The 144,179-nt window shown below is 45.6% G+C and overlaps 2 protein-coding genes across 6 annotated transcripts; both read right to left on the minus strand.

Annotated features, from left to right (window-relative positions):
• Window positions 1-3,557: 3,557 nt before the first annotated feature.
• On the minus strand, window positions 3,558-18,341 carry NEIL2 (nei like DNA glycosylase 2). Its single transcript, XM_025462903.3, has 5 exons — window positions 18,182-18,341; window positions 15,961-16,100; window positions 12,101-12,459; window positions 6,545-6,741; window positions 3,558-4,611 (listed from the first exon to the last, which is right to left on the minus strand). The coding sequence occupies exons 2-5, from the start codon at window positions 16,096-16,098 to the stop codon at window positions 4,298-4,300; spliced, it is 1,008 nt and encodes a 335-aa protein (XP_025318688.1). The 5' UTR covers window positions 16,099-16,100; window positions 18,182-18,341; the 3' UTR covers window positions 3,558-4,297.
• An 8,799-nt stretch (window positions 18,342-27,140) lies between these two features.
• On the minus strand, window positions 27,141-112,739 carry GATA4 (GATA binding protein 4). Of its 5 annotated transcripts, none has more exons than XM_025462905.3 (7): window positions 112,535-112,739; window positions 79,045-80,148; window positions 38,036-38,205; window positions 36,418-36,543; window positions 32,517-32,604; window positions 30,438-30,586; window positions 27,141-29,001 (listed from the first exon to the last, which is right to left on the minus strand). In XM_025462905.3, exons 2-7 carry the CDS (start codon window positions 79,658-79,660, stop codon window positions 28,819-28,821), a joined length of 1,332 nt encoding a protein of 443 aa, XP_025318690.1. In that variant the 5' UTR covers window positions 79,661-80,148; window positions 112,535-112,739; the 3' UTR covers window positions 27,141-28,818. The 5 variants fall into 5 exon arrangements, with proteins under 5 accessions (XP_025318690.1, XP_048957327.1, XP_048957328.1 ...); XM_049101370.1 differs by lacking the exon at window positions 112,535-112,739 and adding an exon at window positions 83,904-84,050; XM_049101371.1 differs by lacking the exon at window positions 112,535-112,739 and adding an exon at window positions 83,817-84,017 and having other exon boundaries at window positions 27,141-28,796.
• Between the last annotated feature and the right edge of the window lie 31,440 nt (window positions 112,740-144,179).

Raw genomic sequence — 144,179 nt, forward strand, 5'->3', positions numbered from 1 at the left:
TTCCCAGAATCGCTGTTACAAACCTTTCCCTTCCTCCTTTGTATTTCAAAAGACCTCACCTTCAGCGAATTTTCTCTGGATCTTCCTCTCCTGGCCAGGTCATCTTTAAGAGACGAAGCTGGCCTGCTCTCGCACCCTCCTAGTTTCTCCTCTCCACTAATGTGCAAATCCTCACATCATAGCCACCCTTTCATAAATGATTCTCCTCCCTGACCTCCTCTCTCTCATTTCCTTCAGAACCAACCTTCTTGAAGAGCAGACCACTCTCATCCCTTCTACCCTTCTACTTCCTCAGCTCCCACGCATCTCTCAGCCCCTTCAGACTGGTTGCCACTCTGCACAAATTGCTTTCCTGGAGGTTATCATGATCTCAGATTTGATTGACTGACGGATCCAACGGTCTCTTCTCCTCCTCCTCCTTCAATTCAGCATAAGCCAGTATTATGGGCTATTTGCTTCTACCCGAAGCTTATTTTTCCTCCTGTTATATTTGATCTTTCATTGACTAGCTTCTCTTTCTGCTCTCGCCCTTTAAGCACAAGACTTTTTTTACGGTTCCACGGCGATTGCCATCTTTTCTCATGCCATGTGAGGGCCCTTGTTAACTTTCTTTAGCTGAACATCACACTAGAGGGAAAACTCCAAAATCTGTGCCTTCCAACCTAGGCTGCAGAGAGCTAGGAGTTATGTCCCCCCCAGTAAGGTGCCACACAGGTGTCCGCAGTTCAACATGCCTCACATTGGATTTGCTTCCCCCACAGAACCTGCACAGCCAGGGGATGAGCTCATCCCCTGGCTGATGTTCCCTGTTGGCCAGCAGCTGGGCTCCTCTAGGGCAGGTGGCAAGCTTGAGGAATTACCAGCTCCCAACCTCCCAGCCCTGTGTCCGCATAGCTAGTCACCCAGGAGCCTGACCCCACAATGCTCTCGTACCTCTCCTCACACTGCTGTTTCCAGGCCTAGCTCTTCTCTTCCCAACAACAGCATTCTTCTCTTTCTTTTTTCACCAATCACAACAGGTGCAGACCCACACTCAGGCTGTGGTGCCCAGTGTCTCTAGAGCCTTCGCATCCCATTTCCCTCCTGTACTATAAACCTTTTGTACTGATCAGATGTTGACTTAGAAGAAATTGGCTGGATGCCATCTTTGCCCCAGTTTATGCCTAACATCTCACACTTACGTTATTCCATATGGGTTAGAAAAGTAAATTTGAATTAAGGAAACATGTATATGTGAGTATATATATGTATGTATACATGAAAGAGTGTGCGCACACAAGTGGGGAGCGCAGAGGGAGAAACAGACTCCTTGCTGAGCAGGGAGCCCGATGTGGGGCTCGATTCCAGGATCCCAGGATCATGGCCTGAGCTAAAGGCAGATGCTTAACTAACTGAGCCACCCAGGTGCCCCTCACACACATTTTCACATTATACACACACACACACACACACACACACCACAAGCAAGAGTGTATATATTCTTGTAGATACAAATAGCAATCTATTATTACTCAAATGGTATTTTCACAGCATCTGGTCTGGAAGTAGGGTTTTACAACTAATTTAAGTTAAAAAAAAAAAAGTATGGAGAAATGGCCTCTGAGAAGTTGAAGATTCTGAAACCCCTTTGTATCCTGTTACAAACTGAACTGTATCCACTACTACCACCACCACCACCTCCACCCCCAGGCAATTTCAATGTTGAAGACTTAACCTACCATATGGGATATTTGGATAGGACCTTTAAAAAGGTAATTAAGGTGAACTGTCCTAATTGTGGGGCCCTCACACATACATAAGACAGGTGTCCTTCTAAGGAGAGACAGAGAACCCAAGAGGGCCTGCACATAGAGAAAAGGGCCCGGGAAGATGCGGCAAGAAGACAGCTGCGAGCCCAAGAGGGACAGCTCAGGAGGAAACCAACCTGCCAGCATCTTGACTGGGAGACTTCCAGCCTCCAGGATGGCGAGAGCATCCATTTGTCTTTAAGTCTTCCAGATTATGCTATTTTCTTAGGCATACATAATCTAAGGCCAAAAGAACTGGCACTTTTGTGAAGTAAAAAAGATAACTGAAGTACAGTTGTAGAAGAGATTTGTGGTGCAAAACAAGCAGGAAGGATTTAGAATTCGATGTAAGAATTGCGATGACTGGGGGTACCTGGGTGGCTTAGTTGGTTAAGTGTCTGCCTTCGGTTCACTCAGGTCATGATCCTGGAGTCCTGGGTTGGAGCCCGACGTCAGGCTCCCTGCTCAGCGGGGAGTCTGCTTCTCCCTCTGCTCCTCACCCGGCTCATGCTCTAATAAATAAAATCTTTAAAAAAAATTGTCATGATTGAACAGGGTTGCTGTCCTGGTTACAGGTAACAATCCAAAGGAAAATCAGATTGTGGAGAGGCACATTTGAAAACAGATTGAAACAATGTGTGCAGAAATGTTGGAACCTAATGGATTACAGCCTTTTCTACACTCTGTTCCAAAGAAGAGTAAAGGTAAAATGGGTTTCTTAAGAATTTATTTATTTGGCAGAGAGAGAGTGAGTGCACAAGCAGAGGAAGCAGCAGCAAGCAGAGGGAGAGGGAGAAGCAGATTTCCTGCTGAGCAGGGAGCCAGATGCAGGGCTTGATCCCAGGACCCCGAGATCATGACCTGAGCTGAAGACAGCTGCTTAACTGCTGAACCACCCAGGTGCCCTGGTAAAATGGGTTTCATGATAAAATGATTTGGAAATTGTGCAGGATTTCTTGGAACCTTCTATAAGCTCCAGAAAGCTCCAAGAGGGAGCATTATTTAATGACAGAACCCTTCATCTGTGAGACATCACAAATGATGCTTCTTCCTAGGGGCCTATTTTTAGAGAAGATGGATCAAAGGAAGCTTGGCTACTTCTAGGGACATACCCCTAATGATGTCAGCCAGCACGGGGGTTGGCACGGGGGCACAGTTACAAAGGCCTGATGCAGAGGGGACCACAAAATAGTGGGTGATAAGTGCATGCCCTTGAACTTTGTTAACTATGTGATGTTAAGCAAGTTCCTCAGCCTCTAGTCTGGAGTTCAGTTTCCTCATCTATAAAACAAGGACAGTAACAGTGAGTACTCATCACCATGGGGATTTCTGCAGATGATATGGCCAGAACTAGGCTAAAAGCTTTCCAGGGTACGTATTCAGTATATATTAACTATTCTACGGGTTACAAGTATGCCATAAAATGGCTTTCCCCAGTGTTAACAACTCCTGATGAGAGATGAGGGAAAGAGAGATGAAGGGAAAGCCAGAAATATTAACCACTGTTTTCAATTTCACTAGTGCAAATCACATAGTGACTTGTAGGCCAGAGGCTGGTGCAACAGAAGTAAATCCAGCTGTGCTTTGGCAGATTTCATGCCAGGGGAGCACATCTATGAGCAGAAAAGCAGGTGTATATTCACCCCCTCCCTGCCCTGTTCCTTTTAAGTGGATCCATCAGGCTACATCAGTGGGCCCTAGGTAGGCGCCTTCATTGAGCTCAGTTATTCACAGCGTAAGAGTCTGGGCCGCCAAATAAAGATGACAACAGAAAATAACACAGAGCTTTATTTTCATAAACAAAGCTGTCCTACTTTCTTATAGCTGTTGCTAACAGCCTGACAGTGTCTCTACAACCCTCGATTCCTGTGCTGCTCAACATACCAACAGTCAAATATATCACCTTGAGGAGGAAGTAAGTGGCTTTTTCCTAAAACCCCCTGGGCACAGAGGGAAGGTGGCCAATTCCCCGGTCCCTCTCCTCCTCTGACCCTTCTCCAGGGGTCTCCAACCCATAGAAAAGGATCCAGGCAGGAGGCTCAATCAGAGCACTGCTCTCATGTGCTACTCCATCCTCTAGGAGAACAAAGAAAGAAAATTCTGTTTTCCTGTGTCTTAAACAGAGAGCCTTATAATCAACCAAGTTTTCAAACACAAAACCAAGCACCTGCAAAGTAACGTTGAAGCATAGCTGCTTTCCATGTGCTTTCGCATCGCCTCACTGGGAGGTTTTTCCCTTTACTGTCGTCATCAGGATTTTTCTCATCTTTCCCAATGGCAGCATTAGATAGCAAGAATTAACCAAAACTAGAGAAGGAAAAAATGGAACCCTGTAGAAACCGCCTTCAACCTAACTCCAGCGAGATGGCTAGCAGCACTACTGACATCCCCCTGACCCACCCTGCTCTCAAACTCCTGAACTCAGACCCAAACGCCGACAACTGCTTTCTTGACATTCAGGAATCACGGCCCCTCGAGGGCAAGGTTCTGTGAAGAAGGGCTGGAGCATGCTAGGAGTGCTGGGCCTGCTCTTGCTCGTTGGGTGGCAGCCTGGGCTGGCACTGAGGGCACCACCAGGTCAGCCTCTGGAAACCACCTGGAGGCCCGAATGCGTCTTTCATGACCGGGTGCCCGAAGGGACACTGCTCTTTCTGGTAGATCTGCGTGTGCTGCTGTTTGCCCTGGAACTTGCCCTGAAGCCAGTCTGCACTGAACTCCACCACGTGATCCACGAGGGCCTCAAGATGCCGAGGACTGAGGAGTGAACCAAGAGAAAGGGGATGGATCCCGGCTCTGTACAAGGCTTCATTCTTAATGATGTTCCCTGGGAGGAAGCAGGGAGAGGACAAGGGAAGGAAGAACAACACATCCATGATAAGCCCAGTCCACAAAGTCAACAAACTTCTGAAGTTGGTATGGCGGCAGCAGGAGAGATCCCTCAGAGGACCCAGAACCAACTCTACCATGGCCTGGTGGCTCTTGGGCAAGTCACGTACTCTCAGTCAACTTCCCTGTCTGCCAAGTGAGTTTGCTAATACTTACTTACCTTGCAGGTTGTTGTGAAGGTAAAACCATGGACCATGTTACAGCAAAGAGGTTATCAAAACAGGCTATGGAACCTGACCGCCTGCATTTGAACCCCTGCTCAACCGGATCCTAGCCATGTGACCCTGGCAAGTTCCTTAGCTTCTATAAGCTTCACACTCCTCATCTGTAAAATGGGGATCGGTTACCTGGCTTTTGTGAGCAGTAAATGAGAATACTCTCTCTCGCACACACTGACTGACACACACACACACGCTGAGCACTGCGGCTGGTAACCACTCAGTAAATATTAGCTGTTATTATTTAAAATGTCAAGCCTAATGCCTGAAATATAAAGTATTAGAAAGTATTATTTCACTATTTGTCTACTACTGCCTCATTCTTGGTGAAGCCAGCCTTGATCCCTCCTCCTTCCAGAATCAACAACTCTCTTCAAAACGCTCCAATGGCACACTTTCTTTAACCTCTACTAGGCATTTGTCATAATCTATCTGAAGTTGCAGTGAAATGAGCTCATGCTTGCCGGGCCATTAATAATCTCCTGGAGGAGAGAAGCTGAACTTGGTAGAATGCAAGTGTTCAGCATGTGCAGGATAATGGATGAAGGACATCACCGCTCTTTGCAAGGGCTTCATAATCACACCCCTAGTCACACACACGTTTCTCTTTAGTTCCCTGGCAAACTACGTGGATTCGTATCTCACCTGCACCACTTAGCAGCAATGTGTCCTTTGCTTTGGTTTCTTCACGTGAATAAAGGGAAAACTAACAAGTAGCTATTCTACAGACTAGCAGTGATGAAACCAGGTACCTGGCATGTTAGTCACTTGAAAGATGTCGGCTGTTCTTACTATTGTTAGTAACAATGACTAGTTAAGAGATCATTAGGTCCAGCTTATAAATATCCCACAGGCTACACCTGAAGGCCTCTTTCTCCCTCAGGGTGCATGGGCTCCCACAGGTCTTAATGTGAAAATGCAAGGCCACCATCTGGCAAGCCCCTGGGCCTCCTTCCTGCTGCTGAGGGGAGCTGTGCCTACAGCAGGCACCATCAGGCCCTGGATATGAGGTGATTTTTTCACCAGCAGCTCACTCAACTGACTCAGTAGCCAGTCACAGAAGCACTTAGTCCTCTGTGGAGGTAGTAAGAGCAGTCAGTTCTTAGAATTCAGCTAGTTAGCTGTTCTAGTTTTCAAATTGCTCAGCTCTTTTCCTCACCTGAAAATGCTCATGGTTTCATTGCTCAGGACACCTGAACAGAGAGAGGGAACCTGCTTCTTCACTCATGGCTTTTAAGATCCTGATGGAGGCCTGAGGCATCTGTGCTTTGCCAGCAGGCAGCTCCATCTGCGAGAGGCCCTGTTAGCAAATGCACTGCTCTCCCTCAGCAAATTGCACAGTGTCCTGTTCCCTGAAGACACTGACTGAGTAATCAAGTACCTCCTGTGTGCCAGGCACTGCACCACGCATGAGAGGATTCAAAGAGAAAGAAGACATGACTCCTGCCCTTTAGGAAGTTATGCTATGGTGTGGCCATGGGCAGACCCCAGCTGATAATATAATTAGGATGTAAATTCGGAAGCCAAGAGAAAAACCAGAAATTGTCTAACCTAACTCTCTCAGTCAAACCTGAAGGAAGTGAAGCTAAGGCGAGTAAGTGATTGCCGCAAGGAGACCTGAGGTGGGTCTCATCCCTTTCTCATCAGTTATACCTAAGCCTGAGAAGTATCTTTGGTCCAATAGTGTATAGCAGACAGGCTGCTCCCGTCCCAGGGCTTCCAAGGCTTGTCCTCGATGGAACTTTTCAGACAAGATGTCAGAGGTGGGTTGGACCAAGGCCGAAGATCTCCAGGACATCTGACAATTATAAAATGCCAGGAAGCTGCCACCGCTAAGGTACAAGACCAACCTGGAAAGAAAGAAAAGATTCTAAGTGCGGGTAGTTGAGGGGATATGTACACACTGGTCCCACTCCAACGTCAAAGTTAACCCAGGGAAGCCAAGACTCCAAACAAGAAAAGGCTCTGGCTCTGCCAGAATCATAAAAATCTCAGGGCTACATGCAGTAAGTAAAAGAAAACCTATGTATCACTCCAACTTTCTGATCATAGCCATACAGGTTCACTGAAGATAACATGACGTACAGAAGTCTTAAAGCCCAGGAGGTGTGGCTACTTGCACAAAAGCAGTTTTTTAGGAAAGACAGAGAAATGGATGCCAAAGAGGCACCACTCCCAGTCCAGGCAAGATTTACCAAGAAATACATACCCCTACATATATGCCCATGACTTCCTGAATTCCAAGGACACAGGAAAAACTTTATGAACTTTGATAAAGAAATAATGGGTTACTGTGTAAGGGTAGATAACCAGACCAGACCCCACATCTGAGGCAGAATGGAAAATAAATCCATGTATCTGACCTGGATGCTATTCTGATGTGGAAGTAAAAGGGCAACTTCGTTTATTTATTTTTTTAATTATATTTATTTATTTGAGAGGGAGTGTGTGTGTGTGTGTGTGTGTGTGTGAGATGGGGTGGGGGGATGAGAGCAGCAGGGCAGGGATCAGCATATTCTATGTTGAGCATGGAGCCTGACTGAGTCAGGGCTCGATCCCACGACCTGAAATCACGACCTGAGTTGAAATCGAGAATTGAGCGCTTAACTGACTGAGCCCCCCAGGTGCTCCCCTGGAAAGACAACTTTAGAGGAAAAGGATTCGGAGGCACATCTACCACAGTCTCTGAGGTTTACTCAAGGAAAAATACATGCCCCACAGAAATGAGGTCAGCAGGGACCTCAAGCCAAGGGGACAGGGAAAGAAAGGACAGAAGGGCAGCCCTGGGCTACATGTTTATTGTGAGAGATCTAAAGAGACCGTACAAGAGCACAGCTGAGAACTGTAATGTGTTAGGAAGGCATTCTTGAATCAGAAGCTACCCATGCTGACCGCCAGAAGCAAGTGAGGTGCCATGTGATCACTAAGGAGCTGAGAGGCACTTGGAGCTCCTAAAAGGCTGGATTACCTCAGTGCTGATCTGCAGACAACCAGAGAATGAGGAGGAGGATGACGACGAGCCCATCTGAGGTCTGGATGAGGGGGAGATTGCCTTGCTGAAAACATGGTCAGAGCACTGACTCTAGGCAGATAAAGCAGGTTGAAGATGACATGCAACACTTTCTTGAGCAGATGAATGAACTCACTGGTATTAAAGAATCTGACACTGGCCTGGCCCCACCTCACTCTTGTGATTTGGCTACAGAAAAGTGAACACTGCAGAGTGAACAGCTTCTGCAGGCTGTGAGGTGCACACAGATGAACAGAATGGCAGAAGATATTTGCAAATGACATGACGTATCAGATAAAGAGCTAGTATCCAAAATCTGTAAAGAACTTAACAATTCAACACCCAAAGAACAAATAATCCAATCAAGAAATGGGCAGAAGACATAAACAGTTCTCCAAAGAACACATACAAATGGCCAATGGACACATGAAAAAATGCTCCACATCACTTGGCATCAGGAAAATACAAATCAAAACTACTATGAGATACCACCTCACACCAGTCAGAATGGCTAAAAATAACAAGTCAGGAAACAACAGATGTTGGTGAGGGACAAGAGAACCCTCTCACACTTGGTGGGATTGCAAGCTGGTGCAGCAACTCTGGGAAAACAGTATGGAGGTTCCTCAAAAAGTTGAAAATAGAGCTGTCCTATAACCTAGCAATTGCACTACTGGGAATTTACCCCAAAGATACAAATATAGTGATCTGAAGGGCCACCTGCACCCCAATGTTTATAGCAGCTATGTCCACAATAGCCAAACTATGGAAAGAGCCCAGATGTCCATCAACAGATGAATGGACAAAGAAGATGTGGTTTATTTACATACAATGGAATATTACTCAGCCATCAAAAAAATGAAATCTTGCCATTTGCAACAACGTGAATGGAACTAGAGAGTATTATGCTAAGTTATATAAGTCCATCAGAGAAAGACAATTACATGATTTCACTCATATGTGGAATTTAAGAAACAAAACAGAAGATTATAGGGCAAGAGAGGGAAAAATAAAACAAGATGAAATCAGAGAGGGAGACAACCACAAGAGACTCTTAATCATAGGAAACAAACTGAGGGTCGCTGGAGGGTAGCGGGTGATGGGACAGGGTAACTGGGTGATGTAATGAGCATTGGGTATTATATAAGACTGATGAAATCAGTGAACTCTACCTCTGAAACCAATAATATGTTAATTAACTGAAATTAAAGGGAAAAAAAGAAAAGCAGAATTCAAGACAAAGGCAAATAGAGAGTATGCTATTATTTTATTTTACTTTATTGTTTTGAGAATGAGACAGAGAGAGAAAAAGAGAGGGAGAGGTGGAGGGAAGGGGCAGAGGGAGAGGAGAGAAGAGAGAATCTTAAGCAGACTCCATGCTCAGTATGGAGCCTGATGTGGGGCTCAAACTCACGAGCCTGAGATCATGACCTGAGCCCAAATCAAGACCCTTAACTGACTGAGCCACCCAGGCTCTCCAAGCGTGTATTGTTATTTAATAATAACACTACAAAGAACCTGTGAGAGTTAGAGACCTTGATGCTTTGGACAACAGGATAGCAAACACATGAACACATAGAAAGGCAAGGAGGAACTTCCTAAAACCACAATCACCCTAGAGGATTTTAATGCTCCTCTTCCCATGTTTGACATTATTAAATAAACAAAAAATAAGTAAGGATGGGAAGAATTTGCATGAGCAAAGCAATAAAGCAATAACTTGTTCTTAACAGTTACATAATATTTTACTTTTCATGAACATAACATACTATATCTTCATTTATATACACAAAATGTAAGCAAAGATCAATGATGTGTTTGGCTGCAAATTTTAATAGATGCCCAAAGTAGAAAACTTACAGGCTTGATATCCTGATCACAATCCAATAAAAAAATAACAACAAAACAAAATGATGACCCCACTGAAACATTTGGAAAAGCAGAAAATACTCTTCCCATATAGAGTATATAAAACTAATATCATTGTTTGAAAGATCAACAAAGCTGATAAAACTTTGGTAAGACTAATTAAGAAAAAAAGGGGGGTAGGTGACAAAGGAAAATAAAAAAACATGAAGAAGAAAAAAAAGGCAGACATAACTTCACAAGAAGATATTTAAAAAATAAGAGAATGATGTGTATTAACTCTGGGACAATAAATTTGAAAACCCAGTTAGGGATGAGGCTTGTTAGTGAAGAGCATTTCCATTGCCCTGACTGGTGACTAATTCAGCAATCAGCCCATGAGCCAGCTTCACGCCATGAGAGGTTTGCTGAGAGTTTCTGAGAAAGCTCTCCTTGCTCATCTGAACTTCGAGAAATGACCTTCTCTTCCCCTCTTCTCTCTTCCTGTGTGGACATAAAGCCTGGACTACAAGGGCCTCTTGCTGCTGGTCTAAGGACAAGACCAACATGTGGATAAATGCACAGACAGGATAATCACAAGCACGTGAAGCCCATAGCTGGGAATTGAGTCAACACCAATGCCCACTGTCAATCAAAACTTCCCATTATGTGAGCCAAAAAATCTCCTCCTCACTCAATCCAGTCTGAGTTGTTTTTACAGTCCAAAGCGTCTTGCCAGCCCTATGTCATACCATAAATAAACACTATAGTTCTGAATATAAAGATATGTAATTATGGAACTTTAGAAAATGGAAGAGTAGTGTGACTTTTAGGTAGAAGGGGCCTTCTTTGGCAAGAGGAGAAACCTTAAGAACTATCAAGAAAACTACGGACCAATGACCCCACAAAAATGTAAAATCCCAAGGGGTGGGAGGATGGACAAAATAGGTACAGAGGATTAAGAGGTAAAGACTTGCAGTTCTAAAATAAGTAAGTCACAGAAATGAAAAGTACAGTATAGGGAATATAGTCAATAATACTGTAATAATATTGTTTGGTGACAGACGATGACTACGTTTATCATTGTGAACACTGAGTAATGTCTAGAATTGTTGAATCATTTCGTTCTACACCTGAAACTGACATAACTTTGATGTCAACTATACTTCAATAGATATTTTTATTTAATTATTTATTCATGAGAGATACAGAGAGAGAGAGAGGGGCAGAGACACAGGCAGAGGGAGAAGCAGGCTCCATGCAGGGAGCCTGACGTGGGACTTGATCCTGGGTCTCCAGGATCATGCCCTGGGCTGAAGGCAGCGCTAAACCATTGAGCCACCCGGGCTGCCCAAGATATTTTAAAAAATTGTTTAGATTTATTTTAGAGAGCAGGAGTGCATGAGTGGGGGGAGGGGCAGAGGGTAAGAATCTACAGGTGACTCCCCACTGAACATGGAGCCAGATATGATGCAGGGCTCCATCCCACAATCCATAAGATTGAGCCAAAACCAAGAGTCCGACCCTTCATCGACTAAGCCACCTAAGCACTCCTAAAAAATTTTTAAATCTTGAATGCCAAAAAGCATAAACATTATCAAAAGACACAGGTGGGCTTGAAACAATACTGGCACTACATATCACAAAGGTTAACACATAATATACAAAGCCACTACAAATTGATTAAAAAGTATACAAATAATTCAAAACTAGTTAAGAATTCAGCAAAAGGGACACCTGCATGGCTCAGCGGTTGAGCGCCTGCATTTGGCCCAGGGCGTGATCCTAGAGTCCCAGGATCAAGTCCGGCATCGGGCTCCCTGCATGGAGCCTGCTTCTCCCTCTGCCTGTATCTCTGCCTGTGTGTGTCTCTCTTATGAATAAATAAAATCTTAAAAAAAAAAAATTCAGCTAAGTGAGCACTTCTCCAAGGCCATGAGAATGTTTATTCTCAGTGACCAGCAACGACTCCTGGGGAAAAATCTGCACTGAGGAAATAATCCTGAACACGGACGGGGTTTTACACACCAAGATATTCTTCCCACCATTCAACGGATTAAAACGGGGACAATTCTGTCCCTAAATTCAGAGTGTACTAGTCAAGCCATAAATGTCCCATGCTTGTTGGGAAAGTTCTTCCCTTTTCTAAGCTGTCCCAGTACACTTCTACCCCCTCTGAGCACAGACCTATAGGTGGCCAGGGAGGTGTCTTCTGTCTCTGAAGAAGAGGGCTGCTGCAGAGCTCACCTGAGTGAGCCCACAGAGCCCAGCCCCCGACCGGCACATGGGACCCGAGTGAAAACCCACAGGCCCTGCAGAGCCATGACCCACAGCATGCTCAACCACACCATTACCTCGGAATGGGGTCCCGCCAGTCACCCCTCTTGTTTGCTTTCTTTGCTCTGGAGAACTCGTTCACCCAAATGCTGCCAAATAAGCCGAAGCTGACCTGCAGCCACCTCTCAGCACCTCCTCCAGCAGAAGTGTCTCCCTGCAAACACTCCAAACCACTGTCTCCACTGGGAATGACAAGCTCCAGGGGCTGAGAGGGCTCGTTAGAGATGTTCTGGCTGCTGGGCCTCAAGGCCTGCTTTTGGTCCTGGTCCTCTTCCTCCCTCTCTCCTTTTTGTAGAGGCTCAGGCAGTGAGACATTGCCAAGGGACCCAAGTTCTTCATCTGGATCAAATCTAAGGAATAATTTTTTTCCATGGACCTAGAAAAAAAAAAAAAACGGACACGATCTAAGTCTTTGCTATGGACTTGTGGCCGCTTCCCCTCACCACCAACCGCCTAATCTGTATGGTGAAACTTAACCCACAATGTGATGGTATCTGGAGGTGGCACCTCCAGGAGGTAATTAGGTCATGAGGGTGAAGTCCTCCTAAAAGGGATTAGTGTCCCTATAGAAGAGATCCCAGAGAGTGCCCTTGCCCCGGCATCATGTGAAGACAGCAAGAAGATGGCTATGAACCAGGAAGCAGGTTCTCACCAGACACCAAAACTGCCAGGCTGTCTCATCTTGGATTTCTATTCTCTGGAACTGTGGGATATAAATTTCTCTTGTTTATAAACCACCTACCTACCTAGTCTGTGCTATCCTGCTACAGTAGTCTGAATGGATGAAGACAGCCTTACAGATCCAGAAAAGGGAAGACTAGAAGTATATGCAGATATTAGGCCTAAGGCAAACTTATCCCTTCTTGCCTCTTCCATGAAGCTCCCCGAGTATTTTGGATCTGGCTTTGCTCTTAGCTGCAGTGGTACGAGTGGTTAGCACATGGTTTTCAAAGTGATTGAAAGCGGGGATCCCTGGGTGACTCAGCGGTTTGGCGCCTGCCTTTGGCCCAGGGCGCGATCCTGGAGTCCCGGGATCGAGTCCCACATCAGGCTCCTGGCATGGAGCCTGCTTCTTCCTTTGCCTGTGTCTCTGTCTCTGTCTCTCTCTGTCTATAGTGAATAAATAAATAAAATTAAAAAAAAAAAAGTGATTGAAAGCCAGAAGAATTAGATTAGTAGTAACATAGGTCCATGCTAGACAGCAGGACCACCCTAGAATGACTGAGAAGATATGCTGCCAATGTTTTCACAGATTAGCTAAGAAATAAATACAAATTGTCATCCTTGTATTTTTTTTAAATTTTATTTATTTATTCATGATAGGCACAGAGAGAGAGAGAGGCAGACGCACAAGCAGAGGGAGAAGCAGGCTCCTTGTGGGGAGCCTGATGCGGGACTCGATCCTAGAACCCAGGATCATGATCTGAGCCAAAGGCAGATGCTCAACCACTGAGCCACCTAGGCGTCCCTAGTCCTCTTATTTAATTCATAATACTTTTCCTTTGTTAGAAATAATTAGTACACAGCCATGCACACCATACACAAACTGGCAGCAATAAAATCCTACAGAAAGAGCTTGGTGCCCGATGACCTCGTGTTCTCCCATATATCCTGGACCACCTCCCCAGGACTTCACACTATGTCAATGGGCAGAGGCAAAAACCAAAGCTCCAGACATGAAGAAGCTGCTCTTTTGAATCTGTCATAATTAAACACAATTCCAAATACAGAAACTGGAGAACCAACGAGGAAAGACACAGAAGAGACAGGCCAGAAAAACAGGTGGTAGAGGGTAGAACCAATCTTTTCCCTGCTTCATTAGCCCGTGTTGCTCATTCTATCTCCATTCGCCTATCTATGACTGCTTCACAAATCTGAAATGCCCTTTCTTTTCCTTCTGGTCCACCTAAATCCTTCATCCTTCAAGGTCCAACTCAAATCTTACTTCCTCCATGAAGCCTTTTACTTCAGGCCACAAGGACCTCTTCTCTGCTGAGGCCCTCCAATGGGCATTATATGCTTCCCCCCTTCCCATTCAATTACCTAACAGGCTTCCCCGTTGTAGAGAGAGGTCTTCCTTTCCAAATTCAACTCAGATCCTTAGGAGGTAGAGGCACAGAGAAAGGAGCACAGTGATGAGAACTTACCAACCACATGTGAGACAGTTCTCTCTGTCCCTCAGGGTTCTTGGGGTCCCACAACACCAATTTCTGTGTTGGTTTACTAGGAACCAGTTTGCAGTTCCATCTCGAGGCTCCCTATCCACACATTCTTCTGTCCACTCAGCCATTCCGTAAATATTCTCTGAGAGCCAGATCTGGGACAGGCACAGGCTAAGGGCTAGGGTTCCAGAGATGAAAGGATCCAATCCTGCCCCTGCAAACCTTTCAGTAATCTGGTCAAAGAGTCCAAAAGCTCTCATGGGAGGAGCACAGATCTGGAGGTCAGGTGGCCTGGCATCCAGCTAGCCCATATCAAGTTGACATATCAACTTGGGTGGAGTGTTCTCCCTCTCTGATTCTCTATCTCCAAATGTAGAAAATATAAGTGAAGGTCTAGGGGATCCCTGGGTGGCTCAGCAGTTTAGGGCCTGCCTTCAGCCTGGGGTGTGATCCTGGAGTCCCGGGATTGAGTCCCGCGTCGGGCTCCCTGCATAGAGTCTGCTTCTCCCTCTGCCTGTGTCTCTGCCTCTCTCTCTGTCTCTCATGAATAAATAAATAAAATTAAAAAAAAAATAAGTGAAGGTCTAGAAGATCTCTTTTCAGTTCTAACCAAGAAGGTTTTATAACTCACAAGGTGTGTTTGAAGGACAAGGTGGAAAAAAGAGGATTAACCTTTATTGAGCACCTATGTCAGCCATAAAGTCTATTTAACACAATTTTAACTGCTAAGCAATTTATCTCCATTTTACAATTGTAGAAACTCCAACTAAGAGATTAAGTAATTTGCTTAGGAGCACACAGCAAAGCAAAGGAGCTAATTTACTTTTTCTATAGCTTATTACCATATATATGCTTCCTAAGAGCTGGCACTCAGCTAAGTGTTGGGCATACAATACTAGGAGGGCTCAGGCCCTGCCTTGTCAATCTGTCTCCTCTGCTCAACCAGTAGGACCAATTCAGCAATAAGGATCCAACAGAGGGAAGTACAGGGTGCCCTGCAAGCAGAGAAGTCTCTCCCCACCCTTAGAGCAGACAGGCCAGGCTTCTCAGAGGATGTAATGGCAAGGCTGACGACGAGGAATTACCAGTCACATGAAGGGACAGGAATGGGGGCAGAGGTGGGGGAAAAAAGGAAGATCTGCCCAAATGGGGGTGGAGGGTGGGGAACGTGTCAAAACCGTGGGCAAGAAGGATTGGTTGAGGAGCCCCGGGTAGTTCACCATGACTCAAAGAGTGATTTGGGATAGGATAAGAAGCAGGCTTCCAGAAGGAGGCACAAATCAGACCACAGCAGCCCTGGGAGCCCCTGGAGGCAATTCTGACTCATGCTCAAGGTGTGGATGAGCCGACCTGAATCTAGATCAGAAAGCTATGTGCCTTCCTTACCTCCTTGCTCGTTCCCAACCAGAGGCATACATCAGAGTCAGCTGGACCCTGGGTGACCAGAATCACTACAGACTCTCTGAATCTGAATCTCCAGCTCACGTGTGCACAGTATACATTTTAGAGTTCCACAGGCCACTGAGATGCCCACTTCTGGCTGAGAAACATCAGACCTAAAGAGGAGGAGCTGCGTGGGGTCCCAGCATGGTTGTCCTGGGCTCAAGGAAGTGCTAGTTTAAAATTCTTGAGAGAAGTTCTAAGGGAAGTCACAGGATGTGCTGATGGAGCCAGCCCATTTACAGGAGGTAGCAAACAAGCCCCGATGAACTCACCTGGGCATCCTGGAGCCATAGGAACTGAAAGCTGGCAGGGTTCAGCTTCTTACTGCTGCCCCCTGTCTTGACCACCTGCTGCCCCACAAAAGGGGAGACCAAGTGGTGAAACTTCCTCACAGATGGTCCTTCCGGCATCCCTGCAGGCAGATATGGGGAAAAGAAGCCACTGACTGAGCTAGTTTTTCTCTGGTATTTCTGGTGGGTGCAAAGTTCCAAGCTTTCGAGCAGCTATTTTTTGCCATTGACTTGAAAAGTATATATGGTCACAGAGGGAGTGTGGCTGAGAAGAGTGGTCAGATCAAAGAGATGGACCAGCTATGGCGGGGTGTGGCCCAGTTTCCCAGCGATGGTTTCCCTTTCCGGCCCGTCTCACATTTCTCCATGCAGCAAACACTTATTAAGCACTGACAGCATGCTAAGGCATCATGTCATGGGAGCCCGCTTCTTTGACGTTGCAGCAGCCTGAATGGGAGCTGGCCTTTGGTACTTACCACCTGCACCGCAGGCCCCAAACTCGCCTCCAAGCTTTCTTGGCACCCCCGCCCCTGCTTCAGCCATACCAATCATTCCAGCCTATTACTGCTGATTTATCAGCAGCACTTTAGAGGAGAAATGGTGATGGAAGAGAAGACTGTAAGGGACACAGAGACACAGATGTAGATCTGGTCTTCCCAGGACCACCCCACCAGGAGGGGCACTGTGTATGTGACGACAATGCAGAGCTCAGAACTATGACAAGTGCAGACACGGGGTCATGTTAGTTCAGAGCAGGGAGAGGCCACGTCCAGCTTAACTGCAGATAATTATCCCTGGTCACTGATAACAGCTGAGGTTGTTTTAACCTTGATGTATGGCTATCTGTGACCCTCATCTCTCCCTGCCCCAAATCAAACAAGTTCACTAAGAGTTTATGTATAAAGCATTCAGATGTTGGAGTCTGAATGGCCTGTGCCCTGGCTTCTCACAGCTAGATGTCCCCACACCCCCTGCCCTGCCCCTTACCCCGGGTACACTACTTAGCCACGTGTTTCCTCACCTGCACAAGACTCTATAATTTACGATGAAAACCCAAAGAACTAAGTAGGTACCTGGCAGAGTGGTTACTACTGTAGTTTAACAATTCTAAAAGACAATTAAAAATCTCCAAGATGGAGGGATCCCTGGGTGGCGCAGCGGTTTGGCGCCTGCCTTTGGCCCAGGGCGCGATCCTGGAGACCCGGGATCGAATCCCACGTCGGGCTCCCGGTGCATGGAGCCTGCTTCTCCCTCTGCCTATGTCTCTCTCTCTCTCTCTGTGTGACTATCATAAATAAATAAAAATTAAAAAAAAAAAACCTCCAAAATGGAGATCTTACTATATCCACACTTTCTCACAGTCGAATTAGCAGCACATTCAATAACGTGTATTTTACGGGGGATGGTGCTTTATTTTCGCTAAAGGGTAGCGCTGTTTCCCCTAATCAGACCTTCAAGACATTGTCGAGGCTGTCCTGACAAAAGTGTTGGGTTGCAAGACTTGCCTGACTTCAGAGACCTTAACCTCAACCAGCTAGCTCTCAGTGCCCGCCCAGGTCATCTCCAACTGAGGAAGCTTCTGGAAAAGCTTTCATCCGAAATGCATCTAACCCCTGAAATCTCTTAACACGTGGGCATGTTTTTTGAGGGATGCTTATGGATGGGAAACTGGGCAGCGAGCTGTCTTTGCCACAGACTTAAGGGAGTGGAGGCAGATTTGAGGACACAGATTTGAGGGGGGCGTCCTGCCTAGTCTCAAGCCCCCTCCCTCCAGGGGCTCGCGGGTTCACGGCTCCCTCGCGGACCACACTGGCAGTGGCAGAGGAGAGGGGCTTCGGAGCGTCTTCCTCTCTGAGGAAGGCTCTGCACTGGCGGCTTTCTGCCCCTTTGTCTAGGTGAGGCGGGGAGATGCAGGGTGCGGAGACAGGGCCCCAGGGGAGCCTCCCCGGGGTAAATGCAGGGAGGTACCCGGTAAACAAGCCAACCGAAACACTGGGCCTGGGGTGCAGTTCCGTAAGGGATGCTTCCAGCTGCCGGTCACAGCGCGGTCCCGGCGGCAGCAGGTGACGACTGCGCGCAGGCCGCGGGGAAGCCGGGCACTCCCGAGCGCAGGGGCTGCGCGCACCGCCTCCCCGGGCGGCTCCCCGGGCGGCTCCCCGCGCCCCACCGCGCGGGCCACGGAGGGGCGGGAGGCTGCACTCACCGGCTTCGGGCCCGCGCCCCGCGACACCCCCCGCGCTGCGGCGAGGCCCGCACGTCGTCTCGGGCGCAGGGTGCAGCGCGGTCTCGGCCGCCGTCCGCGCACGACTGCGCAGGGCTGGACGCGAAAAGGTCCCGGGGACGCGCAGCGGGGCTAGGTCGGGAGGTGGGCAGGGGAGGGGAGGCGCGGGGCTCCTCCTCCCGGGGGGAAGGGCTTGGCGGGGGGTGGGGGTGGGGGAGGGGTTCCGCCGGGGCGCGGGGTAGAGCGGGGCTCCGCCCCTGGGGCGGGACGGGGCGCGCGGGGCGGGGCCGCGGGGGCGGGGGCGGGGCCAAGCGGGGCGGGGGCGGGGCCGGGGCCAAGCGGGGCGGGGCGGGCCGCGGGGGCGGGCGCGCGGGGCGGGGCCTCGAGGGGGCGGGGCCCGGGGGCGGGGCCTCGAGGGGCGGGGCTTCGCTCTGGCTTGGGAGGACGCGAGGCTGCTCCCCAGAAGGTCGCTGCAGGCTGGGCTGAGGCCGCGTGTCAGGCTTAAAGGGCGAGAGAAAGTGGGAGAAAAAGGGCTGAGACACAGGGATCCAGCACGTGGAGGAGACGAAGAATCCGACTTGGGAAAGTTTATCCTCTTACACAGGCAGGCGGTTATAGAAAAGAGTGAAGTTCCTGAACAGGAGAACTTTGGGTGCTTCGGGCGAAGTCTTTGAGTTGATTTGGAAGGCTTCCAACCTCAGGTCATTTTGGAAAGGAAACAGGTTGTCAAGAAGTTCTCATGAAATATTTGAAGAGTGGGGTCTTTCCCTTTGTATTATTTGAACAGTGTTACTTGATTTTGCCATAAGCAAATTTTGCTTTAAAAATAGTGTTTAAATTTTTGTTTCATAGCGTAATAAAGATAAAACGGTAGACTCTTTAAAAAAAGATAAATAAATATGTTCCATTGTTAGTTCTCCAAAGAGAGTGGGGAGCCAGCACTTTCCAAGAAGACGACAGGGAAGTTTGGGGAAGTGCCAGCGCAGGTGTTCTGGAAACTGTCCAGGATAGCAGGCAGTCCTGAGAAGGACGTGGCCAGCAGAGGAGACAGGCCCAGTCCTTTCTCAGGCTGTGTCCTGCTGATCAGGAGGTAGCATACAGGTGGCCTTATACTAAAGGAATAGGGCAGGAAGTGAGGGGAGGAAGGCTAGGAAAGCTTGGGATACTCATATTCCTCAGTACAGCGGGACCCTGGAGACAAAGGGGATGAGGTTTGCAGATGCTGAGTTTCCAGGACAGATCCCCTGAGAACCTTCTAGTCTCCCTCTTTCTATATTTGGCCTCTTCTGGAGAATAACATCCCCACCAAGATGTCCCTGGACATCCCCTACCTGCTGTAGGATTAGGTGTACACAAATGGTAGCTTCTGGAGCCCCTAAGTCCCCATTCTCTAGACTCTGGCTGAGCTGGGAAGGAAGCCAGAGCCACAATCCTTGTCTCACCTCTTGAAATGAATGCCTGATGCCTAAGAAGGTTCTGCTGAGGCCAAAGGACTATAGAGTTAAGAAACCAAATGATTCACAGCTTGACTTTGTCATTTATAATAACAGCTACTTGCTGAGCACATACTACGCAGGTCAAGTAGCTGCTCAACTGCACTGCTGTAAGGTCTTTGATATACTGCCTCTTTGTTAGCTATGGGAAGACAAGCAAGCCAATCTCTCTGAAGCTATTCATATTTGAGATACAGATGGCTTTATTATAGAAATACAAAGCAGGGTTTCTTAAACTTTAATATGCCTATGAATCCCCTGAGAATCTTATTTAAATAAAGATCCTGACTCAGGTTTCTAGCAGGCGGCCCAAGATTTTGCCTTTCCCACAAGCTCCCAGATGCTGCTGGTCCAGAGACCACACATGGAGCAGCAAGGACTTAGAGCACAGTGCTTAAGCGCTCAATCATAAATACTTTGAAAGAATGATTAAATGAGATATTAGATGCAAAACACTCATAAACTGTAAAGTGCTGTGCAAGTGTATGTAATCCTCATTCTAAGAAAATAAGACTGGGGAAGGAGAACCTCCTTAAAGAGAAACTCTATAGAAGAGCAGTGAAGAATACTGTTTCTGCATCAGATGACAGGGGTCCAAATCCCACCACTTAGGGGGCAGAACTTCAGCAAGTAATTTACCTCTCTGTATCTCAGTTTCTTCATCTGTAAAATGGAGTGAAATGCCTACCTCACTGGGCTACTGTGGAATTTACTGAAATGATTCACATAAATCTCTTGGCACTGGGCCTGGCATAGAGTTTGGTATGTTTTAGTTGTTACCATTTGTCTCCTGGATTGGGGTCAACCCCACAGCCCACAGGAGCCTGGGTCTTGGCACCTTAGCTTTCTAACGGCCATGGAACCAATTCCTCTCTCTTCCTTTCTGCTCCCTGATTTCTTCAACAAGATTAAATTTACAGTGATCATGAAAATCGATTAAAATACAGCTACCTTGGGCGGCCTGGGATGCTCAGTAGTTTGGAGCTGCCTTCAGCCCTGTGCCTGATCCTGGGGACCCGGGATCGAGTCCCACGTTGGGCTCCCTGCATGGAGCCTGCTTCTCCCTCTGCCTGTGTCTCTGCCTCTCTCTCTGTGTCTCTCATGAATAAATAAATAAAATAAAATAAATACAGCGACCTCATGGGGCACCTGGGAGGCTCAGTGGTTGAGCATCTGCCTTTGGCTCAGGGCGTGATCCCACATCGGGCTTCCCACCAGGAGCCTGCTTCTCCCTCTGCCTATGTCTCTGCCTCCCTCTCTTGTGTCTCTCATGAATAAATAAAAATCTTTAAAAAATAAATAAAATAAAGTACAGCTATCTCAAAGACAGAAAAAAAAAAAAGGAAGTGAAGGAGAAAACCAGTAGTATCTGGTGAGGAATCCTATTGCCAATAAGAGAGTTTGGGGAATCTGAACCACAGCAAGGGGATTTTATATGTCTCTACAGGCATACTACGTCTGTGACCTTCAGTGAGTTACTTAAAATCCATGAGCTGTAACTTCTTCATGTTCAAAACATCACTGTGAGGATATATACATTTCAATGTGGATATATAAAGCTGCTAGCGGAGTCTGACATGCAGTAGTGCTCAATCCACAGTAGGTACTTTTTTTTTCCCTCAAGATTTATTTATTTTTTTCATGATAGACGTAGAAAGAGAGAGAGACAAAGAGGCAGAAACACAGGAGGAGGGATAAGCAGTCTCCATGCCGGGAGCCCGACGCGGGACTCCATCCCAGGGCTCCAGGATCACGAGCTGGGCCAAAGGCAGGCACTAAACCGCTGAGCCACCCAGGGATCCCCAGTAGGTACTTTTTTTTAGCAGAATTTCCAGGTGGCCACAGGACAGTAGGAGGACGCTGGTGCCCCCACATGGTGAGTGCATTAACTGCAGGGGCAGGACCTGGATGCCACTCTCAGAGCCTCCCTTGAGGGTAGTGTTGGGAGTGTCTCTTCCTCATGCCAGCTCCATGGCTTTAGGCCAGTTCCCTCAACAGTGGAGGGACAGGAGGATTGGACCAGATGATCCCTGAGACCCCTCATGATCTGTAAGTGAGTCAGGCATGGTCTCCCAATCCAAGTATCCTTTTTCCTAATGGGGTTTGGTTTTCTTACAGTTTGACTCTCCCAGGCCAGCTATTAAAAACCTTAGCAATACTAACTTCCCCAGATCCTCAGCAGCTTGTGTCTGGTAACCCCACTGTATGACCAAAGACTCCAGACCGATATCCTGGAGTTCCAGGAAGAAGCTACCTGGAATTCCTCAGTCCTGTCCTTGTGCAAACAGCTGGATTTTAGGCTGAGGACCTCCTGGGAGCCTGGAGCAGCACCAGGGACCCTGATAACTGCCCGGGATTGTTCGATTGCTTGACTTCATAGCTTAAATGGGAAGGTTTACTTTGAGCTTATTGGTCCTACCAAGTGCCAGGACACACTAGATGGAGCTGACCTGGTCAGTTTAATCAACAGAGCCTGGCAGCACTGACTAAACCAGAGTCTTGAGAGCAGTTCTTAACCTAGGGTGTATGGAGAAGTTTCCAGAGCTCATAAAACCCCTAAAATGGTCAATAGTGTGCAAAATCTCAGGGTATGGGTACCTTTCTGGGGAAGCGGATCTTTTATTTATTAAATATATTTTCAGAGGTGTCTGTGACCCCTAAAAACCACTGCCCCAAATTGCAGAAATCACATACTTAGAATGTTCTCTATGCAGGACCCTGCGGGAAGCCTCAAAAATGTGTTCTAGTTCCACAAACTGTGATCCCTCTCAAACCTCTTCATTGCAGCTGGGTACTGGGCATAGACACCAATGTCGTTTGACGGATTTAAAAAAACTCACAGGAACTAATGCATAGCATGCTTTCCTCTGCAGCGTGGCAGCCACAGAAGACCTGAAATTGTTTCCCATTCCTCTGCTTCATTTGCTGGAATCACCTTTCAGAGTCTACAGAACATTCCTCAATAGCTCTTCACTGATGACAAATTCCTACCCTTATAAGGGGCATTTAGAAAGGACTGGTGACAATTATTGGTCAGGTGATGTAATTCTACTTGGGGCCCCAAACTAAAGAAGCAATACGCCTGCTTCTCTTAGGTTGATATAAGCAGGTTCTGGATGGTATCTAAAGGGAGTTCCAACATATGTTTTTGCAGTGGCTGCAACATTAGAATAAGTAGTCTCCAAGGTGGCTATTTTGTGAGACAATATTGAATGTATAGCTTCTGAAACATTTGTAAAGCTCATTATTTAGGTCACCAAAAAAGGGCACAGTTTTCCATTTAAAGAACATCAATCTGGAGTCTCCAGAAGGAGCATTTCCAAATATTGGGAGCCATACCAAGAAAAGTATGTAAGATTGAAAGAGAGGTGGGGCACATAGGTGGCACAGTAAATTAAACGTCTGCTTTTGGCTCAGGTCATGATCTCAAGGTCCTGGGATGGAGCCCCCTGTCATGCTCCCCCCTTGGTGGGGAGTCACTTCTCCCTCTCCCTCTGCCCCTCTCCTACTTGTGCTCTTTCTCTCAAATAAATAAAATCTTAAAAAAAATAAAGATTGAGAGAGTTGAGCCATTTTCTTATTTCAGAGCTGTTGGCCCAAAGTCCTGGATGCTAGATCTAATTCAGTGTGTCTCTAGGGAATGATGTCTTTGTGTCTTTTTCCAGCCATCCTCACAACATGACAAAAGACAATATAGCTTGTATTCCTTGTGTGGTACCAGATCTGGCAAGGACAATTTCAGATTATTGGAGCCATCATGACTGCGTAAAACTCAAAGGGACTTTAAAGATCCCCTAGGTCCAAAACATTTTATAGATACAGATACTGAGATGAAGAGCATTTTGATGAACTGCCCCAACTCATGCTGCTAGGCAGCAGCCAGATCTGAACTACAGTTCTTAAATCTTGGATTCCATCTTTGACTTCCAGTCTGGTAGACTTTTTTTGCCTATCATGTACAGGACACTGGTCCCCTTCTAGAGCCCCTGGGGCCCAGAAATTCACTCAATAGGAACCCACAAGCCATTTTTAAATGGTCAAATATCTCCAAGGTAACCATCCATCTACTTGCCATACCAAGACCATAGAGCAAACTAAATTAAATGTCTTTGCCTTGGGTGGGAACTCAATCAGCTCAGTGTGTCAACTATCCGGTACTTGTTAGCAGAGATTAGTTGTTACATTTTTGTTCTTTTTAAAATGGAGGTGTCACTTACATGTGGCTCTGATTTTGATCTAAGAAAAATGAGGAAAAGCCTAAATAATTTTTAAAATAAAACAATTTCCAAACATGAGAATTATGGCAGGGGACTTTGGCCGTGATAAGGCCGGAAGCCATCTTAGGGAAATCTGCAAGGTGAGCCGTACCAGGAAACTGCCATCAAGGATGTCACAGAGCCAGGGGGGAAATAGATTGAAAGTATTTCCCACCCACATTGCTATAGCAATGTTGGGGGATTCTTTGAATAATACAGCAACACCTTCAGGATGAAAACACATTGTTCAGCACAGAGGCCTGGTCCTATGCCTATTGAGGATTCTGTTATTTCAGTCTTTTCTTATCACATCTGTCCCCCATCCCAACTCAAACATCTCAGATAATCAAGAACCCTAGAAATAATAGATAGTGTCAATTTTTTATTTTCTTGAGGTCTAAAGGAAAAGAACAAGGGAGGAATGATAAATCTAAATTTTTTACATCTCTAATTAGAATTCATTTCATTTGAGCAAATCCATCTTAAAGAAAAGGCCACAAAAGAGACTACAGTCATTGTAAGAGGGGTCTAGTAGTATTGTTTACTAGAACTATTAAGCTGCTTCTGAATTAATTCCTTGCAATCAGAGATTCACTGTTTCAAACCTGCCACTGCTCAGTGATTAGAACAACAGATGCCCCTACTTAAAAACCTTTTGTAAACCTGGGGTGGAGGCCTTCACATCTTGGTTTCTTGGGTGAAACAAGGCCACCATAGCTGTACAACAGAAGGCAATCACCAAAGAGTGGGGAGAGGAAGGGATGAAGCGTGCACATGTGTGTGTGTGTCTGTCTGTCTATGTGGAGGGGAGGTGGAAGCAGAGGGGTCTCATTTATCACCCTTCACTTGGGAGGAGAAGCTCCCTTTTTGTGTCTATCTGACCTCCCAACCGGGAGGCTGGAACCACTTCTACAGCCTGAGCTCAAGAGTTCTGAGTGCCTTGAAGGCTTTTTCTGAACTCCTCTGTCCCTGGTGACCCCTAGCACCACTGTCAATCACTACTGTAAAATTGAGCCCACACCCTCCCAGCTTCAGCCAGAAGAGTGAACAAGCAATCCACAAACCTAAAGAAAACCGGACTTTGAAAAACAAGCTCTAACATCCTCTTCACTTGGATTATTAATTTCTCCCCTGTTACTGAATAGTCTGTTTGCAAGCACCATGCCACAGCTCCTGGAGGGAAGAGAAAAATCATCCTGGAGCCAGCGTGGTTTAGAATAGCAGAATGTCCTAGGAGGCTGCAGGGCAGAGGCCTCCATGGCTGAAATGAGAGAAGTGTCCAAGGGCAGAGAGACCTTGAGAGTTCAGGTTCCACTTCCCAGGCTAAACTTTGAAACTCTGAGGTTGGTCCTTGGTTATGGGATGACACATATTTGTGTTGTTACAGGAGATGGCATTTTGGAGCAAGGCAAGGATGTGACCTAAGGAGTAGCCCCCAATGTCAGAAAAGGATTAAAAAGCCAAAAAACAATCACCTCCACTCCAAAAGCAGCTTTCCAAATGGCTATTTCTCATGCAGGCAGTTCAAGTGCGTCAAGCTCTGGAGGCTGGAGGGGTGGGAGGTTCAACCAAATAACCCATACCCTGCTTCATTAGGTGCACATTCAGTCAATATAAACATATATTCACTATTGTCATCCCAAGGCAAATATAATTGCAGCTAAATGTGTTGCAACTCATTCCCTAAAGGCATTCAAAAATGCTCTCCCAACTGTTTCATTTAAACTGTGCTTCAAAAGGTGTTGGCATAGCAAGAAGTGAGACGGAAGGAATGTGAAGCATTTCTTAACTTGGACACATACATTGTCTGCTTCACTCACTACATCAGGCCAGATTTTGATTCTAATGATGCCATCATTGGTTATGCCCCCTACAATCTGTCGACACTGGCCACTCCCCAACCCTCTGGGAATTGCATCTTTTAGAATATCCTATTTAATAGCAACTTGTCCCCTTCTGAGGCGGGATGTGATTTGGGGAAGCAACCAAGTCCAGTGTGCAAGGAGGCTGAATCAAGCTTGATTATACCATCTGGGCTGAAGCCCAACATGACTATATGGAATGAGGATGATGTGAGGGTGTATGTAATTCTGTTCTGAAAGCCATTCCTAAAGGGAAGTGGCGAATGTCTTTGGCAAAGACTTCATCATCAGAAAATATGTGCTTCCAAAGCCAGCATAAACCCTGGTAGGTTTTATTTATGTTTTTGGACCTCCTTTGTTACTTGTAGTTGTTAGTTATCTGCTACGTGTCCTTCAGGACGGTAGCTTCATTTAGTAGGTTTAACTATTTCTTAGCAAATCTAAAAGCTTTTCTGATTTTACATAAAATTATGGTTGCCATAGGTTTTTTCCTTATGTGCCCAGAAATAATAGGAGTGCTGTGAAAGGTCAAAAGGCACCAGTTGCCTGTGGGTTTGGCAAAAGCCAATTGAGAGCAGCAGGAAGCCATGGTGAACAGTTCTGAATGGGAGCAGGTTTGCTTGTCTGGGTCCCATCCCACAGGTACTGAGTCAGAGGGTGGACTCAGAACCACTGTCCCCACTCCCACCCCACTTTTAAAATGGAGCAATTAAGCAATTCTGTAGCATAAGCAGGTGAAGACAAACAGATAAAGGAGAAGTGTTCATCTCCTCTCTAGAAGCTTGTTTAGATCAAACCATAAGGGAGAAGTGGAAGACGGCAAGAACAAGTCAGGGTGATCTTAAACCAGTACACATTTTAAACCAGGGGGGGGGCAAAAATAAATAAATAAATAAATAAATAAATAAATAAATAAATAAATAATAAAATAAACCAGGTGGGCTGGACAGACCACTGCCCTGTGATCTGCCTTATGCCCCAGCCCCTGCTGGCCCTAAAGGAAGCTCTAGAAATGCCCCTTCATAGGCAACAACTGTTGAGCCACAGGAACTTCAGTTAATAGCTGACCCAACCCTCTCTTAGGAAACAAGGTCGAGAGGTTACCTGTCAAGGTCGCAAAGTACTCAGTAGCAGGGCCAGGATAAGTGTTCTTTTCACTAGCCACCATCCCATACAGAGGGAGTCTTGGCCAACTCATAAATGACTGAAGGGAGAAAACGATTTTATGCAGCCTGTGAGCAGATTGGCAAAGGGGCTTCCATGGCTTAAGACAGCCTTGCAAGGGCAGCATCAAACCTCCCAATAATGACCTCTGAGGGAGGAGAAGGAAAAGAGGAGTACGGATAAATTTATTAGTTAAATACTGATTTTACAGCCATTTCACCTTAAGACAATGTTAACAGGTTTGTGGGTTAGGGAAGGTATATGAGGGTGGCCTTCATGGAAGAAAGCAATGTAAATGATGATTAAAACAGAATCTTGGTTTAAAAATATTCTCTGCTACAGCCAGTAGGATTTGGGGATCGGGAGCTGAGTATCTGGGTAGGGGAGGATGTAGTAGGGCCACAGTCAGCTATAGGTCTGTTGATGATGAGGACCAGGAAGGAGGAGTCTCGGTGAGCCCCCACATCACGGGCAGAGATGGCAGCATGGAGAGGAAGGCCGATTCCGGAATAGCACAGAGCCAGGGACTCCCTTAAGGCCCCCCCTCAGTGTCTTCTCTTAGGAGTTGTCGTCTTTCCATCTGAGTTTGGTTTCGTTGTGTTTGTTTGCTTTGAATTTATGTTGCAGGATCTCTAGCTCTCTGCCTCCCGGACAAGAGACTGGGGAAAAGATGCAGGTGCAGGTGCTCCCCACCCCTGGGATGACCTCGACCTGCTGGAGGACTGAGAGGTGGTGCATCTCCGCAGACCAAGAGCCACGTCCACGAGGTCCAAGCGCAAGCGAGCCAGAATCCATGAAAAGCCCCTGCCCGGCCCCGGGGATGAGGTCCACCAGACATGCTCTCCTGAATGATCTCAAGGCTTAGAAGAGTGTCTGTCAAGCTTGCTTTAGCAGCAGAATCTTTTTTGTACTTCCTTGGGACCCACCTGTGTGTGATGGGGTACACGAAGGATTTGGGGGGACAGTTGTGGGGGAGGCTGCTGTGTGGCTCAACTGCCGAGCTCTTGTTTTGCAGAGGGAGAGACATGTTCAAGCTGAAGGCAGAGCTGAATCACTCATCAGCAGCAGGGATTTTTATTTTCAGATGCCTGGGGGGGGCAGGGTGAGAAGGGGCTGGAGGTTCGAGCCGTGAGCCCGGGGAAGGAAACTTGGGAGAGACAAAGTTGCCAGGTCATGATTTTGCCACACCGTGCAGTGGGTGAGGCAGCCCTTTCCTTCACCTCCCCGTGAGGCTTCAGGAACATCAGGGCTACACCCAACATTTCCGGAGTCAAGATTCAGTACTGAGGAATGCAAGGGGGTACCAAGCCTGAAGGGGGAGTGCTGGACGGGGCAGCAGCGGCCCGGAGGGGCTGTTTGCATCCACATGCATGTCACACAGATGTCCTGGTTCAGGCTGGACTGGGGGTCCCAGCACCTTGCCCCCTCCACCCACCCTCTGATCCCCAGTGCGGGGAACACCACAGAAAAACCAGCCCCGTAGGCCCCAGTGGTAGAAAGGTAGGGCAGAAGGACAGCTGTGTCTTGTGGGGGAGGGGTGAGGTGGAAAACTAGAAACAAGTCTCCTTCTCCGCATAAGGGACTTAAATGTGCTCCTTGTGAAGGGTGGTTTCTTTCAGATCAGAGTTTGGGCTCTTTCCAGTAGCCCACCCTTGCAAAGGCATCCGGTAAAATCCAACACCCACATCCCCTAACCGAACTGTCAACTTCAAGTTTCTTCCCAGTTGTTCTTCTGGAGTCATTCCCCGACAGAGCAGGCTGGCTCCCGGGAGCCCAGAGCCTCATCCCTGCCGTCCTCCAAGTCCCAAGTCCGTGCAGGAATCTGAGGAGGGAAGGAGGTGACATTATGCAGTGATTATGTCCCCGTGACTGTCAGCCAAGGCCAGGCTGTTCCAAGGGTCCTGCTTGGAGCTGGCCTGTGGCGACTGGCTGACAGAAGATGTGTAGCCTTGTGGGGAGAGCTTCAGGGCCGAGAGGACTGGGTGGATGGAGGGCCCGTGGCCAGACATCGCACTGACTGAGAATGTCTGAAAGCAAAAAGCACAAGATGAGCTCAAGGGAATCACTCCTGAGGGCTCAGGATGGAGGTCTGGGCTGGAGAGGGGAGCACCATTACACAGGTGTCCCCGAGCTGGCTCCCGCCCCCAGGAAAGGGAGGAGAGGAGGGGGCTTGAGGACAAGGCAGGGTTAAGACACCAAGCAACACAGAGAAGTGTTTTTCCTAACCTCTGTGCTGTGGGATGTAAAGGGTCTGTGGGATTCATTTGCTTCTCTGAGCACTGAGACCCCATAGGTGTGTGGATATTCTGGTTTCTCAGAAGGCTCTGATGGCTACATGAGACATTTGCTATGATCTTATCACTGCCAGATCTCCATGCCCAGCCAGCTCTCCTGGCTCTGTGGGACCAGCTTCTTTACCCTGACAGTAAAAAGCCCTTTATGGAGGCACTAGGATGGCTCAGTTGGTTAGGCATCTGCCTTTGGCTCAGGTCATGATCCCGGGGTCCTGAGATGGAGCCCTGCACCGGGCTCCCTACTCAGTGGGGAGCCTGCTTCTCCCTCTGCCTCTGCCCCCTGGCTCTTGCTCTCTCTCACATACTCTTTGTCTATCTTAAATAAATAAATAAATAAATAAATAAATAAATAAATAAAATCTTTGAAGAAAAAAAAAAAAGCTCTTTAGGATACAGCCTCCCTCAAGCACATGTGGGAGAACAGATCAGAATTAACAGGAAACCGTAACCAACCTTGGGACTACCCTAATCCCAAATATGGGAGCCAAAGAGGGAAGGGGTCGGGGAGTAGGAATGCCATCATATTCGGAAGAGGCAAAGGACGGTACTGCTGACTCATCTTCTGGACACATGATGGAAGCCAGACCTGTAGCTGACCCTCATTAAATGGCACCTTGCCTGTGACCTCCTCACCACCTCACTGCACCTACCCACTCTACCGTCTACAGTTTCCACACCTTTTCCCCAGCCAGGAGGGTCTTCTTCCTTCCCTTCCTCCTGTTGAAATCTATCTATCCTTCAAAGCCAAGGTCAAACCACCTCTCACTTGGGAGGCAGACTTGCCTAGAAAGCCCACGTGTCACCTTCTGCAGCCTGCTCCAGCTGTACCACCCTCCCCCAATGCACACAGTTTGATTCAGCTTGCGGCTATGTCATAACACGTCCCTCCCCACTCCTTCTGTCCAAAGGTCTGGCATGGAGGAGCTACTCGACATTTGTGTGCCCTAGTTGCATGCCCAAGTCATTGTGACTTGATCAGATGTTCTGAAGCAGGCCCTCATTGGGACAGTCCCCAATTTCAGGCGGGACCCCAAGGGTACCAGCAGCTCCTGCTGCCACCTGCTGGGGCCCAGCTGAAGCTCTCTTTCCCATGCTGAGCCTGCCACTCGCTCCTTGGCAGTGTATCCTAGTCCCCCAGGCAGTCCTATGTCCCCGCCAAGGGGGTATACCTGGGACATGGAGCTGCTGTGCCCATAGTGGGATGATAGCCCGGGCTCTGTCTTGATGGGGCGCATCTCTTCACTGCTGCTGGTGGCCACATTGCTGGAGTTGCTGGAAGCACTGCTGGCAGGAGGAAGGCTCTCACCGCCTGAGGGACCTGGAACAAGGCAGAGTCAGGACACCCAGACTAGGGGCAGGGGCAAATGGATGGCAGTCCTTTGAGACAGCCAGGGTAGGTCTATGCTAATGACTTTATTTATATTTGCTGGGGAGTGAAGCGGGGTCCTTCATCAGTGCTGGGCGATGGTTCTCAAAATGGGAAAATTAAAATACCAGAATTTCAAGGGATCTTCTTCTATTGACAGGCTTGCCGCCCCTTATTCCAAACCCTTGAGATCACATGTGTTTCTGGATTCAAAAGCTTTTAGATTTTAATACTGTATATTATAGAACACTTCCAATGGAGTCTGAGACGACACCCCATAATTAAATACATTAATTGTTGTACAGCTAAACATGTGAATCTCCACACATGGGATAAATAAAGACTATAAATAGCCTGAGTCTGTTTAGATTAGGTTTTGCTGCCAAATCTAGCTCCCTGCATTTGGAATTGTGGAGAGGGACTGTTCACCTGAACAAATGCTTGCTTACCCTGTCACTGCAACATGTAAGGAGACGAAGTTACCTAGGGGAATGTGCTGTGCTTAGAAAACAGTGTGGGCACAGGCAGAAAGGCTGAGGACCACTGGTGTGAGACACAATTTTAATGAAACATGCTGCCAAAGGGGTAAACCGTTGTTGAATCTGGGAAAGGAGAACCTTGCTCGTGTTCTCAGGAGTGGAAAGGGGAAATGTATCTGTTTGTCATGCCTTAGATTAAGAGATAAGCTTTCCCCTGGATCAGCTGATTTACTTTCTCTGCAATGGCAGCATTTCCCCCATGAAATTTTTAATTTGGTAACAGTATCAAGGGGGGAGTGCTCTTGATACAGGAACATGAGTCGTCCTCATTCTTAATCTAGAAACTGAGAAGGCAAAGTAGCATATGGGACAAAATATGGATCTGAAGTGTAAAAACTTGGGTTTTAATTCCAGGTCTAACCATTCACAGCTGTGGGACTCTAAATCATTAACCTCTCTGAGCCTCAGTTTCCTCAGTAGTAAAATGGAGATAATGGATTGCATGGGGATCTTTAAGGACCAATGAGATACTAATTGAAAAGCAACTTTCTAAAATGTTAAGTACTAGGGTGCCTGGGGAACTCAGTTGGTTAAGTGTCTGTCTGCCTATGGCTCAGGTCATGATCCCAGAGTCCTGGGATCTATCCCCATATCAGGCTCCCTGCTCAGTGGAGAGCCTGCTTCTCCCTCTCCCTCTGAACCAACTTGTGCTTGCACATGCGAGTGCACTGTCTCTCTCAAATAAATAAACTCTTTAAAAATTTTAATAAAATGATGTTAAAAAATACATGATGTTAACTGTACATTGGCTTACAAATCAAGCTGTTGTGAACAAGACTAATGGGGGTCCTGTCCTCCTAGATCCCAGTTATCTCAGGGAGAACAGAAAGGAACTGAGCTCTTGAGATGGAGGGACGATAGAGTTCCTTTTTCTTTCTGGCCCTCAATCCATCCAGCTGGCCTACTACCCACCTTTGCAACTGGCAGTAATCATGCAATTTGAATTGCACCTGCTTCAAAAGCGCCTAAAATGCAGCAGTTTAGCACCTGCCTTTGGCCCAGGGCGCGATCCTGGAGACCCGGGATCGAATCCCACATCAGGCTCCCGGTGCATGGAGCCTGCTTCTCCCTCTGCCTGTGTCTCTGCCTCTCTCTCTCTCTCTCTGTGACTATCATACATAAATAAATAAAAAAAAATTAAAAAAAAAAAAAAAGCGCCTAAAATGTTGTATGCTGGTGTTACTTTTCACCAGGTTTTCATTCTGTCCTGAATACCTGGGGTTGGACAATGCTATCATACCTCAGTAGCCTGGGCTGGCCCACCTAATGAAGAATACATGATTTTCACATACTCCAAGGGCCACTGAGTTATTTAGATAATTACACACAATTCTTTTCCTCACCTGCTGGTGTCTTAGATTTATTAAGGTTCTTGGGCTTCCGTTTTCTGGTTTGAATCCCCTCTTTCCGCATTGCAAGAGGCCTTGGAACCTAGAGGGTTAAAAGTCAACATATATGGTTTTCTACCTTGTACATAATCTGCTACAGTATTTAAACATGCACACACACTATGTGAAGGAAACATCTAAGCAATTCCTCTACACACCTTGGGGCTGGGACTGAATCAGCCCCTGGAACTCCTGCTGAGAAAGAAATCAAATATGTATTGAGCTCCTATACCACATGCTGTGTGTTACACTCACCCCGGAGAAATGGAGGCTTAAAGACACTGTACCTTCCCTCCAGAGCTTCACATTTGACTGGGAAAGACAGTCAAGCAGGAAACAACCAGACTCATAAGTGATGTGGGAGAATGGAGAAGAACCACTAAACTCTGTCCTGGACTGGGTGGGAGGGGAAGTGGCACATGACCATATCAAGGAAGGCTTCGCTCAGGAGATGATGCCTACGTCGTGGGAGGTTGTCAAGTAGACAAGGGGCAGGCATTTCAGGCAGCAGGAACAATATTTGCAAAAGCCTTTAGTTTAGCAAAATAAGGACACTATAAAAATGTAAAAGGAGTGCTATTAATAAATATGCCAAGAAAATAGGCAATCCCAGTGAATTGAGATGTCAAGTCACTTTACTTAGAGGAGCTTTGCATTGCTCCAACTCTGGTTAGAGCCAACCGTGGTCTTTCCACAGGTGGTGGGGACCAATAAGAGATCATGTTGGGGAGACTGCCCTATGGCCAGGTCCTGACATACACTGTCCATGGACAACACTTTAATCATACTGATGTCTCATAAATAAGCAGTGACTCTCAGGTGTCACGCTCTTGAACCATTCCCAGGTGCCTAGACAACTGTCTGGGGAGTAGGCTCGCTAGGTCATCTTTCTAGTATCTTTTAAATATTGTGCCTTTTCCACCACATCTGGTTTCTCTTAGGCCAGACCAACCAAATCTTTTGTCTCCTGTATAGGCCTAATAGAGGCAAAACCCGAAACACTGAAGGAAAAGTAATAACCACTCCAGAGAATTAAACATGCAATGGTTAAGAGAGAAGTGCAGCAGATCAGCTGAACTTGAACCTGCCTTCTGGTCCGCTGAGAGATCCAACAGCGTTCCCACCTTTGTAGGTAAGTTTCCACTCCTTGGTCCAACCTCCGACTCTGACTATGACCCACCTGAAGCCCCTCCTGACCTCAGAAGAATACAGCCCTCATGTTTATCCCTACCAACCTCAGTACTAAAATAATCATGGTAGGGGCACCTGGGGGCACTCAGTCAGTTAAGCATCTGCCTTCAGCTCAGGTCATGATCTCAGGGTCCTGGGATTAAGTCCCACAACAGGCTTCCTGCTCAGTGAAGAGCCTACTTTTCCTTCTCCCCCACCCTTTGTGCTCTTTCTCAAATAAATAAATGAAATCTTTTAAAAAATTAATTAAAAAATAAAACTAAAAATTTTGGTAAAATATACATTAAATTTGCCATCTTAATCCTTTGCAGTGTTAACTATATTCACATTTTTGTGCAGCCACCACCACCATTGTCTCCAGAACACTTCTCATCTTGCAAAATTGAAACTCTGTACCCATTAATACTAACTCTCCATTTCCCCCTCCTCCAGCCCTTGGCAGCCACCATTCTTTCTGTCTCTATGGGTTTGTTTGTTTGTTTTTTTTTTTTTTTTGGTCTCTATGGGTTTGATTAGTCTAGAGGCCTCCTATAAGTAGAATCATTTGAGACTTGTCCTTTTGTGATTGACTTCTTTTACTTAGCATAATGACTTCAAGGTTTGTCCATCTGGTACTATGTGTCAGAATTTACTTCCCTTTAAAGGCTGAGTAGTAGTCCATCGCATGGACAGACCACATTTTGCTTACTCAACCATCGGCACTTGGGTTGCTTTCACCTTAGGCTATTGTGAATAATGCAGCTGTGGACATAAGGACACAAATATCTCTTCAAGCCTCTGCTTTCAATGATTTTTGGAACTACACCCAGAAGTGGGATTGTGGGGGTCTTATGCTAATTCTATTTTTTAATTTTTTGAGAACACAATCTTTTTATTTTTAATTTTTATTATTTTTAAAAAGATTTTACTTATTTATTCATGAGAGACACAGAGAGAGGGGCAGAGGGAGAAGCAGGCTCCCCACAAGGAGCCTGATGAGGGACTTGATCCCGGATCCACACCCCAAGCCAAAGGCAGATGCTCAACCACTGAGCCACCCAGGCGTCCTGAGAACATAATCTTTTTAATACCTGCTTAATATTCCTTTCTTGGTTTCTTCCATCATTCCCCTATTGAAGAACAAGAGTTTCTTTAACCATTTTCCTACTGAAGGTTTTTTTCCCTCCATTTTCTTATTACAGTGATTCACCAACATCCTTGATACACTTTTTTTTTTGCAGAAAGAAGTTTATTTTCTTATGAATGTTCGTAACTATATTTTTTGGCTGCTTTTCTGTCTATAACAAGAAAACATGGTACACTTCTCAAGGTGAACACTGAATAATCTACAGAACCTTTGAATCACTAGGGCACCTGGGTGGCTCAGTCCACTGAGTCTGACTGTTGGTTTCAGCTCAGGCATGATCTCAGGGTCATGAGATTGAGCCCTGCATCAGGCTTCGCACTCAGCATGGAGTCTGCTTAAGACTCTCTCTCCCTCTCCCTTTGCTCCTCCATCCCCCTCAAATAAATTTAAAAAAGAGAATTGCTTAATCACTGTATTGTATATCTGAAACTAATACAACACTGTGTGTTAACTACACTGAAATATTAAAAACTAAAAAAAAAAAGGAAGGAAACATGAAAAGAGTCATGAGACTAAGTTAGTAACACCCCTTCCACCTGACTGCCATCAATGGGGCAACTGCAGGACCAGTCTGTTATGTTACTCACTTTTTAAAACATTCTCAAACTGTGTGCACACGTACATATCTATACGTTTATGTACTTGTGTATTCATCCATCCATCCATCCATCCATCCATCCATCCATCCATCCATATCTGTATGTGTATTTAACACACCCTCACCCCCACAGTATGGGGTCATACTATGTATATTACTTTGCAATGTGCTTTTTTGCTACTCCAGGTCAAGATACATGCTCTTAGTATTTTTTAAATTTCTGCACAATATTCCACATCATACTATTACCATTCCTTTATGAGGCTTTATGATTTCTTCTAGTTTTTGCCACTACAAATACTGCAGCAATAAACAGTTCAAACATCATTACATACCGATTCTTTTATGGTTTTATAGGCTAGTTTCCCAAAGGCAGAGCTGCTAAATCAAAAGATATGTGTGTTTTTTTATCCTTAATAAGTACTGCCAGGTTAAGTTCCTAACAAATACTTGCAGTAATTCACATGAAAATCGATAACATATGAGAATATTCCCCCAAATCCATAGCAGCATTTAAGCATGCTGGCACCTGAGCTTGGATTTCCAGCCTCTAAGAATGTAGAAATAAACTAGTATTGTTTATAAGCTACTCAGTCTGTGGTATTTTGTTACAACTGCCCAAACAGACTAATACAGCCTGTAAGGTCCCTTCCAAATCTAAGTATCTTTGCTAAGAAGGAAACAATGAGGGGCATGTGAGTGGCTAAGTGTCTGCCTTCAGGTCAGGTCATGATCCCAGGGTCCTGGGATTCAGGGGGAAGCCTGCTTCTCCCTCTCCCTCTGCCTGCCCTCCCCCTGCTTGTGTGCTAGCTTGTGCTCTCTTCTTTTTCTCTGTCAAATAAAATCTTTAAAAAAGAAGAAAGAAAGAAACAATGAATTTGAATTTGTAAATGGGAAGGCAGGTGAGGTTCTCCCCCTTCCTGGGGCTAAGGGTTACTTACACCATGGAGCTTCATGTAGAGGCCGCAGGCATTGCACACTGGCTCACCCTCAGCATTGCGGCGCCACAGAGTGGTGGTGGTGGTCTGGCAGTTGGCACAGGACAGGCCCACTCGGCGGGAGGCGGACTGCAACAGAGAAGACAGACCCATCAAGTCCAAATAGAAGGCAAGTGCTGCAGCTTTTACTTCACTGGGAGCTCCGAGGGGCTGGCCCACCATAAATGGTTGGCAAAGTCAGCTGTAAGAGCCCTGAATAAGAATCTCAGGGCAAAAAAAAAAAAAAAAAGAATCTCAGAGCAGGGATCCCTGGGTGGTGCAGCAGTTTGGCACCTGCCTTTGGCCCAGGGCGCGTTCCTGGAGACCCGGGATCGAATCCCACATCGGGCTCCCGGTGCATGGAGCCTGCTTCTCCCTCCTCCTGTGTCTCTGCCTCTCTCTCTCTCTCTCTCTCTCTCTCTGTGACTATCATAAATAAATAAAAATTAAAAAAAAAAAATCTCAGAGCAGCTGAGGTGCCGGAGTCTCCCTTCACCTAAGCCACTCCTGGGGGTGAATGAGAACAAGGATTTCAGCAGCAGGAGAAGTAGAGTGAATTCTAGTCCTAACTGGCATTGGTGGCATATCAGTCATTCATTAGACGAAGGGCCCTGGAGGCAGGAAAGCTTTTTTCCAAAGTAGAAAAAATGTAGGCTTCAGGTACCAAACAAGGTACCTGAAGCCAAGAATCATTGCAGAATCATTGTATTCAAGTGTCATCAAAAGCTGGATGGGCCTTGGGACCTCAAGAACGGTAAGCATCAGAATTTAATCCCTCTGTTCCTCTCTCCCTAGTATACATGAAAGCTAGTTTGTTTTAGTCAAAATTAAACTATACTAGAAAAGAACACAGGGCCAAGAACCAAAAACCCCCATTACAAACTCTTTCCCAGCCATAGGGCTCAACACACTGCTTAATCTCCCCACTGGGCTTTGGGTTTTGTTAACTGATCATTTGAAAACAGGGTAAAGAAGAGTTTCCCTTCTTCATGGGGTTGATGTGAAAAAAGGCGATGTTCAAGGCAAGCTGGACTGGGAACCAGGAAGCCTGGACTCTGGTTCTAGACAGGAGATTCAGTATCCATGTGACGACCATGGGCAAGGCTGTTAGCTTTGCTGAGCCTCACTTTTCACTTTTGCATAATGAAGGGGTTAAACCAGATTGTCTGGAACATCCTATAGCTCAAGGCAACTCTGAAGCTATGAGAAATTACTGTGTTGCTACCCACCCACCCAAACCCTCCACTCACACCTTCTTTTAAAAGATGACTTGGGGGCGCCTGGGTGTCTCAGTTGGTTGAGCATCTGCCTATGGCTCAGGTCATGATCCCAGAGCCTCTGGGTGAAGCCTTATATGCGGCTCCCTGCTCAGTGGGGCAGCTGCTTCTCCCTCTGTCCCTCCCCTCTCCCCTGACTTGTGCTCTCCTACTCTCTCTCAAATAAATAAAATCTTTTTTTTTTTTTAAAGATGACTTAAAATCCAAAATTCAAAACCTGGAAACTTCCCACCAGAGCACAAGCCCCGAAGCCAGATGCTGAAAGGAGAGAAGGGTAGGCTTGAGCAGTCAGGGTACTTGCTTACCAGCCGGCGCTGAGGCTTAATGAGGGGCCGGTTGATGCCATTCATCTTGTGGTAGAGGCCGCAGGCATTGCACAGGTAGTGCCCCGTCCCATCACGCCTCCAGAGCGGGGTGGACATGGCCCCACAGTTGACACATTCTCTACCTTCTGAGAAGTCATCAAACATATCTACTGGGCAGAAAATAATACAGAGGATTAGTTCTTTGTGCCTAGAAATCTTACATCGGAGAATCCAGAGGCCAAGGAAATAACACCTTTTCCTTGCAAGGAGTACAAGATGGATCACCGGGGCTGCCTCCCTTTTCCTGATGCTGACCTCAACCCCTGGAGGCTCGGCTCACATGATCGTCAGGGGAAGTGGACATTCTTAGTCTTGGGTACCCCAGACACAGTAAGGCTCTCCCAGGTCACGAGAAGAGTGAAAGTTGTGCAGCAACCACCAGCAGCCTGGATTTTAGGCCCTCTCTCTCCTTCAGAGCCGGTAACCCTGAGGTTCTCAACCAAAACTGACTTCTGCCCAAAACTTCTTTCTCTCTTTTTGCCCTTCAATATTGATATTCCCTTCCCCTTTCAATAAAAATACAAAAACCAAAAAGAGAGAGAGAGAGAGAGAGAGAGAGAGAGAGATTTACTCTAGGAAAATTAGAAAATAAAATGTGTGTGTGGGGGTGCCTGGGTGGCTCTGTTGATTGAGCATCTCTTTGGCTCACAGGTCATGATCCCTGGGTCCTGGGATCGAGGCCTGCAGGGATGGGCTCCCTCCCTGCTCAGTGAGGAGCCTGCTTTTCCCTCTCCTCCTCATTCATGCTCTCTCTCACTATCTGTCTCTCTCAAATAAATAAATAAAATCTTAAAAAAACAGAAGAGAAAATGTGTAAAGAAAATACAAAGTCATATGTAATCCTGTGACTCTAAGATCACCAGTGTTATTAACATTTTGTTCCATGATGTCCTTTTCAGTACTTTATATGGTGACACATGTTTTTGCCTAGTGCAGGTCAAGCTATAACATTTGGAGCCTTTTTTTTTTTTCATGTAATGCCAAGGCATTTTTCCACCTCAGAAATTCTTCATAAACTCATTTTAGCCTAATATGTTATCCCATCATATAAATGGGCCACCCTTTATTATCATTAAACTTTTACTTAATCCCTACCCAGTTTCTGATTTTTGTTTTATAAACAATGCTCGTTTTGTGTGCAAATCTTAGCATTTCTGCTTATTCCTTAGGATGCTCTTCTAGGAGAATTACTGAACCAAAGGAACTACAGTTTTTAAAAGTCTTTGAAATTTTCAAAGTACCCTGTAAAAAGGGCTGAAATTCATTTCCGTTCATTTTTGTCATTTCAATATATCTGTATGATATGCTGTTTCATAGTTTGACACTTTTCCTGCTTATTGGTACCTAAAATAAAGGTCCATATATTAAGCAACCGTGACTTAGAGTCACACACACTTCCATGGGCACACTGCCACTACTGACAATCTCCTGGACTCCCCCCCCCCCAACCCAACTGCTCCCCACCATCTTTATTGTCCAGGTCCATAGAATTTTAGAATTGAGAAATTTCACTCATGCCCATTTCAGCTGCCCTGGTGAGATAGGCTGGGCCAGATTTCTTATTCTCTATGATCTATATAAAGCCTGGCTCAAAACTTTCAGAAGTCTCCCTGACTCCATGTACACTGCTTCCTGTTGCAAAAAAATATTTTATATCCCATCCAGATTTTATGTCCCTAAATGCAGCTACCCTGGTGTTCAGATTATTCTTGTCCTACTACCAGAGGCAAGAGTGGATTCTTCTCTAGTAATGAGGTGGGGGATATTTGGTGAGGAGAGGTTTTTAGAGTTCTCCCTCCACCAGGACCTAACCTTGGGTTTTAAGGTCACACATTCTGCTAGTTCTATGGCCCAGCCACTAGCTCTAAAGGAACGTGGGCTGAAGAGGAGGATGGTGGGGGGCCCTCCCCTCAACTCTGGGTACACAAACAGTCATTTGCACCTGCAAACAAGTAGCTGTGTGTCCACACCGAGTCAACAATGTGCAGGTGTGAGGGGCTATTTGCTCAGGCCAGGGAGCTGAGCACACACCGGTCACAAGAGAGGCTATTTTTGCACCTGGGTCACGCTGAGAACCCTCTGGCAAGGTCACCGGCTTTCAGAGCTGCATACAAAATGACAACTCCCATTCTAGTTTGCGTCCCCGCGCCTGGGGGAGGCAAGGAATGAGCCCACACGCCACCCTCACCACCATCAGAGCCACCTCCACCTCCAAACTGGCAGATGCTGCCTTTGGTTTGGGCCACTCAACCCTGGTCCCTTTGCTAAGGTCTTCCCCAGAGGTCAGGGGAGTTCACGGAAGGACCTTCCAGCATATTGTCCTTCGGTTGGGTGTTTGCAGTAAACACTAGATGGCACTACAGCCTCAAAATTTAACCAAGACAGTATTCTAGCCTAAATCATGCTTGGGGATGGAGGACTGTTTCAGATCATGTTCCCAGTCCAAACCTAAACCTCTTATTCTAATTCTTATTGTTGTTGTTGTTGTTGTTATTATTATTATTATTGAAATATTTAAACACACTCAAAAGTGGAAGCACACTCCAGCTTCCAACAAATTGTGGCCCGCCTTGTCCGAGTATCTCTCCACCTTTCTTCTGTCTTGTATAACTGAAGAAAATCCCAGACATCTTACCATTTCATTCATAAATATTCCAGGATGTAGCTCTCACACTCTCATCCTTTTAAAGACAGGCAAAACGGCCTCTTTCCTGTATTCTGGTTTATCTAAAGAAACCTCCACAGACAAAAATCTTTTAAGTTGTTCCTCTCTTTTGAAGGGGAGATCCCCCCCTTCTCTTCATACCATTTTATATGCAGGAGCAGAATCTTATTGAAGGAGTCATCCTGGCCTTACTGAGACCCCAACACAAAGGTTTGCCTTAGAATGTCCTTCACACTTGCCTCACAGAATAGGTTACACACTCAAGACAATTATTTTACTGGCCAGGGAAAGGCACTGGAGGTTGGCAAGTAAGTATTTGTCACCAACAAATATTTACTGAGCATCTGCTATTTAAGCATTCTGATAGATGTCCCAGAAGCTAAGAGGGAACCTTATTCTCAGAAGGCCAATAACCTAGTTGGGCAAATTGAGTCAAATATCAATAATGAGTAACAATACTATTCAACTCATTTTCAGAACGTACCTTAACCAAATTGGGGTTTGGATGGCAGATACTTCTCATCTAGGGAGCGTAGTGCAAAAGTCAGACCCAGATTGAAGGGTCAGTTGTTAACAGTAGCCAAAGAAAGAAACTACATAGGAAGTCAAAGCCATGCCTCCTAAAGGCATCCTGTGAGATGTACCAAGTCTCTCTGCAGTCCACTGAAACTCCAAATCTACCAAGGTTTCCATGTTTTCTACCAGAATGTCTTGCCATCCTACCTACTCAAATGTTATACTCAATAAAATGTTATAAAAGTTTGAATGATTATTACAAAGACACTGTTAACAATCAAAGAAAATGTTTACCCCTCATGTTAAATGAAAAATGCAACACATAAAATGCCATATCCAGTCTTTTGACAGCTAAGGCCACCAGGAAGGAGTTTTTGTTAGGCTAGTTATTACAATGTAAACTTTTTTTTTCTTTTCTTAAAAATGCCATTCTGGAATGTCATGGTTACCTATTTTTAAAAATCTGATAAAAATTTAAAACAAAAGCAAAAAGACTTTTGATCACCTTAAGTAGCTCCCAGTCTACTATGGGGGGATTATTTTATTCTCTTGTATCTCTCTCTCTTACACATACACACACCCCTACCTTGGATTGAAGAGAGAACGAAGTTCAAACCCTGCTGCTTAGCAGCCACTCTGCCAGAAGTAGGAGGTGATAGGCAGTGAACCCCACACCAGCACAAACATCTGGTAGTGTGAACCCTGGTAACAATCATCTCTTATTCCTTCATTAGAAATGCACTGGGTGGAACTTCCCAAAGGGCAAGTGAGCAGTGGCCTGAAGCCAGTTTCTAAGCCTGATTTCTAAGGGCACAGCTATGACCTTATGAAAAGCCACACCTATCCAGTGCTGGGCATCACAGGAATTGGTCCAACCACTTAGAAGGCAGTGGGAATCCAACACTCTCGGAAGTGGGTCAGCATTACCCCACACTGGAGGAAAGACTTGTAATAATAGTTGTAAAGTACTTTGCAAATAAGAGGAAAAACTCACAACAATGGCTGTAAAGTGCTTTGTAAACACCAAATGAGATAACAATGATGGATTATTGTTAGGTTTGGAGGGGTGGAGAGGGAGTGGGAAGACCAGGGACAAATCTTGGTGCTGGGTTTTTGCAGGGGGATGGGATAGATAAAAGACCTAGGAGATTTGGGAATCTGACCTTTTTGCAAACCACTGGGGTAGTGCTCAGAATTGTAAACTGTAGCTCACTCTCAGACGTGGCCAATTTGGAGACTTACAGGCAGGGAAAGGTGGTCAGTGCATACTTATGAGATCACAAGGCTGCTGCTCATGGGAAATTGTAATTAATGATTATTTTCACAATCAGAAACAGAAAATGAATTGGGTCCTTGCTAGGAAACGGGGATCTAACTCCTCACCTCCATCTACGACCTACTGAGGAAAACATTGTTTTAAAGAGAGAAGCAAACTGAGCCTGATTTTGAGGCATCCAATTTAGTAGGGATGTTCCTAGGGATTATGGCAGATTACTGCTACCCAAGTGCCTAAAAAGAAAAATGTGGGCCAGGAGGTTGAAGGATCACACCCCTGACTTCCCCACAGAGAACTGATGCAATCAAAGGCAAAGACTCCGACCTCTGCCCTGACCTGCTCCATCCATCTTGGGAAACCCACCCACAGGCAGGGCGAAGCAAGTCAGGCCTGGTGAGAGAGGAGTTCAGCTGCCTCCATTTTGACCTCAAACTTTTTAACTGGGCTCTTCTTTCCAGCTTGTCTCTGGGCTCAGACGGGAGACCCCAAGGGCAAAGCATCCCAGTTAGGAATCAAAACTCCCTCACTTAAGGAGGACTACCCTGAGCCAACAAGACCCTGCCCATGACTGACTCCAGGACAGTGATGGGTTTGGCTTTCACTGCCCACCTGCATGCACCCACCTGTGACTGCTCCACATTTCATTCCCCTTACGTAAACCTGGAAGTATTTTCTGACCTTCGGAGACAGCCTTTGAAATGCTAGTCTACTGTCTTCCCTGTGTTGGCCTCACTCAAAATAAATCCCTTTCTTGTTTCGTCACCACTCTACCTCTCTGCCTTTGGATCTTGTCAGCGGAGAGTGGTCAAACCTGGTCTGTTTGGGGGCCCCAGAGCTAAGTGTTCTTGCATCCCTGTGCCCTGGCTACACTGGGAGAAGGGAAAGAGGAAAAGAAGAGAGGACAAAAGTAGGGGGAAGAAGGGAAAGGAATCAGAGGCTGGGGTCATGGTTGGTGACACCTGCTGGGCACTTTCCAGAGAGCTGGATTTGTCTCCAGACTGCTGGGGAGCAAGCTCAGGCTGGTGGATGTGGCTGACGTGAATGCCAGCCCACCAGGTTGGTGCTACAGAGCCTGGTTCCGCTCTGCCGTGGAGCCCCACAGGCCTTCTATCTTTTGAGGGGCTGGCCCCTACTAGGGAAAAGTGGGTCTCGAGCCAGAGCCCATGCTGAGCCCTCTCCTTTGCCCTCAGAGGCTGACACCATCTGACCTTAGGCGCTCCACCAGTTCTGTGGAGGGTACTAGAGCCCAAATAATTGTCATGTGACTCCTCTACTGGCCCCTGTGGCAAGTGCTGGATGGAGAGACAGATAAGACAAAGCTGGGGCTAAATCCCTGCTCAAAGTTGTTTTGGTCTAACTCAAAACAGATGATGATATTAAACATGACAAATGGGGATGCCTGGGTGGCTCAGCAGTTGGGTGTCTGCCTTCAGCCCAGGGCATGATCCTGGAGCCCCAGGATCGAGTCCCACATTGGGCTCCCTGCATGGAGCCTGCTTCTCTCTCTGCCTGGGTTTCTGCCTCTCTCTCTGTGTCTCTCATGAATAAATAAATAAAATCTTAGAAAATAAATAAACGTGACAAATTGCAATGGCGCCTGGGTTCTATCACCTACCCCGACCCCTCCATCCTTAGCTGCACATCTTCAGTTGTCCTAGACCACTCCTCAATCCAACTGGGGAGAGAAGACACACAAACACAATGGAAATTACCCGTGCTCTGGGCAGCTAAACTATCTGATGCTACAAAGCTGAGGCCAGAGGGGCTCCAAGGCCTGGGCAGTGAGAGAGGATGTACTTGTCCCGAGACTTCCCCAGAGCCAAAGGGGCTTCAGGAACAAAGTTCCTAGCCCCACCCATGTGTCCCGTGCAGAACCCCAGCCCTGTGTCCCATCCAAAGTTCACCAGAGATTGTGCATGGATTTCTTGACAGCCCTGGATCTGTCCTCAGGGCTGGCGCCTGGAGCACAAGAAGCAAACAAATCCTGAGGTTTCTCTGGCAGCCTGAGCCTTCGGTCTTCTGGGCCTTGTCAGGCTTGGCCTGTGACAGGGACTGCCAAGGGGATGGTGGACACAGCTCAGGCTGTGTCCGGGCTGGCAGGGATTACGCACCTAATCTGAAAGCTCCTTGCAGCCACTGAAGAAGAGCGGTTGCGCCAGGCCAGGGCCACAGTGGCCCAGCAGGGTCTGGGGCCTCTGCGTCTGCCGCTAAAGGCCAAGATGGCGGCACCTCACAGAGATTATCTGTTACATTCTGACTGCAGTTCTCTGGGATGTGGAACACTTTAGAATTGCACGAACAAGAAATGGAGGATAATCTATATGAAACATTGAGCGTGCTACATTTCTTAATAATCACTGAACAGTATGAGAGACCTTTAAACTTTTCTCCAGGTGAATACTGTCATTATACTGGAAATAAACTTTCACCTTCACACACATGCACATACACAAAAAACACTGGTGTTCATCTAGGAGACTGGCTTCAGGCTTAGGAGGAAAGTTAAAGAATGCGATTTAGGTTAAAAACAAAAACAAAAAAAACCCACAAGGAAGCAAGAACATTGTGAAAGGAAGGAAAAAGCACCAAAAACAAGAAGGGAGGAAGAGAGAAAGAAAGAGAAAGCAAAGGGAAGAGATTGAAGAAGAAATGAGACTGGAGAAAAATATTTACAGCATGCTGTCAAGAGTTGAAACCCACCAATATGCCAAGAGAAATTACAAATAACAGAGGGAAAGATGAGACGAAGGCCCCACTAGGTGACTGGCACACTGTCATTGAAAGGATTATGGGAAAAGTTAACCATTTGTCTTTCCTTTCTGTGACCAACTGTCCCTCCCTTGTAGATCTACAAGCACCCAGATATCTGCCTCTAGTCCTTTCTGGTTTGCACTCCTAGTCCGGGCAGAGTGGGAAGTTAGCTCAGGAGGGCAGGCAAGAGAAGAAGGTTAACGTGGTCAACATGGCTCAGGAAAGATCTTGCCAAATAAACAGCAGAGCTAGAATTAGAAACCCACACTTCCTGATGAGTCTCTTAACTGGGCCCTGAATCCCATGAGCTCCAGCTCCTGACTTCACCATTCTGTTGGGGACACCCAATCCTTTCCCCAGCAGCAGACAGTGACAACATGAGTAGTTAAAAAATCAGTGTAGGGGGCAGCCCCAGTGGCTCAGCAGTTTAGCGCCGCCTTCAGCGATCCTGGAGACCCAGGATCAAGTCCCGCATTGGGCTCACTGCATGGAGCCTGCTTCTCCCTCTGCCTGTGTCTCTGCCTCTGTTTCTCTAGTGTCTCTCATGAATAAATAAATAAAATCTTAAAAAAAATCAATATATGGAAGATAGTTTAAGGGCACAATATAACATGTTAGCAGAAGTCCACAACCCATGTGTGCTTTGTTTTCCCAGCTCATCAGATCACAGAAGCATCTGAAGGCACATTTGTTTCCATGCTCTTCAGCATCCCAATTTGAGAAATGCTCCCTATCCTTCATCTTTGTAAGGATTAGATGTTGAGAATATAATTATAGCATAAAGATTTCCCCCATGAAATGCAGGGTCACTCACTAGCTCCAGGAGAAATTTCTTGGTGTTTTACAATTCAAAGTTGATCCTCAGTGATCATTTGGTCTTGGCCCTTTGGCATTGTGCAAAGTTGAGTCCATTAATGACACAGATTGCCACAATGCTATTAAAAGTTCTATGGTGGGCAGCCCGGGTGGCTCAGCGGTTTAGCGCCGCCTTCAGCCCAGGGCGTGATCCTGGAGACCCGGGATCGAGTCTCACGTCAGGCTCCCTGCATGGAGCCTGCTTCTCCCTCTGCCTGTGTCTCTGCCTCTCTCTCTCTCTCTCTCTGTCTCTGTCTCTCTCTCTGTCTCTCATGAATAAATAAATAAAATCTTAAAAAAAAAAAAAAAAGACTCAAGTCAGGCCCTCTCACCTTCTGGCACACATTTATAAATAAATAAGTAAGTAAGTAAGTAAGTAAGTTCTATGCTGTTAGGTACTGACAATATGACTTCTTTTGCCAGACCTGGAAATTAAACACTCAGACTCCCAGGAGAGAGTCACCACAGCCCCTTCCCACCTGTTATCCATGGGCTGGGATACCACCTTTAAAGTAGGCAAATGAACAAAGCAAAGAAAGGAATACTCAAAGATTGTGTTATAATTTTTATTGACAAAACTTTCCCTAATGTTGATATTTTGTCCTTCTAACAGTAAATGCTTTTACAAACACTGTTTTGCCCAGTTGTCTCCTCGTGCTATCTGGGCTTATCTCTCTGGGCTTTGCTTTCCCTGCCTCCTGCCTGTTACCATCCAGTGAAGGAGAAGTCTACAGAGTCTTCCCTGTGAGACCTCGGAAGAGGCCTGAGGAGTGTGAGCTAAGACCAGTTAGTGTGCAAGAGCCTGAGTCTCTACAGGCTGCTGTGTCCAGCTGGCACTCTGTCCTGAAGACTGACCCCCACACTAAACCCTCTCTTTAAAAAAAAAAAAAAAAAAAAAAAAAAAAAAGATTTTATGTATTTATTTGAGAAAGAGAGAGAGAAAGAGAGAGAGAAAGAGACAAGTGGGAGGGAGGGAGGGGCAGAGGGAGAGAGAAGCAGACTCCCCACTAAGCAGGGAGCTTGACTCAGGGCTAGATTCCAGGACCATGGGATCATGATGTAAGGGCAGATGCTTAACCAACTGAGCCACCCAGGCACCCACACACACTGACCCTCTTAAATCTGGAACCACCAGCTTTCTTCTTTTCTGCCAGGGCTGACTAGGATGCCACATAATTCATCTTCCATAACGGGACACTTCTGAAGAAGAGCAGCTTATCACTAATTACTCTGGGACAACAGATTGAAAATCAGGATGTACGGCCAGGTAGAATGCTGCCTGTGAGATCTACATTACATCTCTGACAGTCCCTCTGTAGTCTCTATACTCCTTTCTCCCCAATATCACTGATAACTGATTTATTCCCTCCCAAAGTACATACAGAATGCAAGGAAAAGGTGTGTAAAATCACTGTAAATGCTGGATTCCTTAGTTAGCCACGGACAGCTCACAGCTGAGTTTTGGTTGGCTTCAGCTCCCTGCGTTTGGCCTTAGGCTCAGCAACATCCCAAAGAGCCCAGACTGCATATCAGCAAACTGAAAACCTTTGCCACTTTCTGGACTCTTGGTACTGAGCCCAAACTGTATCTTCCCTTCTCTAGACCCTGCCTTGTTTCATGACTATGGCCATTGGTTAGCTCTAAACATCCCTTCATCATTGGTTCCCCTGTGCTGATTTGTCTCCATTAAAACTCTAAAGTCTCCTGGAGGGCAGGTGGCCCAGAGTTTTAAAAACTGGAAGTGATGTTTGGGTGATTCCATGAACTTTCAGGGGAAGAAACCGAGGTCCAGAGGAGGTCTGTGACTCACATGAGATTCCAGAACGTTCTGTGACCTGATCCTTGCCCTCCTGAGCACCACTCTGCTCTTAAGCTGAATCACTCTATCTGCAGCACTGGGCATACAACAGAAACTCAATGCACATTGATCAGATTTCAGCAAAATCCAGCATCCTAAAGTGTCTAATGAGTCAGCAATAATGCCAGGAGAGTGGTGTAAATCTGAGGGCTCTGCTTGACAGCCTGGCTATGTTCCTAGACACACATAATAATTCAACTGAGAGAGTTAACTATGCAGGGCCAGAGGTTTCTCATATGTATATAATGTGTGTATATATAATTATACATAACAGATAGAAAGATAGATACAGAAAAGAACTCCATGCTGCAGTGATAAAACTGCTCTAATAATACATTGGAATACACCAAAGGCACCCCCCTCTGAAATAAGGGAGAGAAATGTTTGTTTCTAAGATGTTCATGGTAAAATACTGGAAACAACCCAAATGTCCATGGATAGGGAAGTGAGTAAGAAAACTGAGCTGCAGTTAAAAAAAAAAAAAAGGAAAATTTGAGTTGATTTTTAAAATGATAATTATATGGACCATGTTAAGATTTTCTCTTCCTGTAAACACTGTTTAAATTCATTAGTTAAGCAATTAATTAAACAAGCATCTCTGTATCTGGGGAAGAAAATTGGAGGCACTGGGAATAGCAGTGCAAAGGCCCTAAGCTAGGGGGGAAATGGACAGTTAAAAATAACACCAAGAGACCACTGAGTCTGTGGTTCCATTTATATGAAATATTCAGAATGAGCAAATCCACAGACAGGACACAGAAAGTAGTTGTCGGGGGCAATGGGGATTGGGTATGGGAGTGACTGTTACTAGGTATGAGGTTCTCTCTGAAGTGATGAAAATGTTCTAAAATTGTTTGGGAGATGAATGCACAACTCCATGAATACACTAAAATCCACTGCATAGTACACTTTTAAAAAAGATTTTATTTATTCATTTGAGAGAGAGAATGAGTAGGGGGGAGGGGTAGAGAAAGATGGAGAAGCAGATTCCCCACTGAGCAGGGAGCCCAATGCAGGACTCGATCCCAGGACCCTGAGACCATGACCTGAACAGAAGGCTGAGCCATCCAGGTGCCCCCTTAGTACACCTTTTATTTTATTTTTTAAGTAGGCTCCATCCCCACTATGGGGCTTGAATTTACAACCCCATGATCAAGAGCTGCATGCTCTACCGACTGAGCCAGCCAGGTGCCCCTGTATAGTATACTTTAAATGAGTGAGGTTTATAGAATGTAAAGTACCTATTAATAGTTAATTAATAATTACAACATAACTAATAGAATATTAGATTTTAAAAAAGCATCTTTGTTTAGGAATTGGAGGATTGGAGATGTCTACTTAATGTCTTCAACTTCCTAGGGTCATCTCATTCCAAAAACAAAGTGCCTTCCCTATCTTGGGCCCAAGTGTGTCCCCTCCCACAGGGTCAGCCCCCTCTGGGCTCTAGGTATCCACTATGGCACCAACTATTATTCCCATCCCACAGAAGGAAAGAGAAAGGTCTCTTTCCAGGGTACAGACCAGAGAGTGTAGGGATATACATGATGAGCTAATCAAAAGCAGCCAATCACACTGTGGACAAAGTCTAACACTGGTCCTGCATCCTCCAAGTCACTGGGATGGGTCAATGTCCCTCTCTAGGCCTTCTGCCAACCTACGTCAGTCAGCCATTCAAATGTGCCTGGGAGTAGGAGTGTGGGGAAACAAGCAGTCCCCGGGCTGATGGTGAGTGTGACATGGTACAGCCTGGGGCTGGAGGGGGGGTGGGGCAATTTGACAGTATCTTAACAAAAGCATGGGCCATATGATCCAGAAATTCCACTTCCAGTAATTTATCCTATAGATGCACTGGCACTTGTGTAAAATGGCTCATATATGAGAATATTCATTGTGGGGTTTTTTGTTTTTTTTTTGCAATAGCAGAGAACTGGAAAGCAACTTATATGTTAATCAATACGGAACCAGTTAACTCAATTAAGTACACTATGTAGCCATAAAGAATAAAGATCTTTCCTATATGAATATGGCATTCTTTCCAAAATATGCTGTGAAATATTAGAAGCAAGGTACAGAACAGCGCATATGACACCTTCTTACAAAGAGGAGAAGAGGCTATACACACATTTATATATTAATAAACATCTACAGAAGGACAAAAAATTGATAATATTGATTGCTTCCAGGGAAACATCCTGGTGGCTCAAAGATGCTTTTGTTCATACATTCTTGTGAATCTTCTGAACACTGAAATATGTCAATTTTTTTTTCCTATTAGCAATAAATAATTCTTTTGTATGTATTGGTAAGTAAATAAATAGGCCCTAACATCACCATTGTTTCATGTAGCATTACTTTTAATTTAGGGCTGGTTCTATCTAGGCCAGGTTCCGTTTTCCGATTTCACAGAAAAGCATCTTGTCACCTCCCATTTTCCAAATGGGTTCTGTCTCATGACCCACTCTTTTCCCACATGGTGCCCTAGTTCTTGTCTCTAGGGGTCCCCAGACAGACTTCCACAGGCAGGCAGGCAGGCTCAGGCTCCAGCCCCCACTGGATCTGGCTTGGCTTCTAATGCTCAATTATACACATGCACATTGCCTGTTTAGACCTTGTTCCTTTTATTATAATTAGGAAGGCTGAGCAGGAGCTTTGGCCAGACCCTCTATCAGGGCCATTTGAGTAGACTTAAACCAGGCCAGTCTGGGCCTGTTGGACTCCGAAACCCCTCTCCAGCTCGTTATAAGCTGGCAAGATAGAAAGGAAATACTGAACAAATTGCCAGACCAGCTCCCTCAGGGACCAAGACAATAGGTCTGGAGGGAAAAGGCTTTTCCTTCCAGCCCAGCGGCTGTCAAGAGGAAACAACTTCCCTTTTGCCTCCTAGAATGGCAGCAGCCAGCCAGCCAGCCAGCCAGGGAGATTTATGGAGTTATAATGTGACCTCTTTATTGCTCTGAATGCTAGGGAGGCATTTCAGGGGAGATTTACGCCTTTTAGAAGGGGAGGGAAGCAAAGGTGTAGAAACATATACATGGGGACTATTTTTCCCCTCTGGGGGTTTCTTGAGGATTACTTAATCAAATCAAGGTTAAATTAAATCACCACCACTTTACATCTTCTACTAATCCACCTAGTTTTCCGGCAAGCTTTTTGCATGAAGTGTGGAATCTAAGGAGAGTCAGGAGGGCTCTGCTTTTAATTTAGTTAAGACAAAACAACACAGAAAAGCAGGATGAAGACCTTGTTCAGCAGTGCCAGGAAACTCCCTAGCAACGGACCCTGGGCTATATACATTTTACCTGCCAATGCCCTAGGATCGTCTTTGTAAATGAGGGCATTAGACCAGATAATGTAGATCCTTCCTAGTTTGAAAATTATTCAGATTGATGTCAGATCAAATGTACGAATTACTCTGCACCAGTGATTTTTCTGTCAATTGCTTTTTTGAGCTGCAGAACCCTTTCTTCAAGGATAATTTTATTTGAGGAAGCCCGACATAAGACATCAGAAAAGTAGAGCTAATTAGGTGAAAGGATGTCGCAGACTCTTCCCAGATCTCCCTCTACACAATGACATTCACACACCCAGTGGCCCTGAGGAAAGTCCTCCAACCGCTAGAGGGCACAGGAGCATAGCTGCAGGAGTATTACTCAGGACTGTACCAGTGATGTGAATGGGTCCATCCATCGCTTCAGGATCACAAACCACATTTACCAAACCTAAAGCCTGGAAGCAATGAGAACCAAATCCACAAGCAATCAGAGGTGGAAATGTTTACCAACAGTACTTCTACGTCTCTTGCTCTGGTCTCCACGATTCAAAAATGGAATATTTGGGAAAGAGGATTTCTAGCTCCCTACTTTTGAAATCATCCAATTTGGCACTACATTGTAACTCTTCTCATTTGTGTATTTAAAAATATATCCCCCCTAACTTAAGTTGTATAGTTTGTAACTGCTATAAAAATTCAAACACTACAGAAGGATGTCACATAAAAGATAAAAAGTCTCCACCATTACCAATATCACACTCTCTTAGAGGCAATGGTGGCCAACAATTTTTCATATTTCTTTAGACATCTTGTACCTTAGTATAATTTTTATGTTTAGAAATTTAGAAATCGCATAGGAGTACCAAGAATGATATAAAAATCCCTCGTATTCCCTGTTACCATCTCTTATCCAATCACTATTTTGAATTTACAATATATCTTTCCAACTCATTTTTGTATGTTTACACACATGAATATGCACCTCTGAACATCCTAAGTTTGGTTTTGTGTTTTTTAAACTTACTTGGATGCCCTCACACTGTATATCACATTTACAAAGTTACTTTTTAAAAAAATATGAGGTTTCAGGGCCACTTGGGGTGGCACAGTGGTTGAGTGTCTGCCTTCAGCTCAGTGCGTGATCCAGGGGTCCTGGGATCGAGTCCTGTATCAGGCTCACCACAGGGAGCCTGCTTATCCCTCTGCCTCTCTCTCTGTGTCTCTCATGAATAAATAAATAAAACCTTTAAAAGATTATATATATATATATATATATATATATATATATATATATATATATATAAAATGTTTCAGTAATAGAGAAAAAAATAAAAACCACTCTTAAACTCACCACTTAGGTTTGTCAATCTTAATGTTTTACCACATTGGCTTCAGATAATTTTTAAAGAGCAACAACAAAAAAACCACCGCAAATACAGTTCATTCTCATCATCCCAAGCCACTTCCTTCCTTCAGTGGAAATAACCTCTATCTTGAATGTCATTCTTATGATTCATGTGAATGTTTTTACTCTTGCAATATAGGTGTCTTTTCAAAACAACACATAATATTTTTGCATGTTTTAAACTTCATATAAAAATGATAAACTTCATATAAATCACATGCTATGTATCCTCCTGCAAGTTTTATTTTTTTGCCTATTATTATGTTTCTGAGTTTTATGTTGATAAATGTGGAGGTACTTTGAGTTGCTTTTATAGTTTTCCATTATATTAACATATCATGTTTAATTTTTCATTTCCTTATTGATGTATAGTCAGGTTGTTTTCAATTTTTATTGTAATAATGCTAAGTAGGCATCCTTGTCCATATCTGTTTATATACATAAGAAAAGTTTCTCTAGGATATATTAGACATGCTATAGACATGCTCAAAAAAATATTTATAGAACACTTATGTTTGGTTTGGGTTCTGTTTAACATTGTATCAGTCAGCTTTTGCTAGGTTATGCTATAACAAACTACCCCCAAATCCCAGTGGATTACTATTTTAAAGATTTATTTTTTGCTATTTCACATTACAGGTCAGCTGCAAATTGGCTGAAGTTCTGTCAGACATGTGTGCTTCACTCTGGGATCCAGGCTGAAGGGACAATCTCCATCTGGGTCTTGCCAGCCTCATGGCAGAGATCAAAAAGTTATGTCAGAACCATGTCATGGCTTTTGCAACCAATGCTTGGAAGCTGTACAAGTGACTTCTAGTCACATGTCATTAATCAAAGCAGGTATCATAGGTGAGTTTATGTGGTCAGGGTGGAGGCTATAGCCCTCCCCCAGGAAGCGGCTCCTGAGAAAAATAGTACCATTTGCCTGCACACAAATGAGGTCATACCATAAGAACTCTTCTGCAGCTTAGTTTCTTCATGGAAGCACATCTATTTGGACTTTCCTCCATATCAGTACAGATCTACCTCACTCTCTTAGGAAGATTTATTAGTTCTACATTTTAAAGGTACATAACACTTACAGGGCCCCTGGCTCGCTCAGTTGGTGGAGCATGGGGCTCTTGATCTTGGGGCTATGAGTTAGAGCCTCACGTTGGGTGTTTACTTTAAACACACACACACACACACACACACACACACACACACACACACACAGGGTATATGCCACTTACATTCTATTCCATACTTGCTACAATTGTTTAGCTGTACTTTGATATTTGAAAGGATCCAACGCTTAATGGCCATCTTTTTATACCACAGCTTCCCCTTTTCTTATGCCTTGGTTGTGTTTAGGCAGGCAATTTTTCACTACTGCACACAAGAGGGTTGTAATGAACATCACTGCATTAATTTCTGAGCCAGCACCTGTTTATTTTCATTTGTTCTGATTTCTGACAGGGCAACTTCTCCCTTCTTGTCTTTTTTATTTTTTATTTTTATTTTTTAAAAGATTTATTTATTTATTTATTTATTTATTTATTTATTCATTCATGATAGACACACAGAGAGAGAGGCAGAGACAGGCAGAAGGAGAAGCAGGCTCCACCGCGGGAGCCCGATACGGGACTCGATCCAGGGACCCCAGGATCATGCCCTGGGCCAAAGGCAGGCGCTAAACCACTGAGCCACCCAGGGATCCCTCTTGTTTTATAAAAATTATCTAGGCTATTCTTTTACAATGACTCTTCCATATAAATTTGACAATCAGCTTGACAAGTTGCATTTAAGAAATCCTGGCTGGGGTGGGAGGGTGCCTGGATGGCTCGGTCAGTTAAGCGGCTGCCTTCAGCTCAGGTCATGATCCCAGGGTCCTCGGATCAAGCCTTGTGTTTCTTACTCAGTGGGGAGTCTGATTCTCCCTCTGCTCCTTCCACCTTGGGTCGTGTCTGTGTTTTCTCTCTCAAATAAATAAATAAAATCTTAAATTAAAAAAAAAAAAGAAATCCTGTTGGGATGTTTCCTGGGACTGCATTAAATTGATGGGTTTGCTTGGGGCATTTGGAAGAAAAGCACTGCTATATTTTCCATCCAAGAACATAGTATCTTTGCCATTTAATCATGTCTTCTTTTATACCCTTTAGCAAAGTTTTGATAGCTTTCTCCATAGCACTCTTACAGATTTATTTCCCAAAGTTCATCATTCTCTCATTTGCAAATAATGAAAAAAATCCCCCCTTCCAATCCCATTTACTTTCTCACCTGGGAAATTTACAACCTGCTGGAGATCTGAGAGACATAGATGCTCAATGTGGTCCAAATTTCTATTGTATTTGATAGTATTTCTGTAGATGCAGGTATGAGTTTTTTCCTAGCCTCACTGGATGTGAAATTTTTACTTTTGGGGATTTGGTTTGGTTTGTTTTTTTAACCTGATTCGTTGGTATTCAGGGAGATTTGGGAGAAAGCATGCCTTTCCCTCTGCTTCTTTCACAGGAAGGGTCCACCCCCTTCTTCTACAATATATTCTTCCCAATCCTATTACCTGCTCCTCTCCTCTCACTAGACTTCCTAGACAAGCCCAGTGTTTCCATGAATTTACTTGGCAACTAATCACATTGATACTGAATTACCTATTTTATCCTTGTCAGGGAGAATCATTTAGATCATTCAGTGTTATTTTATTATTTTCTACCAGACTACATTTTGCTCCTAAGCCAAATTATAAGCACATAGAGATCAGCGTATATTTCATACCTTGCTTATTGAGTTAGTTTTATTTTCTCTCTCCTTTTACACTCTAGTCTAGAAGTGGAGATTCCTTGCACCGGAGGCTATGCAGAGCTCAGCTCTCAGCCTTTCTTCCTCCCATCCAAAACACCACGGCTGAATCTCAGTGCTCCTGGAGCATATTTGATGAACAAAGGTCTAGTAGTTGAATGCATCCTTTTACAATTTTCACTTACTTAGCAGACATCTAAGGAAATGTGTGAAGCTGCTACAGAAAAGCAATCTGATACAACAAATGCAGGAGGGACAGTACTACCAATTATTACATTAATACTGCTCACACTTTTTTTTTTTTAAGATTTTATTTATTCATGAGAGACACAGAGAGAGAGGCAGAGCGAGAAGTAGGCTCCATACAGGAGCCTAACATGGGACTTGATCCCTGGTCTCCAGGATCAGGCGCTGGGCTGAAGGCGGCGCCAAACTGCTGAGCCACCCAGGCTGCCCGCCCCTGCTTACACCTTTGAAGAAGGAAACAGAATGAGGTCTTGAGGAGAGAGAAGTTTTACAGTTTACTCTCTATTTACTAAGATTTGCACTGTCTCTTTATTTTTTATTTTCAATTATGGTAAAATATACATAATATTAAAGTACCATTTAACTATTTTTTTCATTTAACTATTTTTACGTGAATAGTGTTAAGTATATTCATATTGCTATGCAACCCATCTCCAGAACTCCTTACTCTTGCTAAACTAAAACTGTACCCATTAAATAACTCCTTTCTCCCTAGTAGCCCCTGGTAACTCCCATTCTACATCCTGTCTCAATGGATTTGAGTACTCTAGGTACCTCCTATAGGTGGAATCATAAGGAATTTGCCTTTTTTGTTTTTGTTTTTGTTTTTTTTAAGAGAAAGAGAGAGAGCATGAGTAGGGGTGGGGCAGAGAGAGAGGGAGAGGATCTCAAGCAGACTTCCATGCTGAGTTTGGAGTCTGATGCAGGGCTCAATCTCACAACTCTGGGATCGTGACCTGAGCCAAAATCAAGAATCAGACGCTTAAACAACTGAGCCACCCAGGTGCCACAGAATTTCTCCTTTTGTGACTGGCTTATTTCACTTAGCATAACGTTCTCAAGGTTCATCCATGTTGTAGAATATGTCAGAATTTCCTTCCTTTCTGAACAAATATTCCATTGCATGTATATGCCACATTCTGTTCATCCATTCCTCCATCTATGGACATCTGAGTTGTTTCCATTTTTTTAAAGATTTTATTTATTTATTCATGAGAGACCCAGAGAGAGAGAGAGGGGCAGAGACACAGGCAGAGGGAGAAGCAGCCTCCATGCAGGAAGCCCAATGTGGGACTCAATCCCAGGACTCCAGGATCACGCCCCAGGCCAAAGGCAGGCGCTAAACTGCTGAGCCACCCAGGGATCTCCTAAGTTGCTTCCATCTTTTGGCTACTGTCTCTCTCTCTCTCTCTTTTTAGTCAATAATGTATTCATCTTTACAAATTTTTTTAAAGAAAGGAACAAATGCAGAGCTGTCCATTAAACAGTAAGATAAAACAATCAGATTTTTTTTTTAAACAATCAGATCTTGACCACTATGGCTACAATTTGCTGTCCCAGCTGAGAAAATTCCACATGACAGAGTCTACCTAAGACTCAGTCTTCTAGGAGGGAACTCAGAGTTGCCAGTAACTGCAGAAAAGCCAGGATGAAAGGAATATGCTGTGATGGCAAGATCCTGAGGGAAGGAAGACAACCCAAGTAGCCCAGCCCTGACAGAGCTCGTCAGGAGCATGTCTGGAGGCCTCAGTGTGTACAATTCACTGAAACAGGAGGGCATGCACCATCAGTGCAGCCGACACAGGGGACGGGAAGGGCACCGGCCCTGGAAGTCAGGCTGACCTGAGGCTTCCAGCCTCAGCCCCTTAGTGGCCTTGGGCACCTCAGAGCCTCAGTCTCTTCTGCTAATGGACATTGCAACTCCTGCCTGCAGGACAGTTGTTGGAAATAAATAATAAAACAATGCCAGAAGAGAGCAGTGAACACCATAAGCTCTCAGGGTGTGTGCTGGGCCTTGATGCCATCACCAAATCTCTCCAAACTGCTCAGCAGCTAGTCAGGTGGACATGGCTGTAAATGGAGACCCAGGCTTCATTGCTTCAAATCTCACCTGTGCTTCTAACCAGTTGCTGTCCTTAGTCCCTAATGGAAGGCCAGACAAAGACCCCTGTTTCTGATAACATTGGCACAAGTAATTCACTTGTTCCTATTTTTCACATTCTATTCCTATTTTTGGTAGAGTCATTAAAACACTCCCACATGTCTTCACCTGCCTGTTCCAATTCATTCATTTTTGCAAAAGAACTGGAAGCCTAGAAAGCCCATAGGGACAGTGCAGCTTCCACCAATACTCCTGGCAAGACAGTCAGATCACTTCTGCTCAGATGGACACTAGGTCCACATCACTCCTATCAGAGAGGCAAAGTCACGAAGAAACCTGGGTCCTGGCTCCAGCCTTCAGTATCAGCCAGGGATGAATGCCCAGGGAAGTGTATATATTGGGTTATTAGAAACACCACAAAATGAACAAATAAGCAACCCCTCCTTTTCTTCATATCTTTCTCCAAACCCTCACAGTTTGGCAGCCACTATGGCTTAGATGCATTTCCTGGCAGAAATCCACAATGCAAGTGACTTGCCCCCTGCTTCTCAGCAAACACAATTTAGCGCCATGATAATGTTAACCAGGGAGGTGCTTGAATCAGACCCAAGGAGAGACTCTAGGAAAGACTCTAGGAAGCAGTTCCTGGTGGAAGGGGGCCTCACTTACTCTCAGAGATTCCCAAGGACAGACCCCATCAGGGCTTTCTCAGAGTGTGCTCTCCCTGGCAGTGCCCACGCAACCTTTCCTTTCTGAGCACAATTCAACGTGTTTTTTTGTTAGTGGTGGTTTGTTTGGATTTTTTTTACACGTTTTGTTTAGATCTCACTGGAAGCAGACAACTGGTTCCACCTCCTTTAGGAGGATTTTTAAAAATATTCTAAAGCTATGACAAAAGTCACTCTTCAGGAATCTACAACCCCAATTTGCCTCTGCTGTTGCAAAAGGCCCCCTATGTAGAAGCAATTGTTGATAGTATGTTGGATATAGGCTTTATGTCCCTAAATGCATATTAACACTGAGAATCAGGACAAATTCTAATACAAAACTCATTTATTTAGGGGCACCTGGGTGGCCCAGTGCTTGAGCATCTGCCTTTGGCTCAGGTCATGATTCCGGGGTCCTGGGATCGAGTTCCGCACTGGGCTCCCTGCAGGGAGTCTGCTTCTTCCTCTGCCTGTGTCTCTGCTTCTCTGTGTCTCTCATTAATTAAAAAACAAAAACCTCATTTAATTCAACTCGGTAGCAACCTAACCCTGCGCAAGCTAGTCCTTTATTAGTAGATCCTACTTTAATGATAACAGCAACCATTTATTAACAGGTGACTAATGGCTAACATTTAAAGATATGCCCTGCACGTCAAATACGATGGTTTATGAACATTACTTCCTATTACTCACAATAACACTATAAAGTAGCTTCTTTCTGCTCAATCATATGAACATAACTGGGGAATGCTGCAGGAAGAGCTAGAACTTTATTTTTATTTTTTTAAAAGATTTGTTTATTCTTTAATAAATAAAGAGAGAGTCAGAGACATAGGCAGAGGGAGAAGCAGGCTCCTCGAGGGGAGCCTGATGTGGGATTCAATTTCAGGACCCCGGGATCATGCCCTGAGCTGAAGGGCAGATACTCAACCCCTGAGCCAACCAAGCCTTCCAAAAGCTAGAATTTTAAATCAAGTGCTGACTTCAGACCTTAGCCATGAGATTCTTCTGCCCCTCCTACTATCAGCTGCTGTGTAGTAAAAACTTGGAGGTCCCAACAAGGAATATAAGCAAAAGTTTTGAAAATGATGAAAGAATGGCTAATGGGCTCTGCCTTCATCACAAACAGCTGGTTCGATGGTCAGCTCTTCCCCTTCCCAGCAGATCTGCCTTCTTCATCCTTCTCCCCGACTGCCCCCTCTGCCTTGCCCTGGGGAAAGGGTCCCCTTTATTAATGCCATTCCTGGAGATGTGTTTACACAGGGCAGGAAACTTAATATCAACATTCCCCGAAGGAGAGTGTCTTGTCACTTCTGTGAAGCACTTCAGGCAGGGAGAGACCAGCCTCCTACCCAAATCAAAAGGCACTTACAACCTTTAAACAGAGTCTGGAGGGAGAGTTTGTTTCTACAGAGCCTCTTTGAGTTCCTGAGCTTGTCTGTTATGATGAGGTTGAGAGGCAGTTATTCATATATACAAAACTCTCCCTGATGCCTCAAGAGGCTCTCTAAGAAGGATCTTGCGAATCTATTCAAAGTGGGGAAGAGGGAACACAGTGGATTTGGGTGCTCAATAGGTAGGAAAGGACAAACTCGATGAGCAAAATTCTACAAGTCTCTGTAAACTAGTAGGGAAAGATTATAATCCACCTGGCTCTGGGGCCAGAATACTGATAGGATGTGATGACTGGCGGGGTGGGGGGTTGCTTAGGAAGCCTAAGGGGGCACCATCAGGACCCAGCAGAGCACCATAGGATCAAAGAATGAACCCAGGTGATTTTTATAAGGTATGACATGGAGGCCACCTAACCATTTTTTTTAGCTTCCTTTCCAGGCTCCTCCTACCCAGCATCTGTTACCTGGACTGCCCCAGACTCTCCTCTCACCTTCGGTAGAGGTCAGCTCTGTGGAACTCCTCTACCCCTATCACTCTCCCCTGGACCCCAGGGGCTCTCGCCTGTTCCCAAGGCTTTAATCAGGGTGATGACCTCGCAGACTCAAGTTCATCCCGCCTGTCTCCTGGAAATCTCACCTGCATGTCTCTCGCCCATGCTACAGACCCAGCACTTCCAAAATACTGGTCATACCCTTAGGTACTTGTTTCCTTGTTGTTACCTTTAAGAATACTACTGGGGTCTTCTGTGCTCTTCTCTCTCTTCTGGGCCTTCTAGGTCTGGGCTGCCTTTCCAAGATCCTTACAAGCCCTCAATCTCCTCATTCCCCCTCCCCCAAATGGTCATGGAAGGGGACACGTTTATCCCTGGACTTCTGTTTCTCAGGTTCCTCTACAAGGATGCATCCTCTCCTCCTGCTCAACATCTCAGAAGGGCCAGACCGCAAGTGTGAGTATTTGAGCTCAAGGGCCCATACACATACTTTACGATGAATTCCAGATTTTATCCTCTCAGACAATGAACATTTATCTAGTATTTATTAGGTGATTGTATGTCCAATGCCAAAATGAATGAGGTATACCCTGAAAACACTTTCAGTCTACTAAAACTATAATGCAAAAAAATAATAATAAAAATAAAATAAAACTATAATGCAAGTAGAAAGATAGCACCATAAGATACAGTGAGAACACTGGCCCTGTTTGATTCTTGGGAGTTCTGTCTGGAGATATACCAAAGGCTGCCTGCAGAGATGTGAGCCCACTGCAGAGATTCCAATGAGAGATTCCATTCCAGCCTTCCTGCATTCACAAGATCCACCTTCTGCTCCCTCTTTGATACCAAAAGGCAGTGCAATCCTGTATTCTTTGATTCTTCCTTGTTTGTTTCCAATTCTTCCACAGTCAACTGAGAACAACAGAAAAAAGTTGTCTGCATAAAAATCCATTATGGAATTATTAGGGTAGAAAGAAAAAAAATGAGACTATCAGATACTGGACAGTTTGCCAAGGTGCTGGGTAATAATTGCTAACATCGTGATGTACTCCCAGTGTGTCAGGGCTCCAGTGTCCATGTCCTTCACCACCATGACAACAAGAGCAAGTCTGCCCTTCTAGAATCAAGAGCTAGGTTCAGAAACTCCAATTATCCTGGCCTTCCCGTCAAAGACCAAGATCCACTAAGCGTAAGCGGTAAAACCCAAGGGACTTTCCAGAAATACAGAATTTGCTCTACTCTTCATAGAAAGGCAGTCAAATAAGAGACTACCAGTTCCTGCCTGGTGCCCTTCCTAGAAGTGCCATCTATTTTCCGGACCCAGGAGTCAGAGACTGCCAGGTAGAAGGGGAAAGTGATGAGTTAGTCCTGGGCCATCGAGGGGCTTTTTATTTTTTTATTTTTTTATTATTTTTATTTATTTTATTATTATTTTTTTTCATGGAGGGGCTTAAATGGGAATGTGGGGTAAGAAACTGTACTCAACAATTTACTCAATTCCCTATTCAAAACTTACTCCGAGGGCAGCCCCGGTGGCCCAGTGGTTTAGCGCTGCCTTCAGCCCAGGGCATGATCCTGGAGACCCAGGATGGAGTCCCACGTCGGGCTCCCTGCATGGAGCCTGCTTCTCCCTCTGCCTGTGTCTCTGCCTCTCTCTCTCTCTCTCTCTGTGTGTGTGTCTTTCATGAATAAATAAATAAAATCTTTAAAAAAAAAACTTATTCTGGACTTTTTCAATTCAATAAATTAAGGTACTGGGGAAAAAAAAAAAAAAAAAAAAGACAAGTTCCTGACAGGAAAGTAGAATCCCACAGAAATGAAGAAATGACTTGGCTTGGTCCACATGACTGGTCAGTGACCTGAGTCCTCAAATCCAGAGTTCCTGCCTTCATTTTGTGTCCCATTTGCTACTGTGTGTCTCCTCTTTCACACTGCCACCCCCACCAAGAGATTATCAGCTAAGCAGGAGAGCTATAGAGTAGGACTTTCCAGGACATGGAAGAACGGCTCAAAATCCAAAAGAAATGAAGCAAACTCAAATGCAGTTTCCAGGTGGGCAACTTCAAGGTGACCACCCCTGGCCTGTGTAAACTGGGGGAGGAGGGGTGCATGGAAGTAGTCTGACACATACTCCCACACTGCTTTGTCCTCAATCTAAGGCTATAGAGACTCCAAAGAAAGGTAATGACCACTGTTTTCCCCCATGCTCTTCTTTGGCCAATCTGGCCTGGTAATTCTCTCTGGCCTTTCCTTCCATGTCTTTTGCCTTTGCTCATTCTCCAGGGTAGAGAATTCTTCTGACAGCCTCTTACTGAGCCACTTGCTTTCTGTCTCCATGCCAGCCAACACACACACACACACACACACACACCCCTCTGTGTGTACATATTCCCAATTTACTGATTCAATATGTTTACACTCTATTCATAAAGCCCCAATTTACTGATTCAATATGTTTACCTTCTATTCATAAAGCCCCAAATTCCTCTGCCCGATTTCAAGGCGTTGCATATCTGGCCCCAACTGTGTCAACTTTGTCAACCCCTAAAATGGAACCAGGCTGCTGGAGTGCTGGGAAAAGTTGTGAGATATGGGTGATAATGTCCAAAATGCCCAACGTGGCCATCTGGGGTGGAGCACTGCATCAAGAGGTAAGGGGCAGGGGTAGTCCACCAGGAGTAACCCAGCTCATGTAGTTGAAGAGAAGCACAAAACCAAAAGCTGGAAACACCGGTTGTAACTTCAAAATCAAAAGGCAAGGAATGATCAAAACAAACACATGAAACTGGTTTTTGTAACAGATTGTTAGTCAAACAGATTGTTGAGGGCAGCCCAGGTGGCTCAGTGGTTTAGTACCGCTCAGCAGTTGGGTGTCTGCCTTCAGCCAGGGCCTGATCCTGGAGACCCGGGATCGAGTCCCACATTGGGCTCCCTGCATGGAGCCTGCTTCTCCCTCTGCCTGTGTCTCTGCCTCTTTCTGTCTCTGTGTCTCTCATGAATAAATAAATAAAATCTTAAAAAAACCCAGATTGTTGATGTTGTTTCTCTGAGATTCTCTGGATGTTATGGCATATAGTAAATGTGATATTATGGTGGGGTTGTTGAGAATGTAATTTTTGGTGTGGATGAAAAGATTCATAGCTGTAAAGATGCACGAAAGATGCAAAAAGGTGCAGCTTCCATGGAAAATAGTATGGTGGTTCCTCAAAACAACACAGAATTACCACATGATCCAGCAGTTCCACTTCTGGGTTTATGCCCAAAAGAACTAAAAGCAGGGACTTAAACACATATGAGTAGACCTATGTTCACAGCAGCATTGTTTACAATTGCCAAAAAGCAGAAGCAACCCAAAGGTCCATCACAGATGAATAAACAAAATGTCCTATATACATACAATGGGATATTACTCAGCCTTTAAAGGAAAGACATTCTGACACGTGCCACATTGTGGATGAACCTGGAGAACATTATACTCGGTGAAATAATCCAGACGCAAAAGGACAAATACTGTATGATTTCACTTACATGAAGTAACTAGTATCAAATTCATAGAGACAGAAAGAAGAAAGGTGGCTGACAGGGGCTGGGGAGGGTCGGGGATGGATATACAGTTTCAGTTGGGGAAGAAGTTCTGGAGAGGGGTGGTGGTGATGGTTGCACAAGAATGTGGATGCACTTAATGCCACTAAACTGTCCACTTAAAAATAGTTAAAATGGTCAATTTTATGTTGTATATATTTTAACACAGTTAGAAAAAGATGCATAAAAGGAAGTAAAAGCATTTTAGTCCTAAATTTCATTTGGACATATGGTCTCAACACATGATGGCTTTTATCTTATCTTTGTGGGATGGGGGAAGTTTTTCTTAACACTATATGGAATGACTAACCCAAGAGCAAAAAGCACAACTAGCAGAGCTAGCTCTAGGAGCGATGTTCAAATACCATTCCTCACTAAAAGGAGCCAGCGCTTCCTTAGAGGAAAAGGTCAAATCCAGGTCTGGGAACAGAAAACGCTAAGAAGAGCTTGGGATATTTTGTTGTATGGAAAGCAGGAAAGGATCAAACTAAGATTTTGTCAAAAGAACTCAGGAACTAATTTGGACAAGTTCCCACTGGCAAAGAGAACAATCTGAGCATCAATTAGGATAATAGCTGCATGGATTATAACACATCATATATGTTTAAATCTCTGAGTTCTTAATGTTACTAAAAAAAAATTCATTGGTAATCTCTGAAGGATGTCAGGAGGCTAATTCATTATTTTGAAAAGTAAAGTGAAAGAAGCAAGCACTCATCCTGGCATTTCTATACAAACTATATCTCAGGGTAACCAAATATTTGGTAAACTGGAGTATTTTTTATTGTTACAGATGTATTTCAGCTAATAAATGAGCATTAGAATGTCACCATTTGCAACCCCTAATGGAATAATGGATCTAGGCAATGCCCCTCACTAGCTGCTGAATGTGATCAAGCCTATTTTTCCAATTACAGATTTACGTGAAAAACAGGACTAAGGGGACGCCTGGGTGGTTCAGTGGTTGAGTGTCTGCCTTAGGCTCAAGGCGTGATCCCAGGTCCTGGGGTTGAGTCCTGTATCAGGCTCTGCACAGGGAGCCTACTTCTCTCTGTGTTTATGTCTCTGCCTCTCTGTTGTCTCTCATGCATAAGTAAAATCGTAAAAATAAAAAAATAGATTAAAAGAAACTTGAGAGATACATCGACAGAAGCAGCATATGGACCTGATTTGAACAATCTAAGAAAATTAGAAAAGTGGATAATGTGAACACTGACTGGATATTTAATGATAGTAAGGAGTGATAGTTAATTCAAATCAGAGTATCACTGGCATTGGGGCTATATATATTTTTAAGTGTCCTGATATCTTTTCTTACATAAGTATTTATAGATGAAATGATAAGTTGTCTGGAATTTCCTTCAAAATAACGCAGTATGGGGGAAGAGGGGTATATAGGTAAAATACAGCTTGTCATGAGTTGATATTTGTTGAAGCTAGGGGATGAAGAGTCACTCTATTTTTGCATACATTTGAAATTTAATATTACAAAACTTGTCTGAAAGGCAAGAATTGAACTTAAAACCTTTATCTTCATCTCTCAACTGCGTGGGAGGTAGGTGAACTGGCTAATCTATCCTGTGGGGTCTAGTGGTACATTCCTGCATAAACAGTATACTTCCTTGTAATTATCTATATTCCCATCCGAGGCCACTCCTGGCACCTACCTCACCTCTAGAGACAACACCAGAAGTGGGTGAGAGTGGGACCCTGCCTCCTGGATTAACCCCCCACCCCCCGCCCCCATCTTCCCAGGGCAGGGATCTGGCTTGGGAATTGGAGTTGGCCTGGAATTTTGCCACTTCTTTCCATTTCAGCCTAAATACCCATCACCCAGCCACGCTGTGCCCTCCTGCTCATGCACATACATAAGGTCCTCCTTTCCATCAGAGTTCTCTAATTGCAAATGGGTGCAGAAAAAGAGGAGAGGCAGTCACGGTGTTGTCAGGGGGAGGCAAACACAAAACTAAGGGCCAATGTGTGAGCCTTGCTACACTATAATCAAAGTGATATGCCCAAAATGCTACTCGAATCCTGCCCACGGCACTGCTCTCCTTTCAAGTCTGCTCTCAACCAAGTCCAAGTTCAAACTCTAGATGCCTCAGCTGCTTTCCCGCCTTCCATCCTCCCACCTACATGGCATAATGGCCAGACTCAAGACACATCCGCGGCTTGGACTACCCTTCCCCTTATGCAGCACACCCTTAATCATTGTTTAGGGTACAACACAGGAGTTCCCTCCACCAGGAAGCCTGCTCTGAGGTGGCAGGGCCAGTTTAAGTACACTAAGGGCTCCCGTGGAACCCAGGTTTACCCTGTTAGTGCCCTCGCGTACACCAGGAGGGTGCATTCACTTTTTATCTCTCCTAACACACTGTAAGCTCCTGGGATATAGAGGTCATCTTATTCATTTTTTTTTTTTTAAGGTTTTATTTATTCGTGAGACACACACAGAGGCAGAGACACAGGCAGAGGGAGAAGCAGGCTCCCTAAGGGGAGCCCGATGCAAGACTCAATCTCAGGACCCTGGGATCACACCCTGAGCCAAAGCAGGTGTTCAACCACTGAGCCACCTAGGTGCCCCATCATCTTGTTCATTTTTGATCTCCAGAGCCTAACAAGTGCCCAGCTCACAGGAGGTGGGCAAAGATATTCGTTGGCTGGTTAACTGATGAAACAAATGATGTTCTGGAACTGGTGTTTGGAATGGAGCTCTACCCTCTATGGATCTCCACTGACTCCTAGAAACTCAGACACTGAAAGGGCTTAGTAATAACAGAAAAGCCAAACCAAAGGAAATATAAACTGAGACCAACTCTGAGGTAACTTGAACTGTGGTTTCCAAACCGCTGGGCCACCAGGGCTGCTGAACCATGGTTTCCAAAAGTTGTTCTTACATTTTAGTAGTTAAGTATTTTATTATGTATAAAAAATAAAACTGCCCATCAAACCCCAAATTTCACAGATACTGTTCCTTCAAATGAAGCAGGAAGCCATGGAAACCTACATGAAGAGACTCCATGAATTTGAGTTTGATGCCCAGGCAAAGCTCAGGAAGGTTACAAGTTACTATGATAGCTCTGGTATAAAGAAAGACAAAACCAATATGAACTATCATTCTGGGGGGTATATAATACCCTGGATTTTAAAAAGCCCAAAGGGCCCTAGAGCAGCCCTTCTTACCATTTCTACTCCTGGTCTGATATCTGAACCTTACAAATGCTGGCACTCAAGCTAAGAGAGGCATAGCAAGCTGTCTAAAGTCATGCTGAGGAAAGGGAGAACACAGGATAGGGTTCTAGGGAACCTCAGTGCCAGACTGATTGGTGGGCCTTCACCTCATTGACTTCTCTTTCTAAAAAAGTGAGTTGAACCCTACTGCTCACGGTTCCTAGCCAATCAGAGCCTCACAAATCAACACATCCTGCAACTAACTGGTTGCCTCACTTCAAGGGGAAATCACTTAAAATGTATAAATGTATAAAATGTATAAATACGTTCTGGGTTTTTTTTTAATATTTTTTTTCTTTATTTATTTATGATAGTCACAGAGAGAGAGAGAGAGAGGCAGAGACACAGGCAGAGGGAGAAGCAGGCTCCATGCACGGGAGCCTGACGTGGGATTCGATCCCAGGTCTCCAGGATCGCGCCCTGGGCCAAAGGCAGGCACCAAACCGCTGCGCCACACAGGGATCCCCTGGGTTTTTTTTTTTTTTTAATATTTTATTTATTTATTCATGAGATACACACAGAGAGGCAGAGATATAGGCAGAGGGAGAAGCAGGTTCCCTGTGGGGAGCCTAATGTAGGACTCGATTCCAGGAACCAGGGATCACAACCTGAGCCAAAGGCAGACTCTCAGCAGCTGAGCCACCCAGTTGCCTCTATGTTTTAGCTTTAAATTGGCTATATACTCAATAAGCCAGAAGATTGAAAAACTAAGTCTTTACACACAGCTCTCCCATTTGATTGGCTGTTTATTATTGGCAGTTCCTTGGCAGAAGGCAGTTCCTTCTGTCAATTTCCCATCTTTGCTCTACTTAAGGGATCTGACTTCAGGAGCCAGTCTGGGTCACTGATCTTTAAAAACTTTCTTCAATGCTTTAATAACTAAACAGTAACTTTTACGACTGTTTAAATATATACATATACACATGCCTGTATATGTATGGTAACTAAGAAGTTAAGGATTAAGGCCTAACAGTGGTTATCTTTGGGTGGTAAGATTACTATTTGTGTGCACTAGTTTATATGACTTTTTCATTTTTCCATATTAAACACATGTGGAGTTTAATAAAAGACGGATAATTAACTTTTACTGATATGATTTGAAAAAAATATACTATTTGCTTTTCTGAAGCCATCTTTGACCTAGAAAACATTTTCTTTTTTAAATAAGCAGTATTTTCCTATTAAGTGTGTACTCTGAGAACCACATTCTTTATATAGGGTCAAGTTAAGTTCTTTCTATGTGCTAGGGAAAGGTTTTATTTGTTGTTTGTTTTCCCCCCACCTAGTTAATTTCGTGGGGTAACTTGTATTATTGCCTCTCTTTACCTGGTTTGATTTATGATCTTGGAAGTCAGGTCATTCTTTGCTAGGTCGACGAGAGAAAGAAAAAAAAAAAGGTTTCCCCACCTAATACCTGATAAAATATCTGAAAAGGTCATTGCAGACCTTGACAGAAACATACGATTTCAACCCAATCTGATAAAACAACAACTAGAAAACTTTTATCATAAGAACATAACTTGCTATTTCCCAGCTCAATTGACTGAACTTTTTTTTTTTATCTGAAATGACAGACATCATAAGATAGGAAAAGCTGCAGATAAGAAACCAAACTGAGTTGTCTTGAATCAGATCCGATTGTCTGCCCCTGGTTCAAACTCCCACACCTGCTCTGAATGGGTCAATGAGAGTCTCTCTTGGCACGGTCCCCGAGGGGTTTGGAAACATTGCAAAAGTGGTGAACTTTGAGACTTCAGCGTTTATTCTGCGATTATAATTAACCTGCTCACCAGTTGCTATTGATCAATTCTGAATGGAGGTGATAAAGTTTGACTGGATTTCTAGAAGTAAAAATGGAGCTTTAAACTGGGAAGAAAAAGGGAAGACTACAAAAAAATAATTTAAGAATCAATTTCCGTTTTAAGATCTGCAATTAGGGAATCCCAAAGCTTTTGGTTTAATAATCTATCAAACTACGGCGGTATCTCCTTAATTTCTCATTCTCCAAAATAAAGTACATCTGTGATTCAACACAGAGTGAAAGATACCCTTAACACTCAACTTGCAGGGGGTTTTCAATGACTTTAAACGTATGGAATGGCTTACCTGCCTGGATTATACTCCTCTGGTGGAAAAAAAGATACTTAGAGCCCTGAAGTCAGTTTTGGGACTCCTGCAAAATGCTGAAGGCCAGAAAACCAAATTCCCTTCTTCCAGATAAGAGGCTTGAATATCCTGGCTCAATTCTGATTACAGAGCAGTAATAGATAAAACCATAGGCCCCCTGCCAGAAACGAGAAAGCTTCCACTGATCGCTTCTGGGTTCAGCTCAGCCCAAGTCCATGGGGCTCTTGCAGCCAGAGGTTTTAGACACTGTCCTCATATATCCCCCTATTCTCATCTTCATTAAAAACATAATTACTACAGTGCTTTTCTCCCCTCCTTTCTCTGCTCCTACCACAAATACATGTCAGAGAAGAGGGACTACAGAGAAGCTGCTTCTAGTTTTCTTTTAGGAAAAGGATTTTTGAGATAGCCATATGGTTTTGCTTTTTCTTCTTTTGCAGCCAGCAATCCCTCCAGAATGAGAGAATCCTCCAGTCTGGAGGTTGGAATTCTGGGAAATCTCTCTTTAATTCTCTGCACAAGAGAATCAGAAGGCTGAAAAAGATGTTAGAGCAAGGCAGGGATTCCTAATGTTGTACTCTCCAAGAGCAAGATGCACAGAATCAGAGTGAGATGGAAGGCTACTAGAGAGGCTATTGGACCTGGAGAAGAATTGGTGGGAAGCAGGAACACAAAGGGAAAAACTATATTGGGGAGAGGGTGCAGGTGGAGACCAAGTAATAGAAAATCCTAAAATTTGAGGGGCACCTGGGTGGCTCAGTCGGTTAAGCATCTGCCTTCAGCTCAGGTCATAATCCCGGGGTTCTGGGATCCAAACCCTGCATAAGATTATCTGTTTCCCCCTCTGCCTTTGTGCCCCTCCCCTTCATGCTCTCTCTCAGTAAATAAAAAATAAATAAAATAAGAAAAAGAAAAAAGAAAGAAAGAAAGAAAGAAAAAGAAAGAAAGAAAGAAAATAAATTGTAAAGTCTGACTCTTTCAACCACCATGCATGTTATGGTCCTGAAGTGCCCTCATCGTAAACTTGGCAAATACAAGGGAGGTAAATGAAAGGAAAGTATGGAAGTCCAGAAGTTGGACTTAGAGGAGCTCTAAACCAGAGCTGTTGCTTACTACCAATGGGAACTTGGGCAGATTACTTAATCTTTCTGAGGATCAGCTACCTCTCCTGCAAAATGGAGATATCTGCCTCTCAGAAAGGACTTAAAAGTCCCTATCACCTGACAACTTCCCCACTGACCCCTGATAAAGGATCCAACTTACTGTACATAAATTGCATTACAGAGAGCAAGATAGAAGCACATATGTAGCACAAGATAAAAGCTACTGTCCCTAAAAACTTGTTAGCTAGTTTCCAAACATTAATGTATCCAAATTTGTAAATTTATTTTGTACAAAATAAAACAGATTAGAGGTTATTCCTATTATAATCCCACTCATATTACCTTACCTATTTTCATTAGGTGACAAATAGCTCTGTAGATAGCCAATAAAATGTTTAAATAATCCTTCATAGAGTGTGTTACATGAGACCCCGTCATGGACCATAGAAAGCCAACAGAACAGAGTGATACCCATTCCCAAACCTTGAGACGGCCTTATCACCTGCACCTTATTCAAGCTGTGCAGACCAAAAAAGTTACCAGGAGACAAATCCTTTCAGATGTCAAAAAAGCTCCTTCAAGTTTTTTTTTAAAAAGCAGCACCCAAGGGCCTCCAAGAACCGCTCTCCTCTAGAGCAAAGCAATGGAAAAACCCGCAGTCCTTCCTCTTTCGTATGCAAACAAAAGCAGCAACATTTGCAACTGGCTTTGGCTCCACATTCGGTACAACTCAATTGCCTTAAAAGGACACGCTGAACAGAACTGGTTAAAAGACTCACCTTGCCTTGGGGGAAGGTAATTTGTCTAACATAATTCTATCACTGCCTTAGTGGTTCTCTGGTTCTAGCCCCAATACAACCTGAGGGAGAATTGCCACTGCAGGAGAGGGCACCTGTGTATGTCCCCCCAATGCCAGTAATTTGACAATTGCTGAGATTTGCTACCAATAGACATTACTGAGCATAGGATAAGGGTTTTTTTGTCCCCTGGGTAAAGCAATCTCCTATTGGATAAGCAAAAACCGGAAAGCTAAATTCAATAAACAACAATTTACATTACAAAGCACTTTTCTTGTGCATCCTTAACTCTAAATATAGAACTCTGTTTTAGGGGCACCTAGGTCGTTCAATTGTCTGTTTGTTTGGGTTTTTTCTTTTCTTTTTTTTTTTTTTTTTGGTCGTTCAATTGTTAAGTGGCTGCCTTTGGCTCAGGCCATGATGCGGGTCGTGCGATCCAACCGGAGCCCCCATATCAGACTCCTCTCGAGCATGCTCTCTCTCAAATAAATAAATAAAATCTTAAAAAAAAAAAAAGAACCCTGTTTCAGACAAAAAGGGAGAGGGCCTCTCAGTAAGTTAAGTCATGAATGCTATATGTCTCTTTAATAACTTAATTGGTTTAATTTTTTTAAATTGGTAATATATTCACATGGTTCAAATTCAAAAGGTTCCCTTGTCACACCACTGTTCCCAGCAATGGTTATTCACAATTATTCACAAGAGGTGGAAACAACTCAAGTGTTCATGATGGATGAATGGATTTTTAAAATGTGATATATACATAAAATGGAATATTATTCAGTGTCGAAAAGCAAGGAGATCATATGACAATACAATGTGGATTAACCTTGAGGGCATTATGCTAAGTGAAATAAGCCTGTCCCAAAAAGGTGAATACTATACATGAGGTACCTACAGTAGTCAAATTCACAGACAGAAATTAAAATGGCAGTTATCATGGGCTGGACAGGAGGAAATAGAGTTATTATTCAATTGGTATAGAGTTTGCAGTCTTGCAAAATGAAAAGTTCTGAAACCTGTTTCACAATGATGTGACTATATTTAACACTACTGAACTGTAAACTTAAAAATGACTAAGATGGTAAAGAATAAAATCAAATCGAACTCAACTTTAATATCCCTATATTTTTTTAACCTCCCACTATTTCAAAAGTATTTTCTTATTTAATGGGCTTATAAAGAAGCACAGAAGTGACTATTAAAAATGGTTAAGTTAGGGGATCCCTGGGTGGCGCAGCGGTTTGGTGCCTGCCTTTGGCCCGGGGCGCGATCCTGGAGACCCGGGATCGAATCCCACATCAGGCTCCCGGTGCATGGAGCCTGCTTCTCCCTCTGCCTGTGTCTCTGCCTCTCTCTCTCTCTCTGTGACTATCATAAATAAATAAAAATTAAAAAAAATAAAATAAAAATAAAAATAAAAATGGTTAAGTTAGTTAAAAATTCAAAAATTCCAGTGGTGCCTGGATGGCTTAGGTGGTTAGGTACCTGACTCTTGGTTTCAGCTCAGGTCATGATGTCAGGGTCATGGGATGGAGCCCCGCTTCGGGCTCAGCTCTCTGCAGAGTCTGCATGAGATTCCCTCTCTGTCTGCCTGTCTCCCTGTTAGCTCACTCTCTCTCTAAATTAAAAAAAATAAATCTTAAAAAAAAAATTCAAAAAGTTCCAAGGCATATGTGGTAAAAATACTTTCCCCAACTTTATCCTTCACCTACCCAGTTATCCTCTCCATGGGCAATCGACATCAAATGCATATATTCTTCTTCTTTTTTTTTTTTTAGTGGGCTCTACACCCAACACAGGACTTCAACTCAGGACCCAGAGATCAAACACTAAGCTGAGATCAAGAGTCAGACTCTTAACCAAAAAAAGCCATCCAGGGGCCCCTGCTCGGTTTTTTTTGTTTTGTTTTGTTTTTGTTTTGTTTTGTTTTGAACACAAGTAACATACAATATACATATCTTGTACTTATAAATATCTTGGAGACGACTCCATACCATAATGAATTTCCTATTTTTTAAAGCCTACATGATACCTACTGTTTGCATGTACGATATGTATATCAACAGTCCCCTGTTAATGCACATTTAGGTTATTCCCAATTTTTGTTATTACAAACAGGGCTACAACTGTGCCAGTGTATTTGGAGAATAAATTCCTAGAAGTTAAATTTCTGGGTCAAGGGTATCTACTTTGAAATTTGTTGGATATCACCAAGGGCTCTCCTTAAAAGTTGTACCAATTTACACTCCCACCCACAGGTATCAGAGTTCCTGTTTCCCCACGCCTCAGAGTATGTTTGTTTTCTTAGCTCATTTAAGTTTCAAAAAAAAAAAAAAAGGAAAGGGATACAGAAGAAAGTGTTATCTAAAACTGTCTCCTGTGCATCATTCTACCTGAGTGCTTAGAAAGTGCCCAGCAAATGTGGCCTGACCTTTTGATGGGACACAATTGGGCAGGTGACAGATCTCACTGGAAGTAGTGACACACCCCTGGCCACCCCGCACACACCTTCCCCATTTAATTGGCTCTCAATCTAGCACCACACACCAGCCCCAACTCTGACTGACCCGCTCAGGGTGGTAACCGGAAAGTCAAACAACTTTGGTTTTCTCAAAGACTGACAAATCATTCTCTGGCCAAACAAGCTACTTCAGAGTTGATCTTGCAGAGTTCCCTATATAAATGAACTGGCTCTGAAAGAAACTGGCTTAATTGATAAGCAGTTTCCCAAAGATCCAGAAAACACTTTGGAGAGTTTTCCACTGACTTATACCATAAACAAACTCTCACAACACCATGAATGAGGCAAAGCTTTTAAAGGAACCACCTGGCTGACACTGGGTGATATACATATATTTCACTGTTATTTTTTTAATCAACCCTTAAAACTATTTTAAAAATCTGAGATCCTGGGATGCCTGGGTGGCTCAGTGGTTGGCTCAGGGTCAGTGATCCCTGAGTTCTGGGATCAAATCCTGTATCAGGATCCTTGCAGGGAGCCTGCTACTCCCTCTGCCTATGACTCTCTCTCTCTCTCTCTCTCTCTCTCATGAAAAAATAAATAAAATATTTTAAAAAAATTAAAAAATAGTAAAGATCTGAGATCCTCTGGCAGTATTAGAATTGCTTGTTTCACTATTACCCCAAAGAATTGTTATTTCGTAATAAAGCACATGTTCCTCGCTTTTCCAGTAACATCCACTACAATGCTATTTCCTTCATGGTATATTTACACATAATTTCCATGGTCTCCTTTTCTGCTTTAAGTATTTGCAGGCATTAATTAAAAAACCAACTTCATTGTGGTATAACATACATACAACCAAATACTCCCATGTTAATAGTGTATTTCCACAAGTTTTGGCAAAGTGTTATACCTGTGTAACCACTCTGGTTCCTTTACAAGGAGACACAACTCTAGTACCCTGCCCTAGCTATCTCTCTCACATGCACATGGACATGGGCTCTAGCTCTTGAAATGCAAGAATTCCCTGAGCAGCTCCACTGGCACACAGCAATGCACCCTCTCCTTAACCACTTTCAGTACCCAAGGGGTTATTATTAAGAGAAGCCATGTTCCATATTCTAATTCAACAACTACAATCATGTGAGAAGGTGTTCTTGCCAATCCTAGTGTTCGCTTACCTGGAGCAAGCAACACAAGGTTAAAAGGTCATAGACTTCTGCCTCGCAAGACATTTTTTTAAAAGATTTATTTATTTATTGGAGGAGAGGAGAGGGGCAGAAGGAGAGGGAGCTAGAATCTCAAGCAAACTCCCCACTGAGCACAGAGCCAACAAGGAGGGGCATGCAGTTGGGTGGGGGTGGGGCTTCTATCTCAGGACCCTGAGACCTTGAGCTCATCTGAGTTCATAACCTGAGCTGAAACCAAGAGTCAGATCCTTAACCGACTAAGCCACCCAGGCAACCCATTAAGTATTTTTATACAGTCATTCTCCTCTCTCTCTCTCTTAGCCACCCTGTGACTTCTCCAACCTAAAACCGCTCCAGTGGTTTCTCAAGAGTTGCAGAACCCTCTTTCATCCTGCTCCCTTTTCCCCAAGGCTCCCCAAGGAGCCTGTGAAGCAGCCACCCATGTGTGTTTTGACCTGGGCAGAGTACTGCGGCAATTGCCTCCTAGATCTCTACTCAAATATTTGCCAAGTGCCCAGCATGTGCCTGGCACTTAAATATGAGTAAGACTGTACCTGCCCTAGGTAAGGTCACATAATTCCATTAATGTAGCCTAATTGATGATTTCAACAGTTGTTTCAGGGTCAGGCACATATTGAACTTGGAATGAATTGAAGTTCATATACCTTGCCATCAAGGCAAAATAATTCCCTCCAACCCAAATGCAGGGCTTTACAGAGCTTTGTTAGCTTTTATTACTTTGAGTTTTGTCTTTTCCAATAGCCAACATAAGAACTCTGACAAGATATTAACTATATTGTTGAAAGTTAGTACTGAAAGTTAGTACTGAAAGGCAGTTAGTACTTCATTAAAAAATAAAGCTGGGGCAGCCCAGGGTGGCTCAGCGGTTTAGCGCCGCCTTCAGCCCAGGGCGTGATCCTGGAGACGTGGAATCGAGTCCCGCGTCAGACTCCCTGCATGAAGTCTGATTCTCCCTCTGCCTGTGTCTCTGCCTCTGTGTGTGTGTGTGTCTCTCATGAATAAATAAGTAAAATCTTAAATAAATAAATAAATAAATAAATAAATAAAGCTGTTCTCTTATTTCTTCTCATTGAAACTGAAACCAGTTTCTGAGGTGAAGAGTGACTTAGTCTGTGTGGTTTTACCTATGGCTGTAAATATATTATTAACGCAAAAGCTAGGCAGTATGGGATTATTTCACAGTACTATGAAATGTGATGGTAAATGAGGGTATAACTTTTTTTTTTTTTTTCCAAATTGCAGGTGCTGTGCTTTTCCTGGCAAACTCCTACTTACCCTTCCAGACCAAATGCAAATGATACCACTTAGGTGGAAACTTCAAGATTCCCAGACATGGGGCACCTGGGTGGCTCAGCAGTTGAGCATCTGTCTTTGGCTCAGGGTGTGATCCTGGAGTCCCAGGATGGAGTCCCGCATCGGGCTCCCTGCATGGAGGCTGCTTCTCCCTCTGCCTGTGTCTCTGCCTCTCTGTGTCTCTCATGAATAAATAAAATCTTTTTAAAAAAAATTCCCAGACGGGAGAAAGAGCCATTTCTGTCTTTTCTCCTTTGCTCTTAGACAATACTGCAGCATGCTACTGGGTCATGTGCCTAATTTCATGTCTGTTTAGGATGACCAGCCATCCCTGTTTATTGGGGACTGCCCTAGGCTTCACACCCCAAATTCCAAGTCCTGGGAAACCCCTCAGTCCTGAGAAAATCCGAAAAAATAGGTCACTCTACATGATAGTGAATAGCAGTTTAACAAAATAGCTTTCTCTTAGGAGAGGCCAAAACCAACTACTTCATAAACACTGCCTTTTCTAATTTAAGACAATGCTGAAAGTAGTTAAGATTATCCCATTTTACAGAAAAAAAAGAAGAACTGAGAGAGGTAAGTAACTTGCCCAAGATTGAAGGGGTACCCGGAATTAAATGAATGTTCGCCTGTCATACTACCAAACTGTCTTGCCATCTGAGGGCCAGGTGGCAACTCCAAACAGCAGGGTCTCAATAAATATCATGGAATCAGTAATCACTTATCATCATGCTTCAATCACTAGGAATCAGCTAATATGCCAGAGTTGGTCCTTGATAAAGCCACCAGGCATTTACAGGAGGGTGCCTGGGATAGGAGGAACAGGATAAAAAATATTTATTTACATGCACTGCTTTTAAATTGACTTGCTTTTTTTTTTTTATAAGTGCCACCTGCAGAACATACTGAAGATGTGAATGCCAACACTTTCCGCACGCCTCATATTCTCTCACAAAGATAACGTGGAGGCTTTCATGACCACCATTTAACACACTTGGCTATGTATAGAGGAGATAATCCAGCTGCTAGGCCAGACCCAAGGACTGTCTTCAGGTGGGGCTTCCTGTACTAGTGGGACAGAGCAGAGAGTATTGGGAAGACAGGCCACACTTCTCAGCAAGGAAGTGCTCCTTGGAGGTCAGCTTGTCATTTGTTGACCTTGAAATCTGGGAAACTTCTTACTTCAGCACTCTCCTAAATGGTATGGGTTGCATTTTAGAATTTAAATACTGTGCGCACTCACACAGTTTTGTGTGTGTTGTTGTTATTGTTGTTGTTTTTAACATTACTGTGGTTGTAATTCTGATGACCAGAAAAATATTTCCTCCATTTTTGGACTTTGAACTTTTTTTTTTTTTTTTCCCTAACCAAACACCAAATTCTCATTCCAGGTTATAGGGGTTAGGCAGCAACCTTTCCACTCCCACCACAAGTTAAAAGAAGTGGAACTATGGGGGCCATTTCTCCCTATTTTAAAACATAAGTTCTAGAAAGATTTCTAGAGACGACTGAGAGTTCTGAGAATGCAGGGCCAAACGGCTGCCGCCAACACACCCATCCACAGCTGCCATTGTATGGAGATGCTTCAAGCGAGCTATCTCGCTCAGGCCCTCCAAAAGGCTCCGGAGCCAGTTACCCCTCCTCCCCTGGGGGGTGCCGTCTGGCTCCCCTGAGAAGGGGAGGGGGAGACCGGGAGCCGCAGACCCTGCCCGGCGCCATTTCCACGGTTAATCAGTTTACCTGGGATGTGTATTTGGCTGGACCCCCCTGGGGACCCTCCCTGGCCACCCAGGGTCAGAGGATAATTTAAAAGCTCTTCAAAGCCGGGACCCTTCTCAGAGCCAGCCTAAGACTGGAAACCTGGGAGGGACAGGCTTTACTCTTCAAAGTGAGAACAAATGTGAAAGGATTTAGCACTTAGTAGGTAGTCAATAAATGTTAACTTTGTTTCTCAGGTCTGGGCTTCCCTTCCCCCCACCACCCCAGCCATCTCCAATCAAACCCGATCCTGTCCCTTCCTGAAATTCCACAAGACCGCAGGTCGTTTGCATTTTGAACTAGTGGTTGCCACTTCCCTTTCCAGACCCTTCCCCAGACTTCATTTCGTTCATCTGCAGATCGGCGCAGGAGAGCGCATGTTTGCCGTCCTTCCCGGGGCTGACTTTCACAGGAAATATTAAATTGTACCCGTTACGATTGTTATTTGTAACCTCAACCGTCCGGACGGGAGGACGCTCAACTTACGGAAGCTGCTGCCAAGTCTCCATTTAAGTCAGGTATTAGAGAGAAGCCCCTCTGCGCTTCGGCGTTCCTGGACGCCGAGGAGGCGCGCGCTTCCAGCGCAGCCGGTACCTGCGCGGCCGCAGACCCGCGCACTGCGCAATACGCTCTGGCCCGAAGGCACCCACAAGGTGCCAGCCCCAGCTCAACCCCTCTCGGCAGCTCTAGTTCCTCCTTTGTTCCAGGTGTGAAATCCCGACGGGAGCATAATGTGCCGCTCGGAAGGATCCTCCAACTGGGCCGCCAAATGGCCCAGAAGATCTTGGGCTCTATCTAAGCCACCGTAATCGGTTTCCCCGCTGAGGACTCCAGGGGAGGGCCGAGGGGACGCGGGCGCAGGGAGCCCGCGATCGCTAGCGCTGTGCACCAAGGCTCCCGGGGCTGCTCCTCCCAGCTGTCCAGCGAGCCTCGTTGGCCTCCCGCGGTCACCTGCACCTGGGCATGGCTGGCTCAGACACACGACGTCTGGGGCTGCACGGGGACACCCTCGGACCCTGACACCCCGCAGTCCTCTCTCTTCCAGAAAAGCATGCACAGAGCAGGCTGGCCCTCCCTGAACTGAATCTGGGCTCCTTGGGGCTGTGACCTTCACCGCCGCCAGCTCTCGGCACCTCCAGCTTCTGCGCCCACCCGGTCTGTCTCCTTGGAGGCTCCCGCATCCTGCCCCCATACGCGCACGCACACACCTGTGAAAAGTCCAACGCTCCCCCCCCCCGCCCCGGCCCCGGCCCGCCCGGCGCTGGCGCTCAGTACTCACCGAGGTTGGGGTGTCGGGCGGCGGGGTTGGCCCTGCCGGGCAGGCTGTGCAGCACCGGGCTGTCGAAGGGGCCGGCGGAGGCGGCGGCGGCCGCGGCCCAGGACGCGCCCACGTCAGCCATGTAGGCGGGGTAGGGGCTGGAGTAGGAGCCCGCGAAGCCCGCGCGCCCGTACTGCTCGCGGCCGGCCAGGCCCGCGCCCGCCGCCCCGCCGCCCCCGCCGTAGGCCGCGGCCTCCCGGGCGGCGGCGGCGGCGGCGGCGGCGGCCAGGGACCCGGTGGTCCCCGGGAAGGAGAAGCGCGGCGACACGGGCGGGGGCGTGTAGGCGGCTCCGTCGGCGCCCGCCTGGCTCCAGCCCGGGCTGCCCTGCTGGGCTCCGGGCCCGGCCGCCGACGGGGCCCCGCCGGAGCCGCCGCCCGAGGAGGCCCCGGACGCCGCGGCCCCGCCTCCGCCCTGCAGGTAGGACAGGCCCAGCACGGACGAGGGCACCCGCGGCGTGGGCACGTAGACCGGCGAGGACGCGGCGCCCGCGCCGTGCATGAAGGCGCCGGGGCCGCCCGCCTCGTAGGCGCCGGGAGGGGGGCCGTGGTTGGCGGCCATGGCCAGGCTCTGGTACATCGCCCCTCGAGCCCCGGGCGCCGGGCCCTCTCCCTCACTGGCGGGCCAAGGCGCAGCGCGGGGAGACAGAAGAAGGACAATTAAAAAAAATAGTGATGATCGTGTACGGGTGAGGGGCTGTCGCGCAAACGAAGGTCAAAAATCAAAAGTAAAGAAAAACAGATCTCTCAAAAAAATATGAACGTATTAAATCCAGAATCGAGCCAAAAAAAGAAAAAAAAAAAGAGAGAAGAAAAGAAAGACTCTCTAGGCTCTGGTTTACAGGAAAATCCCAAATTGAAATTTTGGTTCTTCCCGGAGGTGCTGGAGGAGGGGCTGCTGCCTCGACCCCAGGGCCTGGAGGTCCCGAGCGCCTGCGGGTGGCAGCGGGGCCCGGGCCCGGGCCTGGAGGCGCGCGGGCGGCGGTCGCGGCGCACGGTCTTCAGGACGCCCGCAGGCTCCGGCCGCCGTGCGGGGGGCGGGCTCCCTTCCTCGCTGTGGCCACGGTCCTAAAGCAGGAACGACAAAAAAAAAGGGGGGGGGGACAGAAGTTCAGTCGGAGCTTTCACGCCCCACTTCCCCTGCGCTGCGAACCCAAGAAACCGCCGCTCTCGGCGCCCAGCTTTGGAAGCCAGACGGTTCCGAAAGAAACTGGGGTCTGCGCCTTGCGGAGGCCGGGGGGCCTGGCTGCTCCAGGGAAGCCTGCCTGGGGAGGGCCGCTTTACAGACATGGTTATTGGGCATGTAATTATTGATTGTGACCTAAGTCAAAAATAAATTTTTTTTATTGCTTGTCAGGAAGGACTTTAATTTTACCTTATTTTTCAAACAGATTCTTGTCCCAGTATTTTCTAAGCTTAAGTGTTTCAGGTTTCCAGCAGAGTGGCCAGAACCCAAGAAATATGGCTCATCTTCCTCCTGCGTAACCCTCAGCGTCCCTGGCCGTGAAAACACTTTAGATTGCCCGAGAAAGACGACAAACTTTATAAAAACCAGCAACCTAAGAAAATTTTGTTTGTGATCTTTTTTTTTTTTAACTAGAGGTAGAGTCTAAATGTTTATACATGAGCACAGTGTCTGCTAAGTCTCTCTTAAAGGATTGTGAGATCTCTTATCCATCCACACACTTTACCATGTAGAAGTCAAATCAGAGGAGATATTTGTATCTTGCAGTTATATTTTAGCAATTTTGCAGACTGGATATCAAAACCAGAAAATTGAAAGGGATGTGCAACTCACTTTACAGAACTACAAATGGGCCATTCAGACTCACTGAATGGGTTTTTCCATATAGAATCACTGGTCCACCCACGTAGGGAATCAGAACACCAATGCCACCGCTTGAAAGGGAAGAACAGTTCATAGGACTTGGTTATATCCTTGTATCCTGTGTTTTTATTTTCTCAGGCAACTTTTCCGATAAAACAAGAGCTCTATGATCTTAAGCACCTGCTCTGTTCCAGGTCCTTTTTGCCACAGCTCCACTAAGGAAAAGCGTGTCTCCTCATTTTACAAAAGCGGGAACTCCTGAAGCATTGCAAAGTTTTGAAACTTGTCAAAGACCAAACTACAATTAAAGGGTGGTAGGGGATAGAATCTGTGGGCCTCCAGGGTTTGAGGCTCACCACTACACTCCCACTTTTCTCCTTAACAAGCAGCAGCTACTTTTAACAGTGGTTTCTTTTTCATTGCAATAGAATTGCAAAGATATTAACTGACCTTTATTACACTAAATCCAGGCTCTTTCGCTTATTGAATGACTTTAGACAAATTACTTAACCTCTCTGCCTCAGTTTCCTTATTTGCAAAAATGCAAATGTTAAAGGTATCTATCTTATGAGTCACTGTGAAGATTATGAATATTAAAATTAATATATATAAAGCACTGTAACAAGGTTTTATAAAACCTGTAACAGGCACAAAGTTCTATACAATTGTTGGTCATTATTATTATAGATTTCTAGTGTGCCATAAGACAGTGCCTCAGATATAATCATACTATAATAAATGGGCATCTTAAGTATTGTAAAAAAAATTCTGAAAATGGGATTTCTAAAACACACTATATAATGCTTTTTTTAAACATCTTTGCAACATCACTAATGATAACGGAGTCAATAGCACTGTATTCTAGAGTCACATGTTAATTCCAAGACTGTTCATTATTTGCTTTGAAAACTATACAATAAATTATTGGTTTGTTGGACATTTTCTTCCAGTACGAAGTTTGGGTAGAGGGTGGATACAAAAAAATTAGATCTGAGGGGCATCTGGCCGGCTCAGTTGGCAGAGCATGTGACTCTTGATGTCCAGGCTGTAAGCCTGAGCCCAATGGCTGGGTGTACAGATTACTTAAAATGCCAAAAAAATAAAAAAAAAATCTAACATCACCAACTTCACTCTTTGTGAATGAAGGCAAAAAAAAAATCAGTACCTCACAGGAATCTCTGGGTTTCAATAAGTAAATACATAGGTTTACCTTGATAAAATATCCAGTATTTAATTTTTATATCAAATAGTTGACCATATCATTGTATTTTCTGTAATACTCAACTTCTGCAGTTCTAAAACATAACTTCATACTTTTTTCTCACATAACTGCAGAAAAAGAAGATTTATCATTTTGTAAGCCAATTTCCAATACGCATACAGACGCTAATTTACAAGCTTTAAAATGTAAATGTTAAAAATGCCATAAATCTAACATTTGTCTTTATTACGTGCTCTGCCTTTCTAAAGCGTAAAGCGGCTGGTACATTACCTGGGCGTTGCATTACTGAACAATAGAAGGTGGAGAAAATATCACTCTATACCTTTCTGGAAAGACGAGAAATCATCCTGCTCATTTTTGATACTAAGCCTTGGTTCAGGCATCCGCAGAGATAGCCTCGGGAGCTACTGAGAATGGCGGGTCTGACCTCACCATGGGGCTCAGGCCTGCTCCCCATTTTTTCCTCTCTTCCTGATCACTCATTCCAGTTCACTTCAAATTCACAGACCAAACAGGAAATGCTTTCTTCGTGATTTCGCCCACAGCCCTTTTCCAATCTATTTCTGATGGTGGGAGGATCCAAAGCTTTGCCCTCCTGTCCGCGTCTATTTGCAAGTCACTCCGGCTCTTTGGGCTCAGCTCACACCTCGGTTCTCGGCCTGCCGCGCACACAACTGTCACACGCGAACGCACACACTGGCCAGCAAGAAGAGAGCGGGCCGCTGCAGGGGAACGTGGGGCCTCGGAGGTGGTGGGGGTATCCCTCCGTGATCCCTGCCTTTACAAACCTGCAAACCTGCTCTTGGCTGTCCATTCCTTTTCCGAGAAACGCAGGAAATACTGCCCTGCGGCGCTTCCCCAATCTTCCCCGAAGAGCCACAGTGCTGCCCCGAATCCTCCCAGCCCGGGGTACCTCTCCACTCTGGTTCCCCACCGAAAGGCCTCCTGGTGCCCTCAGCCTGGCGGCAGTTGACCAGCCGGGCATCCTCCTCTTCCCTGAAGGACCCCCACCCCCACCCCCACCCTCAGCCCAGAGCCAAGCGACAGAATACCGTGGAACGGGGCAGCTGGCCGAGGCCGGCGGAGGGACTTACTGCTTTCCTCCCAGGTTCCGGCCTTCAGCTACTTTCACCCACAGCAGGGTGAGTGGGTGGGGTTGCTAGCTTCGTGGGTGGCGTCTGACTCCCCCGACCCCAGTCAGGAAGGCTAGGAGGCTGGCCAGAAGGGCATCAAGAGTCCGGGCGCTCAGTGGCCCCGTTCCTGCCTTGGAAGCGCGTCCCTGGGGCCCGAGGCCCAGTCGCGCTGCCTTCCACCGCCACTCTGAGTCCCCGCAGTCACCGACGGGCGACACTCCGCCGTCTGAGCCCCCCGGGCGGCCTGTCCCGGGTCAGTGGGTCAGTGTGATTTAGCACGGCCATCACCCCCATCCAGGCCCTGGCCTGGGAGGTGCAAACAAGGTCTGGAGAATGTATGCGGGTGGGGGGGGGGGGCGGGGATTAAAAACGTTCAAGTTCACACACACACAAAAATCAAAAAGCACTTCGATTACCCCTCTCCGCTTCCCCCTCCTCCACCTCACTAGGAGTTAAAGACGCTAGTAAGTCAATGCCCAAAGCTGAGCAGTCTCTGGCCAACTTGGGGGCGGAGGGAGTGCCCCACGTCTCCTTCCTTCCATCCACCAGTTACCTCTCCACTCCCAGGCAAGCAGCGCAGAGGAGCTCTGAGTTTCGCTGACGGCGGGAAAGAGCCCGGCGAGGAAAGAGAAGGCCGTACCTGCCGGGACTCGCGCTTCCTGGAGGGCCGGCGCGCGCTCCCCTGTGCGCCCGGGGAGCTACTGCGGCGGTGCCTCTCGCGGCCACTGTGCCGGCCGCCTCCGCGTCCCCCAGGTCCCGGCGCGGGTCCCCTCGCCCCTGCGCCCCGGCTCCCGGGCGCTGACTGGCCCGTGCGAGTCACGTGCAAGGGCGGGGGGCGGGGGTGCGCCGCAGAGGCTGCACCTCCGCTCTGCGCCGAGCTGCGGGGCTGTTCGAAAAACTCCCCTAGCAGGCAAAGTCCAGGCGCACGGATCTCGGAAAGGGCCGAAGTGCCAGTGCCGGGGCGCGGGGCTTCACCCACCGCCGCGCCTGAGGTCGATTCGCTTTGCAGTTTTGCCCAGGGTCGGCTTTATTCAGGAGCCCCCCTCGCCTCCCTCCTCCCTCCACCCCATCCCCCACCCCCGCCTCCCGGTGGTCCGGGTCTAGCCGCAGTCCTGGACTCCCGCGGCCAGGGGCGGGGCTGATAGAAGGAAAGGTGACCTCTTGGGCAAGACCCCTGATCGGCTGTGGTGCACGGGGCCATCAGACGAGCCCGGCTGGCTGCGAGTCTCCACGAGGTAGTGGATAGTGGGGATCCCGCTAGCCCCAAACTGCGAGTGGAAAAGACACGAAAGCTGGGACTGGCCCACTCGAGTCAGAGCGCAGGCACCAAAGCTTCCCTTTAGCCTTCCCAGAAGCCTGGGGAGTCCGCAAGGTGGCCTCTCGAGTCCTCAATTTTATGTATTTATGCAGAACGTGCACCCCTTCCTGGCGACGCTTCCCATCTCCTACGGCCTCCCACCTTCAGATCTTTCCGTTTTCCCTGCAGCCTGCGGCGCCGCCGCACCAATCCCAGGGACGTGGCCGGGGCGTGGGGAGCCGGGCAGTCCAGCAGGGTTTCTCTGCAGAGAGGTCTTCCAGCCACCCCAGCCCCCTCCCTAGAGTTGGGGGCGGGGAGGGTGGCAGGCCTGAGTCTGGAGTCGGCGTCAGTGCCTAGAGGCCCCAGCGCAGCGGGGCTGCGAGCCGGAGAGTCCCTCAGACAGGTCTAAAGGTTAATAGAGCAATCACAGGGCCCTATTACCGCGTAAAAATAACCCATCGATTACCGCAGCCTTCAGCCCCAGATAACAGCCTGCCGGTCGCTCTTAGGCTTTCGGTTAAACACCCCCCCCCCCCCCCCCGCAGAGCCGAGTTTCTCTCTCTAGGGCAGGTTTTTCATACCAGATTAGAGGGGTCGGGAGGGGGCCGGGATACCATCCTACATGAAACCCGTGCGGCCGCGAAGGAAGGGTAAAGGGTTGCGCCAGCTTCCGCTGTTGGTAATCGGCCGTGGGTTCCCGGCCTGCGCGAGGGCAACCCGGGCGCTCCGGACGAGACTAGCACGCGGGGCTGATTAGAAGGAAACCCCCAAAGGGATCGTGGCCAACTCATGGGGATTCTCAGGAAAATCCCGGAGGAAGGATTGAGCGCGGCTGCGCGGGGAGTTCTCTTTCCTGAGCGAAACGTGCGGAGGTTCAGACCGGCCGAGCCTTGGGGAGAAAACTGAGGCGCCTGGCGGAGCCGCGGAAGGTCTGCGCCAGGGCTGGACGCACCCACGCGGCCCCGATCCCGACCCGCAGGCAGCCGCTCGCCTAGGCCCCTTCCCACCCCGGAAGCTTAGGACGGTCTGTTTAGGGACCCTGCTCCGGCTTCCCTCAACTCCTTGCAAGCGCCTCTGCAGAATTTGGCGCTGACAGATCACAGATGTCTGGGAACCTAAGGGGCTCCTAGGGACGCGAAAGCTGGAGCAGTTTGGGGAGCACCCTCGGTGGGCGCACTTGCAGACGCATGGCGGAGAAGGGTATGCGACCCCTGTTCTGTCTGAAACGACATCCCCATTGGCCTGTGAGGGCTTTCTGGAGATTTACACGCGTGGGCTCGGACAAGCGACAAGCTGTACGGGCCTCCGTTTTCGGTGGGGATTTGTGTTTCCAGCGATGCCCGAGGTCTCAGAGCTGCTTTCTGCACGCGACCCTCAGAGCTGAGCCTGCAGCCTGGGCAGTGGATTTTCTTAGCAACAAGCCAAGGGCTTGGGGCTTAGCATCTGGTGGAGCGGCCATCCAGGCGTCCTCACCAAAGCCAAGGGCACAGACCACCCTCAGGCGGGCTTCTACCAGTTGTGCGGGGTGGCCGGCAGTGCAAGAGCTTGTGTGCTGAGGTTCGCAGCCGCTGGGTGCCCTGGGGCGACCCCACACACACACTGCCCCCACGCCAGGCCCTGAGAACTTAAGTCTCCTCCTCTGTACTGGGATGGTGGAGGTGGGGTGGGGGTGGGGGGGTGCACGACAGGCCCAGCCTGCTCTACGTGGCCATTGTAAGACCCCAGATGGAAGAGCTTGGTTTTTCTAAGCGCTTGCTTGCTAGGAACCCGGGATTCCCCAGGAGTCCTCTTCTGGCAGGGACCCGACAGAACTGTTTTACCCATGCCCGTAGCTGGCGCTCTTCAGGTGGGCTGAGGCCTGGGAACCTTGAGAGATTTGTTCCTTCTGGGAACGCCCCTGAAATAGAGAATTTATTGTGTTTCCTGTGGCTTTTTTCTCTGGACCCGGAGCCCCAACTTTCTCCCCAAAGGGCTTAGCTCAAGGTCCAGAAGGTGGTTGGCGAACGGTCTGTTCTTTTGGGGTGTTTGATTTTCCCTTGCTCCCTCTCTTCCTCCCTCTCTTTCGATCGGCCCCCCTCCCTAGCTGGGGCAAGGCGGGAGCCCCTGCGGCCGCCGCGCGCGTTGCCAGGAGCAGGGAGCATTTCAAGGCCTCGCTGGGCCGCCGGCTGGAGGAGGTTTATCGGCTGCCGCTAGATTCCCAGGCTTCTCTCTCGTTCAGGAGGCCGCTGGGAAGGGTTGGGGGGGGGGGCGGTGTTTGAGGTTCGGATTCTTGGCTATTTTTAAGGACATGTCCCTGGGCTGGCCTGGGATGGTGGCCCAACCCCGCTCACGTCCTCTTTCCGCTTTTCTTTCCCATAGTCAACCAGGAAATTTTAATACTGTAAAAAAAAAATCTTTGATCTCTTTTTACTAATGGCCTGCGTCTAATGAAGAGTCAAATCATGAGATTTTAGACAAATAAGAATTACTTAGATGTATTGCATACTTAAAAAAAAATTCTCCCCAGGACACAAAAATGAATTGCAGTTTCTTGCTCTCTTCAGGCCTCTGGGACTTGAGCTGGTCCATACCCCAGTAAAGACGCAATTGTAGGCTGGACATGGTGTAAGAGGAATCTGAACTCTAGTTCCCTGAAAAAAAGAGTGACTAAACCATGAATAAACCGTGCATGACAGACTTCATGGTGACACCAGGGAGGGTCTCCCCTCGCGGGGGTAACCGGATTTCCTTGTGGGACCCAAGCCAGCTCATTTTAACCTCAGGTGCCAGAATCTCAGATTTTGGTTGGTAAAGCCATTTGGCACCCTGCGGAAACCAGCCTCCGCGGTTCCTTTATGAAAACCAACAACACCTGAAAAAACACGGGGCCCCCATAGTCTTATAATCGGAACAAGGGACCCCCATAAAGAAAAAGAACCAAAGAGGGGACTAGGAAGTCCTCCCTCGTCCTTTATAACGAATTCCTCCAAGATGTACACGTTTCTCTGCGGACGTGGACACAAGGGCTCAAGACAGATATGCAAAGTGACCCGCGCTGAACGTATGCTGGCTCCGTCCCATGCGGCCCTTGAATTCCCCCACCGGGTGCCCGTTTCCTCCTCTAAGACTCACAGCCTCACTCGAGTTACCCACCCTGCCCCCTGTGCAACCCCCCTGCAGACAGACGACCGGAGCTGGGAGAACCAAATTGCCGGGCAGGGCTGGTCCCCGTTGACACAAAATTGGAGAATGAATTAAGCTGCAAGCCTACATAGACCTTTCTCTCCTCCAGCTTGGCATTTGAACACCCAGAATTCTTTGTGGGGTGGGGCTGTGAGTGGGGACATAGAGACCCCTGCTCCCTCCCACCAGAACGAGCTCAGCACCTCAGGAAGTGATCATCAGACTCCCACTGGCAGATGTGAGGAGAGAAGGAAGCTATGCTTTTTGATTCTGTCTTGTTTTTAAAAATACTATATCATCCGTCGCCGGGGTGGCTCACTCCTTAAGCGTGGGACTCTTGATTTCGGCTCAGATCATGATCTCAGGTTCCTGAGATTGAGTCCCTTATCGACTTAGAGCTGGGCGTGGAGCCTGCTAAAGATTCTTTCTCTCCCTCTCCTCTTCCCCTTCCCCCTCTCAAAAATAAAATAAATAAAATAAAATAAAATAAAACTATTTTAAAAATATTTGATGTTGCAAAGTGAAGCCATGGTTTCACAGACCTCCTCAAAAGCCTCCTTGGTGCTTCCGGGCCGAAGGATCAGAGGTTTTGGCACACCCTCTAATATTTTATAGTCATTTCCAAATTACTGAACACTCTCAAATTCCATTTTTTTTCTGGAGGAAACAACAACATCAGGGAGTGAGAGGGAGGAAGAAATGGTTTTACCGTCTCATTCATCTCATTCGAACAAGAACTCAGAGACGAAGAGAGGTTAAGACACTTTTCCCAGGTGGCAAAGCCAGTGCACTGGGCAATAATAGGTCACGAATCTAGATTTCTTAGAAGTCTTATTTTTTCCACCTTATTTAATATTGAGTTCCTATCATTAAACACTCTTCTAATTGTTTTTTTAAAGTAGTCTCCATACCTAGCTCAGAGCCCAATATGGGGCTTGAACTCAGCGCCCTGAGATCAAAACCTGAGCTGAGATCAAGAGTCAGATGCTTCACCGACTGAGCCACGCAGGTACCCTGAAACACTTTTCTGAAACCCGCGTTTTGTTTTTCCAATATTTCTAAATATCCTTTAATGAGTACACCTGACATTTAAAAATTAAAATGAATTTAAAATAAAGCAGGTTGTTGTCTCCTAATCTAAGATCCAGTGAGAAGGGAAAGAAAAGCATAAAGGAGGCTCCCCATTTTCATTAAATTGGGGGAGGATGCCAGAGACTCTTTAAACCGGGAAGGCGCTCATCAGGTCCCGGGGCAGCAGACGCAGAACTGAAACCCGGCCTCGGCGGCGCCCACAAGTCCGGGCACTTGAGCCAGCGGGCGCTGAGTGGAGAAACTTCGGCTGGCAGTGGCCGCGCTGACGCTTTCGCACACGCCCCTTTCTCCCCTTTCCCAGCCTGGCTCCCTCTCTCCCTCCTCACTCAAGAACCTTATGAAAACAGCAGCAAACGGGAGCTTCCTGTACCCACTGTCCAAGCTTCGGGGAGATGGGATCCTGGCCTGCAAACTCTTTGAGGTGTCCGGAGGTACCCCCTCTTTGGGCACCAAGCCTGTCACATCTGGGGCCTGTCTTGGTGATGTGGGCCTCAATATTTTCACCCGTGGGTCCTCCCTCCCTCCCTCCTTCCCTCCCTCCCTCCCTCCCTCCCTCCCTCCCTCCCTCCCTCCTTCCCTGTCAGAGACTTTTAGAAGTTGCTGTGCTGGCAGTGCAGGATCCAGAGAAAGAATTTGATAAATGTTCTTGGAATACACAAAATGTCAATTTGCTTTACTCACAGGCCTTACATTCCCTAGAGTTATAAATTCGTTTATCTGTGGTTGGTTATACACCTGCCTCCCATACACACACATCCCAGAAGGTAAGCTCCATAAGGGCAGCGGCCATGGCTGGCACTTAGTAGATACTCAGTAAATGTTTGTTGAATGATTAAAATTACAAAAGGGATTGCTAATGGCATCTCTCAGGGCTGATGGGAGTTGGAGAATGGAACAGTCCCCTTTCAAAGGGAAATGTGTCCCTTGGCACACAGTAGGTGCCCGGGGTCACCACCAAGATGTGGAGGCCCAGGCTAGACACCAAGATTTGGGTCACTCAGGTAGCGTTTATCTGCGTGGCTCAGCCCCACCCTCACCAACTACAAAATCTCTTGCCCAAATCGAGGTTACCCCTAAGGAAACCCCATAGTCCCCGGCCTCCAGAATCTGCAGCAAGATGGGATTTCTGGGTGCAGGCATGCAGTCGGGATTTTGGAAGTTGAGTTGAGCTAGACAGCCCGATTAGGCGCTGAGACGGCGGTGATTGGCAAGGAAGGCTCCCTGGCTCCCCGGAACAAAGACCAAGGACGGGACAGAGGACGCGGGGAGCGGTGACTCGGGAGGCACGGAGGACCCAGACCCATAAATCTTGAAAAGATGGAAGGACCCAGCCAAATACTAGGACCAAGAGGAAACGAAGGAGAGGGGGTATGGAGAGAAACAGAAACAAGAGAAAGGAGAGACAGAGGAAGGCAGGCAGAGATGGGGACAGAGAAAAAACTAGGGAGCACCTGGAGAGTGAGACAGGACTATGAAAGCTGGAGAGGAACAGGGTCCTTCCTTCCTTCCGTCTTCCCTTCCTCCTTTCCTCCCTTCCTTTCTTTTCCATTTATTGACAACCTACTCTGTGCCCCAAACTTTCCAGGCGCTTGGAACAAAATAGAGAAAATTGTGTCTCCAGGAGATTCTAGAAGAGGAAGCCAGACAATAAAAAAAAGTCAAATATATGGTGTTAAATGGTGAGGAACAGGGTATGACCATGCAGAGAGGGGAATTAGAGACGGACACCAGAGAAAGGAGAGAGGGGAAGATAGGAGAGAAAAAACACCAAGGTGACAGAAATAGAGATCGAGACCCCCAGCGAGAAGAGAAAGGCAAGAGAAATGGGAAGGAAAGCGCCAGGGCCCACTGGAGGGGGGGGACCAGATAGGGATGAGGTCAATCCGGAGGCGAGGGCTCCCCGCCCCCACCCCGCCCAGCTCCCAGGGAGGCCGGTGGTGGTGACCGGGACACCAGCGGCCGGAGGGCTGGAGCGCTGCCAGTCGTCAGACCCCGACGCACAGATCGGGGGACTTGTGGGGCCACCAGAGACACGATGTTCCCATCGCCAGCTCCGGCGCGTTTCCGCCCAGGCTGCCCCCTCCTCCGCCAGCCCCGGCACCCTTCCCCTGGCTACGGAGCCCGAGGTGACCCGGAGCTGGAGAAGACGCCCAGGCAGGCGCCGCGACCTGGCGCGGCCGAGCGAGAGACAGGAAAGTGTCAAGGAAGCAGAAGCCCAAGTGCGAAAACAGCGGGGGGGGGGGGGGGGGGGTGGAGAAGGCGGGGGCGGCAGGGGGTGCTGGTGCTGGTGGCTGGAGGCCTCGAGCTCCTCCACGCCCGTGGGCTTCCCCGCAATGGACAATAACATCGCTTCACACGCCATCACCTCACACTTGTAGCAGGTGCCCACAGAGAATGGTCTGGTCGTTCTTCTAACGCCTATCCCCGCTTGGAGGTATTTTTTATTTGGGAATGATTGGGGGTTTTTGCAACAGCAGGAGGAAAAGGGAGGCATGGAGCTTGCAATAACTAGACTGACGTATTTCTCTTCAAGGATATGAATTAAACTTCTGACACGAGAGAATAAGACGACCAAAAGATCCCTGGCATTTCATTTCTTTCCCACCAGCTTCAACTTTCCCCCACATTCGGCGGGACATCTGCATGCTTGATTGAAAGACGAGGGTGCTCTACCTTTAAAGTGTGCTTTCTTCTACAACCCCAGGCCCTCTTCGGCAGAGGTGCTAATAAACAGCAAATTGCCACAAGGCAAGGAAGTACAGGGAGACTAAGCAGGAAGCCAAGGTCTGAGTGAAATAGAATAATCAGCATCTAGATAGATAGGGGCCGGGCGAGCTTTTTGCTCCTCGGAGTTGCTGAGCTAACCCCAGCACTCTTTGCTAACCTTCTCCCATCCTTCCTCCTTCATCTCCTATCATGCAGCCTCTGGAGCTGGAGTCTTTCTCTGGTGAGCAGAAGAATCTCCCACCCACCCTCCATGAAGTCTCCGGAGAAACCCACACTCTGCTCGGAGGACTGAGAGCAGATAGTATAAGACACAGCCTCCTCATCAAAAGCGATCAATTTCTCAATTGCTATGTGAAAAATGTCTTTACTTCCGTTTCAGAAGCCCTAAATTCTCATCTCGCCCCCCACCTTTCTCTCTTTCCATCCCTCCCAGGTTCTGTAGCTAGCACACAGGCATTCCTCCCCAGATTCATTCATTCATTTCTTTTTTTCTCTCTCTCCCTCCCCACCCCACACTTCCATATACCGCTGTTGTCAGGGACTCTGACATCCTCACCCCAAACTCTTTGAATGTGGCTGTTTAGCAGATGTATTATTCTCAGTATGCTTCAGGATAAGACAAGCTAAATGTAAGTTATGTTTTATTTATTTATTTTTAAAGATTTTAGGGGATCCCTGGGTGGCTCAGTGGTTTAGCACCTGCCTTTGGCCCAGAGTGTGATCCTGGAGTCCCGGGATCGAGTCCCATGTCAGGCTCCCTGCATGGAGCCTGCTTCTCCCTCTGCCTGTGTCTCTGCTTCTCTCTCTCTCTCTCTCTCTCTCTCTCTCTCTGTGTGTGACCATCATGAATAAATAAATAAATAAATAAATAAATAAATAAACAATCTTTAAAAAAAGATTTTATTTATTTGACACACACAGAGAGCACAAGCAGGGGGAGCAGCAGAGGGAGAAGGAGAAGCAGGCTCCCCTCTAAGCAGGGAACCCTATGCGTAGGCTCCATCCCAGGACCACCCCCCCCATCATGACCTGAGCCCTGAAGGCAGACACTTAACAGACTGAGCCACCCAGGCACCCTGCTGGTACTCTCAAAACCTACAGTTGTTTACATAACTGACCCAAACTTAAAACCACAGAAATGATCCCCAGCTGGGGAATTGATAAGAGGATGTACATCCATACAACAGAATACTACTCAGTAACAAAAGAGAATGAAATGCCAATGCACACAACAAGAGTGGATCTCAAACACACGAGAGGCCAGACTCAAAAGACTAAATGAATCCATTTAGATGGCACTGATAGGGGCTGGGGGGGAGAGGTGACTACAAAGGGGCAGGAGGAAATTTGGGGGAGTGCTGAAAATATTCTCTATTTTTAGATTGTGGTGGTAATTACACCATTTGTGTGTTTATCAAAACACAAAGAGCTGTACACTAAAAAGAGTGAATTTACTGTAAGTAAATTTCATCTCAATAAATCAGATCCTTCAAAAAGCAGAGGGAAAATAGAGTTTTGCTGGGGTAGCATAAGATTCTTTAGCCCCTATACTCTCCCCCACACACACCCTCCCCAGTCTTGTTGCACACACCCATCCCCAGTCCTTAGCGAGACTCCACATCCCTGGTACATGTTCAACTCCCACTTAAAATACTTCAGAAGAGTGATTTATATACAGAAGAAAGTTTTGCATCTCTTTCAAAAGGATTCAATTTCCAAGGTTAGTCCTCCCTATTGCTCATCCTTCCTCGAGGCCAGCAGGAAATACTACAGCAGTCTATCTTGGACACAGCTCCAGTGCCTGTTTCACACATGTCCCATGCATGCATCCATGTTTCACAATGGGCTGCAGGGAAGGTGACATGTGAAGGAGGCTTATACTGTTCTCTCATCCTGAGGGTCCTGGAGCCAGGTATCAGAAGCTCAGAAATTGCTAAGTCACTTGCAGCAACAACCGTCACTCCCCAGGGAACCTACCAGGGCAGTAGAGGATGGAGAGTGAAAGACCTAGCTGGCCATCTGTCTCTCTAGACAGACTGGGTTTTGTCCAGCTGATCCCATGAGGCAAGAATAAACCAAACCATGGCCTTGCAAAAATGAGTTTACCACTGAGAGTAGGACTGTATTTCTAAATGGACTAAAGGAAAAGCATTTGCTGAAATGTGGCCTTTCCTGTACATGATTCTACTCAACCCTCACAACAGTTCTGTGGAATAAGTCATTTTGACTCTGATTCTTACATCAATTTTCATTACACTCAGCTGCAGTTTATGATGTGCGCAGGGATGGGCAACCATCGGGTGGATGGTAATGGGAAGAAATTGTGCCCTGTGCCAGATAAAACCACACTTTGTACTTGTATTTTTCAGAAATCATAGTCTAGTGAAGATCACTGGGGAGCCCAAAAGCCACTGATTGCCTGGGCCATACAATGGCTGCGCTACCTTCCCTGCTCAACATAAGTGTGTGTGTATGTGTGTGTGTTGATGTGTATCCTTCCCCAGAGTTGTTGATAATATCATTGTTTCTAACTCCAGGCAAACCACTGTGGTCATGGGGGTAAAATAAATGTTAGAGTTAACAGACACCTGTTGATCATTGGCTTTAATCTTATCCTTTTCACTTGAATTAAAAAAACCCAACACTAATAAAACACCACCCAAACCAAAAACAGAACAAAACTCTACAAAATATTGTGTTTCCTGTTATAAACAAAGCAAGCAGTTTGGCTTTGTCCATTTCCCTGTTACTTTCATCCCATCCCCATCCTTGCAGAGCTTGCTAATTAATCAGTGGAAGAACCAAAAGGTGAGAAAGGAAGGAAAGATGTGAAATGGATGCAGGAATCACAACTAGAAGAGCATGGTGGCAGGCAACATTCTGGGGAAAAAAGGAAAGGAATCCTGAGGACCACCAAGGATCTGATCTTACTCCCTGGGAGGCCATGGGTAAATCAAGGACTGGGGCTGTGGGCCACAGTCTTCCTCTTATGAAATGAAATTGGACACCGTGATCTGATAGTGCTTTCAGCCTGGATGCCTTCTGAACCTGAATTATTTAAATTCTCTTACAAGTGTTGGATTCATAGAGTGAACATTTATTGAATACTTACTATGTGCCAAGCACCCTGCAAACCTTTGGAGTGATGTAAGATGAACACGAGTCTCTACATTCAAACAGTTCAGATCAGTGAGAAACGGTCCAGCATAAAAGAAGAGAGAGAGAGAGAGAGAGAGAGAGAGAGAGAGAAACGGTCCAGCAAAAAGGCAACAAACAGAAGAAAGTTCTGGAACAGATAAGTGCATGAAGAGAAACCATGTAAACTCCTTGTGTGTGTGGGGGGGGGTAGTTGGGAGGGAGAAGTAAATTATTTTAAGGAACTGTATTATTTGTCAGTGTAGGTGTCCCAGACCTAGGGATGTAGTGGTGGCCTGACATGGGAATAGGAATTGCGAGGACCCTGCACGGTTCATGCGCTGACAGGCACACCCCAAACTTCCAACTTGCACGACCTTGCCCATTCCTTACATTTGATGCCAAACATGTATATGGGGTCATGGCTCCTGCAGAGTGCCAGGGTGGGGCTGGCGCAGGGCCTGGGAGTCCCCGTGGGGAGATGTGGGCTCTAGTTCCTATTACCACCCGGCAGTGTGGCCTCAGGCGTGCCCAGTCCCGGACACTGCCGGCGATCTGGCTCTCAGTTTCCTCATCTGTGAAATGTACAAGTTGAGCTGGATCATTCCTAAGCTCCCTTGCAGCTCTTTAAAAACAAATGAAAACATCGTTAAAAGACACTAGGGTTGGGGCAGCCCCGGTGGCTCAGTGGTTTAGCGCCGCCTTTAGCCCAGGGTGTGATCCTGGAGACCCAGGATCGAGTCCCACGTCGGGCTCCCTGCATGGAGCCTGCTTCTCCCTATGCCTGTGTCTCTGCCTCTCTCTATGTGTGTGTCTCTCATGAATAAATAAATAAAATCTTAAAAAAAAAAAAAAAAGAGGGATCCCTAGCTGGCTCAGCGGTTTAGCGCCTGCCTTTGGCCCAGGGCGTGGCTCCCTGCGTGGAGCCTGCTTCTCCCTCTGCCTGTGTCTCTCTCTCTCTGTCTCTCATGAATGAATAAATAAAATCTTTAAATAATAATAATAATAAGAAGAAGAAGAAGAAGAAGACACTAGGGTTAGGACGCCTGCCTGGTTAAGCCTCGCCTCTGCCATTGGCTCAGGGCGGGATCCCAGGTGCCAGGATCGAGTCCCAGGCCGGGCTCCTGCAGGGAGCCTGCTTCTCCCTCTGCCTCTCTGTGTCCCTCATGAATAAACAAATAAAATCTTAAAAAACAAAAACACCAACTTAGGCTCAAGAGGTGGGATAAAGTCAAATATTTGTTGATTGATAGAAAAATGCTTCCTCCGAGCCACGCCTGTTGGGGCTTCCCTGAAGTCGCCAGGCCCCCTGGTGCACGCGGCCTCCCCGGGCCTCCCTCCTCCCGCGGGTGCCCCGCGCCTCCGCCCGCGCCGCCGGGGTGATGGATGGCCGCGGAGCCGGCGGCCCGTCAGGCCTTATTGATGAGGTGCGCGCTGACGGCCTCCGCGTAACCCGAGGCGGCAGGAGGCGAGCGCGGGGCGGCCGGCGGCCGCAGACTCCGCGGCGCTCGGGGTCAGCCCCCGGCCGGCTCCGCCGAGGGGGCGGCGGGTGCGGAAGCGCCTCCCGGGCCTGGCGCCCCGAGCGCGGGGCCCGCTTCCTCCGCGCGGCCGCCTGGCTTCCCGCCCCTCCGCCCTCGGGGCCGCAGCCTCCCCGGCCCCCGCCCCCCACCCCAACCCTCGGGGCCGCAGCCTCCCCGGCCTCCCCCCCCCCTCCCCGCGCCCGCGCCCCGACCTCCGCTCTTCCCCCCGCGGCGAGGCCGGTGCAGGCGCCCGGACAGCGGGGGGGCCCCGGGGCTGCCCTAGCTCCCGAGCGCCTTCCCAGGGCAGGGCCGCGCCCCGCGAGGCGGGACTCCACTGTCTAGTGTCGGGGCGATGACGCCGAGCCGAGGGGAGAAAAGTCAGGACGCCCGCGAATATCCCCTCTGAGCTCGCTAGACATTTGTATAGTGAGAGTTAGGAAGACAGGCAGGTAAATGAAAGTGAGTACACCTACGCGTAAAGATGTAATGTGCCCACGTGGCATCCCCCCCCCCCCGCCCCATTTTTGGACACTTTTTATTTTTTAATTGAGCAAGCTTTTAAAAATAGATTTTATTTATTTATTCATGAGAGACAGAGAGAGAGAGAGGCAGAGACAGAGGGAGAAGCAGGCTCCATGCAGGCAGCCCCATGTGGGACTTGATACTGGTACCCCAGGATCACGCCCCTGGGTCAAAGGCAGACGCTCAACCGCTGAGCCACACAGGCGTCGCGGTTTGGTTTGTTTTGTTTTGAACAATAGCAAAGACGCTTCCCTTGCTCTCATTGTAAAAAACGATGGAGCTTGGTTCATTCTCACGCTTCCTACTTAATTTCTTCCCAGTTTCTCCTTCTTCCATCTTGCTTTACCTCCTTTTCCATCCCCTGCCTTTTCAGAATGAGAAGAAAGGCTGCACGGCCCCTAAGGTGAGCGACTGAAGGCTGCAGAACAGGGGCAGGTGGCTTTTCGTTCCTCTGCCTTTCTAGTGAAAGCGCCCAGGGTCACCTCCTCTGTCCGAGCAGTGAAGGTGAGGATCTGGACATGAAGCCTGCAAAGCACTTTCAATTAATGAGAAATAAAGGCCTAAGTCAACAGGGGAGGCAGCTTAACCCCAAGAGCTAAGGGGCACAGTTGTTTTCCACACTTTGAGGCAGGGACTAGCCTTGACAGGTAGAGTCCGAATTCTGCATTAGATGTAACTTAACAACTGGAAAAGGGGTAGTCTTTCCTCTGGGGGACAGTAGAGAGAGTGGTGATTGATGTGGCCCAAGAAACTCATTGGAGAATGCAGCTTAGGCCAGGAGAGTCCGGGTTTAGGCAGCAGGTGGTAGAAGCTCGTTGATCTGGGAGTCCCCAGTCTTGGGTTCTAATTTGACAACTGTTACCCAGTGAGTGGCAGGACTGCAGGCAAATCACTTAACCTGTCTAAACTTTAATTTCCTGTCCATAAGATAAAGAGACTAGACCCCTCCCTACATCAACATTTGTAACTTGGGGGCTCTAGAAGTAGGTATCAGTGCCCCCCAAAAGCTGTGATACAAAGGGGCTCACTCCTGGTCCTGCAAAGTGGAAGGGTGGGAATGCCAGGCCTTTAAGTCTGAACCTAATCTTAATGAGCTTGTGGAGCAAGGAACCCAAAATATGAGGCCAGTCTGAGTGTGTATGATAAAAGGCTTGGACTGCAGATGAAAACTTCAATCCATTTACTAGGCAAACATTTATTGAGTAACAGCTAACACTGGGCACTTACCATATGCCAGGCATGGTGCCAAGTCTGTTGCATGGATTGATGAGCTCATTTATCCACACGATCACTCTGTTTCCCCCATTTTATAGATGAAGAAACTGAGGCACAAAGTTATGAAGTAACTCACCCAGCTTGATAGGTCACGGGGCCAAGATTCACAAGCAAATAGTTTGCCTTCAGAACCCAAACACTGCCCATATAAAAAGGCACTGGTTTATATGGACACAAAAGGGAAAAAGCAAGGGCTTTCTTCTTATATATCCTCCTTTAAATTTTTTAAAAAATACTTTAAACTTCCATTCCCAAAATCAATCCCTTCTCTCCCTCTGGTTTCACAATGCTTAGTGCATTGTATTTCAGCTCACTGTCTCCCCATGTCTGCCTGTCTACATCTCCCCATCTCCCAAATTTCACTCTTCTTGAGGGCAGAAAGCCTATATTTGATATTCCATAGTTCCTAACAGGTAGTGGATGTTTTAAGAAATTTATTGAAGGCACCTGGGTGGCTCAGTGGTTGAGTGTCTGCCTTTGGCTCAGGTCGTGATCCCAGGGTCTTGGGATCCAGTCCTGTATTGGGCTCCCCACAGGGAGCCTGCTTCTTCCTCTACCTATGTCTCTGCCTCTCTCTGTGTGTCTCTCATGAATAAATAAATTAAATCTTTAAAAAAATAAGTCAAAAATAAAAGAAGTTTGTTGAGATAAACTCAGAAAATTGGAGTTTCAACTTGTCATTCCATAATATAAAATCCCTGTCCTTTATGACTGAAGATGTAGTATCAGGGATGTGACTGAAACACATGCGCCATGGTCTCTTCCACCCAATGCAAACATAGAAAAAAAGCTCACGTGCAGAAGACATCATGTGACACCTCACCAGCATCTCAGCTTGAGTGCACCTGTTGTGGGGTGACTATGGCTCCATGCATATTACTGGTCTCAGAACAGCCTCTCTCTGACACTGACATCGATGTGGTGTCCTGGAGTTGCAGGGACAGCAAAGATTCTGGTCCAATACACTCATTTACTAGATGAGGCAGTAAGGACCCAGAAAGGGCTACAGACTTATCCAGAGTCACATAGCTATTGCATGGTAGGGGTGGGAGCAGGGGCTCTGGGACTCTGCTTATATACTGTGTTCTTCCATTTCAAAATGCTGCTGTAGGAACTGATATCTCCCCTCTATAAATCTGAACCCCAAGGCCACGCTTTCCTCACCCTGATAAAATCACCAGGGTGAGAGTATTGGCGATAAGGCAGCACTGAGCTCTGGGGTAGTCTGGGAACCTGGTTAGCACTGTTGGCCCCGCCCTTTCCAGGAAGGTGGCAACAGTGACCCGGACTAGTCCCCAGTGGGGGCAGGTGGGGGTATGAAGATGTGATACAGGGTCTCAATGAATCATAGCCTTTCAAAACTATAGTCATCTCATGACCCTCTTAGAGTGAAGATAAACCATCCAAAAGGGGCACTCGATACATTTTTACATTTCCAAACTGAATATCTTCCAAATATCTTGTGGAGTCATAAATATTCCAGCCTTCACAATAAAGAAAATAAGACAGCAATGTTGGAGGGCACATGATGGGTAGGGTTCTGGACTTTATCGTTGTTTTGACTCCCACCATTTCATAGGGTGATCCTATGTTCCAGTTTATGCCCACCATCCTGGGTAATTGTCAGTAGCACATATAAATCAGTTTCACATAAATTAAATGATCCCTCTTTGTCACTTGAACTCTCTAAGCCTCAGTTCCCCATCTACAAAGTAAAGGGTTTTGAGTAAATATCTTTCATTTTCTTTTCTCTGGAAAATGCTTCAATTTTATGAATGTGGGGCTCTAAGAGATGTCTCATAGCTTCTTTTGTCTAGGCAGCTGAGAGCAAAGTCACTTATGGATTGGTGATTGCTGTTATTGACATTGAACTTTGGGCTTCAGGTTCACCAATGACAAACTGGGATTGATTAAAAATAATAAAATAAGCCAGCACTTCGGAATAACCAGAGCTCACCTCCCAAATAAGCAAATCATGTTATTTTTTTTCATTTTTGGGATATGTTACTTTATGTTACTGCTCTTGGCACTCTTTGAGTCCCTCCTCCATCTCTCTACCAGTTTGTATTTAATATCTAGCTAAATGGGAGAGGATTTTTTGATTTGGTTCTTAATTGGGTAATCAATTCACTGTCTCCTGTTTGTTTTATGAATTTTCCCCTGCTCATGATGTTTCCCAACTCCATTCTCATGATAAAGAAATGGTGTTGGGGACAAGGTTGTGGCAAGGCCACCTCCTTACTGTGCTCCTTGTTATGGCTACCCCAGCAGTCAGGCAGTCTCCCCTTTCCTCCTATTCTCACATAAACATCCCCCTTATACCCGCCTGACTCTTCGAAATGCAAGTGCATGTGTATATATGTGTGTGTGTATGCTTTATTTTGTCACTTCGTTAAGCTTAAAATAAGTCATTGATGGCTGTAATAATATTTAATAATGCTCCAGATCTCCCACAATGCTCTGCACAGAGTAGGTGCTCCCATATACTTCAAAAAATTAATTATGCTTGAAGAAATCTGGAGACTGAATTCTCTGTATAAGAAATTGTCTATTTGTAAAATGCAAAAATCTGCCTCAATTTCTCTCTTTTTTCACATTTCAGGAAACCTCAGGCACAGCCACATTGTAAACGTATGGCTTTGTAAACCACTTTATTTTTTACTGTTTTGATCTCACATGTGTGGAGGCTCTTAAAGTGCTATTTACTTCACTTTATACCTTGCACCTTGGAGAGGCTGGATGATAAATGAGAGATGAATAATTCCTTATTGCTACTTATCTGCTAAATCTATAAACTAGTGTCAGCATTTACTCAGTTGGGTTTAAAGCTATGTCTGGTATACTTATTAACCTGCTTAAAATAAGCCATAAAAATGGGCTTGGTAGGCAGTTTTTTAAACTAATTTTTAAAAATCACATTGGTCATTTTCCACTAACTCATGGGGTAACCTTTGGCAAATCACTTAACCTCCTTGTGCTTCACCTGCAGAATGAAGGGGGTGGGTTCCTAGATCAGCTGTAAGAGACTTGCAGCTCTGTTATTCCTAGATTCCATGATTTTCAAATGAGGAAATTAAGGGATCCTGATAACACCTATTAGAACAATTACAGATTAGTTCATATTCATGTCTCAAGAATCCTTGGCATATCCCTGGTGGGTGCGGGAGGCAGCACTTGGTAGTTATAGCAGAGCATTTTCAGTTGTATTCTGTTACTTATTAGTACTGTGACCTTTGGCAATGCAGCACTTCTGAGTCTCAGTGTCCTCATCTATAAAATGGGCACAATACAGTGATACACTGATTACTCCAGAGAGCAATCAAATGTGAAGATCAAGTGTGACATATATGTAAAAGTACTTTGATGAATATTATTCATTGTCCCCAATTTACATACGAGAGCAATTTACAATTCGAGGTACTGTTTGGTTAATCAGTTTGTAGCAGGGCCAAGGGAAGGATTATTTGACTTGTCTTATTCTACTTTTTTTTTGTCTTATTCTACTTTGATGACATGTTGAAATCATTTACAAATTATATAAAGATTACATAATCTTTATAAAGCGAATATATAACAGTTGAGTCTTCAAGAAAAACCTGTGTCTGATGAGACATTTCTGAGAACGCTAAATGGCATAGTGATAAGAAAATCAGTCAATATCTTACTGGCCTACAGACCTAGGAACTCCCAGTTTCTCCCAGTAGAAAATAAAGCATTTTCCAAAGGCTTCGAAAATATGTACCCTTCCCAGCTCTGGTTTTCCTCATACCCATTGCTTTGGGATACACTCTGGCCAGGCAAGAGTACTTGTGGTCTGCCCAAGGCTTTGGGTTTGATTCCCTTCAGGGACCTGTGAGAGAAAGCCAGTTGTTGCTGAGGATTTTTGTTGTAGAGAATTCAGTCAGCAAAGGTGTCTGGAACATGTCCCTCTGAGAATTATTCTTCAGGACAGTACTACCATGTCTGTACTGTGCAGGGGGCTAGCAAATGTGATATGAAGATAAACATGATGCTTAACTGGGTCCTGCTTGCCTTGTAGAGGAGAAAGGCAGAGATGAACAGTCTACAAAACTGTAATCCTGGGATCCCTGGGTGGCGCAGCGGTTTGGCCCCTGCCTTTGGCCCAGGGCGCGATCCTGGAGACCTGGGATCGAATCCCACATCGGGCTCCCGGTGCATGGAGCCTGCTTCTCCCTCTGCCTATGTCTCTGCCTCTATCTCTCTCTTTCTCTGTGTGACTATCATAAATAAAATAAACTGAAACTTAAAAAAAAAACTGTAATCCTATAAAAATTAAAGTTCTGTGGTTCTACCAAAATTCTATTCAGATTCCCTTGTGGCCTGCCAAACAAACAAAGGCTGACCTCAATGTTAAAAAAATTTTAAAAAGTGGGGCGCCTGGGTGGCTCAGTTGAGCATCTGCCTTTGGCACAGGGCCTGATCCTGGGGTCCTGGGATCCAGTCCTATATTGGGCTCCCTACAGGGAGCCTGCTTCTCCTTCTGCCTATGTCTCTCTGCCTCTCCTGAATAAATAAAGAAGGAGAATAGGAGAGGTATTTTAAGTCTATATTTCTACTATACTTAGACTACAATTTTTGTTAAATGTTTACTTGCTAATTAACAACAATGAAACTGATCTTTAGTTTGATGTTACTTTTATCTTCTGTTGACCAAATGTGCCACATTTTAATTAAAAATCTCAGTACAAGGTCTTTTGAAGTTTCACTAAATTTTAGTACATACTTTTTAAAAGATTTTATTTTTAAGTAATCTCTACACCCAATATGAGGCTTGAACTTACAACCCCGAGATCTAGAGTTGCACGTTACACTCAGTGAGCCAGCCAGATGCCCCTAAGTTTCCCTAAGTTTATGGTGGGATTTTGTTCCTTTTTGTTAATATTCTCCCCCCACACACACACACAAGCTCATTTCACACTCTGCTTATAAAGGGGGAGGAAAGCAGCCTTCATCTTTATAAAGTGCTACTCCTTTTAATAAATTAAAACTATTTCAGTTCAATAATGGGAGCTGACAGTCATTGAAACATGTCCTGTAATTCATATGGTCTTCAGTCCCATTCTTAGGGGTTAACTTTCTTGCTTTCACAAAGGTCTTCTTTTTGAACACCCTCTCCAGCTTTGGGGCACCACCAAAGGTCTGTCTTCCCTCCCCTGTCCAAGCTCTCCTCCCCTTCTCCGGGGTCTGAATAATCAGCTTTTATTTGCAGCTGGACCAGCACCTGGCCTTACATTCCAGCACACTCTTCTGCCAGCAAAGGGAGTTTTGAGAAGAGGAAAGTTACAAGAAGTTAGACTATTGTTTTCAATTTCAGAAACACTCAAGGTTACAAGTGAAATTCTGAGACAATCTGGATGGCTGTGAAAAAATTTTCTAAAGGGGGAGGGGAGACCTCTTTGTGGAAAAATCACTCCTACCAATGGTAAACGTCTTCATCCAGGAATCAAGAGTCCGAGACTATTCTTGGAGTTTGAGTCCATTGAGTTTTCGAAGTCTAAAGCAGAATTCTCTAAAATGGATATGCTTTTGTCATAAGCACAATAGTCACAAAATCAAAATCATAGGAAGAGACATATCTTGGATTTGATCAATCCTCCCCACGCCTCTCAAAACATCTCTTTTTCTAATGTCAAGGAAACAGGAACTCATTGTAATTCATTTGGAAAATACAGGAAAGCATATCAAGAAAGAGAAAATCTATCCTTCACTGCATCAGCCAGAAAGAACCACTGAGAACATTTGTTTTCTCCTTCCTCCCACCTCTCTCCACCACTTTCACACCGTATAGAGTGTTTTTGCAGTCTATTTTTAATTTTTTTAAATACGACAATTTCCATGTCATTACATATTTTTAAAGATTTTATTTATTTACTTATTTATTTGAAAAAGAAAGCACGAGGGTGCGGGGAGGGAGACGAACAAGCAGAGCATGGAGCAAGCCCTGCGCAGGGCTCAATCTCACAACCCTGAGATCATGACCTGAGCTGAAGCCAAGAGTCTGGGGCTGGCTCTACTGACTGAGTCACCCAGGCGTCCCTCTGTCATTAAATATTTTAAGGAAACAGTGTGACGGCTACATTATAGGTTTTGCGTTGTTTATGTAAATAAACTCTTACTGTTCATAGTTTGTGTTGTTTTCTACTTTTTGCTATAATAAATAGAAGTTTGATGTGCCCTTGTCAAATTGACATACATTTTGGTAAGTAGGGCACCTCATAGACCTCTGATTCTTTCCTTGGGGTAAATTTCTTTTTTGGGGCGGGGTGTAAATTTCTATTACTGGAAAAGTGGGCCCAAGAATGTGAACACTTATAGGGTTTTAGATCTGTATTGCAAGATTGCGTTCTAGAAATGTTGCATCCAAAATTTCCACCACCAGCAGCACTCAATTTTGGGCCAGATAACTTAAAAATACATCTATCAATTTTTCAGGTAAATTTCCACATTTTATCAGACAAATTTAATTTCTTAAGGGCTTTGAAGCCAGAGGTAAGAAACAAACAAACAAAGCCAAATGAAATCAAGGAGGAAAAAAAAAAAAAAAAAGAAATCAAGGAGGGACATTGATGCCCAACTGAATGAATCACGCTGTAGAGACTATTTCAGGGACTGAGGAGAGGTCCTGTTTGTCTTGTAAAGTTTTTTTTTAATTTAAAAAAATATTTTATTTATTTATTCATAAGAGACACAGAGAGAGAGGAGAGACACAGGCAGAGGGAGGATAAGCAGGCTCCATGCAAAGAGCCCGATGTGAGATCCCGGGATCACGTCCTGAGCGGAAGGCAGATGCTCAATTGCTGAGCCACCCAGGCGTCCCTGTCTTGTAAAGTTTATGGGAATTTCAAAATATAAGAAACTGAAGCACAGAAATGTTAAGAATATGCCCAAGTAACACAGCCAGTAAGTAGTGCAGATGAGATTCAACATATTATTGTAACACTGGAGTCCAGACTCTTACCACTGACCCAGGGACAATTTGCACTTAGTATCTCATCAAATCTAAAGTTTCCAGAACATTCTTTGTCATGAGCTTATTGTCCAGAAGTTGCCTTTTGTAGCCTTTACCTTTTAAACCAGCAAATGAGAATAATCTCAGATTATGTACGAAGGGAAAATTTATCTTGGAAGAAGGTGGCACTCAACTATTGAGAAGCACATTCATACATCTTATTTCTAGGATATGCCAGAAATAGAAGAGAAATAATTTGCTTGCGGTCACCCAGTTTGCAGCTGGTTGCATCAGGACTAGAATCCAGGCTCTGATGATTCTTTGGCTATTGCCTATAGTGTTTTCTCTGCCAGCAAATATCCTCTGTGGGCAAGTGAAGATTTGCCTAAGGCCCATAGAGCCTTAAAGTTTCATGGGGTTAGTGTCTAGCAACTGGGATTTCCCTCTCCAGGAGAAGTCTGAAGGGGAAGTGGCACAGTTGGGTTAGTGGGATGTGGGTTGCAGCAGCATGAGGGGCTTAGCACCCTGAGTTTAGGTGTGGGCAGGCAGAGATGATCCTCTCTCAGGGAAAGACCTGCCAGTCCAGTGAGTCACTTTCAAGCGGAAATCTCAGGCAGGAGTGATTATTACTAAGGGTAGAGACTGTTGCTGGCCTTCTGGGGAGGGGATTCCTGCATTGAATGGAAGGCTGAACCAGATAACCTCTGGGGCCCTTCTAGCTCCCGACCTCTCTGATTTGTATGTGTTGGAGTAAAGAAGTGAGCAGTCACGGGACTGGAATAGTTGATTTAGGGTCCCACCCCAGTCGCCAGTGGAGTTCTCATCTTGGGCAAATAATTTAACCTGTCAGTACAAGGCACAATGCCTGGCCCAGAGTAAAGCTTTGTAAATGTTTGCTGAATGAATGAACGAAAGAATGGAGGATGGATTTAAGTCTCCCAAGTCCGGAGGAATATTGGTGAATATTGGATTCTTACAGTGCCCTTTGATTATTGTGGAGTTTGAATGAGACTATGTAAACTATATATTGAACTTCTTAAACTATATGTTGAACTTCTTAAAAGGAAATTTGATCTGCCAAACCCAAAGGGATTCTAATTCATTCTTATACTGGCAAAGGATAGAAATATAACATACCAGCCTCAGGAAGCCTACTTCGCAGTGGTCAGTTTTGAGCCCACACCAAACTCTCTATTTCATTAATCCCTCCTGTCGCCAAATGGGGCAGCTCAAAGCCTCCCAGAACAGGGTGGGGCAGCCAGATCGCATCCCTCCCTCCACCCCCGCCCCGGATAAATGCCGAGGTCTAATGGATTGTTCAAGCTGCTGTCCAGATTAGATAGCAAGCCCCTTCGTTATCGCGGCTGGAGCAAACTCGGGCGGCCACTAGGATGAGAGCTTTCTAAAGGCAGCCCCGAGAAGCCTGGGGAATCCAGAGGGCAAGAGAGAGCAGAGAGCTGCTGACAAATCCTGGGGCCCCAAGGCTGTTTCCACAGAGCGCCTCTTCCCAGAACTTGCCCCGACCCTAAATCCTGCCCCTACTCCCATAGCATTTAAGGAAGCAGGTATCCGATGCGATTGGTTGTTACTAAGACAGTAACTTGTAGATTCTGCTTGTTAACCTCAGAGAAGGTGGGAACACTTGAATGACACCCCCCCCCCTTGATACCAGAGAGATGCTTTTGCACAGTGATGACTGCATCAGAAGGGCTGTACCTTTCCTCATTTTTTGTTGTTCCTGAGTCACTGCAGGGGAAGCAGAGCTGACTTTCTGATTCTCCCTTCCTAATTCTCCATGGTCAAGTTTTTACCGGTTAATGACCCTGTTTTTTTAAGGAAAAGTTTCTTTAGAGTTTTAAGTTTCTTAAATAAACCTTAAGGTTTTTTTTTCTTATGAGCTATTTTTGTCTTCAGTCATTATCCAAAAGCAAAAAAAATCTACTATTTATCAACACTTATAAAAATAAAATTTCATATACGCTCTCACAACAAATTCTACATAAAACAATGATAAATGCTCAAATCATTATTTATCTACAAGGATATACTAATTGTTCTATCATTATTATGATAGAGCTACTGTGATATAACAGAAAGCAAATAAAATCTTAGCTGGTGAACAAGGAAAAGTTATCTATTTATGCCATATCAATTTCCTGTTAAATCTTACAGTTAGTGAAAAGCCATAATAAATGGTGTGGCAGGACAAATCATCTGGCTCAGTATGAAATGTTTCTACAACATTAAAAAAAAAACTCTGCATCATGTTTTCTTTCTTTCTTTCTTTCTTTCTTTCTTTCTTTCTTTCTTTCTTTTTTTTAGTGAATCAATCTTGGTAGACATCCACCTATGAAAATGATTGTATAGTGTGGTATTTTAGAGGTGGAAATTTAAGACCTTTCTTAAGGGCAAACAACACAGCTACTGTGTAGTTTAATATCCAGAAATTAAGATAAGTCGCCAACAGGATGGCTTCTGATTCACCCAATAAGACATCGTTATCCAGTGAGTTCTGCATGCAAGGATCACACTCAAATTAATTTAAAAACGAATTTACCATGAGGAGTAAGGATCTACGGTTGGGATGAGAAAAGAGCAAGCGAGAGTCGGGGGATTTTGGATTTTAAAGGTGGCACGAATATCTGGGAACACCCCGGAGTCACTAAAATCAGCCAGGTCTGCAGCCGCCAAGGACCGGCAAAAGAGAAAGGTACTCAGGTAAAAAAAAAAAAAAAAAAAAAAAAAAGAAGAAGAAAGAAAGAAAGAAAAGAAAAGAAAAAAGAAAAAGAAGAACAAATTTTATAGATAAAGAACAAAGTAGAAAGGGGAAAGGATTTTGATTAAGCAAGAAAAGGAAACTCAGGAATTGAATTGGAGGGAGGAGAACGAGAACCAGAGAGGGAGGTGGGGGTGGGTGGGGATGAACGAAAGAAAGGAGAAAACAAGGAAAGTTAAGACAATACTAAACGAATAAAGAAAATCCCTAAGACCTGCGGGTAGGGTGGCTGAGGGAGAACAACACATCACCGCATCTAAAGAAAAGGCAGCAGCCATTCCAAACCCCGCCCTGTCAAACAGCGACCCCGGGCACGCCGCACCGGCGCCTGGACACGCGACCCCCGCGCGGGCTTCGCTCTGGGGGCTGCGGCCACCGCCCCCCGCCCTCCCCCCCCCCCCGGGGGGGCTTAGCGAAACGTGCTTTTGGAAGGCTCTGCGGGCAGTCTTTTCTCAGACCAATTGGACGGGTGTTGGGGAACGGGCGAGTGCGCGGCCCAGAAATGATAAAAAGACTGTGCTCTCCCCCCAGAACTTGAGCTTGCCCAGGCCTGGGAATCCAGTGGCTTCTGCACAAGCCCCTGGTCCCGAAGCTTCGAGAAATCTCTACTTCCGGCCCCTGCGCCAGCCGGGGACCGTGCAGAAAATGTTAAAGCTCTTCAAATCGGGCCGAAGGAGACTAACCCCAATTCCGTGTTGGTAACCACTAAGCCCACGAGCTAGGGGTGCCATCCGCGCCCCTTAGAAGCCCCCCAAACCCGGCCCAAGAAAGGACTGAGGCAGTGCCTTGCGGACGGGAGTCGGGTCCGCGGAGACCCTCGCTCGACTAGGTCGCGGGGAGATGTCTTTCTGCACAGGGATGCTGCCGTGCACGACAGCCTAACTCGGGCTAGGGCGCGCGCGCGAGGGATACCCGTTTTGTTCAAACTCCTACTGTAGTTCTTGGCCTGTTCTGGGACCTTACGTGGGAGCCACCGGGTAGGCAGCAGAGGGACGCGGCTTCCTTGCGCCCTTCGCAGCCCAGACCAGACGGGGCACGGCACTGGGGCGAGCCGGGCCAGGGTCGCGCCAGCCCCCGCACTGGGAAAGGCGCGGGCGGGCTGTGGGTGGAAGCCCTGCCCACCTTCTCCACCTGGGTGTTGAGAATCCCCCGGGCTCGGAGCTCCCCAAAAAGGGTCTCCCGCGGAGAGAGCGATCTGGGACCCGTTTTGAGCAGCATCAGGCCCAGGCCCGAGGTCACACGGCTGATCCCGACCTGGACTCTGGGGTCTGCGGCCTGGGCTCTGTCGCCCACTGGCCCTGCTCGGGCACACTGGGTCCCGCCGGGATCCCGGGGTTGGAGACGCGACCCTGGAGACCGCTGGAGCGACACGCACCCGAGGTCGACCTGCCCTCTGCGGCGCCCTAAAGGTTGAAAGCCTTCAAAGCAACCTAACCGCAGCCTCGCCAGGGGCAGACACGATTAGAGGCAGTTCCGCTGCAAAGTGGCATTGCAGGCAAACGGTCTAGCTCGCTTGCAAAGACCCGCGGGTTCTAGAACGTGGTGCCGCGCGCCAGGGTTTCCTCCAAGCCTCGGGCGGCTGCAGCAGCCCCGTTGACCGCCACCGCCTCCTTCCCCACCTGCTCGGGCTCTGCGCCCACGGCCGCGCCGCAGGGACCACACGCCCGCACCTTAAGCGCACCGGAGGCGGGAGCAGCCTTCTTTGGGGCGCCCACGGCAGTTTTCCGCGAGGGCGGCGTGCTTCTCAGTGGGGTTTTTTCCTTTGGGGAGATCGCCTCCAATGCGGATTGGCAAATGGTCTGAGCCCCCTTTGCGGGGACACCCCGGCCATGTAACTTTGGGCAGAGTAACTTCTCCCAATCTTTCTTCTCGTCTTGCGGGGTGTGGGAGAAACACCACCTCCCACACGGAGATGAATTCGCAAACTTTTGAAGCGCCATTCAGAAGGGATTGCAATTGATCACTAATTAATACATTTTTTTTTTTTTTACTTTAGGAGCAATTATCTGCCTCTTTGGGGGTCCCTGAAGCTTTACTGGGTGTTCCCCTTATTTGGGAGTGTCCATTGCCACCACCCCCCTCCCAGCCCCCATTCTGTCCCTTAAAAAAAAAAGTTACTTTTCATTTCCTTCTCCAAACTCTCCACGCGGTTAGGACTGTTCGCCCCAGACCGGGCCCATGAAGGCCAGGGACACTTTCTAGGTCGTGGGTATCCCCGCTGGGCCGCGCGCGGGGACCCCACCCAGTCCGCGGGTGCCCACATTGGGAGCTCAGCAGTCCTCGGTTCCTTTTCATTTCGCCGACAGCCCTAAGCCTGGTCTCTTCCCTTCCCTCCCCTGTCCTTTCCTACCCTCCGCCGGAGCCTGACGCCTCCCGGTTTATTGACCTTAGATCGGCTTCGGGGCTTTATCAGGCCCGGCGGAGTGTCCCGCGGCGCACCCCCCCCCCCCCCAGGGGCGCGGTGGGAGCCCTTCTTAAGCTTTTCTAGAAACCTCTTTCCTGCCCCGTCTCCACTGGGCTCCGAGAACCTACAGAGAAATCGTCTGAATTCTGGGGATCCTGGAGGGAACCGAAGCAGAGCCTTGAGGGCCACGGATATTTTCTGTGTCGCCCCTTTATAGATAACGCGGGTGAAAGTGCCTCCCTCCCTCCCAATTATTCGGATAATTGTCTTGAATCTCCACTTGGTGCTGTGTTTAGACAGTTGGAGATGGATCGTTTGAATTTCTTCAGTATCTGTCCTATCCCAGCCCTCAACGCCCTCTTCTCTACTGTCCCCAGCCCTAAAACATCTCTGGACTTACACATACAAACTATAATTTTACATCCTATAAATCACTTGGCAAATATAACTAGGCATTAGAAGGTCGTTTGAAATGGATATTTTATTGAGCTTGAGAAATAGAACAGGGATAAAGAGCAACTTCATACCATTTCCTCAATACCAGCCCCACAAAGCTGTCTTAAAATCTCCCCTCCTCCCCCCCTCCCCCCACCAACTGAACTTGGCCAATGCAAAAATCACCTTCACAGACAAATTCTTTAGAAGACAGAGGAAATGTCTATGTCACTAAAAATGAACTCCAATCTAAAAACTTCTGTAAAAAAAGTTCATGAACTGGGACTTTCAAATATCCTTTTACTCTAAGCAGATTTATCCAAGTAAGACTAACAGAAACAAAACAGTTATCACTATAATGGAAAAAAAAAAAGCCAAACCAATTTTGTGATCATAGGTCATAGGATTCTAGCAGCCTTTCGCAGTAAGGTTTTCCCTCATTTCAGATCGGCACTTCCTTAATCTTGCCCAGCTAAAGACCTTTCAATTCCCTTTATTTTTGACAAATACGCAGAAGACTGAGAATGTCCACTCAAAGGGGGAACATGGGAAGGAACAGGAGAAACATGAGCTGGGCAGGGGAATGATAAGTAAAGCAGATGAATGTAAGTTTTGAGACAGCTTTTGAATTTGTCTCACTGGAAGCTGGCAAGGCTTTGGGAGAGGGAAACACAGAAGGAATAATTTTCCATTCCCTGTTAATATTTGTAGTAAGTGCACAGACATCAAGAGACTTTGCACTAAATCAGACCCAATTCCCAAAGAGCACTTGATTTGTCCTCAAGAGGCTACAGAGTTAAAATATGCCCTTGTCTGTTTTTAACCTTTGGGCAAAGGGAGGAAGCTCAGACAACTGGTTGGTTTTGAACTCTCCCAGAGCAATAGCTGTTAAATAATGCTTCACTGAGAACTCCAGTCTTCTCATTCTCCACCTCTGTTTTTTCAAAGCTACTCCTCTGTCTTTACTTTTCTTTCAGACTCACCCCTTTTCTCAGTTACAACTAAAATTCAAAGCTCATTTGTCCCAACTCTAGATTTAGAGAAAGCAGAGGTAATTTTGACTTGGATGCAAAAGCATATGCAACCAAGCTCTTCAAAGCACGACAAAGCATGCTTTGCACAGTCATTACTGTACACTTGCAAAACCCACCTCTACTCCTCCTTCCCATCACATGCCTGGCTCCAGAATAAATGAAAAATTAAACCCTACACCTAGCCTGGCTGACCCTTGACCTGTAAATAGGCAAAGAAAAATATCAGATCCTGAAGGCCGAGAGGCCTATTCGCTAACAAACCAATGAAGCCAACAGGAAACGCTGGTGAGACTTTCTGCCCTGAAAGCATACTGAGCACCTCTGACATAGATCAGGAAGGGTTTTCCTAAGCTTTCTCAAGGGGTTCTCAAGACTGAGCATCAGTGGCCTCCTGGGGTGAGGTGGTGGTGGTGGGGAAGCTGTGAGATCTGGGTGTGTTGGAAGGAGCAAAGGCAGGAGGGTCCGGGGCACCTGGTCAAATCCCTTTGAGTTTTTGTGCGGTGTGTATTTATTTACTTTTTCTTTGGAGACTGGCCATCCCCATCGATTTCTGATTGTTGGAGTGGGAGGCTGAACCCGGAAATAGAGAAACTAAAACACTACCAAGTTGTGAGAAAGAGAAACAGAGGGAAAAAGTGGGAAAGGAAGCCTTGCCCTGTGGTTTGGCCTGGTAAGAATCTCCTTTCTTCCTGTCCTCAAAGGTCTGAGAGCCTCCAGCTCATCCTCAGTCACTCACTGGTGGGTCCTTGCCCCTACCTCCCCTCTCCCCACAGGCTCCCGACTCAGCGCTCCAACCTTAACCGACCTTCTATTCCTCTGCGGGGCTGTGGGCCCTCCTGGGCTCCTCCTGGGCTCCTCCCGGTGCCCTGCATCACCCCTCTGCCCAGACAGGGGTCCCCAGGAAGGCCAGGAAAGGACTCACCCCTGGTGGGAGCGGTGCCCCTGTAGCTCCCCGCGGGCCCAGTGCGAGGCAGACTCTCAGGGACCGTCTCAGTTCCTCAGTCTCTCAGTCTCAGGGATTCCAGGCTGTTCTCAGCGGGGTGGGAGGGAGGCGTTGTGAGCTGCGTCTCCCAGCTCCCTCGGAGCTCCCAGCTTTCCCCTCGGAATTAGATAACAGGAAAAATAGATAAGAGAAGTGGTTCATTAATTCAGCAAGCATTTTTTTTTTTGGGGGGGGGTATGTGTACAAGTGGAAGGAAATCCTGTTAGGGAATGAAGCCCTGGTTGGACATTTTTTTAAAAAGTCAATGTTCAGAATGTTCCAGAGATGCTTCCGGAAGGTCACTCAGAAGGACCGAGATGGACAGGAAACAAACCTAAGGAATCACTATTTGTGGGGAAAAGTGCTGACTTCACAGCAGGGGGCCCTGCACCCCAAGTCTCTCTCAGAGGCTAGTCCTGCCCTTCTGAGGAGTGGGGCTGGATGCTTCACATTGCCTGCTTAGGTAGGTGCTGTCATCCTCCGAGGGTAGAAATCACAGTCACTGCAGTACTGCTCTTCCTAGTACAGCAATACAAAATCAGAGATTTTTTAAAAATATTTCTTAAAATTTTATTTATTTATGATAGTCACACACAGAGAGAGAGAGGCAGAGACATAGGCAGAGGGAGAAGCAGGCTCCATGCACCGGGAGCCCGACGTGGGATTCGATCCTAGGTCTCCAGGATCGCGCCCTGGGCCAAAGGCAGGCGCCAAACCGCTGTGCCACCCAGGGATCCCCAAAATCAGAGATTTTTAAAGAAAGATTTTATTTATTTATTCATGAGAGACACAGAGAGAGAGGCAGAGACATAGGCAGAGGGAGAAGCAGGCTCCCTCCCAGGGAGCCCGATGCAGGATTCAATCCCAGGACCCCAGGATCCTGACCTCAGCTGAAAGCTGAGGCTCAACCAACTGAGCCACCCAGGTATCCCCAAATCACAGATTTTCAAAGCTCTTTTTGTGTCGTATTGCCTGGGCTCCTCACAACGGGAGCAGGTAGGCAGATTATATAACAGTAAGAGGAAATTGAGACAGTTGAGCTCCAAGAGGTTAGAAATGTGTCCATGGCCCAGTCATACAGCAAGGAAAGGGGTACATGATTAATTGATGATTCCTCATCTAGCCATAAAGAAATCACTGGATTCTTAGAGTTAGAAGATACCTCAGAATTCCAATCTTCTACCCAAAGCAGAAAGCACCAATGAGGTGATTATCTGTACTCTGGATACTCCTGGTATGGGGAGCTCACCACTCTACATTGCATGTAGGTACAGCTCTACTGGCCACCACACTTCCTTGTCTTCCAGACGACCCAGGATGGTGGGGCTGTGCCACGAACACAGGAAGAAGCAGGGAGCAGTGGTTGTGGCCTGACCGGAGGTATCAGGTAAACCAGGGCAGAAGCCTACCCTGTCAGGCCCGGCATTATTTAGAGTGAGTCTCACTCAGCTGTGGAGTCAGTATCTCCCAAAGGCAGTTAGTTCTTAAGAAGCCGCAGAAACACAACACCTTTATGTTTTAACCTATTTCCCAGTTCCCAGTCTCCCAAAATCCTTACCATAGTCTCTCTGGAAAGTGGGGAGAGAATGTACAAGGGATGACTTTTTTCCACATGGAGACCAGGAACCTGAATCAGCAAAGGTAAGCGAACTGCCAGAGGTCAAAGAGCAAGTATATGGTGGAAAAGAAATCAGAGAGATGAAGGCCTGGGAAAAAAAGGGGAAAATGTAATGGGATAATGAATTTTTTTTCCCTTCTAAGAATTTTTAGTTACTAATGTTTTTGTAAGTGATGAATAAGGTGTCTATTATTGTTATCTGCCTTTACACTCTTCCCCCGCCAAATAGCTTGTAGAAACTATGCCACAGGAAGATTTTAGTGTAAAACTCCCTGTGGTGTCAGATCATTAAAATTCCTAAAGAGTGAGCTGAACAGTATAAGGTCTGGATGCAGAAGCTTGGGTCCTTCTTTCTCCAGGACCAAGGTGTCTGTTATTTCACAAGAGGACTGCCTTGTTCCCACATAGCTTCTCTTATGGACTTTTAAAAAAATTATTATGGTAAAATATATATAACATAAAGTTTGCCATAGGAACCAGTTTTAAGTATATGTCCTCTTCCTAAGCTGAAACTCTGTCCTCATAGAACACTAACTTCCCATTCCTCCTCTCCCCTGGTGACCCCCATTCTACTTTCTGTCTCTATGGCTTTGACTAGTCTAAGTGTCTCATACAAGTGGGATCATATAGTCTTTATCTTTTTTTTTTTTTTATAAGATCTTATTTATTTTTCATGAGAGACACACAGAGAGAGGGAGAGACACAGGCAGAGGGAGAAGCAGGCTCCCTACTGGGATCCCAGTGTGGGACTCCATCCCAGGACTTTGGGATCATGCCCTGGGCCAAAGGCAGGCACTAAACTGCCAAGCCACCCAGGGATCCCCTCGCTTGTTCTATTCAGTCAGAAGGTAACTCCTAGAGATGATGGAACTGCTGATAAAAGCAGCCAGAACTCTAAAAATCGATCAAAACCCACGCCAAGGAGAGAGCCCGAGACTTTCTGAGATCTGAGGAACACCTGTTTTTAGGTCTCCTTTCCCTGTTCCTTAACACACACACACACACACACACACACACACACACACACACACACAGAGTTTTTATTAGTTTTTCTATTATCAAATTGTTACATATTTATTGCTAAAATCAAAAGTACTACAGAAGGTAGAAAGCAACAGTCTTTCTTACCACCTGTCCCTCTCTCTCACCAAATAACTCTTAAATTCTGACTTCCCTTCTAAAAACTCTCCTTCCTCTGGGGTGTTTGACATTGAACATATGATGAAGAGACAGTCTCCAGAAATTACATTTTTTCTTCTTGTGTGAGTAAATTAATTAATATCTTTAAGACTCAGTTTTCAAATCCATAAAATGGGCACGATAACAATTCTTATAGGGTTCCTATGGAGGTGAAATGGGAATCACTTAGTGTGAAGTCTAGAATTAAAATGAATGACTGAGTGAATGAATAAACTGTTATTAATATTATTAGCTGTGGGCAGAAGAGGAAGCTTGCTGGAATACTACTCAGCCATTAAAAAAAGAAATCTTGCCATTTGCAATGATGTGGATGGAACTAGAGGATAGTATGCTAAGTGAAATAAGTCAATCAGGGAAAAACAAATATGTGAAATTTAAGAAATAAAACAAAGGATCATAGGGGAAGAGAGGAAAAAATAAAACAAGACTAAATCAGAGAGAGAGAGACAAACCATAAGAGACTCTTAATCATAGGAAACAAACTGAGGGTCGCTGGAGGGGACAGGAGTGTGGGGAAGGGGTAACTGGGTGATGGGCATTAAGGAGGGTATGTGATGTAATGATCACTGAGTGTTACATAAGAGTGATGACTCACTGACCTCTACCTCTGAAACCAATAATATATGTTAATTAATTGATTTTAAATTTTTAAAAAGATTTTATTTATTTATTCATGAGAGACACACACAGAGAGAGGCAGAGACACAGGCAGAGGGAGAAGCAGGCCCCACGCAGGAAACCTGATGCGGGACTGGATCCCAGGACCCAGGACCACAACCTGGACTGAAAGCAGGCACCAAACCGCTGAGCGACCCAGGGATGCCCTTGAATTTAAATTAAAAAAAAAAAAAAAAGGAAGACCCTTGCCTTTAGCCCAGTGACTCAGCTGGGGCCTCCTGCGTCAACCTATGTCCACGCAGGATATCTGTGGACAGTTGCCTGGCAGGTGTTGACCAGCTGCCCAAGAACCCTTCCAGGCTCAGGAGGAACTTATGGCTGTGCCATGCTTAGCAGGCAGCTCCTCCAGTTGTGGTGATGTTACTGTTGATAAGTGTGTCCTTGTGACTGGGAGGCCCTAGGGTGACCACCAGCTTTTGGTAAAGGTGAGAACGTCGGGCCTGGGCCTTTAGAACATCTCACTGACTCTGGAAGTCCCTGAAGTCCCCTGTGGCATGGACAGGGGTAAGGATAATTGGAAAACAGGCCAAGTTCTGACTTAATTGCATTTCCACCCTGTTGACCTATCTCTCTTCTCTAGCTTGTCAGTTTCCAATTTTTATTTTATTTTATTTATTTATTTACTTATTTTTAAAGATTTTATTTATTTATTCATGAGAGAGAGAGAGAGAGGCAGAAACATAGGCAGAGGGAGAAGCAGGCGCCCTGTGGGGAGCCCGATGTGGGACTGGATCCCAGGACCCTGGGATCACAACCTGAGCCAAAGGCAGACGCTCAACCACTGAGCCATCCAGTGTCCCTCCTGAAAGTTTCTTAAATAAAACCCAGGCTGTCTAATTAGAGAGGTCCCTGGGGTTTTTTATTTGTGTCGCTTCATTCTAGCTTGATCTTCTGTGTCTGCACCCTCAGTCTCTCACCCTCTTGTTCTGCACATCGACTTGATGAGCCAGGACTGTAGCTATGAATGGAGACCATTCCTTGGATTCTCATCATGGTACCAAGTACGATGCTGAGCACTTTGTGTGTATTTTCTCTCACCCTTTTTTATCTAACTTTATAGAAGGGCCTTGAACTCAGGGCTACTAGCTTCAACCCTGATATGCTTCTTGCCTTGCCAGTGGACTCTGAACTGCTCATTGGACTTTTCCTCAAGGATGTTCTCCTCATGCTCTCTGCTAGATAATACCTGTGCAGCAGTTTACAATTTGGCAAGCATTCACCTCTGTTCTCTCATGTGACCCATTAACCTTGTGTGTTCAAGAGCCAGAATCTTTCCCTCCTTGGAAACTCAATCCCTCCACCCTAGATTCATCGGATTTCAGGCCCTCTGGTCATGTCCAAGACCAGTGCAACATTTCGTTACTCACACTTTACCAACATCCTACTCAGATCAGTCTTTTCGTAGAGTTGGGGCTCAAGGTGGACATATTTGCAAGCTCCTGTCTCTTGTGTTGATATATAAATTTGCATGTTTGGTTTTGGCTTGTTTCTCCTTGTGGAACATAAAGTCTGCAGGGGTAGGGACTGTCTGAAATTTTCCTTTTTAAGGGCAGAGAGGACCTTTTTGGGGGGCTGATCTCCGCGCTTGGCCTCTCTTGTCCCTTCTTCCAGTGGGAGAATCTTCCTTCCTATGGGACAACCTTTTTTGTGGTGTAGTTGGAACAAGTGACCTAAGTTGGTCAATTTGAAGATGCACTCAGTTTTCCTGAGACTTTCCAGCCAGGGCTAGTGATGAAGAAGCCATCTGTATATTGGGCTTCCAAAGTTGGTGGGATGTGCATCTTCAAATTCCACATGTGGAAGAAGGTCTGCTAGGTAACAAGGACCATGATGACATACTTAGAACCCCTAGATTCGGCTACACCTTTACTAAGCGAATATGAACTTTTTTAGATACTTGCCATGAGAAGAGTACCAACAAAGGGCTGCACACACAGAATAATCTGGAATTCCATGGACTGGCTGGCCTGTAAAATATATATATATAGTGTGGAGGCTGTGGAATTGAAGAAACCGAATCTCCATAAGTGATCAAGCCTCCTTTGACAGTACGTATTTTATTTTTAAGAGATTTTATTTATTTATGAAAGACACATGGAGAGAAAGGCAGAGACATAAGGAGAGGGAGAAGCAGGCTCCATGCAGGGAGCCCGCTGTGGGACTCAATCCTGGGACTCCGGGCTCACGACTTGAGCTGAAGGCAGACGCTCAACCGCTGAGCTACCCAGGCATCCCTCACATTATGTATTTTAAAAGGAAGACAGTGCAATAATTGTTGTCATCCTCCACAGTTTATTAAAAGAGATGAGTGCAATCGAAATAGAGGAAAGGACTCATTATAACCCACGTGTTCTTCCCTTTACCGGCCTTACTCATAGGAAAGTCTCTTGGCTGCTAATACACTGCTGTGTATATATAATAATATAATGTATTGTTATAATAAGATTATATATATTCACAGAAAGATGCAAAGACAGTACATTCCTTGTATTCTACTCTGTTTCCCTCAGTGATTGCATCTTACATAACCATGGTACAGTATCAACACCAGGACATTGACAGTATGTGTGTATCATTCTTTGTCATTCTATCATATGTAAATTCACGTACCCATCCCTGCAGTCAAGATACACAATTATTCCATCAGCACAAAGACCTCCTCCCCCTTGTACTACTCCTTTCTAGTCACACCCAACCCCCTTCCTAACACCTGGCAACCACCAATTTTCTCCACCTGTGTAATTTAATTATTTTGAGAATGTTATATAAATAGAATCATAGAGTACCTGACCTTGTGACATTGGCTTTTTAAAATCAGCATAATGTCCTTGAGATCCATCCAGGTTGTTGCATTAATTCATTAATTCATTTATCATTAATTCATCATTAATTCATTATTCATCATTAATTCATTTCATTGCTGAGTAGAATCCCATAGTATGGGTGCACCACTGTTTATTTAACCATTAACCAACTAAAGGACATTTTGGCTGTGTTGACTATTACAAAGGAAGCTGCTAAAAGTAATTATGTACAGCTTTTTGTGTGGATGTAAGTTTTCATTCCTCTGGGATGAATGCCCAGGAGTGTGATTGCTGCATCACATGATAATTGTATGTTTAGTTTTGTAAGAAACTACCAAACTGTCCTCCAGAGTGGCAGTACCATTTTATATTCCACTGTCAAAATGTGAGAGATCCAATTTTTCCACATCCTTGTCAGTATTTGATATCTGACTATTTTTAATTTAAGCTCTCTGATAAGTGTGTAGTGATATTTATCATGGTCTTAATTTGTTTTTTCTTTATGGCTAGTGATGTTTCTTGAAAGTCTTTTCATGTGCTTATTTGCAATTGTATATTTTCTTCAGTGAAATGTCTCTTCACATCTTTTGCCCATTTTCTAATTGGGCTGTTTTTTCAGTGTTGAGTTTGAGTTTTCTTTATTCTTTTTTTTTTTTTTTTTAAAGAAGCCCATGTTCTTTTTTTTTTTTTTTTTTTAAGATTTTATTTATTTATTTATTCACGAGAGACAGAGAGAGAGGCAGAGACACAGGCAGAGGGAGAAGCAGGCTCCATGCAGAGAGCCCGATGTGGGACTCGATCCCAAGACCCCAGGATCACGCCCTGAGCCAAAGGTAGATGCTCAACCATTGAGCCACCCAGGCGTCCCTCAAATGACCTATTTCATATTAAGAAAGTTGTTGTAGTTTGTTTTTTGAGGAATTGGTCCATTTCATCTAAGTCTTCAAACATGTGTGTGTAGAATGGATCACAGTATTCACCTTTTGTCTTATGATGTCTGTAGGGTCTGAAATAATATTCCTTGTTTCATTCCTGATCTTGGCAATTTGTATCTTCACTTGCTTTTAACATTTTCATTTTTGTTAGAGTTTTGTCAACTTTACTGGTCTTTTCAAAGAACAAGTTTTTTGTTCCATTGATTTTTTTCTCTATTATTATTTTGGTTTTCAAATTCCATTGGTATCTGTTCTTGCCTTTGTAATTCTTTCCTTCAACTTGCTTTGTATTTATTTCACTTTGATTCTTATAGCTTCTTGAGGTGGGAGTTTAGATTACTTATTTGAGAGGTTTTTCTCTTTTCTAATACAAACGCTTAGTGTTATAAATTTCTTTCTTAGCACTGATTTAGCTATGCCCCTCAAAATTTTTCTTAAAAAAAAACCTATATACTCCTTTATATATTGGCAAACTGAGTCAGAACAAGATTACATGTTCAAGACACACAACTAGTCGATGGCAGAGAAACCTCTGTCTCTGGGACTAGTTATTTCTCCTATATTCCACAGCTTACCTGGTGATTTTATTTATTTTATTTTACCATAGTGCTTTTTTTCCCTTTTTAAGTCATTATTTAAATTGAAGTATAATTAGTATACAATGTTACATTAGTTTACGGTGTACAATATGGTGACTCACAATTCTATACATTACTCAGTACTCATCAAGATAAGTGTACTCTCTCTCTCTCTCTCTCTCTCTCCCTCCCTCTCTCTCTTTTTCAGTTTCAGAGATAGAATTTTAGTGATTCTAAAATTCTAGTTGCCTATAACACCTGGTGCTCATTACATCAAATGCCCTACTTAATGTCCATCACCCAATTATCCCTTCCCCTCACCCACTTCCCCTCTAGCAACCCTCAGTTTGTTTCCTAGAGTTCAGTGTCTATGGTTTACCTCCCTCTCAGTGTTTTTTAAAAACATTGAGATATAATTGTGATATAATATATTAGTTTCAGGTGAACAATGTAAGGACTTGGTATTTGTATATATTATGAAATGATCACCATAAATAAGTCTAGTTAACATCTTTTACCATACAATTTTTTTTCTTGTGATGACAACTTTTAAGATTTACTCTCTTTGCAGCTTTCAAATAGGCAATGGAGAATTATTAGGGATAGTCGCCATGCTGTACATTATATCCCATGACTTATTTTATAACTAAAAATTTGTACCTTGTGACCCTCTTCACTCATTTGGCCCACCCCTCATCCCTCACCTCTGGCAACCACCAATCTGTTTTCTGCATCTATGAGTTCATTAAAAAAAATTCCATGTATAAGTGAGATCATATTGAATTTATCCTTCTTTGTCTGACTTATTTCACTTGAAATAATGCCCTCAGATTCTATCCATGTTGTCATAAATGGCAAGAATTCTTTTTTATGGTTGAGTAATATTTCTATTGTGTATTTATCATAACCTTCTTTATCCATTCTTCTGTTGGTGGACACAGCTTGTTTCCATGTTTTGGCTACTTTTTAAAAAGATTTTATTTATTTATTAATGAGAGACACACAGAGAGTGGCAGAGACACAGGCAGAGGGAGAAGCAGGCTCCACGCAGGGAGCCCAATGTGGGACTTGATCCCAGGTCTCCAGGATCAGGCCCTGGGCTGAAGGTGTTGCTAAGCCACTCGGCTGCCCCAAATTTATCCTGTTTTGAGGTTCACTCAGTTTTTTGAATCTCTAAGTTTATGTCTTTTGCCAAATTTGGAAAATTTCAGGTTTTTTAAAAATACTTTTTAAGCCTTGCTCTCTTCTCCTCTTTTCCTGGGACTCCAGTGACATGAATGTTATTTTTGTTGTTGTCGTTATTGTCCCATCATCTCTGAGGTTCTTTTCATTTCTTTAAGCCTCTTTTCTGTCTGTTGTTCAGGCTGGGTAATAATTTCTACTGTTTTATTTTCTTTTTCCTTTTTTTTTTTTTTAAGATTTTACTTTTAAGTAATCTCTATGCCCAATGTGGGGCTTCAACCCACAACCCTGAGATCAAGAGTTGCACTCTCCACTGACCAAGCCAGCCTACTATTCTATTTTCAAGTTCACTGATTCTTACTTTCATCCCCTCCATTCTGCTGCTGAATCCATCCACCAAGTTTTTCATTTTGGTCACCATATTTTTTAGTTCTAAAATTTCCACTTGGTTCTTCTTTATTTGCTCTTATTTACTAAGAGTTTCTGCTTTTTCATTTGTTTCAAGTGTTTGTAATTGAAACCTTTCTTTTATTTATTTATTTATTTATTTATTTTTATTTATTTATGATAGTCACAGAGAGAGAGAGAGAGAGGGGCAGAGACACAGGCAGAGGTAGAAGCAGGCTCCATGCATCGGGAGCCCGACGTGGGATTCGATCCCGGGTCTCCAGGATCGTGCCCTGGGCCAAAGGCAGGCGCCAAACCGCTGTGCCACCCAGGGATCCCCCTTTCTTTTTTTTAAAGATTTTATTTATTTATTTGAGACAGAAAGAATAAACGGGGGGAGGGGCAGAGGGAGAGAGAGAGAAGCAGACTCCCCGCTGTGCAGGGAGCCTGCTGTGGGGCTTGATCCCAGGACCCTAAGATCATGCCCTGAGCCGAAGGCAGACAACTGACTGAGGCACACAGGTGTCCCTATTGAAGCATTTCTATTGGCTGCTGTTAAATCTTTGTCAGATAATTCTAACATATATGCCATCTTGGTTGATTGTCTTGCCTTATCAAGTTGAGTTTTCTCTGGTTCTCAGTATAACGAATGATTTTCAATTGAAACTTTGGCATTTTGCATGTTACATTACAAGACTGGATTTTAGTTAAATCTTCTGTTACAGTAGTTTCTGGAACTACTGGAAGTTTGGGCTCCCCACTAAGCCTCTACTGATGCCACTCTGTCTAAGATCACTAGAGGTGTGTTGTAACTTTGTGTGGCCTCCACTTATACCACAGGGAAGAGGGTGGTCTCATTATCAATGTGTGGTGGTGAAAGTCCTGACTCCATTAGGCTTCTCTGACACCATTCCAGTTGAGAGTGTGGTTGCTGAGTTGCTATTGGGTGGGATTATGGGACCAAGATTCTTACATGATTTTCATTGACAATGCAAAGTGGGGGACTTCACAAAAAAAGGTTAAACTTTATTGAAGGAGAAAGAAAAGATGAAATAAATGAAGAAACATACTATTCTCTTAGGTGAGAAAACTCAATATTGAAAGATATGTTGATATTTTAGAACTTCACAAATTTGTCTTAACATTTATTTGAAATAATAAAGGGATAAAAATAGCCATGAAAGAAAAGTAATCAAAAGAGACTTGACCACTAAATGTTAAAATGTATTATAAAGCTGTAATGATAGCAATGAGGCATTGACTTAATAATATGTAGATTGATCAATGGAACAGAAATAGGTAGTCCAGAAATATACATAGGAGTTTTTTACATTATAAATGTGGCATTTTATAAAGAACAGATTATTCAATAAAAATGTGTGGGCACCCCAAGATTGCCAGAACTCATACAGCAATTCGGCAGTGTGGCAGAATACAAAATCAATGCCCAAAAATTATTTTTATACACTAACAATGAGACTGAAGAAAGAGAAATTAAGGAGTCAATCCCATTTTCAATTGTACCCAAAAGCATAAGATACCTAAGAATAAACCTAACCAAAGAGGTAAAGGATCTATACCCTAAAAACTACAGAACACTTCTGAAAGAAATTGAGGAAGACACAAAGAGATGGAAAAATATTCCATGCTCGTGGATTGGAAGAATTAATATTGTGAAAATGTCAATGCTACCCAGGGCAATTTACACATTCAAAGCAATCCCTATCAAAATACCATGGACTTTCTTCAGAGAGTTGGAACAAATCATCTTAAGATTTGTGTGGAATCAGAAAAGACCCCGAATAGCCAGGGGAATATTAAAAAAGAAAACCATATCTGGGGGCATCACAATGCCAGATTTCAGGTTGTACTACAAAGCTGTGGTCATCAAGACAGTGTGGTACTGGCACAAAAACAGACACGTAGATCAATGGAACAGAATAGAGAATCCAGAAGTGGACCCTCAACTCTATGGTCAACTAATATTCGACAAAGCAGGAAAGACTATCCATATCCAATGGAAAAAAGACAGTCTCTTCAATAAATGGAGATGGGAAAATTGGACAGCCACATGCAGAAGAATGAAACTAGACCATTCTCTTACACCAGACACAAAGATAAACTCAAAATGGATGAAAGATCTAAACGTGAGACGAGATTCCATCAAAATCCTAGAGAACACAGGCAACACCCTTTTTCAACTTGGCCACAGCAACTTCTTGCAAGATACATCTATGAAGGCAAGGGAAACAAAAGCAAAAAAACTATTGGAACTTAATCAAGATCAAAAGCTTCTGCACAGCCAAAGAAACAGTCAACAAAACTAAAAGACAACCTACAGAATGGGAGAAGATATTTGCAAATGACATATCAGATAAAGGGCTAGTATCCAAGATCCATAAAGAACTTATTAAGCTCAACACCCAAGAAACAAACAATCCAATCGTGAAATGGGCAAAAGGCATGAACAGAAATTTCACCAAAGAAGACATACACATGGCTCACAAGCACATGAGAAAATGCTCCGCATCCCTTGCCATCAGGGAAATACAAATCAAAACCACAATGAGATATCACCTCACACCAGTGAGAATGGTGAAAATTAACAAGACAGGAAACAACAAATGTTGGAGAGGGTGTGGAAAAAGGGGAACCCTCTTGCACTGTTGGTGGAAATGTGAACTGGTACGGCCATTCTGGAAAACTGTGTGGAGGTTCCTCAAAGAGTTACAAATAGAACTACCCTACGACCCAGCAATTGCACTACTGGGGATTTACCCCAAAGATACAGGTGCAGTGAAAAGCCGAGACATCTGCACCCCAATATTTATAGCAGCAATGTCCACAATAGCCAAACTGTGGAAGGAGCCTTGGTATCTATCGAAAGATGAATGGATAAAGAAGATGTGGTCTATGTAGACAATGGAATATTACTCAGCCACTAGAAAGGATGAATACTTACCATTCGCTTAAATGTGGATGGAACTGGAGGGTATTATGCTGAGTGAAGTAAGTCAATCGGAGAAGGACAAACATTATATGGTTTCACTCATACGGGGGAATACAAAAAATAGTGAAAGGGATTATAGGGGAAAGGAGAGAAAATGAGTAGGAGATATCAGAGAGGGAGACAAACCATGAGAGACTCCTAACTTTGGGAAATGAACAGGGGTAGTGGAAGGGGAGGTGAGTGGGGGGATGGGGTGTCTGGATGATGGGCACTGAGTGGGGCACTTGGCGGGATGAGCACTGGGTGTTATACTATATGTTGGCAAATTGAACTCCAATAAAAAATATACAAAAAAAAAAGAATAAAGTAAAAAATTGTGTGGGCAATTGCAAACCATTTGTAAACAAATGTAAACATTTGATGGCAAATGTTATCTCACACTGTATGTTTAAATTTTAGTTGGATCAAATATCTAATTAAAAACAAAACCACAAAAGTTGTAGAAAAAATATGCTGAACATTTATATAATCTCAGGGTAGGAAAGACCATTCAATGCATGACATCAAAGGTACAAACTATAAAGATGTATCTTTATAGATTTAACTAGACAGAAAATTAAAACTCTGTATGGCAAAAATTATTATGATTTATTTGCAATTTACATGTCTGATAAGGATCAACATTTTAAATATACAACAAACACAAATCAGTAGGAACAAGACAAGGCTTCAGTACAAAATTAGATGAAGGATATGAATAGACATCTTATACAAAAAAAGAAATAAAACTTGCCAATTAATGTGAAAAAAGTTAAACTTCACTAATAATTTATATGAATGCACATAAAAACATAAATGCAATATTACTTTTGTTAATTGAGTTAATAAAGATGAAAGATGGTTAATGTGGCTGAAGAACAGAATAAGGTGGTCAGTGATTGGACCAAGATGAGCCTGGAGAAATAGGCTTGGGCCAGTTTGTGGCCATGCAAACCATGAGAGGATTTGGAGTTTTATCTCCAGAAAAATGTTAAGTTTTTGAAGAGTTTTAATCAAGAAAATTACATGCTCAGATAGACGTTTTGAATAGCTCACTATAGCTCACACAGGTGGATAGATAAATAGATAGATAGACACTATCTATTTAGGTATATAGCTGCATTATCTATTTGTGTTGGAAAATGTCTGAAAGGAAATAGTTAATTCTAATATTTTAATAGTAGCTGGTTTTGGGTGATGACATATCTGGTGATTTACATTTTTTTCTTTTTTCTAATTCATACTTACCAATTTTTCTGCAAATATTATGCATTAAGAACTTATTTTTTTTTAGATTAAGGATGTGTGGAGATAAAGAAGCACAGGATTTAACACCTGATTTTCTCACTTACTAGGTGTTTAGCTATTGAACAAGATACTTAATTCTTCTGAACACGGCCTGTTTCGTATATGTTCCTGTGAATAAAAATAAATATAAAATAACAAAGTTTTATACTTAAAAGTGGTAATGTTAAAATAGTTGTCTCACAGGGCTTTTATAAGCATTATGTGCAATTGCACACATAATTAGTATTTTATAAACTACTATGTAAACATTAGTTGAGATGATGTTTATATCACTCACAGTTTTCCAATACATAGTTAATAAATCTCTTAATTTATCTGTGTAATTTATTTAAAGGAATAAATGAGATACCACTGTACCTTTCTGATTAAATGTGCAAAGAAGCTACTTTAAGTTTATTTATTTTAACAAGGATTTATTGAATGCTTGGATGAAGTTGGGTAGTGTCAATACTGTGACAAATTTTGGAGGTTTCAAAAGATTATCATTTGTAGCAAATATTCCCAAGGGAGTTTCCATTTCTGAGTTGGTATCACCCATTCTTTGTACTGAAAAAAAAATATTTTTAAAGATTTTATTTACTTATTCATGAAAGACAGAGAGAGAGGCAGAGACATAGGCAGAGGTAGAAGCAGGCTCCATGCAGGAAGCCCGATGTGGAACTCGATCCCGGGACTCCAGGATCACTCCCTGGGCCAAAGGCAGATGCTCAACTACTGAGCCACCCAGTACAATTTTTTTAAAATATTTATTTTATTTTATTTATTTAATAATAATTTATTTAAGTATTTATTTAAATATTTTATTTATTTATTCATGACACACACACACACACACACACACACACACACAGACGCAGAGACACAGGCGGAGAGAGAAGCAGGCTCCATGCAGGGCGCCTGGTGGGACTTGATCCCGGGACTCCAGAATCACGCCCTGGGCTAAAGAGAGGTGCTAAAATGCTGAGCCACCCAGGGATCCCCATCCTAAAATTTTAAAAAATATATATATATTTATTTATTTATTTGAGAGACAGAGTGTGAGCAGGGGGAGGAGCAGAGGGAGAGAATCTTCAAGCAGACTTCCCATTGAATGCTGAGCCCCACCTGGAGCTCCATCTTGCCACCTGAGATCATGACCTGAGCTGAAACCAAGAGTTGAACACCTGACTGACTGAGCCACTTAGGTGCCCCTAGACTGTGCTTTTTGAACAAATAAAATTATCAGACAAAATTATCAAATCAACTGGCCAGTAGAGAGTATAGCATTTGAATAGAATTGCCAGGTAATCTTCAGGACATATGAGACCTACTTAGACTAAAATACAATGTGTTATTTGTCTGAAATTCAAATTTAACTGGGTATCTTGTGTTTTTATGTGCTAAACCTGGCAACTCTGAACATGGAGAGCCCACTATTTTGGGGTCAATAGAGGGGATGTGTGTATTGGTGAGGATAGCATGTAAGTGGGAGGGTACCTAGAGCACTGCATTATGAAAGTACCCTTTTCCAAAATTTGGATTAGTTATGACAACCTAGAGTTGAGAATAAATGAGTATTTAATGAAAGCGGCATTTGAATCGATTCATGAAGGATGGTGGATTTCCCAGGAATAGTATCCATGTACATAACATAGTATGTTGGACATAAGGCCTGCGTGTTCCACCCATGATTCCCATAATTCCTGTTTTATGATTTGTTTTTCTCAAGTCACTCATGCACACTGATTCACTGATGTGTCAGAGCCTCCCTCTATCAAGCTGGCCTGTGACTAAGCTGATGATGATTGAGTCCACAGACCAACACACTTGTTGCTTTAGGCTGAAAGGGAAGGAGCTGGGCCAGGAGACGCCATGCTGAGTTGGTGTTTTTCTGGGAGTAAAGTCTCCTCTCGGGAAGGTGAATGAACTCTTTTTCTGCCCTGCTGCACAAGTCACCTTTCCCTGGTCCCTTGGTAAAGAGTGTATCTTCCTCCCTTTGACAGCTTATTGTCACCGGATGGTTTGTTCCCATTTGTTGAATAGTGTGATGGACACTTGAGAGTCACCACCTCACGCCCTTTTCATTAAAAACAAAAAATAAAAACAAAAACAAAAAAACAAAAAACAACCAACCCACCCATAAATACCAACATTGAGATTTGGGTTTCTATCTGAGAAAAATCTGGAAAGATACTGCACATTTAAAGCTAGTTAATTTGGCAGAATGGGATTAAGAGATTGGGGAGTGAGAGTAGGGTAGGTGCTTGTACTCTTTTTTTTTCTTTTAAGATTATTTATTTATTTGACACAGAGAGAGAGAGATTGAGAGAGAGAGAGAGAGAGAGAGAGAGGCTTGCACAAGCGAGGGGAGCAACAGGCAGAGGGAAAGGGAAAAGCAGGCTCCCCATTGAGGGAGCCTGACATGAGGCTCCATTCCAGAACCCCAGGATCATGACCTGAGCTGAAGGCAGATGCTTTACCAACTGAACCATCCAGGTGCTCTGGCACTTTTACTTTTTATAGCCTATACACTTTTATATTGCATGCAAAGAAAAAATCTCCTTACATAGAGAAAGTCATGATATTTCAATAGACCAGTAACAAGGTGGTAAAACTAGAGACCCAATTCTAAACTAAAACCCACTCCCAAACACAATTATTTTCATTCATTTTGAAGTACTGCATTTCTCATGGCACAGCTACAGTCATAGATTATGTGCTACTTTGTATTCTGCTGTGTTGCTCAAAATTTTATCACGGCTGTTCCTTTATATTGCTGTAAATTCTAAGTGTCACTTTTCAGGGCTAGAAGGTGGACTTTGAGTTACCAGTGACTTGCATCACCAATTTGTCTTCCCTGACCAGCTGAGGAAGGGCAGGGGGTGTGTTCCTTGTTTTTTTTTTTTTTTTTTTTCCCATCTGGAAAATGAGGTATCGGAAGTAGGTTTGCTCTGGGGTCCCTTCCAGGTGTCATCTATTACCTTCATGAAGTACATCATAAATAATGATCCTTTGGACATAATTCTTTGTAAATCTTCATTTAATCCACCAGCTTTTCTGTTTTAAGATCACTTGGTGTAACACAGCTCATTTATCCTCATGATAGATACACTGTGGTAGATAGAACTTTCGCTTTCAGAGATGGAGAAACTGAGTCTGGAGGTGTGGGATGATTTACCACAGCATTGGCCTCTTATCAGGGCAGCCCCGGGATTTGGCTTCTCCGTGTTATGGGTGATGGATAGCAGACGAGATCTCCAAAGAGCAGACAATACGAGGCGGCTTAGGTATGATTATTAAATAGATCCATCATGCTCCTGTCATCTCCATTTTTCCTCCTTTTAGATTCCAAGTCACGATTTTTCTGTGGCGTTACTTTGGGACATATTCATGAATGGACCCTTGGAACCAACACACACACACACACACACACACACACACACACACACACATGGCAATTTGGTCACACCTACTGGGCAGATAAAGCCAAAGGGAGCCTGCAAAAGGATCTGTAGATAAAAAGTCCGGTATCTGGGCAGGTAACACCCAATTACAACAGAGCAGTGTTGACTTACACTTTTCCTTATCGGGGGAATCAGGTATTTGTGTAAATCAGAAAAGGATTTGATGGATACTACTTCATTGGAGTTTCCAGCCAAAGGACAGGTTTGGTTAAACAAAATATATATTCTTCTTATCTACAGTGGCAACTATCATGCAACTCCCCGTCTCCCTTCTACTCCTCCAAGCCTTATAAAAACGAGGGCCTTATCTAGAGTTTGTAAGAGCCTAATGTCTAGCAGAGTCTGTGCTAAAATCACTCTGACAACACTGCATCTCAGGCCCAGCTCAAGCCATCCGGGCAGACAGATGATCTTTCCTTATCTCCAATTGTCCTGGCAATAAATGTCTTTTTTTAAAGATGCCTGTTTAGACTACCCCAGGGGAGGAGAACAGGTACCATCTCGCTTGCTGGGAGAAGATCTGGAGGCTTGCTCTGTGGCGTTCAAGGGCCGTGCCAGGAAAGCACAGCTCGGAGGAGGAGGCTGCGGGTCCCCACGAGTCCAGAAAGAAGACCACCTGAAACAATGAGGAGATGGGGAGCCTCGGGCAGGGTGGGAAGTCTGAGTTTGGGTAATAAATACGTAGGGCTGGAGGCAGACACAGGGGAAGAGGGTTAAAGTGGGGAGAGTGATTTGCATCAGGCAAGACAAAGTTGCTGAGATTTGGGTGTCGCTTCTCAAAAAAGCTGGTGGCCTTTCAGGCGTGCTGTCAGGCACTGGCTGGGGATGGTGAGCAGCACAGACGGTGGAGTCCAAGACCTGAATGAAGCTCTGTCCCGGAGCTGCTGGGAGGCCTGGATCAAGGCTCTCTCCCTCTCTGGGCTCTGGAATTGGTCTTTCTGGAGCACGCTCCGTGGTGCTCGGGACCCCGGGTGCAGGAAGGCAGCCACCTGTGCCTGCATTGCTCGGGCTTGAGACGCGTGGCCCTGGAACTCACACGGGGTGGGCTGGGAGCCAGGTGAACACTCTTCCGGCTTCAGCCTTTGCCATGGATCCAACCTGAGTTTGCCTCTCCTCTGGCTTCTAGGGCGCTTGGTTTTTGGATACAAGTAATGAGTTTGTCGCAGTGAAAATCCTGGGGCAGCCCGGAGTCTCCCCAAGAGCTTCCTGTGAGAACCAGCACATCGGATGTATGGGTGGCTCAGCTGGTTAAGTGTCTGCCTTTGGCTCAGGTCATGATCTCAGGGTCCTGCGATCTAGCGCCGTGTCCAGCTCCCTGCTCAGCCGGGGAGCCTGCTTCTCCCTCTCCTGCTCCCCCAGCTTATGCTGTCTCTCTGTCAAATAAATTAATAAAATTTAAAAAAAAAGAAAGAAAGAGCACATCATCTCCACCTTCCCCCCTAAAAGCAGCATCTAATCTCGTGCTTCAGATGACCCAGTGACACAGATGCGTCTCTCTTCCTGGGAAAATCACTTCAGAACTGCACAGGGCAGTCCACATCTTCCCTCTAGCTACTTAGTCTAAATATAGTTCCTCTCCTTAGTTTTGTTTTGCATTTCCCTAATAATTAGTGATGTGGAGCATCTTTTCAGGTGCTTATTAGCTTTTCCTATGTCTTCTTTAGAGAATGTCCATTTAAGTCCTTTGTTCAGTTTTTAATGGGGTTGTTTTTTCATTGAGTTATAGAAATCCTTTTTTCCCCCAAGATTTTATTTTTAGGTAAGCTCTATACCCAACGTGGGGCTCAAACTCACTACCTCAAATCAAGAGTCGCAAGTTCTACTGACTCAGCCAGCCAGGTGCCCCTAGTTGTCAAAATTCTTTAGGTAGTCTGGATATTCCTCTGATATGAGACATAGGATCTGCAAATATCTCCCCCATTCTGTAGATTCCCTTTTCACTCTTTGGATTATGTCCTTGGATGCACAGAAGTTTTAACGTTTGATGTAGAGTCAAATTTATTTTTCTCTTTTTGCCTGTGCCTGTTGCCATCCTTTCTTAGTTTTAATTCATTCTTTTTAGTCCTGGTAAGGCAATCAGGGCTCAGAACATTGGAGAGAGGAGCATTCAGTCATGTATCTCCTTGGCATTTACTGCAGAGTACTTGGAGGGAGCAGACGGTGACGATCCAGGGCTGTCCTCTGTCAGAAGCCACAGGCAAAGCTTGAGATTCACTCTTGGAGTTTATTTCCTCTCTGCTCAGCCAGCTCAGCCTTATTTCAACTACGTGCTATCACCTTTCTTCCCAAAGCCACAATTCTCTGGATTTTGTGACCCTTGCCTTCCCGAGAGACACACAGCATAGCGGCCACACTTGTGGACAATTTCAGGGTCCTTATGATGTCAAATGGATGGACTGTGAGATGTGGGATGGTTTTGGAGAGCCAGGGGCACAGCGATTTTCATGATCACAGGATCCCAGACAGTGGGGGAGAACAGAACCTCATAGCCCTGTGCTCTCCTGGGCCCAACAACTCCTGGCATATGAATGCGCGCACGTGCACGTGCATGTGTGTATGTGTGTGTGTGTGTGTGTGTGTGTTGACAGAAGAGAGAGAGAAAGGGAAAGGCTGTAGCCACTTTGTTCCTTCCCTAGGAGGAAGCAGACCCTTATGCTCACATTTGGGACAGAAATTTGCCTTTTCTCTTCAAGGCTGACTCTGGTTTGGGACTCTCCAAAGCTGTTCTCTAAAGTGACTCTTTTGTTCAACTTCAGATATCGGCCTGTAACTCATTTTGTTTTTACTATAAAAAATTCCAATTTTTTAAAAAAGATTTTATTTATTTATTTATTCACAAGAGAGATTGAGAGAGAGGCAGAGACAGAGGCAGAGGGAGAAGCAGGCTCCATGCAGGGAGCCCACGTGGGACTCGATCCTGGGTCTCCAGGATCACGCCCTGAGCTGAAGGCAGGCACTCAACTGCTGAGCCACCCAGGCATCCCGAAAAATTCTTCCTTGACTATGAAATTAATTCACACACCCTGAAAAAATTTTGGAAAATGTAAACATATACAATGAAGAAAATAGGAGCCATCTATAAAATCTCTATTGAGAGGCAGCCTTACATTACATTCTGAGGTATTTCTTTCCAGGTTTGAGAGGGAGAGGTGGGTTGGTAAGCAGAAAAACAGTTAGATAGACAGACAGGCATAGCTACTTCAGTAGGCATATAATTTCTTGGTTGATGTCACCCTATATTTCATTCCTTCTCTCTTCCCAGACCTCCTTGTCTTCTCTCTCAGCTTCTTAGCTAATTGAGAAAACAGAAGCCATCCATGTGCTCTCACCCTACCGTCCACCCACCTACCTCTCTCAGGGCTTGTCTATGACCCTCCTTCCCATCTACACGTGGCCACACTGCCCTTGGTCTTCTATAAGGCTGCTCTCTCCTCTCCTGTGGACTGGACCCCATTTCTTCCTGATGCTTAAAGGGGGTGGGTCCTACAAATCTCCCCTCTCTTCTTTGACTCATTCATTCTTTCTTTCCTTTTGGATCATTCTTGCCACCATCAGACACAGTATAATAGCTGCCTTCTTTCAAAACTAAACTCCCCCTTACTTAATTGCACATTCCCCTGAAAGCAGGGGATAAACCATGCCCGTTCTATGAGGGATGAGTAGGTGCATTCAGTTGTAGTATAAGGTACACTGAGATTGTGGGAAGTGATTCTGGAAGGGGAGGCTGAGCTCAGAGGGCTCAGGGCTTAGTGTGCTTTATTCTAGAAATGATAGGGAATCATTTAGGGTTTTTGAGGAAGAGGGCCATGGAGGCTTCCTGTGTTGGCTTACAGCAATGAGGAATGGTGGGGAGGGCCATTGGGTGGCAGGGGTCCCAGCTCAGGCCAGAGAGGACTAGGTCCTCAGTGACCGAAGTAGCCATAGAACCCAGAAGAAGCACTCTGCAAGAGACCTGGTCTGGTGTGAATTTTTAAGTCACAAAAATAGGTTGGACATGACTGGAGAAGGAGTGAGGGGTAAAAGATACCTCCAGCAGTGGGACAGAATATTTATGAAAATGGGGTTCTCTCGCTTTTTAAAAGAAGGCCTGAGAGGAAGATAACAAGGCAGATGGTTTCTACAATGTGGAGGTGGGACGCTGGTTCTGGAATGCTTCCACTAGAGAGAGAACCATGAAGGTTTTGTCTGCTGGGCCTTCCCAAGAGTAGGCTAGGGTGACTGATGGTGGGAGGGGGGTCGGAAGGGCTCTCTAGGTACCTGCCCCTCTGCCAGTGGGGCCTCCTGTGGACGGCAGCAGGGGCAGGTGGTGTGCAGTGAGCCCAGTCCTGAGCAGGTGTGGAGGATGCTTCTGTGGAAGGGCTCTTAGTTTGATTCTCCTTCATTTACAAACAAAGCGAGAAGGGTCCCATGGAGGGGATTTGTGGGGGGAAGCAGAAAAATCTCTTGGTGAAAGGAAAAGTCTGGGATTGGACAGGGGGATGAGTGGTGGGGAGTGGGTATGGTGGGGATTGAGGACAGCTCTCAAAACTTACAAGTAACCGGGCAGCTGGGAGTGAGAAGATGGGAGACGTAGAAGAGTCCAGAAGGAGTCACTCGGGGAACAAGTCCTTTCGCAAGCAGACCAGAAGGGCTTGGAGGGGAGCTGTCGAGCTCTGCAAGGCCTCTTGGGTTCCTCTCTTTATTTACATGAAAGGTAATATTTTCACTTCTGAACTTGGAAAGTAGGACCCCTCCCAACCTCTTCCTTGAAAAGGGAGCACCAACGGCCAATTGGTTATTTATTTCTTTCTAATCCTGTGGTTTTATGGGGCCGTAAATGAGGGCAGCAGGGAATTAAAGAAAAAGGTGTAGCCAAGACAAATAGCAGAGTCCTTGCCCATGTGGCACTTGCAGTCTAAAGGTGTGCATGATGCAATCTCATGGTCGCTGTGTTCCCAGGAGGTCAGGGGGAGGCTACCAGGGCCAGTCCCGGGGGAAGCCAGGACGTATTTGGGAGGGACAGGTGGCCTCAATCCACAAAGAATAACTGAAGGAAAGGCTTCTCCTGGAGCAGTGAGGGGACACATGGCAGGTCAGCGCAGGTGGGCACAGGCAGGCGGCAGGATGGGAGATAGCTGGAATGATGCAGGATGGAAGGGACCCTGAGCTCATCTTCATTTTGGAGAAGTTTTCGTTTTGGGGTCATAGTTGAGTAGAGAGAACTGGGGAGCAGGAGACTTGAGTAAGGCCAGCAGGTGCCCAGCTGTATGACAGAAGCTACCAAGAGTCCCCTGGCCTCACCAGGCGATTGGCGATTCTGGATGCCTCTCCCAAGGGAACCACCTCTCACGCCTGGACTATTTGGGGATGTGTTTAACACTGATGAGATGAAGAGCCCATGCATCTGTGACAAGGAAGTACTCTCCGAAATAAGTTAGTGAAAAGTAATCTGGATATTTGGGGACTTTAGCAAGTTCTGGAAGGCTAGAAATGAAGAAAAGGCTGTCCTGTTAACATGGCTTTAGTGGAGGTGTGGTCCCTGGGGAGAGAGGCCAGCCTGGGTTTGTTAGCAGTTTTCTTTCTTTTCTCTTCTTTTCTTTTCTTTTTTCTTTTCTTTTCTCTTCTTTTCTTTTTTCTTTTCTTTTCTTTTCTATTCTTTTCTTTCTTCTTTTTCTTTCTTTCTTTCTTTCTTTCTTTCTTTCTTTCTTTCTTTCTTTCTTCTTTCTTTCTTCTTTCTTTCTTTCTTTCTTTCTTTCTTTCTTTCTTTCTTTCTTTCTTTCTTTCTTTCAGATTTTACTTATTTATTCACGAGAGAAAGAGAGAGAAAGTCAGAGACATAGGCAGATGGAGAAGCAGGCTCTCTGTGGGGAAGCCAATGTGGGACTCGATCCCAGGACCATGGAATCATGCCAAGGCATGATGGCATCATGCCAAGGACCTGTGGCCAAGGCAGACACTCTACCACTGGGCCACTCAGGTGCCCCTGTTAGTGGTTTTCTAGTGCAGGCCAATTGGCATTGGATTCATCAGCAGAGAGTGGTGACTTCCCAGGCCACAGCATGTTGAGTAAAGGATCTTATAATCCATACATTCAACCTTGGGGACATCATGCTGAGTGAGATAAGCCAACCAGAAAAGGACAAACACTGTATGATTCCACTTACTTGTGGTTCCTGAAATAGTCAAATCTAGAGAGACAGGAAGTAGAACAGGGGCTGCCAGGGGCTGGGGGCAGGGGGAGGGGGTGTTAGTGTTTACTGGGGACGGGTTCAGTTTGGGAAAATGAAAAAATTCTAGAGATGGATGGTGCTGATGGCTGCACAGCCATGCATGTGTACCCAATGCCTCTAACTAGTACACTTAAAAATAAGATGGTATAGGGGCACCTGGGTGGCTCAGTTGGTTAAGCAACTGCCTTTGGCCTGGGTCATGATCCTAGGATCCTGGGGTCAAGCCCCACGTCAGGCTCCCTGCTAAGTGGGGAGCCTGCTTCTCCCTCTCCCTCTGCCCTTCCACCTGCCTGTGAGTGTTCTCTCTCTCTCTCTCTCTCTCTCTCAAATAAATACATAAAATCTTTTTTTAAAAAATGAGACAGTATGTCTTACATGTAGCATGCATATATAAATCTGCAAGTCACTTGGGATGGACTTTCTTTGCATCAGTCTGGTTCTGACCTGGATTTGGCTCTCTGAGCCAGTAGGTGGTGGCTGATGGGGAGTCAGGCAGCTCTTCTCCATTGGGTCATGATAAATGGATAAACACCACCCTGTTTTTAAGTCAGTCTCCTCTGCGTGGGGTGCAAACCTCTGGAGCCCACTCACCTCTGGGAGAAAGGCAAAGGGTGCCCCTGCAACATGCAAAGTGAGGCCCAGGGTCTGAAGCCACAGCACCCCCTCATCCCTTCCCCTCTTCCCCACCGTGGCAAAGAGGCAGGGAAATGCAAGTAGATGGTGTTGGTCAGGAGCAGCTGGCCATTTGGAAGCACGGGTTTCCACGTCTGGGTCTCTATCGCCATCGTTAACCGGTGAGCTGCTAACCCCCATGCACCTCAGCTCCCTAATCTGTAAGGTGGCCTCCTTATTATCCATCCCTCAGGATTTAGAGACTTCTGTAATATAAAATGTACAAAGCACGGGGGGCTTTGCACGTGCAAGGGGCTTGCACGGCGAAGCTGTTCAACGATGCCACTTACCTTCCTCAGCCACCTCCCCGCCTTGTAGCCATGTAGTCCTGGGGGTTCAGGCTATGGTCACAGAATACCGCACCCGGAGTGTCCTAAGCCCCACACATTTATTTCTCTCGGTTCTGGAGGCTGGGAAGTCCGAGATCATGGTGCCGGCGGATTCCGCGTCTGGTGAAGACCCACTTTCTCCCACCTTCTTGTTTTGTCTTCAGCGGGCTGAAGGGGTTAGGGAGTTCTGTGGAGTCTCTTCTTTTTATTTTTTATTTATTTTAATTTTTAAATTATTATTTTTTATTGGAGTTCAATTTGCCAACATATAACACCCAGTGCTCATCCAGCCAAGTGCCCCCCTCAGTGCCCATCACCCAGTCACCCCAAACACCCACCTCCCCCCTCCCCTTCCACTACCCCTTGTTCGTTTCCCAGAGTTAGGAGTCTCTCATGTTTTGTCACCCTCCCTGATATTTTCACTCATTTTCTCTCCTTTCCCTTTATTCCCTTTCATTAATTTTTATATTCTGTGGGGTCTCTTTTATAAGGGTACTAAACCTGCTTATCACTTCCCAAAGGCCCTACCTCCGCATATCATCACTTGGGGGCATTAGGATTTTAACATACGAATTTCAAGGGACCACAAACTTTCAGGTCATAGCAGTATAATTTAAGAAATACACAGAAAGCTCCTTCCCTTGAGATTTTAAAGAAGAGGGCAGATGTCTTTCTGCCGTGGAGTTTTGGAGGGAGGGCGGGGACAGAAGGTCTTCTGCAGGTCCTTGGTCCCCAAATCCTGACTTTCACAGGGGTGGCCTTTCCATGCGTGAGGGCTTCTTCGGGACTGTCTTTTCCTGATGATGTTTATGAATATGTCTGTGAAAATGCCCCATTCCACCAGTGGGCAGAGAGTTTATTTTTTGGCCAGTCAGCAGCCGGATAAAGACCTGGTCATGGCCTTTGGCTCACAGCCCCTCGTTAGGCGCTGAGGGCCAGGGTTGGTGGCCATCAAGAGAGGTGTCCTGACCCTCCCGCAGTCGGGTCAAAGTGACCTCCAGCCAGCTCCAGGCCAGAAGCCAAAAAGGATAAAGCGGAAAGTATTAAGTTGTCTGGATTTGATTTGATTTTTCATTTTGTTTTTGTTTTTATTGAAGTTGGATTTGTCACCATATAGTGTAACACCCAGTGCTCATCCCATCAAGCACCCCCCTCAGTGCTCATCACCCAGTTACCCCATCCCCTACCCGCCCTGGATTTTATTTTATATGATGTAAAACATCTGAGCACCAGGAACTAGAAGTCTAGAAATTGGGAGTCCAGAGGAAAAATACATTGGAAGGTTGTACTTTGCCACTTCTCACTACCATTAGTAAGGAGAGATTGGGAGTGATACAAAGGTAAAAAGAGCCGAGGGAACAGAAAATCATGAGAGCATGTGGAAGAATTTGGGCTCTTGTGCACTACTGGTGGGAGTGTAAAATGAGGCAGCCACTGCCCCATTTAAAGTTCCTCAAAAATAATTAAGCCTGGAATTGTCATTTGATGCACAAATCCCACTTTGGGACACATATTCAAAAGAATTGAAAGCAGGGCCTCCAAGAAATCTTCATGCACCCACGTTCAGAACAGGATTATTCACAGTTGCCCAAAGGTGGAAGCAACCACGTATCCATCAGCGGATGGAGGGATAAATGAATGTGGTCCATGCATACAACGGCATAGTATTCAGCCTTAAAAAGGAAGGATGTTCTGACACAGGCTCCTGCGTGGATGAACCTCGAGGGCATTCTGCTAAGTGAAGTAAGCCAGCCACGAAAAGACAAAGACCGTATGATTCCACTTACGTGCGGTATCTAGAATGGTCAAATTCACAGAATTCAGAAAACAGAATGGTGGTTGCCAGGGACTGCAGGGGTACAGAGTGAGCAGTAGTTTAATGGATATAGAGTTTCAGTTCAAAAAGACACAAAGAAGACTGGAGATGGATGCTGGTGATGGTTGCACAACAATTAATGCCCCTGGAGTGTACACGTACAAGTGGTTAGGAGGGTAAGTTTTCTGTTATGTGTGTGTTTTGCCTTAGTTAATTTTAAAAAATAGAGCTGAGGTTGTGCAGGGGTGCAGAAGCCAGTGAGGTGGTTGGGAGGGACGGGTAGCCTCTCTTCTTAAGGAACGGACCTTAAGGAACTCTAGGGAGTTCTTCTCCCTAGAGAAGGTGCAAGTGGGCACAGGCAGGGAGGGAGGCAGTGGGGTTTGAGAGAAGCAGGGTGAGGAGGGACCCAAAGTTCAACCCCTTTGTTTTAGAGAAGTAAAAGAAGAGGTTTGTGGTTGAATGGAGGGAGCAAGCAGGCAGAAGCCTCAGTTTCCGCATCTGTACAATGGGGTTTGTGAACCATCTTCCTTAGCATAGTCCCTGGGACACAGGTCCTCTAGGCTTTTGGTGTGTGGCTAATCCCCTGGCTCTGGTTCTGGAAGGAGTTCACCAGGACAATCCTCGGTAGGATTTCTGGGGGATGGGAGAGGATGTGGGCAGAGCCCAGGGGCTGATTGATGCTGCCACCGATCAGTCTAGGTTCTCTCTGGTGTCCCTTGAAACTCTTTATCATCCCACCCACCTGCCTGCCTTCTGTGTTACTGCTCTCAGCTTCCTTGTCTGCCACCTTTTTAAAAATTTTATTTTATTTGAGAGACAGAGAGAGAGAGAGGAAGAGAGAGAGAGAGAGACAGCATGTGCTCAGGGAGAGGGGCAGAAGGAGAAGCAGACTCCACTGAGCCGTGAGTCCGAGCTAGGGCTCAATCCCAGGACCCCAGGATTGTGACCTGATGCTCAACTGACTGAGCCACCCAGGTGCCCCATCTGCCACCCACTTTTCTTTCTTCTCCTGGGTGCCATTCCTTTTCCTTCGTGTCCAAAAGCAGCAAAGAAATACCATTTTTGTGTGAGGCTGACTTTTACCGAAGGCCTGGGTGCCAGCAAGGAGATGTTCACCTCTCAGGACAACAGGGCAGACACATTTAAATGCAACATTGGACAGTATTGTTCTGGGGTTCTGCGTAGCCTTGCAAGAGAATTTTCCCTCACATGAGAATTTAGCACCGACTGCCATGTTGTACCCCCTCTCCACAGACCCTCCTCCTACTCTTGCCTTTCGTCCTGCCCTGACTATTTCTTCCTTGTCAGATTGTGCAGAAACTTAAAATTCCTTTCACCTTACCATGCACGGTGGGGCAGCTCTGTATCTGGCTGCCATGCTTCCTGAGGGCAGGGGTTGGGGATGTGGGAGGTGCTACTCACCTTTCTCTTCTAAGAAGCCCCAGTCAGGTATTTCCTGAGAAGGAAAGGAGATAATGTAGGTGAACACAGGAGAGTGTGGAATGAGGCTTAGACAAGAGCAACGAGCCTCCTCATTGACCCTGACTGTGAGGCTGCTTCCCTGACAAAGGGGCCCAAGAGTTGTAGCAGCAGGGCAGGTGCATGGGTGACAGGATAGCCCCCATCTCCCTCACGTGGCCTGGGCTCTGCAGCAGCACAAGAGAGGCTCCGTCCCAAAGCCTTAAGGATGGGTTCCTGTGGGTGGAGGCCAAAGCCCTGGATGGAGAGCTCAACTGCCATATGTGCAGGAAGACACTGATTTTTCATCTGGTACATGTTGGTTCTATGGTCCAAGGTGAGGGAAGTGCATAGCATTGGAGTGAGGAGGTTGGGTCTCAGGTAGGCACATCTGCCCCATCTTAGCTGAGTGACTGGGCAAGTTAGCCCCTCTGTGTCTTCTGTGAAGCATGGAGATAATAAGGGGCTACCTTATGGGGTTGTTGCAAGGAGTCGGTGAAATACTGTGTACAAAATAATTTGGCATATAGTAAGTGCTCAGCAAAACTCACCTGATGGCATAATGATGATCATCATGGTTATGTCAAAGCCCCAGGGTTGAAGAATGTGCAGCCTGGTAGGAGGCCAGGTATGCTATGTCCCTAGGGAAGTCCAGCCCATTTGCACTGCACCATTCCTGTCCTGTTTTTGAGAACGCTCAGAACACAGGTCTGGGGTGGGGAACAGGACTAGCCAGGAGCCCCTGGCAGTGATTTGGGGTGAATGAGCAGGACCAGGTATTAGGCTGTAGTTGCCAAGGAGTTGGACATAAGTGAGGAGACTGTTAGGCACTGCCATGGGCATTTGTGAGTCTTCCTTGGCAGCTCTAAACAGAAGGAGAGAGATGTCCATCTTTGGGGGCAGGTTCAGAAATCACAATTCCTGTCGTTGAGAGGTGACCAGGATGATGTCCCAAGTCCTTTGGTTTTGTTTAATGTTCAGCAAAAGATACTTCCTGCCATTGGATACCATCCCTGAGACGGGGGGGATGCAGGGATGTGGACCAAGAGAGACTTCCCAGAAGAGGAAGTGGGTTCTGAAGGATGAATAGGAGTTTGCAAGTTGGATGATACCAGAGCAGGGCATCCTGGGTACACAAGCCAGTGTATGCTAATATATTTGGTGATGTATCCTCTCCCTTTGGCTCCTGTTACACCAGACTGTTTGCTGCAGCCCATGCTCCCCTAGCCCTGCTGCCTTACTGCCAGCTGCTGAGACCTGGTCTGTCATTCGGGCAGTGTCGCCAGGATTCTATGGCATTGCTCACTGGATAAGGGTACTGATATCCCTACCCCCTTATACCTACAAATCCTGATGCTGGAGGTCTTGGGGAGGAGTGGAGGGTATGTGGGCAGAAAGAAAAGGCAGGAAAGCATATTATGTGAATACAGGTACCTCTACATGTGGAGACATTTTTTGGGTGACGAATATGTTCATTCTTGCAGCTCTGGTGATGGTCTCATACATGTGTCAAAACCTATCAAATTGTAGGGGCACCTGGTGGTTCAGTTGGTTAAGTGTCTGCCATTGGCTCAGGTCATGAGCCAAGACCCTAGGATCCAGCCCCTTATTGAGTTCCCCTCTCAGCAGAGAGTCTGCTTCTCCCTCTCCCTCTGCACTTGTGCATGTGCTCTCTCTCTCTCTCTCTCTCTCACTCTATCTCAAAAAAATAAAAAAATTAAAAAACCCTCATCAATTTGTATACTTAAATGGTGCAGCTTATTATATAGGGGTTATGCATCCACAAAACTTAAAAAACAGTACATTGGTGCCTTAAAATTTTTGGTTGCTTTTTTTCTTTTTAAAGGTTTTATTTATTCATGAGAGACACAGAGAGAGGCAGACACAGGCAGAGGGAGAAGCAAGCTCCCCACAAGTAGCCTGGGATCACACCCTGAGCTGAAGGCAGATGCTCAACTGCTGAGCAACCAGTGTCCCTTTTGGTTGCTTTTTAAACATGTTTATTTTTTTTAAAACATGTTTATTTTTCAGTGTAAAACTAGTACAGGATTACCAGAGAAATTTAGAAATTCATGAAAGCAGGAAAAACAAAGTGATCACAATTTGTTTGCTTTTGCTTTTTGGTGAGGGATCATTATTACCAAACCAAAATATGTGCATGAGGCTCACCCAGCATCAGTCGCACTGAATGGAGAGTCTCCTGGGGGCCTGTGTCCTGCAAATGTCTAACTACTCCCCCACCCTGAGACTCTGGTCCAGTGAGTCTGAGAGGGAGATCTGGAATCTGAGTTTCAAGCTACGTGGTGCCTGGGTGGCTCAGTCCGTTAACCGTCTGACCTTGGTTCAGGTCAAGATCTTAGGGTCCTGGGATGGAGCCTGGAGTCAGGTTCCCCATTCAGCAGCAAGTCTGTTTGTCCCTGTCCCTCTGCCCTCCTCCCCTCCCCTGTTCTTCTCTCTCTCAAGTAAAAACAAAAACAAAAACAACAAAAAAACCCCCACTATCTTCTCTTCTCAAAAACTCTGATCTAGGCAGCCCACAGCCTAGTTTTTGAGGAATGCTAAGATGGAGAGTGAATCACGAAGCCCTGATAGTCCCAGACCTTTTCTCCTTAGTCCCAACCATGCTACTAGTACCCCCGGATACATGTTGAGGTCACAGCTGTGTGGTGAGAGAGAACTGGCTGATTCTAGTCTTAAGAAGTCTTGTAGAGGTACCTCGGTGTCTCAGTCGGTTGAGGGTCTACCTTCGGCTCACATCACGATCCTGGGGTCCTGGGATGGAGCCTGCTCCCCTTCCCGTCTGCCTCTCCCCACCCCCACTCCAGCTCATGTTCTCTCTCTCTCAAATAGATAAATAAAATCTTTAAAGAAAAGAAGCCTTGTAGTAGCAGCAGCAGCAGTAATATTAATGGTAGTAGTGCTAATATTTTTTAAAGATTTATTTATTTATTTATTTGAGAGAGAGAGAGAGAGAACACGAGTAGGAAGGTCAGAAGGAAAGAGAGCCTCAGGCAAGCTCCCCACTGAGTGTAGAGCCTGGCTTGGGGCTCAGTCTCAAGACCCCGAGATCATAACTTGAACTGAAACCAAGAGTTCGTTGCTCAACAGACTGTGCCACCCAGGTGCCCCAGCAGTAGTGCTAATGTTAGTGATACTAATAGTGGTGCTGGTCCTAATGGTTATAAAGGTAATGGCAATATTAATGGTAGTAGTGGTAGTATGAATGGTAGCAGTAGTAGTGCTAATACTAATGGTTACAATAGTAGTGGCAATATTAGTGGCAGCAATAGTAGTAGGGATATTAATGGTAACAATAGCTAACATTTACGGAGCTAATGCATCTAAGGCACTGTTTCAAGAGCTCTCCCTGTGTTATCTCAGTGCTAGTGGTTAAGAGCAAGTTCGATGTTTCAGTGTGAACTTCACCCTGCCACCACGAGTTCTGCAGCCTTGGGCAAGTTACCTAAAAGTCTTAAGTTTCACATGTCTCCAAAGCAGATATACAGATGGTCAACAAGCACACAAAAAGATGCTCAACATCAATAATCATCTGGGAAATGTAAGTCAAAACTCCAAGGAGACACCACCTCGCTCACATCCGTTTGGATGGCTGCTATCAGAAAAAATAGAAAATCAGTGCTAGTGAGGATGTAGAGAAATCAGAACCCTTGTGCTCTGCTGGTGGGAATGGTCGGTGTAGCAACTGTGGAAAACGGGATGGTGGATCCTCAAAAAAATAACCATTTTATCCAGAAAATCCACTTCTGGGTATAGACACAAAAGAATGGAAAGTGGAGACTCGAATGGATATTTGCACACCATGCTCATAGCATTATTCAGTGGCCAAAAGATGGAAACGACCCATCTTTGTTGATGATAAACAAAATGTGGCATACACGTTTAATGGAATTCTACTATTCAGCCTTTGCAAGGAAGGACATTCTGACCCAGGATCCCACATGGATGAACCTTGAGGAAG

Source organism: Canis lupus, chromosome 25 (genome assembly GCF_003254725.2).
Source record: "Canis lupus dingo isolate Sandy chromosome 25, ASM325472v2, whole genome shotgun sequence".
Classification (NCBI taxonomy): domain Eukaryota; kingdom Metazoa; phylum Chordata; class Mammalia; order Carnivora; family Canidae; genus Canis; species Canis lupus.

Bases quoted from the DNA above. Each gene is read 5' to 3' on its own strand.
- NEIL2 (XM_025462903.3), bottom strand. From the start codon at position 16,098: ATGCCGGAAGGACCATCTGTGAGGAAGTTTCACCACTTGGTCTCCCCT. The intron at 6,742-12,100 runs GTAATGGTGTGG...CTTTCTTTCCAG, and splicing joins TGGCGGGACCCCATTCCGAG to GTTGGTCTTGTACCTTAGCG. The intron at 4,612-6,544 runs GTATAACTGATG...GCTTCCTCCCAG, and splicing joins AAGATACTTCTCAGGCTTAG to GGAACATCATTAAGAATGAA.
- GATA4 (XM_025462905.3), bottom strand. From the start codon at position 79,660: ATGTACCAGAGCCTGGCCATGGCCGCCAACCACGGCCCCCCTCCCGGC. The intron at 38,206-79,044 runs GTGAGTACTGAG...TTTTCTGCCCAG, and splicing joins CGCCCGACACCCCAACCTCG to TAGATATGTTTGATGACTTC. The intron at 30,587-32,516 runs GTGAGGAAAAGA...GCCTTGTTCCAG, and splicing joins TAAATCTAAGACACCAGCAG to GTCCCTCAGGCGGTGAGAGC.